The sequence below is a fragment of the Phyllostomus hastatus genome, unplaced genomic scaffold (assembly GCF_019186645.2).
Source record: "Phyllostomus hastatus isolate PE091 unplaced genomic scaffold, TTU_PhHast_1.1 phas_scaffold_397, whole genome shotgun sequence".
NCBI classification, from domain to species: Eukaryota; Metazoa; Chordata; class Mammalia; order Chiroptera; family Phyllostomidae; genus Phyllostomus; species Phyllostomus hastatus.
The window spans coordinates 1,944,836-2,089,014 of record NW_025334029.1 but is presented as its reverse complement, the minus strand read 5'-3'; the positions used below and the strand labels follow the sequence as shown (position 1 = coordinate 2,089,014).

Genomic DNA, 144,179 nt, shown 5'->3' with positions numbered 1-144,179 from the left:
AGAGGCCACGAATGGATGCCTGCCAACTGAGCTAAGGCATGGCATCCATGATGGGATGGCACCCAAGATCACTACTGCCACAGAGGTATGACCCTACCACAGGTTGTCCACAAGGCACAATGCATCATATCTGATAAGCCTCACATGTGCCCCTCTCAAAGCTCTGGTCCTCCCTTTCATCCATCTCCTCTCTGAAGGCATGCCTCAGCTTCTGACTAGCTGAGAGGATGCCTAGCTGCCAGCAGCCCTTCATCCAGAAGCCCCCAGGAGTGGACGTATGAGTGGTACCTCCACCAGGAATGTGCTAGCCCTCGATCCCAGGCCCCATCCTTTTTTTATGTTTGGCAGGGTATCTTGTGTCCTCTCTCCTACTCAAGTTCTGGCCCCTTCAGCTCTTGTTAATTGTTATTGAATAAATGAATGGGGCCTGAGATCTGCACCAGGATCATGGCTGCTTGTCACAGATCAACAAAATGGCCTCAGTGGAATTTAGACTACAGCCTTGATGGCTAATTCCTACACAGATTTGGTCCTATGGTAGGCACTACAGCATCTATGGTCACTACAGTTGTTCATTAGAGTATTCACTAGCCAAGTGTGGTTATTTAAATGTAAATTTTATTAATAAATATTACACAGATTTTAAAAATCAGTTCCTCAGTCACAGTATCCATATATTGAGTGTGTGTGCGTATATAAAATCATGATGATCATATTGGCCAGTGTGATTGTGAAGCATTTCCATCATGGCAGAAAGCTGTGAGTTGTGTTGGGCAGCACTGACTGTGAACCGTGACTATAGTGAATATGCTAGATATTCAACAGGTTGTTACACTGTAGTAGGTGCTTTTAAGTGGAACAAAATGGTATTTGACTTCAGAGACCTTAATTAATGAAAATATAGGAAACATGAGAACAAAGAGTGTGTGAGAAACAGTAAAGAGTGATGCAAAACACTTAGATCTCCCATCATTTTCCACTAATAAATTAAATGGTCCTAAGTGCCTTCCTCCTGCCTGGCCCCAGTGCTGCATGTGTAAAATGAGAGTTAGCATTGTTTCTAAGCCCTCTGCTTGCTCGAAAATCTAACCCTTGAGCAAAATCCCGTGAAATTACTTGGTTTAGGCACACCTGCAAAAGGACATTGTAGGTGATGCTGGATATTTGTTAACCTACCTCATTTGAGCTTCCAAGAGATGTGAAAACTACCCCTCTCAACTGCATTTCCATCCTTATTCTTACTGTATTTTACTCTGACTTCCCAAATGGCTTTCTACTAAGTTTGCGCTGTTTTTCTTCACGAAATTAATAGGTATTCCACAAGGGGAAAGAAGGAGGAAGGTTTCCTATGCAAATAATTCTTGAAAGCACACTCCACCTTGCCCCATGCTCATGTACAGGAGCAATTCATAATGGGTTGTTTGTTTTTTGTTGTTTTTTTTTTTTAGTTTTTTAGAGGATGAGAAAAATAAACTGCTGTTCTTTACTTTTATATTTTGCAATTTTTTGCCTCAGTTTTTTCCAAATTAATTTGACCAGAAGATCCCTGTCCCACAAAACAGCAATTAACAGCTTCTTGAAACTACTACTTGGAACTGTGAATTGTCTGAGATTTTATTCCATTTGTGAGTTACAAGGTAACCTACTACAGTTTAATAGATACTGACAGAGGATACAGGACTATTAGGACACACAAAATGGACAAAAGCTCTCCTGAGACTCTATGCAGAAACTCAACAGATCCATGAACAATTGCCAACCCAACAGAAACCTTGTTCATGTCATAGCATATGTGGAAAATGATGGTATGGCTGGGCACCACACAGCTGCTCTGAGGGAACAAGGGATTGAGCTAAAGCACGCAGGTTGGGAACTCAGCTCTTGACCACCTCATGGATTGCATTCTCTGAGGCTTTGCTTTCTCTTCTGCAGAAACAGGACATGGATGGCCTGATTGTGAAGGTTTCTTCCAGCTTTGGCTTTCTATGACTAGGACTAGACTGTAGCATTTGTGTTTTATGTAAAAGCAAAGCATGGCAGTTCTACAACACTGCAGTACTCCTGAGCAACCCACATAATACCAATAGAAACCACACTTCTAACAAGAACTCAGAGGGACAACATTCCTAAAATCATGCCTGAGCACTCTCTAGTTTATACAACAGTAATTAGGTGAAGTTTAACTTCCTACTGAATAATGCTCCCTGGGTTCATGACTGCCCTGGAAACCCTCCTCCCACTTCCAGATGAAGAGAAGGGGTCAGTAAACTCCTTAGACCACTATGCTACTTTAGGCCGTGGTTTCAATGTTTGTGGTCAATCTCCTCTCTTTTGGAGCACACATTATCTGATGATACTCTCTGCTTTATTTTCTGCATTCAAGGACCTACTAAATTCCAGAAAATTTTATCCTGTCACATTTCAGCAACTGAATTTCTGGCTTTCCTTCCATTACAATTCTTGACTGTTATCTTTGGAATGAAACTGGTTGCATGACTACTTCACCTTCTAATTTTCAAATTCCAAGACCACTGAAGTATTTGTGCTCCTCAAATTCTTTACAGAATTTGAAACTATTAACTTCCCTCTCTCCATGAGGAAAGTTATATGTCCCTACTGGACTATAAGCTCTATGAGAGTAGATATCTTGTTTGTTTCTTTTATCAATGTATTTTGAGTATCTAAACAGTGAGTGCCACATAGTATCATCTGACTAAATGTATTTTAATGGATAATTGCTATGACAAAACAGGATTCTCAGATCCTTCTTATCCTCATCCTACTGGCTAAATATAGGCATTCTCCAAGATTTAGCCCACTGCTACCTACTTTTTGTGTTCACTAGTTTTTTTTTCTCCTGACTGATATGTTTATTCCTGTTTCTTCAGAGATCACCATTATGTCAGTGATGCTTGCCTATTTAAATCTCTAGCCTCATCTCTGTCCTAAACTCCAAACTGGAGATCAATTAAGCTAACATCAATGTTCTTTCTTCTAGTAGAACCAAATGAAATAAGTCAGAAGTCCTGCATTCTGGGAGCTCCAGTCTAGTGTGAAAAGCAGGCATGTAAAATACAGTATAATGAATGCTTTTTAAAACAAAGGTATGAGCACAGAACTGTAGGAACACAGAGAACAAAAGATCCTTTGATTCCCTTTTAAACTCATTTATTGTCTCATATAGAATCATCCAAAACTTTATTTAAAATATATAACCCTGCTAAATTCTATTTCTTCCACTAGACTGTGTCTCCTTGAGCAAGAGAGTCATGTTCCATTTCTTTCTGTACTCACAGGACAGAGGCAGAATAGCTTAAATACAGCCAATTTCTTTTTCTAGTTCACAAACTTTTTTTTTAATTTTATTCTAATCATTGTTCAAATACAGTTTTCTGTCCTATATTCCCATCCCAGCTCACCCACCCATCCCTCCACACCTCCCTCCCATTTCCACCCCCACCCCCCAGTTTTTGTCCATGTGCCCTTTATATTTGTTCCTGTAAACCCTTCCCCTTTCCCCCTGAAATTCCCTCCCCTCTCCTCTCTGGTCACTGTGAACCTATTCTCTATTTCAGTGTCTGAGGTTAGATTTTGCTTGTTTGTTTGCTTTGTTGATTAGGTTCCTGTTAAAGGTGAGATCATATGGTATTTTTCTTTCACTGCCGGGCTTATTTCATTTAGCATAATGCTTTCCAGTTCCATCCATGCTGTTGAAAAGGGTAGGAGCTCCTTCTTTCTTTCTGATGCATAGAATTCCATTGTGTAAATGTACCATAGTTTTTTGATCCATTCATTTACTGATGGGCATCTTGGTTGCTTCTAGCACTTGGCTATTGTAAATTGTGCTGCTATGAACATTGGGATACATAGGTTCTTTTGGATTGGTGTTTCAGGGTTCTTAGGATATAATCCCAGCAGTGGAATTGCTGGGTCAAAAGACAGATCCTTTTTAGTTTTCTGAGAAAATTCCATACTGTTTTCCATAGTGGTTGTACCAGTCTGCAATCCCACCAACAGTGCACTAGAGTTCCCTTTTCTCCACAACCTCTCCAACACTTGTTGTTTGTTGCTTTGTTTATGATGGCCATTCTGACTGATGTGAAGTGGTAAATCATTGTGGTTTTAATTTGCATCTCTCTGATAGCTAGCGACATTGAGCATCTTTTCCTGTGTCTCTGCATCCTCTGTGTGTTCTCCTTGAAGAAGTGTCTTTTCAAGTCCTTTGCCCATTTTTTAATTGGGTTGCTTGTCTTCTTAGAGTGGAGTCATGTAAGTTCTTTATGTGTTTTGAAGAATAAACCGTTGTCTGAGGTGTCATTGGCAAATGTGTTTTCCCATATGGTTGGTTTTCTTTTAATTTTAATACTGTTTTCTTTAGCTGTGCAGAAGATTTTTATTTTGATGAGATCCCATTTGTTAATTCTTTCCTTTATGTTCCTTGCTCTGGGGGACATATCAGTAAAAATGTTGCTGAGTGAAATATCTGAGATTTTCCTGCCTATGTTCTCCTGTAAAATTTTGTGGTGTCACGACTTATATTTAAATCTTTTATCCACTTTGAATTTATTTTTGTGTATGGTGTAAGTTGGTGGTTGAGTTTTATTTTTTTGCGTGTAGCTATCCAGCTCTCCCAACACCATTTGTTGAAGAGGCTATTTTTACTCCATTGTATGTTGCTGCCCTCTTTGTCAAATATTAATTGACCATAGAGACTTGTGTTTATTTCTGGGCTCTCTGTTCTGTTCCATTGGTCTATGTGCCTGTTTTTATGTCAGTACCAGGCTGTTTTGATTACAGTGGCCTTGTGATACTGTTTGATATCTGGTATTGTGATCCCTCCTACTTTATTCTTCTTTCTTAAAATCGCAGCAGCTACTCAGGGCCTCTTATGGTTCCATATGAATTTTGAAGTATTTGTTCTATGTCTGTGCAATATGCCATTGGTACTTTAATAGGTATTGCATTGAATCAATACAGGCAATATTGACTATACATATGTGTCAGACACAGGTCTAAGTGCTTTATATATGCTCATGACTTTCACTTTCATACCATCTCTATAAGACAGGTGTTATTATTAACATCATACATTTTCTTGATTAAGAAATGTAATCTATATTGGGTGGGTGGGCTGTAATGAGAGTAAAAGGGAGAAAACTGTACTTGAATGATGATTAAAATAAAATTTAAAAAAAGAAATGTAATCTATAGTATGTTTATTTTTTGTTTTTTTCATTATTTTATTGGTTATGCTATTACAGTTGTCCCAATTTTCCCCCTTTGCCTCCTCCCACCCAGCAACCCCCACTCCCTGAGATGATCCCTACACTATTATGAATGTCCATAGGTCATGTATATAAATTCTTTGGCTACTCCATTTCCTATACTGTACTTTACATCCCCAAGGCTATTCTATGACTATCTGTTTGTAAATATTAATCCCTTCACCTTTTCACCCATTCTCTGATACTCCCTCCCATCTGGTAAACATCAAAATGCTCTCTGTATCCATCATTATGTCTCTGTTGTTCTTGTTTGCTTAGTTTGTTTTTCAGACTCAGCCATTGATAGATATTTACCTATTGCCATTTTATTATTCATATGTTGATCTTTTTTTTTTTTGCATAAGTCCCTTCAATATTTCATATAATAATGTTTTGGTGATGATGAACTCATTTAATTTTTTTCTTGTCTGGGAAGCTCTTTATCTGCCTTCGATTCTAAATGATAGCTTTGCTAGGTTGAGCAATCTTGGCTGTAGGTCCCTGCTTTTCACAATTTTGAATATTTCTTGCCAATCCCATCTAGCCTGTGAAGTTTCCTTTTAGAAATCACCTGAAAGCTTTATGGGAACTTCCCTGTAGCTAACTAACTGCTTTTTTCATACTGCTTTTAAGATTACCTATTTATCTTTAACCTTAGGCATAGGTAGTTAAGAGCTGTTCTGTAATTCTTTTGTTCAGGGACTCTACCCCAGGGCCTAAGCATACTTAGCTACTATGCTACTACTCAAACCTTTTTTCAGCTTATACATATCTCAGTCCTTTGTTTCTAAATACTTTTTGTATTGCATAGAACATTCTCTTATAGAATCACAGTACAATAATCAAAATTGGAGAATTAGCATTGTCTTATTATGTAATCTACAGACCTCATTCATAGCCAATTTTAAATAATGCCCTTCATAACAAAAGACAACAATATTTTCTGGTTCAATATTCATTCTAGAATCATATGATGCATTTAACTGTCATATCTTTTTAGTATCCTTTGATCATAAACAGTTTCTCAGTATTTCTTTGTCTTCCATGATCTCACTAATTGTGAAGAGTATAAATCATTTACTTTGTATACTGTCCATCAATTTCAGCTTGTCTGATGTTTCCATATGATTATATTTAGCTTAATATTTTTAGTAGAAACATTCCAGAAGTGTGTTGTGTCATTCTCAGTGTATCATACGAGGAAGCACATGATACCTATTTGTCCTGTAATTATTTTTTAATTTATTTTTAATTTATAATTGAATTTGATATACAATATTATATTAGTTTCAGGTATACAGCCAAATGATTAGACAGTTATATAACTTATGAATAAATCTAGTATCTATCTGATCCCATACATAGTTATTACCGTGTTAGTGACTATATCCCCTATGCTGTACTTCACATCCCCATAACCATTCTGTAACTTCCAATTTGTACTTCTTAAAGCCTTCACCTTTTCCACCATCCCCCAAACCTTCTCCCATCTTGCAAAATGAACTCTGTTTCTGTTTTGCTTGTTTGTTTTTGTTTTTAAGATTCCACATGTAAGTGAAAACCTATGGTATTTGTCTTTGTCTTACTTATTTCACTCAACACAATACCCCCTAAGTCCATCCATATTGTTGCAGATGGCAAAATTTCATTCTTTTGCATGGATGAGTCATATTTTATTGTATATGTGCACCACTTCTTTATCTATTTTTCTATTGATGGGCACTTAGATTGTTTCTGTATCTTGGCTATTGTAAATTTGCTGCAATGAACATATGGATGCATATGTATTTTTGCTTTAGTATTTTGGGTTTCTTTAGATAAATACTCAGAAGTGGAATTGCTACATCCTTTTTTTTTTTTGTCTCTTATTATATAGCCTTTGTTTTAAAGACTATTATTGTTGGATACTTTTTGTTTGTTTCCATTTTCATGCAATATCATTTTCCATCCCTTTACTTTTAGTCTGTATGTGTCTTTCCATATAAAATGAATCTCTTATAGACAGCCTATGCAAGGGTTTTATCTTGTTATCCATTCAGCCACCATATGTCCTTAGACTGAGCATTTAATTAATTTACATTTAAAGTAATTGTTGATAGACATGTATTTATTATTCATATTTTAATTGTTTTCTTCCTCTTAAAGAAAACCTTTTAACATTTCATGTAATACTTGTTTTGTAGTGATGAGCACCTTTATTTTTTTGTTGTTGTCTGGGGAGCTTTTTATCTGTTTTTTGATTCTAAGTAAAAGTTTTGCTGGCTAGAGTAATCTTGGTTGTAGATTCTTCCTTATGATAACTTGGAATGTTTTGTGCCAATCCCTTCCTACCAGCAAAGATGTTGTAGAGAAGTCTGTTGACAGCCTTATGCCATCCCCCTTGAGAGTAACTACTGTTTTTTTTTTATGTTGTTGTTGATGCTGCTCTTAAGATTCCCTCTTTGCCTTTTTAATTATGATATATTTTGGAGTGGGCCTCTTTGGGTTCATCTTGTTTGGTACTCTCTGTACTTCCTGGACTTATATGTTTATTTCCTTCTCCAGGTTAGGGAAGTGTTCCATCATTCATTTTTCAAATAGATTTCCAATTCCTTGCCACCTCTCCTTGCTTTCAGGTACCACCATGAAACAAAGGTAAGCTTGAAATTATTCCAGAGGCTCCTTCAACTATCCTCATTTTTTATCCTGTTTTTCTTTTTTATTATTATTGTATTTTTCTTCAATTACAGTTGTCTGCATTTCCATCTCACTACCCCCACCATAGCCAAACCTACCTCCCTCCCTTGCTTCCACCCTCCCTGGTTTTGACCATGTGTCCTTTATAGGTGTTCCTGAAAGCCCTTCCTCCCATTAACCCTTTCCACCTCCCCTCTGGTTACTGTCTGATTTTTCTTAATTTCAATGTCTCTCTTTATATTTAGCTTGATTTTTTATTTTGTTGAGTAAGTTCAGCAAAAGGTGAGATCATATGATACATGTCCCTCACTGCCCGGCTTATTTCATGTAGCATAATGCTCTCCAGTTCCATCCATGCTGTCTCAAGGGGTAGAAGCTCCTTCTTTCCCTCTGCTGTGTAGAATTCCATTGTGTAAATGTAATATAGTTTTTTGACTCACTAATTTACTGATGGGCACTTAGGTTGCTTCCAGCTCTTGGCAATTGTAAATAGTGCTATGAATATTGGATACATAGGTCCTTCTGGATTGGTGTTTCAGGATTCTTAGGATATAACCTCAGCAGTGGAATTGCTGGATTGAAAGGCAGTTCCATTTTGAGTTTTCTGAGGAAATCCCATACTGTTTTCAACCGGGGCTGCACCAGTCTGCATTCCCACCAGCAGTGCACCAGCATTCCCTATTCTCCATGTCCTCTCCAACACTTGTTTGTTGATTTGTTTATGAAGGCCATTCTGACCAGAGTGAAGTGGTACCTCATTGTGCTTTCAATTTGAATATCACTGATTGTGAGTGGTGCTGAGCATCTTTTCATATGTCTCTGGACTGTCTGTATGTCCTCCTTGGAGAGGTGTCTGTTCAACTCTTTTGCCCAATTTTTAATTATTTTTTGTCTTCCTAGAGTGGAATCATGTGAATTCTTTATATATTTTGGAGATTAAACCCTTGTCTGAGGTATCATTGGCAAATATGTTTTTCCATATAGTTCGTTCTCCATTCATTTTAATACTGTATTCTTTAGCTATGCAGAAGCTTTTTAATTTGATGAGGTCACATATGTTTATTCTTTCCTTTATGTTCCTTGCTTTAGGGGGCATATCAGTGAAGATGTTGATGCATGGAATGTCTGATATTTTCCTGTCAGTGTTTTCCTCTAGGACATTTACAGTGTCATGACTTATATTTAAGTTTTGTACTCACCTTGAATTTATTTTTGTGTATGGTATAAGTTGGTGATCAAGTTTCATTTTTTGCATGTAGCTGTCCAGATCTCCCAGCACCATTTGTTGAAGAGGCTATTTTTACTCCATTTTTAGCTGCTGCCCACTTTGTGAAATATTAATTGACCATAGAGACTTGGGTTTATTCTGGGCTCTCTCCTCTGTTTCATTGGTGTATGTGTCTGATCTTATGCTGGTACCAGGTTGTTTGATTACAGTGGCCTTTTAATACTCTTTGATATCAGGTATTGTGATCCCTCCCACTTTGTTCTTCTTTCTCAAAATTGCTAAGACTATTCGGGGTCATTTATGGTTCCATATAAAATTCTTTTTTTTTAAACTGTTAGACTTCTTTTTTTTTAAGATTTTGTTTATTTATTTTTAGAGAGGGAACAGAGGGAGAAAGAGAGAGAGAAACATCAATGTGCAGTTGCTGGGGGCTGTGGCCTGCAACCCAGGCATGTGTCCTGACTGGGAATCGAACCTGTGTTGCTTTGGTTCGCAGCCCGTGCTCAATCCACTGAGCTACGCCAGGCAGGGCCATATAAATTTATTAAAAGTTTGTTCTATATCTGTGAAATATATCATTAGTTCTTTAATAAGGATTGCAATTAATCAATAAATTGCCTTGGGTGGTATGGCCATTTTGATGATGTTAATTCTTCCAATCCATGATCACGATACATGCTTCCATTTATTTCTGTCTTCCTTAATTTCTTTCTTCAGTGTTGTGTAGTTTTCTGAGTATAGGTCTTTTACATCCTTGGTTAGATTTATTCCTAGGTACTTTATTTTTCTTGTTGCTCTATCAAATGGGATGTTTTCCTGATTTCTCTTTCTCATATTTCATTGTTGGTGTACAAAAATGCTTTTGATTTCTGAATATTGACTTTGTATACCATTATTTTTTCTAAATTCACTTATTTGGTCGAGTACTGTTTTGATGGAGTCTATAGGATTTTCAAGGTACACTATTATGTCATCTGCAAACAATGACAGTTTTACAACCTCCTTTCTAATTTGGATTCCTTTTATTTCTTTTTCTTATTTGGCTGCTGTGGCTGGGACTTCCAATACTATGTTGAATAGGAGTGTTGAAAGTGGGCATCCTTGTCTTGTTTCTGATCTTAGTGGGAAAGCTCTAAGTTTTTACCCATTTAGTATCATGTTAGCTGTAGGTCTTTCATACATGGCCTTTATTATGTTGAAGAATGCTCTTTTTATTCCCATGATAAGTGCTTTTATCATAAATGCGTAATGTACACTATCAAGTGATTTTTTGCATCTATTGATATGATCATGTCATTTAAAAAAAATTTTATTTCTTTATTTTTAGAGAGGGAAGGGAGGGAGATAGAGAGAGAGAGAGAAACATCAATGTGCAGTTACTGGGGGTCATGGCCTGCAATCCAGGCATGTACCCTGACTGGGAATCGAACCTGCAACACGTTGGTTCACAGTCTGCGCTCAATCCACTGAGCTATGCCAGCCAGGGCGATCATGTCATTTTTGTCTTTTGTTTTGTGTCTGTGATGTATTACATTTATCAATTTGTGAATATTGTGCCCTCCTCGCATCCCTGGGATGAATCCCACTTGATCATAGTGTATAATCTTTTTAATGTATTACTGGATGTAGTTTGCCAATATTTTGTTGAGGGTTTTAGCATCTATGTTCATCAGTGCTATTGGCCTGAAGTTTTATTTTTTTATTGTGTCTTTATCTGGTTTTGGGATTAGGATGATGCTGGCTTCATGAAGAGAGTTTGGGAGTTTTCCATCTTCTTTAATTTTTTTGGAATAAGCTTTGAAGGGTAGGGGCTAGCTCTTCCTTAAATATTTTGTAAAATTCTCTTGTAAAACCATCCTGTCCAGAGCTTTTGTATGTCTGAAGCTTTTTGATTACTGGTTCAATTTCATCTTCTGTTATTGGTCTGTTCAGGCTTTCTGCCTCTTCTTAACTGAGTTTTGGAAGATTATATGTTTCTAGGAATTTGTCCCAATCACCTAGGTTTTCAAATTTCTTGGCATATATAGTTCTCCATAGTAATTTCTTACAATCCTTTGTATTTCTGTGGTATCAGTTCTTATCTCCCCTCTTTTATTTCTGATTGTGTTTGTTTTGGTCCTTTTCTTTCTTGATAAGTCTGCTTAAAAGCTTGTCAATTTTATTTATTTTTCCATAGAACCAGCTCCTGGATTTATTGATACTTAGAATAGTGCTTTTTAGTCTCTATGTCATTTAATTCTGCTCTGATCTTGATTATTTATTTCCTTCTACTTGCTCTGGGCTGTCTTTGTTGTTGTTCCTTGAGTCCTTTTGGGCGTGGGGTTAGGTAATTTACCTGAAATGTTTCTATCTTGTTTAGGTAGGCCCGTATTGCTATGAATTTCCCTCTCAGGACGGCCTTCAGCTGTATCCCATAAGTTTTGGATTGTTGTGGGTTCATGTTCATTTGTTTCTAGAAACTTTTTGATTTCTTCCTTAATCTCATTATGACTCATTCATTTTTTAATAGCATGCTATTCATTCTCCATGAACTTTGAGTGTTTATCAGTTATTTCCTTGATGTTGGATGCTAGTTTCAGTTGCATCTTGTCAGAGAAAATGCTTGATATGATTTCCATTTTCTTGAATTTGTTGAGGCTTGTTTTGAGTCCTATCATGTGGTCTATCTTTGAAAATGTTCCATGTGCATTTGAAAAGAATGTGTATTTTGCTTCTCTGGGATGAAAGGCTCTAAATGTATCTGTTCAGTACATTTTATCTAGGGCATTGCTCAATGCCACAATATGATTGTTGATATTTTGTTTGGAAGAGCTAAGCATTTTGTCAGTTGGTTGTTAAAACCCCCGGTATATTTGTGAGTTTTTTTCTTTTTTCTTCTTTTTCTAATTTTATTTTAATTATTGTTCAAGTTCAGTCTTCTCCCTTTTATTACAAATCCAGCTCCCGCTCCCAACCATCCCCACTTCCCTCCCATTACCAGCCTTTCCCTAGTTTTTGTCTATGTGTCCTTTAAGTTTGTTCCCGTGAACCCTTCCCAATGTCCGCTGAACTTCCCTCTTCTCTCCCCTGTGGTCACTGTCAGCCTGGCCTCTATTTCAGTGTCTGAGGTTAGATTTTTCTTGTTTCTTTGTTTTGTTGTTTGAGTTCCTGTTAAAGGTGAGATCATATGGTATTTGTCTTTCAATGCGTGGCTTGTTTCACTTAGCATAATGTTTTCCAGCTCCATCCATGCTGTTGCAAAGGGTAGGAGCTCCTTCTTTCTTTCTGATGCATAGAATTCCATTGTGTAAATATACCATAGTTTTTTGATCCATTCATTTACTGATGGACATCTAGGTTGCTTCCAGCATCTAGCTATTGTAAATTGTGCTGCTATGAACATTGGGATGCATAGGTTCTTTTGGATTGGTGTTTTAGTATTCTTAGGATAGAGTCCCAGCAGTGGAATTGCAGGATCAAAAGGCAGATCCATTTTTAGTTTTCTGAGGAAGTTCCATACTGCTTTCCATAGTGGTTGCACCAGTCTGCAGTCCCACCAGCAGTGCACTAGGGACCCCTTTTCTCCACAACCTCTCCAACACTTGTTGTTTGTTGCTTTGTTTATGATGGGCATTCTGACTGGTGTGAAGTGGTATCTCATTGTGGTTTTAATTTGCACCTCTCTGATAGCTAGCGATACTGAACATCGTTTCATGTTCCTTTGGATTTTCTGTATGTCCTCCTTGGAGAAGTGTCTGTTCAAGTCCTTTGCCCACTTTTTAATTGGGTTACTTGTCTTCTTAGAGTGGAGTCGTGTAAGTTCTTTATATATTTCGCAGATTAAACCTTGTCTGAGATATCATTGGCAAATATGTTTTCCCATACAGTGGGTTCTCTTTTAATTTTGATACTGTTTTCTTTAGCTGTGCAGAAGCTTTTAATTTTGATGAGGTCCCATTTGTTAATTCTTTCCTTTATGTCCGTTGATCTAGGGGTCAAGTCAGTAAAAAAGTTTGTCAGTGAAATATCTGAGACTTTCCTACCTACGTTCTCTTATAGGACTTTAATGGTGTCCCATTTTATATTTAAGTCTTTTATCCACCTTGAATTTATTTTTGTATATGGTGTAAGTTGGCGCTCAAGTTTCATTTTTTTGCAGGAGGTTGTCCTGTTCTCCCAACACCATTTGTTGAAGAGGCTATTTTTCCTCCATTTTATGTTGCTGCATCCTTTGTCAAATATTAATTGACCATAGAGACTTGGGTTTATTGCTGGGCCCTCTGTTCTGTTCCATTGGTCCATGTGCCTGTTTTCATGCCAGTACCAGGTTGTTTTGATTACAGTGGCTTTGTAGTATAATTTAGTGTCAGGTATTGTGACTCCTCCTACTTTACTCTTCTTTCTCAAAATTGCAGCAGCTATTCGGGGTTGTTTATGATTCCATATAAAATTTTGAAGTGTTTGTTCTATGTCTGTGAAATATGCCATTGGTACTTTAATAGGAATTGCATTGAATCTGTAAATTGCTTTGGAGAGTATGGACATTTTGATGATATTAATTCTTTCAATCCATGAACATGGTATATGTTTCCATTTGTTTATGTCTTCCTTGATTTCTTTCCTGAGTGTTATGTAGTTTTGAATACAGGTCTTTAACCTCTTTGGTAAGGTTTATTCCTAGATATTTTATTTTTCTTTTTGCTATTTCAAATGGGATTTTTCCCTTGATCTCTGCTTCTGCTGTTTCATTGTTGGTGTACAGAAATGCCTTTGATTTCTGGATATTGACTTTGTATCCAGCTGTTTTGCCAAATTCATTTACTAGTCAAACAGTTTTTCGCTGGAGTGTATAGGATTTTCTATGTACACTATAATGTCGTCTGCAAACAGTGACAGTTTTGTTTCCTCCTTTCCGATTTGCATGCCTTTTATTTCTTTTTCTTGTCTAATTGCTATGGCTAAAACTTCCAGTACTATATTGAATAAAAGTGGTGAAAGTGGACAGCCTTGTCTTTTTGTTCCTGATCTTAGTGGAAAAGATTTTAATTTTTGCCCATTGAGTATGATGTTGCCTGTAGGTCTCTCATATATAGCCTTTATTATGTTGAGGAATGCTCCCTCTATTCCCACTTTACTGAGTGTTTTTATCATGAATGGGTGCGCTACCTTACCATATGCTTTTTCTGCATCTACTGATATGATCATGTGGTTTTTGTCTTTACTTTTGTTTATGTGGTGTATTACATTTACTGATTTGCGAATATTGAACCTTCCTTGCATCCCTGGAATGAATCCCACTTGGTCATGGTGTATGATCTTTTTAATGTACTGTTGGATGTGCTTTGCCAGTATTTTGTTGAGGATTTTAGCATCAATGTTCATCAGCAATATTAGCCTGGAGTTTTCTTTCTTTGTTGTGTCTTTATCTGGTTTTGGAATTAGGATGATGTTGGCCTCATAAAAAGAGTTTTGGAGACTCCCATTTTTTGGATTTTTTGGAATAGTCTGTGAAGGATAGGGGTTAGCTCTTCCTTAAATGCCTTGTACAATTCTCCTGTGAAACCATCTGGCCCAGGGCTTTTGTGTGCTGGGAGTTTTTTGATTACTGCTTCAATTCTTTTGTTGTTATTGGTCTGTTCAGGCTTTCTGCTTCTTTTTCATTGAGTTTTGGAAGATTATATTTTTCTAGAAAGTTGTCCATTTCATCTAGGTTTTCAAATTTCTTGGCACAGTGTTCTTTGTAGTAATTTCTTACAGTCCTTTGTATTTCTGTGGTATCTGTTTTAATCTCTCCTCTTTCATTTCTGATTGTGTTTATTTGGGTCTTCTCTCTTTTTTTCTTGATGAGTCTGCTTAAAGGCTTGTCGATTTTGTTTATCTTTTCAAGGAACCAGCTCTTGGATTCATTGATCCTTAGAATTGTGCTTTTAGTCTCTATGTCATTTAATTCTGCTCTGATCTTGGTTATTTCCTTCCTTCTGCGTGCTCTGGGCTGTCTTTTTTGTTGTTCCTCGAGTTCTTGTAGACGTAGGGTTAGGTTGTTTGGAATGTTTCTAACTTTTTTAGGTGGGCCTGTATTGCTATGAACTTCCCTCTCAGGACTGCCTTGGCTGTGTCCCATACGTTTTGGGTTTTTGTGAGTTCATTTTCATTTGTTTCCAGAAATGTTTTGATTTCTTCCCTAATATCATTCTTGATCCATTCATTGTTTAATAGCATGCTATTTAATCTCCATGATTTTGAGTGTTTAGGGTTTTTTTCTTTGGGTTGGTTTCTAGCTTCAGTCCCTTGTGGTCTGAGAAAATGCTTGGTATGATTTCAATTTTTTTGAAATTCTTTAGGCTTGATTTGTGTCCTATCATGTGGTCAATCTTTGAAAATGTTCTGTGTACATTTGAAAAGAATGTATATTTAGCTTCTTTTGGATGGAGGGCTCTGTATATATCAGTAAAGTCCATTTCATCAAGGGTAGTGTTCAATGCCACAATATCTTTGTTCATATTTTGTTTGAAAGATCTGTCCATTTTTGATAGTGGGGTGTTAAAATCCCCCACTATAATTGTGTTGTTCTCCATATCTTTCTTCAAGTCCTCTAAGATTTTCTTTATGTATTTGGGTGCTCCTATGTTGGGTGCATATATATTTACAATATTTATGTCTTCTTGGTGGATTCTTCCCTTCAGTATTATGAAGTGGCCTTGTGGGTCTCTCTTTATGGACCTTTTTGGAAGTCTATTTTGTCTGATATGAGTATTAATACCCCGGCTTTTTTTTCCTGTCCATTTGCTTGGAAGATTTGTTTCCAGCCCTTAACTTTCATTCTGTGCAGATCTTTTATCCTGAGGTGGATCTCTTGTATGCAGCATATATAATGAAACCTGAGAACCCCTGCGCCCTTTTCTGGATTGTGGTTGCGATGACTTGGTTTTCCACCGATCCACACTCCCACTGGGCTAGGGGTGTGGGTGCTCGTCCAGGCCACCCCTGGTCGTGCAGGCTGGAGGCACTCACTTCTCCCAGGGTTCTTGGTGGGTGTTCACAATCCCTGGATGATTTTTTTCCTCCCAGTCCAACTGGCCTCCTGTGCCTTCAAGCAACAAGGTCTCCCCTGGTGTTGCTCAACCCCCGTATTCAGGGGAGGGAGCAGCTACTCCCCTCTCCTGGGAGCCCTGATGCAGACCCAGGAGCACCGGGCCTGGGGACTGCAACCCCCCTGTTCCCCGCACTGATCTCTGGGTCCCTTTTGTCCTGAAGCAGTCTCCTTACCGTCTGGTTTTTTCAATGATCGCAATAATTTTTGATGTCCTGTTTTCAAAAATGATTCGGTAACCTAGGCCACTTGTTCTGTTTCTCCACCGATCCGGGAGGTTCCCTCCTCTTCACAGAAGCCCGGAAACACGCTGCCTACATTAAAGCCACCATCTTTTCTGCCAAAACCCCCAGTATATTTGTGTTGCAGTCACTATCTTTCTTGAAGTGCTCCAGGATTTTCTTTATGTATTTGGGTGCTCCTATATTGGGTGCATGATATATTTTCAATGCTTATGTCTTCTTGATGGGTTCTCCCCTTGAGTATTATGAGGTGACCTTCTGGGTCTCTTTTTATGGCTCTTGTTTTGAAGTTTCTTTTGTCTCATATGAGTATTGCTACCCCGGCTTTTTTTTTTTCCCTGTCCTTTTGCTTATAATATTTGTATTCAGCCCTTCGATTTCAGTCTGTGTAGGTCTTTTGTTCTGAGGTTGATTTCTTGTAGACAGCATATGTGTGGGTTATGATTTCTTATCCATTCAGCTATTCTGTTTCTTTTGATTGGAACATTTAATCCATTTACATTTAAGATTATTATTGATATGTGCTTATTCATTGACACTTTTTCGTATTGGTGTTCCTCCCTCTCTCATTCCTTTTCTTGCTTTTATTAAAGCAGACCCTTTGGCATCCCTTGTGAGCTAGGTTGGAGGAGGTATATTTTTTTAGGCTTCTTTTTTCTCAGACGCTCATTATTTGGCCTTCCATTTTAATTGAGAACCTTGCTGGATAGAGTAGTCTTGGTTACAGGCCTTTGGTTTTCATTACATGAAATATTAATTTACAATCTCTTCTGGCTTGGAGCGTTTCCATTGAGAAGTCATCTGCCTACTAACCTTATTGGAGCTCCCTTGTATGTTACTTCCTGTTTATTTCTTGCTGTCTTTAAGATTCTCTCTTTGTCTTGGAATTTTGCCATTTTAATTATGATGTGTCTTGTCATAGGCCTCTTTGGATTCCTCTTGATTGGGACTCTCTTTGTTTCCTGGATTTGTGTGACTTTTTCTCTCATCAAATTAGGGAAGTTTTTCATCATTACTTTTTCAAACAGGTTTTCCATCCTTTGCTCTTCTTCTTTGTCTGGTATCCCTATTGTACAGATATTATTACATTCCATGTTGTCTTGCATTTCCCTTAATCCCTCTTCATTCTTTCTGAGTCGCTGTTCCTTTTCTTTCTCTTTCTCATTGTTTTCTTCTGCCTTGTCCTCCAGCTCTGTGATCCAATCCTTCATCTAGCTGGCTTTTGATTCTTTATACTCTGTTCTTCATTTTAGAAATTGTATTCTTCATTTCCTCTTGGCCCTTGTTGATAGTTTCTATATCCTTTTTCATGTTGATATAGTTTGCAGTGAGTTCTTTGTACTTTCCCTGTAGTTTTCAATAATTCTCCATGAGCTCATTAATCTTCTTGATAACCATTGTTTTGAACTCAATATCTGATAGTTGAGTTGCCTGTATTTCATTCAGCATTCTTTCTGAGGCTTCCTCCTTTCCTTTCATTTGGGGGTTGTTTCTTTTTCTTCCTATTGTTTTTGAGATTTTTCTTGGTAGCCTTTGTTTCTGAAATTAACCTGATTTGACTCCCTGGGTTTATGGTGTGAACTTCTATGGTAGAAGACCTGTGAGACTGTGTAATGCAGTCTTCTTGGTCTCCTGAGCTCTGTGGTGTTGGGCTGTTATTTATATTGGCTCTCTGCATGTCTTTTGGTTTTTATTGTTGTTTGGTCTTTCTTTGGTGGGTTTTTCCCTCCAAGTGGTTAACTGAGGGTCACTCCATCCACCACATCTTGTATTCTGTTGTGCATATATAGACAGGTTGTGTTGAAGCTGGTTCTTCTGTCTCTACAAGGTTTTGAGACTTGTCTCTTGCTATTATTCAGTTGTTTGGTTTGGGTAATTTCTCCACCACTTAGTTGTATTTCTAGATCAGTCCTGGGTGGAGGTTAGTGCGGCTTCCACTCCCTCTTTCACTTTCTTCCGTTGTTATCTGTTGGTGGTTCATTTGTTGGTGGGTTTCCTCTTCCAGCAAGTACACTCTTGTTCACAGCTCCCACCTATCCTTTTTTGTGATCACTTGGATTGGGAAAACAAAAGAATTTAATACAGTGGGAGTGTATTCTTTAGTATTTAAAGTACAAATCCATAGAGAAGAAACAGGAGATGCTTTGGAATGCATAGTGTTCACTATGATAGTTCACCCAACTAGCCACTTTTTAGAAAGAGTGCAACAAAGATATTGTGAGTTGGATCTAGAAAGCAGTGAGCTTGTGGGAGGTCAGATTATGAGATAAAGTGAGAGGAAAGGATAGAAAAAAGTACAGTGTGCAAGAGAATAGAGTTAACCACAACAGTGATAAAGTTCCAGAAGCAGTGAAGTGAGCTAAGATCCGGGAGAGGTGCTATGTAGTATTTACAATTGTATGGAATAGCAATATTTACAATAGTAATGGAGCAACAATCACATGACCAAATCTATATGATCTGAATAACAAGAATAGTAAGTACAGGACCTAGAGTAGTGTACTATTGGAACACAAGTGAAATGAAAGATGGAAAATTAAAAATACACTATGAAAGAGAGAACAAGGAAAACCAGTCAAATAATGCAATTTAACAAACCAAATGAATTGGACTAAACAAAAAGAAAAGGAATACAAAAATATTAATAAAATAAAAGATGTAAGAATAATTAAAAACTAATAATAATACAAATATACAATAACTTGCAAGTTCTCTGGAGTAGCAAATTGAAATTTGTCTCACTGTCTCAGTTGTTGGGATGACTCCTCTTTGGGTCTCACTCTGGTCCTTTCACAGCTCCAGGTTTTATTGTCTCACTTGTGGGAATTAAAAAAAAGAAAAGGAAGGAAGGAAGGAAGGAAGGAAGGAAGGAAGGAAGGAAGGAAGGAAGGAAGTGAGGGAGGGAGGGAGGGAGGGAGGAAGGGAGGAAGGGAGGAAGGGAGGAAGGGAGGAAGGGAGGAAGGGAGGAAGGAAGGAAGGGGCGGGGGGCTTCCTTCTGGCTTTTAACAGGCCAAACCAGTTCTGCTTGTCTTCCTGGCTGCAGCAGCCTGATGGGGGATTGGTTTTGTTTTTCTCCCTTCTTGTGGTTTTTCGGAGATGGGTGCCAGGTCTGAGCCGCGCTCTTTGCAGTTGCCCAGCCTCCAGCCCAGTCCCTCAGTTCATTGCCAGCCCCCAGCACCCTTCTGCGCCAGGCCTATGCCTTCAGTCCACCAGTTGTGCTCTCCTTGAGGTGCACCAATTAGGGACAACTCACATACCACCTTGATCTTTGCTGTCCTAGATGCTAGGGATTCTCAAAGAATCTTCAGGGTAGGTCAGTTCACCCACTGGGTTAAGTCTTTCTGGGGATTGCTGGCTCCCTGAGCCTTGCTGCTCTCCTCTTAGCTCCTGTTGCCCAGTTGGGACAAGGTGCTGTGGTGGCTGCAGGGGCGGATGCCAAGCACACCTCCTCTGCTGCTTTGGCTGGGGTGGTAGGGTCGGGTGTCCAGTTCCTCTGGGTGGCAGGGTCAGGTGTGCACCAGGTGTGACCCTGGCATGAGCACTGGGCCTCCACTACTATGGCAGGATTGCAGCTGTAGGGCTGCAGAGTTGGGCTTGCACTGTTTCTGGGGCTGCAGGCATGAGGGCTCAGCCTTTGCTGCTACAGTGGAAGTGCAGTCGCAGGGCAGTGTTGGGTGCATGTGTGAAGGAGGTACCTGTGGTGGGGTGGGGGGCAGCCGGGTCGGTGGTGCACCACTGGGGTCACAGGCGTGGTTGGGTGCCCTCTGCCACCATGGCTTGGGGGAGGATAAGGGCACAGCAACCATCCTAGTATTAGAGATGGGACCCTGGCTGATGCTATGGGGATGTAGCTGGTGGTTGGGGGCAGGGGGAGGCACAGTGGCTGCTGCAGGAGAATTCCCTAAACAGCCAACTAGTGCCTCTTTTTTTTTATTTTCTTTTTGAAAAAATTCCTCCTGTTCAAGCCTGCTGCTTCAAACAAGCACCTGGCCTCTCACACAGCCCAACACTCCAACCAGACCTGGGACTATCTGGATGAGGGTCTGTAACGACCCAACTCTTCCCAGATAGTATCCACAGTCTCAGCAGGTGCACACCACCCCAGTGTTTGTCACTTCGTCCTTATTCCCCCCAGTGACTTCAAGCATCCAGGTCCATTCTGGTGCTGCTCAAACACCCAGTTTGGCAGAGGAGGGAGCCATTGACCTGGCTCTCTCCCAAGACTCCTGTGCCAGACCTGGCAGGTGCCAGGCCTGGGGCTGCAGCAACTCTGGTCCCCATGCTGGTCCCAGGGACCTTACTGTCCCAAAATAATCTCCTTACCGTCTGATTTTTCAATGTGCTCTACAGTTTTGGCCTCCAACCTTCATATATGCTGGGATACCATTGGCTGTTCACTCTATTTCTCAGCAGATTGGCTAAGTGTTCCACCCCTGCGTGGGGGGCAGTGGACTCTGCTCTCACCTATCTCTCCACCATCTTTGGACCCCCCCTTTTTTTTTTTGCTGTACTGATAGGGTATGTCTTGCTTACTTATTTTTCAAATCACTGATTTGATCATCTGCTTCATTTACTCTATTGATTTCATATAATGCATTCTTCATTTCTGACTGGTTTTTATGTTTTGTTTCACAGATTCTGCCTCAGGTTTATTTATTCAAACAGCACCGGAGGACACCAGCTTCATGCAAACAGCAGCCCAGGGGTCACACCAGTCCTTTTATCCTCACTCACATCAGGAAACAGAGGCCTCTACTATTGAGCCTTCATGGGGGCCTGTGCACCTTTCAGAGGCTGAGCCAGAGCCTGAGCCAGAGCCAGAGCCAGAGCTTGAGCCACAGCCATAGTGTAGGGCTTGGTTTGAGCCTTGAGCTTAGACTTCGGTTGGCAGGGTATGAGACTTTTGGCAATGTGGGTATGAGCATGTTTCCCAAGCTTGGGTGAGTGATGAAGGCAAGTCAAATGAGCTTGCAGCTGCCACCCTTTGGGATCTTGGGTTTGACCTCCTTAGGCTTTATGAGGTCCTTGATAGCCTTGACACATTTGCTCATGGCCTTGGTGTTGTTGGCCTGCATCTTCTTCAGGCCCTTTTTGTTGTGTTTCTTAGCAAAGTCCATGTACCTCAGGAACTTGGAGTCTACTCCCTTAAGAGATTTGTATCTCTGTGATCAGGGTTTCTTGATGCCATTTCGGTGCCATTTTGAGGATTGGTTGTGTATGATGTGGTTCTTGAACTTGGCCATAGCAAAGCCTGTGGCTCTTAAAGCACCTGGGACCGGAAGAGAAAGAGCCTTTTTTATATTTTCTACCTCCATTTTTATGTTTCCTATCTCTTTGTTGAAGTCCTCACTAAGTTCATCTGCTCTTCCCCTAAGGTCATTGAGCATTCTTATAACTAGTGTTTTGAATTCTGCATCTGGTAGATTGCTTGTCTCCATTTTGTTTAGTTCCTTTTCTGGGGTTTTGTTCTGTTCTTTCATTTGAGACATATTTCTCTGTCTTCTCATTTTGGCTGACTCCCTATGTTTCTTTTTTAGGTAGAGCTGCTATGTCTCCCAGCCTTGGTAGAGTGGTCTTAGGTAGTAGGTGCCCTATAGGACCCAGTGGCATAGCTTACCTGGTCATCCAAACTGGGTGCTCCAGGTGCACTCCACTACGTGGCCTGTGTACACCATCCTATTGTAATTAAGTCTTGATTGTTGTCATATCAATGGGAGAGATTTATCTCAAGGCATTTTGGCTGTGAGGATTGGCCACAACCAATGTGGGGGATCTGCTTGTAGGGGTTGACCCCACAGAGCAGGTCAGCCCTTCCACAGGATTCACTTTAACAGTGCTCTGGTGCCCACTGAATCCAACCCTTGTGTGTGTTACATGTGGAGTGTGCTATTGGATGGTACTTTAGTATGGTCTGAAGCTGTCCACAGAATGTGCTGGATCTGGGGCCTCCTGAAAGCTACAGACCCAGGTTAAGACTAGCTACTGCCTGTGTCCTGGCCAGAGCCACTTGGTATGAGCTATAAAATGATCTGCAGATGACTGCTACTTGTGCTGTACTTGAAGGGGCCCAGGAGAAGGCAAGCTTCAAACCAAGGCTGGCTGCTGCTAGTGGCAGGCCTGGGACCACTTATCAAGTGGCATGGGATACACTAAGGCCCAATGCTGCCTGTTTGATAGATTTTAGGTAAGTCTTCAGCATGAGCCAAGACAGGCCATTTGTATGGAAAAGCCACAGCAAATGTCTTGGGTAAGCCTCAAATTTAGGTGGGGCAGGGTCTCAGGGAATCATCAGGTCTGGGTGAATCCTGTTAACCAGGTTGATGGAGACTGAGATAGGGCACCCACCTGCTGGCTCTGTTGGGAGAGGGCTCAGCAAAGAACAATGGCTTCTACTAGCACTTCTGTCTGGAAAAAAATCTGCTTTTCCAGCCCTTGCCCTGATGCCAGACTATTCAGTTCTTCCTCATCTTCCTCTGGCATCTTTCAAGCTGCAGCCCCAGCACTGTAGCTCAGAGAAAGTGAGTCTGAATTTAAGTCTGAGGGTTGGACCTTTGAAAGGAACACTTGGAACTCCAGAATCCCTCTGTCTCACTTAGCCCCAGTCCCCACTGGTTTTCACAGCCAGAAGTTATGGGGACTTCTCTTCCTGGCACTGGAACCATGGTCTGGGGGTTCTGGTGTGGGGCTGAGAACCCTTGCTCCTCATGGATGACTTCCAAGGCTGACATAGCCTTTTCAAGCTTTAAACACTGCACGTGGGTGTGGGACCAGCCTGTTTGGGGTCTCAGCCTCTCTTACCAGTCTTGAGGTGGCTCGTTCTCTATATCCTTAGTTGTAGGACTTCTGTTCAGCCAGATCAGGCAGAGTTTTTTTTTTTTTTCCCCCAGATCAGACAGTTCTGTGTGATGGTTGTGGTGTAGTTTAGTTGTAGTTTTGATGGGACTGTGATAGGATGTGAGTACCATATTTACCTACTCTATCCTGAAAGGAAGCCCCAATAATTATCTTTTATGTTAATTTTTGTCTCCCAGCATCTTTTTCTTCTGCATCTCAAGCATCAAATATACTGCCTGGCTCATAGTTTATGTTTAATAAATACTAGTTGAATGAGTGAATCTCCATTCCCCTAAAAGAATAATATTACTCAAGCCAAGACTCTGTGAATTATAACCTTAGTTTCTCCCCTCCCCTTTTCCCCACTTGTAATAATCACTGAGTCTCACTCATTTTATCTCCTAAATATCATAACAATGCCACCCCTTTCCATTCTCATTGCTCTTGCATTGGCTCATTATTCCCAAAATCTGGCCTCCCTGCCTTTCATCTTGCCCCCTTTAATCTGCCTTTGAAAGGGAGTGAAAGAAACCATCACCATCGTGTAGAATGGGCACAAGAATAGGTTAAGTTGGGGTAACTTACAATCCCAGGTGTTAGTAAGATGAGGTACATGGTCTCATGTTCTATTATTATCCCACAGTGAGACCTGCCTTCCTGTTGGGGTCAGAAATTAGATTTTTCAATAGGGTTTCTGGAGTTGGTAGCTATGGCAAAGAAGACATTGTAAGATGAAAAGGGCTCTGAGTATGAGTCCGAAGTTCATTATGAAAGCTGGAGACTTCTCTGAAACCTCTAGTCCAGTGGTGTCAAACTCATTTTCACCAGAGGCCACATCAGCCTCGGATGCATTCAAAGGGCCGAATGTAATTTTAGGACTGGATAAATGTAACTACTCCTTAACAGTTAAGCAAGAGTTCAGTGCTGCTGCCAGGTAGAAACCAGGTGCCGGGCCAGATAAAACAAGGTGGAGGGCTGGATTCAGCCCATGGGCCTTATGTTTGCCACCTGTGCTCTAGTCATAGACTCTAGTCCAAGCCATGAGAAAAAGACCCCAGGGCTTAGATGGGGGTGGTTTAGAGCCATATGGTAGTTTCTATAGTTGCTCTTGGATAGCTCCACTTGCAGTGAGGTATTTAGCCAGCAGCAGCAAGAGCTGTTGACCACAGTGCACATTGCCTAGTCACAAGATAACCCAAAGCTATGCAGGTATCCAGCACAATCAGAGGTGAAAGTCAATATCTTTGGTAGTAAAACTCCTGGCTATCTTCCAAGTGAGCCTTAGAATCACCTCTTGATGGGGGGAAACACGTGTAAAATAGTGACAAATTGTTTCCCTAATGCCCCCAGGGAGATCCTGCTGGTGGCACTGGCACCAGAGACTGGGGATATATGGCTTGTGGCCACTGGATCTTTGATTAGCAAAGAGTTGAATGACTATTCTCAGGAACCCTGTGTCCAAGAGAGAGGCATGGGGGGAAGCAAAGGAGGCTGTCTTCCCACACAGAAAAACTTGTCCTGGAAGTGGATGGGAAGCACACAAATGCTTCTTTCAGTTGGATCCAAGATGATCCTCTGCTTACTGTTAGCCTCGACATCTCTAAGATGGACATGAGTAGAGAAGGTTAAGGCAAACAATGGCTGAGACCACTGCCTGGTAGAAGCAAAACCTAAGGCACTGTTTGATAGTGGGATTCTAATATGATTCCTCATAGCCATATTAAGTTGGGGGTGACATGTCTAGCTTTGCAATCATTGCCACCATTGTCACTGTGGCAAAGACACATACAGTCTATCCATATCTGGACTGAGAAAACAAAGAGGTCATTAGCTTTTTTTATCCTGTACTTACTTCCTAGAGTTGGATCTGTCCATGCCCATCCAGATTGGGTCCATGAGCTCTCCTCGGGAATTAATCAGGCCTTATTTTACAGCCTGGAATAAAAAGCTCCATAGAGACACAAGGATAACAATTCATTTACCATAAGCATTCTCTTGATATTGAGGAAGATGATCATAAAGAACCACAGCAGTGTCCCCAAATTGCAGAGGAAGTATGTGGCAAACCCAGTATCATAGCTCTTTGCCCAGTGGGAAAGGACACCAAGTGCCATTTCAAATTTGTTGTTCATTCATTTGCATTTCTGTTACCCATGCAGTAAAAACTTCCCAGAAACTCATAATGGTCAGTGCAGGTCCAAAAAAGGAATGGGGTTATGTCGTGTGGCAGCCACACAAGTGTGCCACACCAACCTGTTGTGGGGACTATAATTGTCTGACAGTCCCAGTTGCTGCTCTTCTGCATCTATTACTCTGTGCAAAAGTTGTATTTCCTATAGACTACTTCCAACCAATAACTCAGTATAGTGGGGGTACTAATGCAGATCTACTCTTTTGAGTAAAAGAACTCCCTTAACTGGTGACAGGCTGAAGAACTCCCCATCAGCCTAGCTGAAACTTACTTGGAATTGCACTGTAGTCTAAAATCCTTCCTACCCAATTCCTCTTTCTTCCTTTTCCTTCATAAATGCACAATCTGCACCATGGTCTGAAAGTCTCTCCTCAATTTCTCTGGCATGGGGCAAAGGTAGTCCATCAAAACCTTAAATCTGTGTGCGCTATCTGGGGAGATGGGCAGCAACCCCATACCTACAAATCCTATCTCCAAACTATGTAGGGGCAGGGGACCTGTGAAGTATATGTGCCAGTATAAGCCAGTTGTGTCTTCTATGGTAAGACCAAGTTCATTATAAATTACATGCTTCTGAAACTGCCAAAGGGCGTAGGCTCTGGGGGTGATGGTAGCTTCTTTGTGTGTCAAATGACAGCCCTTCATGGTGGTTTTGTTACTGAAGTTGGTGTGGACATGCATCTAATAGGTCACCATGGGTATGATGGCTAACAGGATCTTTTGACTTTCTCATTGCAGATGCCTTGCTTTTCTCAGGATGTGGTCCTTCCTTAGGAGATAAATACATATATGACTTAATTGAGCTTGTTGGTGAGTTAAATAGTTTCCATAGGATATGACTTCAGTAGTCTCATCCTGGGTAGCTTAACTGCCTGACTAAAGAGTGAGGCCATTAGAAGCAACCCATGAATCAATGTATAGGTATACTCATTCATTGAGGAGAAGAATGCTTTATTATCAAAAGCACCACTTGAAGTTCCACCCATTGTGCAGAGCAGCCAATGCCACAGGTTGTACAATTATTATAACAGATGGCTTAGTATTCCACTGAAATTGCTCACCCATCAGTGAAATGGGCTTCCTTGTATGGTACCTAGACTCAAAATTGAGACCCCCATTGAGCCAGTAGCTCAGGCAAAGCAGGCAGTGGGGCCATCTCAGTACCTATTAGGTGGGCAGCTACCTATTCTTGAAGTTAGCCTGAACTCCAATTGAATATAAGATTTTCATTTCAGTTTTTTTTCTTCTTGCACTTTGTCAATTATTAAGCTATTGACTCTCAGTTCCACACCATCCTTCTTTCTATACACTGAAGCTAGGCTGGGAATCTGCACACCACATTTCTCTTTTGTCAGTGCTGCCTCTTAGGTCCTGTTGTTAAGAGGACCGCACAAGTGTCCAACCTTTTTGGCATCTCTGGGACACACTGGAGGAAGAGTTGTCTTGGGCCACACATTAAATACACAAACACTAGTGAAAACTGTTTAGAAAAAAAGATTTTAAGTAAATTTACAATTTTGTGTTGGGCTGCATTCATAGCCATCCTGGGCCACATGTGGCCCATAGGCCGCAGGTTGGATGCCTCTGCAGGGAGACTGGAAGACCATGGGTCTTTACTTTGGCAGGAATGGTTCAGTAACAGTAGCTGAATCCAATTTCTAGATCCCCAACCCCCTACCCTTTTCTCAGAAACAGGATCATCAAGACTCCTCAGAAAAATCAGTATCAGCCAGTTGCTGGCACCCCTTCCTTAGGGGTCTGCCTGTGAGTTACCAAGGTACCAGTACTGACTGAAGATGCCCCTTTCCTAGGGGTCTGGGTTTTAATTCTGGGCCACTCTTTTGAGCTGTTAGGTTCTCATCATCCCAAAATAATCTCCTCATTCACCCAGACCACAGGATGGTGAATGCGTCCTGCCGATCCCACTCGGTTACTTCAATGTTTCTAATTTGCATTTTCAGTCCTTCAATGGCAGTTTAACCAACCTCTGCATTAAATTATCAGGCAAAATCACTAGTGTGATTTGTGTTCCTGACTGGACCATAAGTGATACACATGTCTGATAGAATTTGGTTTAGGGACAACCCATTGCAGGATGGAATTTAGACTTCAGAGTTACACTTTTTCCTTCAGTGAGACAATCTGTCCAACCAGGGCCAGTAACTGTCATGTAAAAGGCATGTATCATTCAGAAGTGGAGAGATGACCCACTCCCAATATTGGTAGAATCTTATCGCCTGAGGTATTATATGTAGGACTGGGTTCAGAATGAGTTGGAGGGTGGGCAGGTATTGTTTTACTGCTGTCTGTATTGCTTCTGTGGCTTCTTATTGTAGGGCTCCCCAATCAAATTTGGCTACCAGTCTGGTGCCTTAGTAAAGATTCTTTTGTGTAGTTAATATCTGCAAGACCAGCCGTCTTTCCTTATTAGGCTGTGGAGTATCTCTTTGGGCTGCTGCTCATATAGCCCCCAAGACAGGCACTCAAGTGGCTTGGCCCTGGTGTCTCTCCTCATTCAAGGCTCTGCCACATATGGACAGCTGTACTTAGAGAGCATGAATTACGGTGAGAGTACTTTCCTCTGGGAGTGCTGCTATCAAAATATAATCAATATAATAGAATGGCTTTCCCAACTTATTACTGATATATTAGTTATTAAATATTGCTTGGAAAGTCCAAAATGCCTGAGGCAGGACAGTCAAGGTGACCTTAATGCTCTGTCAGGTGAAAATAAACTACCTTTTTTCCCCTAGAGAAATCTAGAAAGGAAAACAAGAGTAATATAATGTGAGCCACACATAGAATTTTACATTTCCTAGTAGCCACTATTTAAAAAAAAAAAAAAACATAAAAGAGATAGGTATAACTAGTCTTAATGAAAAACATAGTTATTTAACACAAAAGCTCCAAAATATTAACATTTTGGCATCTAAATGTAAAAATTAGTTTTCATACTTTTTCAAACTCTTCAAAATAAGGTTGTTTTACTTACAGCATATCTCAATTCAGACCAGCCATCCAGCCATGTTTCAAGTGCTCAACAGTCACATGTGGCTAGTAGCTGAAGAACTGGACAGTCGAGGTCTAAGGCCACCAAGTGCAAGTAATGGCTGCAGTTTAGTCACTTGTTGATATATCAGGTGCTTTTAGTTCCATGGTGACCACTATTAAAAACACAATAATCTGTAATCAGGGGTCAAAGACGCTAGATTTACTCACTGACTAAACCTACCATTTGCTCTTGGTGGTGGAATAAGCCTTGCACTGGTCTGTGATACTTTCAAACCCACAATCCTGCAAGGCTGGGAAATATGAGGCTCTGCATTCACCAGGAAGGATGGCAATGCCTGCACCCACCCATCAGGTCAGTGTAATGTGTGAGGCTGACAAAACCCTGCATGTCTGTACCAACTATGCAGTGTGGCAAAGGGACCATGAGCAGTCTCATCAAAGGGGCCAATGACATCTACAGTAATTGCGTCAAGTCTCTTGGCTGTAAGTAAAATCATTTCCAAATCCTTCCAAGAAAGTTAACTTACTGTGGACTTCACAGGTCCAAGAACATTTCTTCAGGCTCCAGTATCTGGTAGGTCCAGCTATGCTGAATCCACCCTGCACTTACGTTCCAGGCTACATGGATTAGGACAGAAAGTCAGCAATCCACTGGAAGTGGGCAGAAAACCTGGCCCAAGGCCAAGTTTGCTTTTGAATGAACTCTGGGTCTTCTAGCAGTCAGACTGGAAAATCATACTCCTGGGTGGTGCAGAGGCCTGTGGGGATGAGTAGTGTCTGAGAGTCTTGCTTCAGCAGCATTAAGATGTGGTTAACTACTTAGCTTCCTCCTCTGGACCCTTCTCCAAAGGACACAGAAAGCTTTGGAGATTTGCTGGTCAGGCAGTAGGGAAAAATAATAGCCTACATCTCCAAAGGGAATCTTCCTCCATCCAGGACCTCCTTGCTTTGGCTCTCCATAGTTGTCTCCTTCATGCTCACTCTAAATAATCAGTCATTTTTTGGTTCTCTTTCTGCAACCTCCTTGGAGTGACTTAGGTTGCTTATCAGGCCACCAGACTCTGATTTTCTCATCTCTCTCCTTACCTAGCAATCCCTTTGCTCAAGACCCAGAGTCCATACCATGCTTGCTGCCTGAGGGAGACTCAGAAGGAAGTTTGAGTTGTGCCCTTTTCCTGCCTTTTTATTTCTAATGAGACGTAGGAAACCTTACAGGGCCTATTCTGTCACTCTTGGGTGGGGCCTACATCAGCTCAAAAGTATTATCCTATCCCTTACTCCATGGCAGGAGTAAAGTTAGGGATGTCTTCATGGAAGACAGCATCTCTGAATTAAGTTCATCTGGTCATGAGTTATCTCTGATGCCTGGGATTTTCATCCAAGGGTGATATATGCCAGAGTGCCTCAAGGCAACTGTGACCACAGTAGGGATATTTCAGTTTTCAGTGTCTCGGGCAAGTCTCTTCTTTTTGGGAATGTGAATCTGACTTCGAGAAGCACCCAATCCAAGAACAGGACAGGCACATTTACCCTCTCCCCATTGGTCAGACTAGCCAATTTATTCAGCAAGAGGGAATCTGGCAGTAAACCCCAAATGCTGGCCGCCCAGTGTCCTTTATCTCATGGGTAGCTTCATTATGTAAGCAGTTCAAACCTCAATGGACTCCTGTGACCACTGTTGTGAGTCCAATTCCTTGTTAGTACATTGAAGCTCCTCAGGCTGTATGTTCCTCACCTCCTACCCAACCCCCTGGATGGTACACTGCATGACAGATTTCAAATCTAAGAGGTTAGGTTGCAATGGCACTTGGGACCAAGGGCTGTTTTCTCCTACTTTCTTCTTCCTTAGGGCTCACATGTCTCACTGACTTGTAAGGGGGTACCAAGGAATAAAACTCTATCTGCCTTACATGGAGAACATTCCAGGGCCTTTGTGGCACATAACATGGCCATAAAGAAGGACTGCAATAACATGTTCACCAGTGATTTCAGCTCAGTTAGGTTTTCCACCACCAGCCCTAGGAGGGATGTTGTCCATTTATGCTTAGTTGATCCCTTTTGTAGCTTCCAAAAGGCCAGAGATGGAATAAGTGGAGTTTGCCTGTTGGGCACCAACTATGAACCAGTGGGTAAAGGTAAAGAATACACTACCATGTAAAAAGGGGAAGATTTTAATGAAGGAAAAAGACAAGCAAGGAGAGTCAGAAAGAACAGACCCATTCACTCATGCAGAGACATGCAAAGGCCGGGGCACTGCTGGCTGCCCCTTGGGGCTAACCTAAAAAATCTGAATCTGTATTTCCACAGCACAACCCCGACAACAGCCTTGCACCCAGCTCAAATCATGACTTAAATACCATCTGTAAGGGGAGCTGTCTGGGAATAGACTGCCAGCACCTGTGACTTTGGGGGAAGCTAAATTTGGGCCCAGTCATTCCTGTCAGCTGGTTACCCAGCAACCTGACAGAGGTCCCAGTTGTTGGGCAATCCTGTCTGTCCCTCTGCACATCAAGTGCAAATCCAAATCCACTTCAAATCCTTCGAAGGCTTCCAAAAGTAGCTCCATTGTGGCACCACAGGCCTTCCTTGACAGTATATCTAGTTCCGCTCTCTCACTCCCTGCTTCAAATTCTATGTCTGATAAAGGAAAGAATAAACAAATGGGATCTCATCAAAATAAAAAGCTTCTGCACAGCTAAAGAAAACAGCAGCAAAATGAAAAGAGAACCAACTGCATGGGAAAACATATTTGCCAATGATACCTCAGACAAGAGTGTGATCTCCATAACATATAAAGAACTCACATGACTCCACTCTAATACAAGCAACCCAATTAAAAAATGGGCAAAGGACTTGAACAGACACTTCTCCAAGGAGGCCATACAGAAAATCCAAAGGAACATGAAATGATGTTCAGTATTGCTAGCTATCAGAGAGATGCAAATTAAAACCACAATGAGATACCACTTCACACCAGTCAGAATGCCCATCATAAACAAAGCAACAAACAAGTGTTGGAGAGGTTGTGGAGAAAAGGGGTCCCTAGTGCACTGTTGGTGAGACTGCAGACTGATACAACCACTATGGAAAGTAGTATGGAACTTCCCCAGAAAACTAAAAATGGATCTGCCTTTTGACCCAGCAATTCCACTGCTGGGACTCTATCCTAAGAATACTAAAACACCAATCCAAAAGAACCTATGCATCCCAATGTTCATAGCAGCACAATTTACAATAGCTAAGTGGTGGAAGCAACCTAGGTGCCCATCAGTAAATGACGGATCAAAAAACTATGGTACATTTACACAATGAAATTCTATGCAGAAAGAAAGAAGGAGCTCCTACCCTTTTCAACAGCATGGATGGAACTGGAGAGCATCCTGGTAAGTGATATAAGCCAGGTGGTGAAAGACAAATACCATATGATCTCACCTTTAACTGGGATCTAATAAACAAAATGAACAAGCAAGCAAAGTATAGCCAAAGATATTGAAATTGAGAACAGGCTGACAGTGATCAGAGGGTAGAGGGGAGGGGATAATGGGGGAAAGGGGTGAAGGGTTTACAGGAGCAATTATAAAGGACATATGGACAATAACAAGGGGGAGTGGAAAAGGGGGAGGGAGGCGGGGAGGACGGGTAGTGGGGAGGGGCTGGGGAAAAGGCAGAAAACTGTACTTGAACAAGTTAAAAAAAGAGAAGAAAAAATGAAAATCAAGCATGTTAACAACTCATGTTATTTTAAAAATGTCATATAATTTATCAAATCCAGAAATAGTTTTCTATCTTTCATTAAAAAATTAATGCTACTTATTATCAAAAAAATTTCTACGTCTGAGTCACCCTTAACTCACAATTACACTTTTTCATGCCTAAATCAATGTCCCTAGCACTTTTTCTCCTGGCTAACTCTTCCAATCTGTTCTCCCTCATCGGTAAGATTCCACTTCACCTGAAAAGCCCTTGACTGACTCAAGAGCACCCCTGACTTCACTGCTTCTCCTGTAGGCTCCCACCTCAACCTGAGCATCGTAGCACTTACTACACCATATACTGGAACTTCCCATTGACTATTCTATCTCACTCAACACTGAGCTTTCAGAAGGCATTAAAACAGAATGCTTACATCTCTAAAAAGCTTGTGAAATGTCTGCTATGTAGTCAATATTGAATAGTTAAGGAGAAAACAAAATCAGGTGGGTGGTTCATTAATACTCTCTCTAGTTTTTTCCATATAAAATATGAATACCTTTTTAATGCATACACAACTTTATATTTCAGATACCTCAGCAACATCTTTTTAACCCATGAAGAGATTGAGTCCTAGAGAGGTGAAATGACTTATCCAGTTATCACAAAACTATTCTATGCTCTGGTCAAGACTGAAATAACACAGGAATTCTTCTTTTTTCCTCTTTTAGCATTAGCCATTCAAGTTCTCTATGACACTGAATAGTGATAATAGATCCTAATTCCCAGGATTCCATGCAACCATCTTCTGTTGATACTTAATCTTTCTTACAGTTTTCAACCAAACCCTGTAATTAACTTGCAAAGACCTTTTAAAATGCCTCTCCCACCAACAAAAAAACCTCTTAGCATAAAAAGAGACCTTTCCTGTTTCATCATGGAAAGTTCTGAGAAAGAAATGGAAAACTAAATATCCCCAAATAAAAATTTAAAATAGTCCTAAATAAACACGGAGGAAAAGATGTTCAAGATTTTAATGCTGGTACCCCTTAAGCCTTCTAAAAATCAAGTCTACCATCTGGTAATAGCTATTTCAGAATAACTGGTTATCAGAGGGATCAGAGGGTTATGAGAAAAAAGGTGCTGTTTATGGTCATGGAGAAAACTGGCTCAACAGAAATCAAATAAGTATATTGACTCTAAAAGGGTGCTAAACTCCTAGCTACCAGGAACCCTAAAATCATTATCAGATGAGAGAAATGGCTCCGAGTGAGCCCAATTGAGTCTCAAGCCCACTGCTGCCAATAGGCTGTTCAAGCGCAGCACTGAAAACTACTGTGAAACCAAGAAAACCCAAACAAGTTACTTAAGGATAGTTTCTACTTACCACTTCTAACAGACTGTGCTCAGCTCTTTTGGCTCTGGAAGAGCCCAGAACTAAGCAAAACAGGTAGCAAAGAACCAAAAACGTACCACAATGAAAAACTAGACAAGCAGAAAACACAAATCTATCTGTAAAAACAAAACAAAAAACATCAATTTAGAGGAGACTATCCTGCATTATTGGATTATTTTGGACTCTTAACACCTTGAAATGACCAGAACAGCCAATTCAGGCACATTCTATCTCAATCTTGTCATTTATTTTAATACTGAGATATTGACATCAAAGGCTTTTTTTTTTCACTTACATAGACACATTTAATATTTTCTAAATGGCAGGGTATGTTTATATGTATACAGACTAAAGTATGTATTCAATATGGTTTAGCAGCATTCTATGTAATTAATGTGTTGAAATCTTATAACTGGGAATGTGGACAATTGTATTTTCAAACATCAATATTTTTGCCTTTTAAGGACCCATAAAGGATTGTTTTCGAGGCATATATGCTTTGCATGGAGAATAACTCCCTCCTCCCACCCCCACATATCATTATTTTTTTTTTTCAATATACAGTATTTAGAAATTTAAGACCAGGAGCAAATATCTGTCAGACTAATTTTTGCTTTTTCAGAGGTGCAACTTTTTAATAAAACTTTACATCTAGATAAACAATCTTCAGATTTTTGAAACTTTAATAAGACTTTAAAAACATCATGACTTTGAACTGAAAAAAAAAACATACACATATAGCACAAATATCGTAATATGAATCAACTTCAAATCCATTTGAAAACATGTGAATCAAATTACAGTTTTAGAAGTTAATAATTCACATTTAAGCAAGTTAGCGCCTTGCTGAATTCAGCCTTTGTAAAAAAGAGACTTAGTGCATATTGTAATGGCACAATGTGCTTCTGTACCATTTTGTTGATTTTTTTCACCTTATTAAACAAGATTAAACAAGATCAATTTCTTGGAAGTTGGTTGATAATGGCTAACTTTCTATGATGTGAAATTTCCAATGGGAACAGTTACACTTTATAACAGAACACTTTCTATAGATTTATTTTCCTACCTTAAAATTTTAAAAGCAATCATTTGTAAGGATTGCATCCACATCAATTTAGCAGAGGAAGATCAAACTTTATTGAAACTGCTTGCATACAAAATATATTGCACTATAACCAAACAAATGTCAACATAAAATCCAATCTGTTGTCGCTAATATGTACAGAGAATATTGCCCAAGAGCAGTTACATTACAAGGTCATTCTACCTTGGTTAATTATCTACAGTGTTTTAAACCAAACAGCCTACAGATGATGTGTGCAAGGTACCAATTTCTGTTTTCAAATACTATACATTCCCAGAATAAATAACTAGAAATCAACATTAATGTTTGGCAATACTTTTTAAAGACTTTTTTAATATTCTTGAAATCATGTGCAGTTTGTTTTCATTTTTATATGCTTATTTGTATGCAAGGAAAAGTAACTAAAATGAAAATTCAAAGAAACAAACTCACAAAATACATCAGAGGCAGAACTTCGGTTTGTATACGGCTCTGTACAAATTCAGTGGTACCCCAACTTGGAGTTATTTTTTAAGAAAAATATAACATCTTACAGTGAAGATCCTTCACATATTATTCCTCAGTAAATTTCACCCATTAAAAAAAAAAAGACTAAAAACAAAACGAAACCCAACATGTCAAAAAACAAAAGGAAACTTTACAAAGTTGTTTGTTAACCAATGTTAGTCTGCTTTCCAATTCTGCTCATACATTAGGCTTAATATTTCAAAGTTTACAAAACATTTAACCTGTTTCCAATATTTCTTAAAGTATCTGTACTTCACAGAGTAATTGTGCACACATGGAAATGACCCTCCTATCTCCGCAAAATAAGCTTGAAATTAAAGTATGAAAAACTTCACAAAATGGGGGGTGGGGCAAAATAAAATAGGCTCTAAGTTAAAACTGGTCATCAGGCCAAAGAGCAGGCATATCCTACTAACATTCAACCAAAAAATTTGTTCTTAGCTGAAAACATTTTAGCCTCTCTCAAATGAAAAGATAATTATGTCTTCTGTCTATAAAGACAAAATTACACATCCCTCTCAATAACACTATTTGTCAACTTCAGTGCAACAAAACATAAAGAAACAAGTCCTATTCTTTACACTGCTTAACCTGATGTTTATGCAAATAACAAAATATGGAAAGCATGCATTCTTCTATAAAGTACTAATATTTGACAGGGTTTGCAACATCTTTAACATTTAGTGTTTCCATCTTCCCTGAACTCTGCATCCAAATATAATATTCCTACCTGCCAAGATATAAAAAAGGCACAGATCATACAACTTTTTTTTTGCTAATGAAATGACAAATGTCACATCACACACATCTTACAGTCCACTAAAATACTGAAAAAGTGGACCAAAACATAAACTGACACAGGACATGAAATGACACAGTATTTCATGGACTTCCATATGAGACTGAAAACAGAAGTCTAGTAAGATTAACATAAGTGCTATTTATTCAGAAAATCTGAACTGTATCAGTAGCTATCACCCTATGCAGGAAAATAATCTGAATTAACAAAGGATATCACTTCTCAGCTGTTTAAAAAGTAAACCAAACTAAAATCCTGTCCTGAAGTGCTAAGTATACTTAAAAGCAGTGTTTCAAAATTTCACTTTTTTTTTTTTGGTGCAAATCTGAAATTTGCTGCATATGGCCAATACCAAAAAAAAAAAAAAATAAAAAATAAATAAATAAATTCTAAAGCAGAATTTGTATTCATTTCATGCCCTGTGCCATCTTGCCTACTATTTGTCTTTGGCCTAACAAAGTTTTCTATATGGAATAAGAATTATGGAAACAGTATAGGAAATGTAACTTCAGAATTATGCAGGTTAGGGTACTCCATTCACAAGTGGTTGCTGACCATCCACGCTGTCTGGCTTTTCCTTCTTCTGGTTACGATCTTTACCCGTGCGCAGCCGATTACCTTCACTGGAGGTATTCTGTAATGTTTTAGTGTGGATACTCCTTTCATTATTGCAGTCAACTCTGATCTAAAACAAGTTATAGTTGTTATATACACAGACCATATCCTATTGTAATCTGTAATTGGCCTGACAAGAAATTTAAGCCTGAAGTTCAAATTCAACATGTTAAAAAAGAAAATGGGGGTGGGGGGAAGAATAGAAGAAGTGCAAGAAATTAGGTCAGGTAGGATCTTTATTTGGTTTATGATTTTAAAACGCTCTTCTTCTTTAACTGGAACACACTGGTCATCTCACTGCATCCAAAGTTAGATAAAAACTCACAATCCTACCGTGTCTTCTTCTAAGCAGAAAACAGTGAGAAACAAATAGTTAAAATGAATTACTATTACTGATTATAAAATATACATGGCTATAATACTCAAGTTCAAAAGAATGGGTTATTCTTCAAAGACTATGAAATGCAAGAGAAAAAGAGACAAATTAATGCCTTCCTATTCTGACTTTACCAGGATAATAACTCAACTAACTCATTAACTAGCCTTTAGTTTACAACTTGATATCATGGGTATGATTAAGTTTCTCTATACTGAGGGTTCCCATTGTCTTTTGTAGAAAAATATGAGCACTAGTTTCTAGCAGCTTATATTTCAGTAAGGCAAGTCAGATGATCATATAACTTGAACCCTGTCTGAAGAATAAGAATTGTATATTGTACAGGAAAATCTGAAGATACTAATATGTAGAGGGACTGGAATCCCAGGAAGAGTGTAAAGACAAATGTTATGGAAAAAATAACATTTTGACCTGGCTGGTGTGCCTCAGTGTATTGAATGCCAGCCTGCGAAGCAAAGGGTGGCCAGTTTGATTCCCAGTCAGGGCACGTGCCTGGGTTGTGGGTCAGGGCCCCAGTAGGGGTTGTTTGAGAAGCAATCATGCACTGATGTTTCTCTCCCTCTCTTTCTCCCTCCTTTCACCTCTCTCTAAAAATAAATAAATAAAATCTTTAAAAAAACAAAAAATAGCATTCTAAGATTTATACAAAATTTTAAATGCCAACACTAAACACTTAAAACACTGCTAACAGAATTCTAGATGCTGTACAAAAGGAAGATAATATTGACCAATGAACCTAATGACAAATATCGATCTGCTTCAAGTACATATGTTTCATATATCCCAAAATGGTTCACTGTAATTTCAAAGCATGTTTAAGTGATGGGTCTGGGTGTGTGTTTTAAATGTTTTGTGTCAAGGGTTCAGTGCTTTGATTTAGATCTGTTCTCATACTTACATAGAAAACACCACCTTTCTTTCATTTCAATACACCATTTTAATTATAAATACACATCCTTTTAAGCAATGTGATCACAAAGCCTAGTTCATTGAACATGTCTGTTTAAGTAGGGAATTATAAAACTGGTACATATAAATGCCTTACATCTTCATAAACCACATAAAAGTATATTATTCTATTCATGTTTTTATTTAGGTCTAAGGTCTTTTCTATGTTGGCCCTGAAGAACCCATCAACAGGTAAGAATACTTACAACTGCTATGAATTCTAAAGAACATTCTATCACAAAGGTTCTGCTCTTAAAAACTCATTTCTCACTTATTTTGTGTATTGGTTCCAAACCAATCCACAGTCAAGATGGAACCCTAACTAGTTGGGTTAAGAATTAAGAGTCAAGGAAGTAGAAGAGAAAGTGGGTTCTTGGAATCAGCAGGACTTGAATATCACTGCACCATATGGTAACTCTGTCACTTTGGGCAAAGGACTGAATCTTTCTAAACTTCAGTTTACTTACCTGTAAAAGAGAATAGTAAAATGACTTACCTTAGGGGCTTCTGTAAGATGAAATTAGATACAACACACACAAAACAGCAAAGGTGTGTGGACATGCTCAGTGGTAGTTTTAAAATTATTTAACAATGGGATCAGCACAGGTGATGAACAATTGATACGGGAGTTTCAGAATAGAGGCTAGCTATAAACAAGCAGCTGACTGATTCAGCAGGTTCTGGCTGAGTATCATGAGCCTGCCTATCATAATTATTACCCTTGAAAAAGACACCTTCTTTTCATTACTTTCCACTTAAAGAGGATACCTTATTCCTGCTACTCAGGGGAGAAGGGACCCACAGGGCTTACTCAAGTCTCTCTTTCAGTATATGCTGGGCTGTTCTTTTCTTGGGGGAATTGTAGGGACCACTAATGTGGTATATCAAAGTCACAGTGTAGCTGTCAAAGTCTTCACAAATCCTTGGACTGTATATTCCCTAGAGAAATCTTTGTATACTTGCACAAAAGACTAAGATTGCACAACTGTAATACTGAAAGGAAATTATTTCATATATATCAAATTTACATTCTTTAAATATGTTTTAAAAAAGTAAAATAAACTCATATATTTTAAACTACTGTAATTGAAACAATTCAGATGAAAAGAGGCACACAGGTTTACCTGGAGGGATCCATCTGCTGTTCTTCCTTTTGCCTCTCTTGGATTACGTGGACGATTATCTGTTCGGGAGTGATCGTCATTTCCTATACAGACATTTTAAAAAGGTTCAACAATTACTGATTCTAACATGCTTAATGGAAGCTGTTTATTCCTATATTCTCAATTAACTTAGAGCAATCATTAAATCTAAAATATAATCAGCAACCTAGTGATTCCAGTTACATAACAGTTAATATTGTAGCATTCTACCAAAAAAACAAAATATTTTTGAAGTCATTACAATTCTGCATCAACTGTCACAGGTCAATCTGAGCTAATAATCAGATGTCATGTTTGTTATGTTTAGAACCCACAAAGAAGCTGAACTTACCAGTGTTTATTCATATATTATACATAAACCATAAATAAGGCTAATAATATTCTGTTAATAACTGGATGAATAAAGGCTGTTCCTTTCCTATGGTAATTAGTACAAGAGAAATGAGGTCTTGGTAATATGTCATTTAATCACTGAGATTTTTCACATAACTTCAAGCAGTTTTCACAATTCACCTCTATTTATCAACAAATGAGAACCTCTGTACCTTTGAAGCCACCTCCACGTCCTCTTCCTCCCTGTCCTCTTCCGCCACCGCCACGTCGTCGTCCGTCTCCTCTGCGCAGAAAGTTCTCCCTCTCTTCCTCTGTTGGAGCTAATGACCAATCACTGAGTTCATCTCTGTGGTCAGATTCTGTTTCAGAAGCATTTGATGCTTCAGAATTAGTTCCTATCGAGAGTTAAAAGTTATATACCATTGTCTGACTTAAAACAAAAAGTTAGGTTAATAGAAGCTTCCAGAGATGTTTCAGGGGTGATCCAATACTCTTCCCAATTTATAAGCCCTCCAAAGAGTATTATCACCTTCTGTTTTATAAAACAAACTATCTTAAATTCAAAATAAAGGGTTTTAGAATATTTGAGGCAATTTTGGTAAACATTTTTTGTTCTATTTAAAAAAGTAAAAGGTTTTTTTTAGTCATCTAAGTTCAAACCTGAGTATGTCACATCATTAAACAGCTGTGCCCCTTTAACCATCTGTGCTCTCTGGAGGAAACGTTGTCTACAACAGTTAAATGTAATACCTTGATAAACAAAAACTCTATAGAGTTCCTTTTAGTAAGGTTTGGCTAAGGAACAGAGGGGCATATACACATTTTGGTCACTTCTGAGAGGGTGGCAAAGAAGACTATCATGGCAACTGCCTTAAGGAAGGGTCTCCTTGTGGGAACAGGGAATGGATGTAGCTGAATGGGGACATGCTTGCCTGATGTTTGGTCTACAACCTTCCCTCCAATTCCCACTGGAATAATTTATTATTAATAAAATAATTATTTTAGTAAACACATTATGCCTGAAGGGGTGGGTTAAAGACCTAAGGAATGAGAGTGGAAGAAAAGAGCCCCATAGTGAGGTGGGACTTCAACAGCAAAAAGAACAGACTTTTGAAAGAGGGGTTAGGGGTTAGGTTCAAGGTTGGCCTTAGGAGTAGGTATGTCTCTCCCCCACTCCACAATATAAACTCTACTACCTCTCTTTTCCTCTGTTGGAGCTAATGACCAATTATAGCTTCACCATTATAGCTTCAATTCCTGTGGATCTTGAAGGCTTTCCATCTTAAAGAGTTCCTTTTTGAAATGCAAATATGTATGAAATGGATTATACCTTATACCATCATCAGCAAGTTACATAGTAGATATACAGTTGAGCAAGAAAGACAGTAGGCACTGGCAGGTGGGGACAGTGTTCAGGGAAAGGTAGTAGGAGATAAGAAAGAAGCACTGACAGAAGAGCTGGGAAGGCTGGGAAGAGAAACTCTGCCGACTTCTTGATTGTGCCTAGGGCTGACTTTGGCCATGCCATACAAAATCACCTTATGAGCCATAGGATGCAGACCCCTGATTTACACAGTCCATCCAGCCACTATGACCAGCACATGCCTGACAAAAAAAATGAGCCACAGTACACAAATGTAAAAAGTTTTGGATATACAGTAATAAAATCAGGAAAGTCCTTAGGAAAGTGGTCAACACACAAGGGCTTAAGCAGATTTATCCCCAGAGGGTGGACAGAACTCACACCTGCCCTGTAAACTCTATGTGTTATTATCAGATTTTCACTCTATGTCTCTTCCAACACAATTTGACCCACTGTGAATTGGAAACCATGTAATGAGAAATCGTTATAATAGGGTTCTAATGAATAGTAGAGATTAGCAGCTATTAAGCCTAAGAACAGATAAAGTACTGAGTAAAATGCTTAGTTTGTACCTGAAGTATATCCAGGACCGCGTCTGCCGTGCCCCCTATTTCTGTAAGGTCTACTACCTCGACCCATTCCTTGACCATCATCAGTCACATAGCCTTTTTCCTTATCTGTACGATTTGGTGGTGGTCTAGAACTGGCTCCAATCTGTCGCAACTGCTCATCAATTTGTAATCTCTCCAAACGCAACTGGTCTACTTCCTATTTAAAATATACAAGATAACAGTAAAAATAATTTGACATTTTACTTAATCATATCTTTCTCCTTTTTATCAGATAAAAAGTATACTGGAAATATTTCAATTTCAGTTCTAAATTTATAGTAAACATCGTTACACAGAATTATCAGGAAATTGAATGATCTCCTTAAAAAGAAAATTACTATAAATAACAGATTACTGATATCCAGAATTAGAGATATAACAAAAATACTCAGCATTAACAGAATTTAAAGTTCTTTGATTTGTCACGACTATCCAATAGAATCTGATAAAGCACAGATATGCTAGATTTTGGACTTCTTAATGACAGGACATTGAATAAAACAACTCTACGATGTATGAATACAGAAAACAGACATTTAAGGTTTAACCAGCTAACCCTAAAAATATCACACACTGTAAATTATCTGAATTTTTTAAAATAGATTTGCCAGTTAACATCTTAATTTACAAAGCATTGAGTCTGGGTCATCTTCTGTTTTCAAAGAACATACACTACACAATAGGTCTTTGATATGATTATACAATTAAAGAACAGTTATTTTCAATGAACTGGAAATGCTCAAATTCCTCTTATAGGGGAGAAAGCTATTTAATAGCTGATGAAAAAAGTTAGGCCTTACATCATGCATTGCAAACCTCAAAGAGTACAACTCTGCTAGAACAAGAATGACAAATAGTATAAATTTAGTTCATCAAAATATGCCCCTGGGATCCACAGACAGATTCTTACACACAGTGCTTCCAATATGTTGAGTTCTTTCAAATCCATATAAAGTCTCAATTATAACCCTTGTCCTTCTTATCTACCTATAAACATCTAATTTATGGATTACAGGGAGCTAGATCCATAACTATAGTAGTAATGGGTGTCTCAGTCAAGCAGAAGCCATCAGAGAGACTGTCTACCTGAACAGTTGCTAGAGAAGCCCCTGAAAAGGGAACCTACTAAAATCTTTCTTGTGGCAGTTTCTAAAAAAGAAAGTGCAGGTAAGGATTTGGGTGTATATAATCTGAGCTCTGAACTAGAATTAGTTTTAAAAAGGACTTGAATAAAGAACAGACTGAAGCCAAGTGAGTGGCTTACTCCAAAATTACAGTTATAGCTCATGGAATGGGTATATCTTGCAAAACAGAATGATAATCCAGGTTTTCTCACTGGGGCAAAGCAGTCACCTTTTGGTGAAAGATGCCAGGCCCAATCAAGTGACGATCTGGTGATAGAAAGAATGGCAACAGGGAAGCTGCTGATAACCAGAAAAAGATATTGAAGGTACTGTGAGTAATAAATCAAAAGATCTAAGAAAGAAGATTAGTCAAAAGCATGAGAGATTGATACAAGGCAATACTAACTCTCCAGGTCTTCATAATTAATTTAAGCTAAGAATACGAAGACACATACAACAGATTACACATAAACATGTTTTAAAACAAAAACAAATAAGCACATCAACGGAGTAACCTACCCATGTAAGCCTTGCTGGATAAAACTTTCCCACTTTCAAATATTAACTGACCACTATAAGAATGAATAACATGCCTAAATATTACAATTTTCTTCCTTTTTTGCATTCAGGTAGAAATTGTTTAATTTTATTTAAGAAATCAGTAATGAATTCTTAGGATAGCATTATAAATAAAATAGAGTTGGGCTACTTTAAAAATATTATTTAGCACCAGTTATAATTTTGATACACATGGACAGAAAGAAGAAATTACAAAAGTGACGCAGATAAGACTCCATTTCATTGACTTATAGAACATTTTGGCCAAAAGAAATTTTAAAAAGCATCTAGTCTAGGAGAGTGACTTGCCTTAAGTCACACAGCTAGGTCATGGCAGAAGAGACTCTAGAATCAAATGGCTGGACTGCCAATCCAATGCTCTTTCCATTTACAACTTACAGCCCCCCGGTTGCTGCTTTCATTTTTGCAATCTAGAGGAGGCATAAATGCTACAAATACTAACTAAAATAAGAACTTACAAGAAGACACAAATCGTTTCTATCTTGTATAATAGAGTATAGAGAAAAATATGAGGGGGACACATTTAAAAAAAAGACTTCATGAAATACTGGGATTTCTTTAATAAACGACATAAAAGAGACAACAAAGGCAAGTGGAAAAGCCACAGAGGCTAGAAAAGATCAACTGAATGAATAAGCTATGTATGTGCAGGATTTACCTAAATCAAATGTAAGGCTTTAACAGAAGAATAATGAAAAATAGGGTAATTTATTGAGAACTGGGATACTGGTCCTTAAATTCATAATGATGAAAATTGACTTGTATTTACAGAAGGAATATAATAAGCTAAAAAAGTGAGTGTTTTCTCTATTACTTTTTACAGCTCATTCATTGTAATCTATAGAATGAACCTTAACTCCTAAAAGGTTTACCATGAAGTTTTCACATTTTAATGCAAAAAGAATTAGAAACTAAAGGTTTTTCTATTCTCACCTTTAAATAGTTCAGGTGATAATCCAAAAGAATAGTGGCATTAGTGATGCTGTCCTTTGTTCCCACAAAAACAAATGGTACCATACCCTGGAAAATAAATGGCAACAACAACCCTATAAAATTAATAATGGGTTAATCTGAAAAATGCAAATAATAACTAAATACGGTACACAGATGTTTGTTGAAAATATAAATCAATACATGAAAACAAAAGTAGCTAGTATATTTTACACATTTACTGTGAATAAGGACAGATCAATATAACAACCCCCTCAATGCATCAGGTTATTACATTTTAAACACTAAAATCAAACGTTGTCAAAATCAGAAATTATGTAATTCAAAATTATACAGGCTTTGACGTGAGATGTATAAACAAAATGAATAATTCATCTAGAATTTTTTATCAAAATCAAATTATTTTAAAAAATCATTCATAATTAGATACTAAGACACAAAAGTAAAAAACTAAATCAACTTTGCTAACCAAGTCAACAGAGTACAAACAAAACATGAAAGAAATTAAGATACATTAAAATGTACTGAGTAATTATTCTGTGAGGGAAAAAAATTGTCATACCCATGAGCATAAAATTTAGTATTTCAACACATTTCAACAATGTGCTCTGAAAATTATAAGAGGCTGAGTCATAAGTAAAGTTTCATTAATATAAGGATAGTTTTTTAAAAAGTACTATATTAAAATTTTATACTTCCAATCCATCAGTGCAAATGAGAAAAAAAACACTCTTGTCACAGGTTATAGAGAAGCACAGGTCAGTTGTGCAAACTAATAGCTGGCAATTATGACATTGATAGTTGAGAACATTTCAATATTTTGCTGAAGAAATACACATAGTTACTGATATTCACAAGTGACTAAAAAAAGCATATAACGGCTATGATGTGGGTATAATATTATACTTTTCTAGACAAAGTTTTTAGGAGTTGGAAGCCAAGAAGCTATCTCTTTAGCAAGCATCACTCTTTTAAATAGAGCATTCATTTGATAGATGTGGCTACTGCTGGGCTACTGCTGCTTGCCTGCATTCAGTACACAGCATCTTAAATGGATATAGAGCTGGAACAGGATTATTTTTTCCTTCCACATGAACATGATTGTTGATGCAGAACAAAACTGAACAATTAGGAAATATAGCTAGAAGAGTGACTTTATCTGATACAAAAGGCACTACTTCTCACTAGCAATGACCACCTGAGGAATCAGGTGAGACTGAAAACCCACGGGCTTCATAATGAACTTTTTTTTTTTTTTTTTGCATCAAATATATATATATGAACTATGGAAATTATCAGGTCCATGGATCATATCTTCTTCTCAAAAACATTTTTGACTGTTGAGTTTTTCCCCTAACTGTGTCTGTTACCAAACAGTTAACCACACTATTTTCCAAAGTGTCATATAAAATGTTATGCCCTTCCCTCTGGATCATACACAACCAAAATAAGATTTGAAACCCCATGTTGCAGATTTAGTTTGACTGACTGTGGAACAAATAATTTTAAAACATTTTCTTTTAACATGTCCAAACTGCTGGTGTACCCATGTACCACTCTAAATTAAGCATATTGCTAATAGATCAGAACAGTATATTAAAATGAAAAAAAGGTGAGAGTAGAATGGTGTCCTTCTATACTGACACCAAGAAAGAGAGATTCCCTGTTCTGGGATGAGAACTGACATGACCAGCAGACAGACATATCCAATTCACCTGAGGTTATATGTCTCTTAATAAAATGGCATTTTTGCTTTGAATCTCTTGTAAGTCATAACATTTTTCCCATAGTTCTCATAAGCCATATACAGGTCCCTTCACTGCACTCAAGGAACCCACAAGTGTGGCTGAGGTGCTACAACAGGGTCAGCACATTCATTGGAGCATGGAAGGGAGAAAGGCTCTTGTCAGTCAAGCGGGAGGTGACCTGGGGCAAGTACCCATGAAAAACTGTATAAGGAGTAAGGTCAAAACAAGGTGGCAGGAAGAAGAGTGCTCTAGATGGAGAAAACATATACATCTGTCTAGAAACAACGGATAGTATAATTGTTCAGAGACCTCCAAGTACTTCAGTATGGCTCAAGCCTCTCTAGAGTACAAGGGGAGGAGCTATAAGAGATGATACTGGACAGGTGACCATGAAAGAAAGGCCTTATAAGCAACAGGAAGAAATCAGAGCTTTCTCCACAGGGGCAATAAATCCACATATCCACAAACACTCCTCCACCAGCCTCCAACCTGGGTGATTGTTTGTAGTCTTTCTTAATAAGGGGGATAAACATTAAAATATAAAATTCAAACATATTTTTCAAGGAATGTTTTCCTACTTGCCAAGCCTTGAGTTCAAGTTTCTAGGATTCCCCTGCTACAATTGATGAAACCACTAACACCTAAAGCAGTATAAGGAATGCAAGTGATGTCATTAACTATAAGAAATGATCTGTACACAGAAGTCTGAATGCAGGACTTTGACTGTAGGACTTCCAAACTGATTTCTAAACAGTCAGATTAGTTCAAATATTGAAAACCAGTTTGTAAAATATGGTTTTTAGTAGTAACAAATGCATCTAACAGATGGTGCATTTTGAGCTATTACAACCTGCAAAATTTTGAGATAAGGCATGAAAAAATTAAAGTACACCCTCAAAAGAAAAATGTGACCATTAAAAGCAACCCCATATTTTATGTTTACAGCAAAAGTTTTGTCACTGTGAACAAACTGAAAAGTAGGTATCAATTTTGGTTTATAGTATCTCATAAGCTAGCAATCAGATTTGAAAAAAAACAAAAAAACAAAAAAAAAAAAAACAATATGGGTAGTCTATTAGCCTAACCAGAGAAAATTTCTAGAACACCAATTATAACACCTGAGTAAAAGAAATTACTTTTAGTGTAATTCAAAGTGACAAATATTTCTTACCCTCTGAACTTTTGTACTGTTAGGTTGAGAAAAATGAGTGCTGTTTTCCTTTATATCTATATGTTTTTTTTCTTCTGAGGGAGTAGATCCAACCCTTGAGTTACTGGAAGGTAGGGAATTTGGTGGCATAATTTCCTTCGTAAAACACAAGAAAAAAAGAACCAATTTTTAAGACTTTATTTAGCTCTATTAACAGTATCAATGATCATATTTAAGAATATAAATTATTATAAACAGTTTTGGTAAACAAAATAGAATGGAAAATTCATGCAGTAAAAAGTAAAAACCTCAAAACATTTCATTCCAACCAAAAGAACCTTTCACAAAAGAAAAGAAGGTTAGACAATATGTGAAAATTATGACAATTTGGGTGGATTTTACTTTAAACACTGTACTACTACTGTACAGAAGAGCATGCCCTCACCTCCCCCATCCCATACAATACTTAAATATACACATAAACTAAGAAAACCAAAGGATAAAAGCCATAAAACCTAAGCAGTATCCCAATTTTGTCTCAGTCAGTAACATTAAGTGACATTTGAAAAGTGCTTTACACTATTTTTTTTTACAATTACAATAACTTTAAAGACTGAGAAATAAGATTTAAAGGGGTTAAAGTGACTAATACAAAGTCACAGCATTACAGAATAGACAGAGGCCATTATCTACAACTATATCATTAACTGGCATGCCTCATAATCAGAATTTTTATATCCACATTATGTGCATATCACAGAGGCCTCTAAATTAATGTCAAATAAAACAATAAAAAACTTTTCTCAGGCAAACCAGAAATATATGCACTAGAACATACCTCTTCTTGTGGAATATTTTTCTCATTTTCGGCCTCAATTCTCACCCTCACAACTCCTGACTTGTCCACAATCTCCTGAATCAGTTTTCCATTTTTTCCTATTACTTTGCCTAAGTTAAGAAATGAATAATTCATGTTTGGTTTTAAGAATACCTATCTTAAACCAGTAAGCACACCCCACTGTAAACTATCATGTTATTTTATATAAAACTGCAAGACCAGTCTTCGAATGAAAAGAAACAGTTAAATTGGCTTTCCATTTTATCAGTCATTGTTGCTTACACTTCTCTTTTGTTTAGGTATTGTAGTTGATTAATACTCATGAATTGACTGGATAATTTTGAATTTTTAAGGAAGTTCAAAGACAAGCTCTTCTTTTGCACAAAAGGGTACACTTTAAGCTTGCTAGTACACTGGTGTGTATCATTCTTTTTTTCAAAATTCTATTTAAAAATTAAGAAAAATTATATATAGTAAATATGCATCTGCATATTTATTTGACAATTTCAATTCTATCTGTACCTGATTTAAATCTGTTTCTTTGCTCATGGTAAATATGAAAAAGCTCAAAATCTGTTTAAGATTAAGTATTATTTAACAACATCTGTTAAAGCTCTAAGATGTCAGGCACACAATTCTTTCCCTCATTTTATAAAATTCAGTCATATAATTAACTGGGAATTCATAACCATCATCATGCATTAGTGTAAAGTGACACATTACAAATGTAACAACTACTGCGTCTAGAAATCTACATGTAAATTACTTCTAATTCCAAGTGCTCTCCCAAAGTACTCAAAGCACTCTTGCATTCATTATATGCTTGCCCCACCCTCTCATCTAAGGAAGGGATGGGGAAATATCTGGAAGCCCAAAATTTATTTTAAGACAGTCTAAGATAAGACTCCAGGGAAAACCTTCTCACAACAGGATTGTGTGGTTCTTCTAATCAGCACTGCCTTAGTACTCATACTGCATGTGGTACCATCACTTACCTGGATAACTTTGACTAACCAGTGGTCAGGGATCAGAACTAACACTAAAACAGGACTCCTGACCTAGGTGCTTTTGGTAGTTATTTCTGTTCTTCTCTTCAAATGTAAAGGAATGGCAATACAATTACAACAGTCAAGTGCTAGAAGCAACCTAAGGACCCATCAGTAAATGAATGGATCAAAAAACCATGGTACATTTACACAATGGAATACTATGCAGCAGAAAGAAAGAAGGAGCTCCTACCCTTTGCAATAGCATGGATGGAATTGGAGTACATTATGGTAAGTGAAATAAGCCAGGCGGTGGAAGACAAATACCATATAATCTCACCTATAAGTGGAACCTAATCAACAAACAAGCAAGCAAGCAAAATACAACCAGAGACATTGAAATTAAGAACAAACTGACATTAACCAGATGGGAGGTGGGAGGGGATAATGGGGGGGGAGGGTTGTCAGGAACCTCTATAAAGGACACATGGACAAAACCAAAGGAGGGCAGGATTAAGGGTGGGAAGTGGGGATGGCTAGGGTGGTGGGGGGAAAATGGAGACAACTGTACTTAAACAGCAATTAAATAAAGAATACTATAATAAGGTGAAGAAGAATGTGAGCTAACAGAGAAAGAATGCTTTTGAGAGAACAGAGGGAGGAGAAATAGTAAGAGTAAGGAATAGTAGCAATGCATAGCATGGGGAAAATAGTATTTATAGTGAAAATAAGGGCAGGAAGAAGGCAAAGTAGAGTAAGACAAGGGAAGGTTACAAGGTGAGACTTGAAATAACAATAAAATAAAAAAGAATATAAATTCTACATGAAAATTTAAAAAAGAAAAAAAATGTAAAGGAATGGGGGGAGTAGAGAAGTTACACGGAGTCTTCCCAGTTTGTTTTTAATCTATAGAGCATATTTTCATAAATTAATAATGATTTGAATAAAGCTCTAAATGAGTTAGCAAAAAATTTGAGATTTTGGCACATGTTTCTATTAATATCGTAACTATCCTAAGTACTGTGTGTTAACTATTGCTGATGGAAAATTAAACCAATTCACTGTCAAAGTGTGTGAAGAACAAGCAAATACTTAGAAAAGAAAGCAAAATCACTGTACATATTAAGGGTTTATAAAAAATAAAGAGATCATAAATCACATTGTGAGCCCCCAAGAAAACTCATGCATTATAGGGAGCTGTTCTGCGTGTCGTGGGAATGTAGCTCAGCTTCCATGTGGAAAACCAGTGGGGAGCAAGGTCCTGGCACACAGGAGCCATGCCCACGGATAGGTTCTCCTGTAGGGAATCAGGCCTCATTGTACCTAGACTGCTATGAGACTTGCTTTTGCTAAAACTCCCTCACCCTGAATTGAGGCAGCAAGGGCTTACTGTAACTTCCTCAAATCTGTGCTAAACCTCCCAAGTATGGAGTGTAACCAGTTCAACCATATTTCCCCTTGATCTGTAACATCCTTCTCTTTGAAGTAATTAGCAACATTCTTTCCTTTGTTATCTGTAAAAGGTAATCACCTACAGAGAACTTGTGCATAGTAAATGATGACCATCCTCCATATACTGTACCCAGAAAAGCAATAAAAGCCTGTCTAGGAAAGGGAATGGGGCCCTCTCGCCTTCTCTCTCTCTCTCTCTTAGAGAGCGGCCATGCTGTCCCTTTTTCTCCACAGGACTTCTGTTGTCTGTGTGTATTTGTTCATAGCAACCACAACACACACGGATCCTGCTGGCCAGGATCCGCATCAATACAATACTTATTAGATATCTCCAAAAGATCTTACCTGCCAAATCATATTATATAAGAATGATTTCTGAAAACTTCTAACATTCTTAGTGTTGAAGTAGATAATCTCATTTTACTAACTAGAAGGAAAACAAAAATCAGGCTGATTACACATCAGCAGGTTTTCTGGTGAAAGGTCAGTTCTGGAACCCTCTTCTCTAAGATCACAGGTTGCTTCTATGTTTGATAGCAAATAGTGCAATTCTACATTCCATAGTTATTTCAAAACCCCAATGGACAGTTTAGTATAATTCTACTCTACTGAACTGGATGGAATTGTTTTGAACAAGGGGACGGAAAAAGAACTAACATTTAGGGTCCCCTACTATGCCCACAGCTTAAGCAATATATATCTATATACTGACACCTAGCTATCTAAATATTCCTACTTAATCACAACACCCCTGTGTGGTGGACACTATTATCACATTTGTTTTAGAGGTGAGGAAAGAAAAAGTCGGGGGGCTACATCAGTTACTAAGGTCAAATAGCTACCAACAAGTGAAATAAGATTGAAATCTAGATCCAACTACAATATCTGAGAACTTTCCCCCATTATCATGCTATATGCAAAATGAACTCTAATGAATTTGACACAGTAAGTTTCTAATTGTTAAATATTGCTTGACAAACTGTAAAAAAGAGAAAAATAAATACCATTCATAACACCCCTCTGAGGTAATCAGGTAGTGTGCACAACTGGTGTGCAAGTTACATAGTCATGTTCTTTAGTTGTTTGTAGTATATACTTGAGTGAATAATTATATATTATTTCACTAGTACTTATGCTGTTTCTTCAATACAACTAATTTTCTTTGGAGAAAAATATTCTTCCAAGTGTTTTTTAAATGGTATAGGAAGATGGTTATAATTTTATGCTGACAAAAAGCAGACTAAATAGGATGGAAACTGTGAATGAAATGTATAGGAAGTCCTTATTTTTCATTTTTAAACTTTCCAAAAGGTATGACTTACTTTTTATAATTAGTCATGATATAAAGCTTAAAAAACGGTATAGGTACTATGTCCAAATTTTATTTATATATTAAAAACATAGGTAGTGTTCTTGATAAAACTGCACCTTGGTACATTCTACTAAAGATATCTGCAGTGTTTGAGAGTATTAGTGAAGAGTTCCCAGGTAGTTGCTGGTACTCATCATGGTCATGAAACAACAGTCAACAAGTCACAATGAAGAATGACAATGATGGCTAAGGAAACCATCAAGAAAATGAAAAGACAACCTACTGAATGGGAGAAGTTATTTGCAAATGATATATCTGGTAAGGGGTTAATATCCACAATATATAAGAGACTCATCCAACCTACCATCAAAATATGAAAAATCCAATTAAAAAATGAGCAGAAGACCTCAACAGGATTCTCTAAAGAGGACATATAAATGACTAACAATCATATGAAAAGATGTTCAACATCTCTAATTGTCAGAGAAATGCAAATCAAAACCACAGTAAGATATCACCTCACATCTGTGAGAATGGCTATCATAAAAAAATCAACAAAGGAGTGTTACTGAACATGTGGAGAAAGGGGAACTCTAGTGCACTGTTGGTAGTTATGCAGACTGGTGTAGCCACTGTGGAAAACAGTATGGAATTTCCTCAAAAAATTAGAAATCAAAGTGCCTTATGACCTGGCAACACCACTTCTGGGTATTTATCAGAAAACAAAACAAAACAAAACACTAATTCAAAAAGATATATGCACCCCTATTTTCATTGCAGCATTATTTACAACAGCTATGATATGAAAGCAACCTAAGTTTCTATTGATAAATGAGTGGTTATTCATGTCACACACACACAAATAAAATATTACTCAGTTGTTAAAAAGAATGGTATCTCGTTATATTTGCAACATATGTGGACCTAGAGGGTATTATGCTAAGTGAAATAAGTTAGAGAAGGACAAATACTGCATAATTTCACTTATATATGGAACCTGAAGAAAATAAAACAAACAAAACAAAACATAAACAGACCCACAGGCACAGAGAACAAGCTAATAATGGTTGCAAAACTGGAGGGGAGTGGGGGATAGGTGGGGAAAACATTACCATGCAAGTTGTAGAAAGCCCCAGAGACATTTGGAATTACTTACAGCTTTGAAAGTTACTACATTTAAGTAACCTACATTGAGATTTTCAACACTGAGATGATTAAGAATGCTATTAGCTCCATTAAAAGCATCAAATATCAACCTATCCAAATTATAAAGGCCCTCAAATGCCATTTATTTTGAAAAATACATTTTTAATTTTAATATACATAAAATATACAATGAAGAGGCTATGCAAAATGTATCTCTCTTGGCACAAGTAGGTTTGAATTATATCTTGTATACTTTCTAAATGTAATCTTTAAGTATCATATTTACCAAATATTTGCTGTACACTATAGCAACAGACCATATTTCAAAGATTAAGCTTCAATTAAGTAAGTTAAAATGGAAGGGTCAAGTCAAGGAACATGTATAAAGGACTCATGAAAAAGGACAATGGGAGGTGGAGGACTGAATGTGGGAAGAGGGGTGGGAAGGGAAAAGTAATAGGGAAAAATGGGGACAACTGTAATTACACAACAACAAAAAAATAAAATCTGCACATCTAGGGGGACAAAAGAAATCATATAGTTGTAAAGAATTTACATAACTTTTGTATTTATAGTGTATGCCAACAGCAATTTGACTCACCTACTAAGTTCCTTGGAACTTGTATGACATCTTCAGCAAATTCAAGAAAGCTTCTAGCCTTTTTCACTGCATCCTGATCCTATTAAAAAGGGGAAAAAGATGTAAGCCAAAATATGAGCCACCTGAAACACTAGCTTTTATTTTAGGGGGAAAATATTTAGTTAAATATTTACCTCTCCATAAATATGAAATGTACAGGTATCTTCATCTAGATCAATAGCAGTGACCCCAGGTACTTTTCTAGCTTGCTGAATATTAGCACCATGAGTACCAATAGCTAGACCCATCAGATCTTCTCGTACAATAAATTGTTCATGAAATCTTGAAGCAAGCTGCCTTGAACTCTGAAGAGAAATGTAATCTGATTAATATGCTTTATCAACTACTGAGACAACTGTATTTAAGCCAGCCATGTAAATTACCTTGACCATGTATACCAGAGGCCTATAAATTAGTTTCAGTTGGAAAGTGGCAAGTTTTAGAAAATAACACCCACACACAGCATAAGCTCTTTTTAGGTTACTGAAGGTCTATGCTATTTGATATATTTTTGTTAATAGGAAAGGGCTTGTTGACAATTTTCCAAGGTACTTTTGAAAACATATTTGCAAGACTGACTTAGTTAACCAATGACATCAACATCATAGTGATTAGGAAGCAGATCAAATGTTCCCAAATAAAAACCAGTTCACTGGGTCTGAAAGACACAATGTTTTTTAAGTAAAAAATAAATTAAATAAATACCATCTCTAAAAAAATTGTATTAGCTTCATTTTTATTAAAGGATATTGGTGTATATATATATATATACACACACAGACCCCTGCATAAGTGTGTGTGTGTGTGTATGTATGTATCTGTACATATATATCAGATATAGATATAGCGATAGATATTCTGAAACAATGCCATTTATATAACTTATTACTAGATACTGTGGCCCAGACATCCCTTTCATGTAGTGACAACATTACAATGACATCCTCCAGCCTCATCTCCCAACCCGAGGAAAGGGATTCATAAAAACTGTTGGTACAGAGTGAGGGGGAGGAAGATGGTTGCGAGGCAGGTGGGAGTTGAGCCTACTTGCTCGTGTACTCAAATGGGACACCTAGCCAATCTTCCAAAGAACAGAGGGAACAGCCAACAGAATCCCAGCTGATATGAATTCTGGAAGCCAAAGTGTGCAGAAGATGCTTAAAAATGGCCAATAAGGAGATTTTGTAGGCTTATGGGAAGTTCCCTGAGCCATACACCAAAAACTGCAACTGCCACGAAGGCACTGGAGTAGAGTTGGGTCAGTGATAGCAGCCTACCACCTCTCTCCCCTCCCAAGGCAGGGAAGTCCCAGACCTGAGACAGGAGAGACCTGGATATGTAAAGTCACTCGGGGGATAAAGAAGCAGTAAGAAACACACAGCCAGACAGCAGTCGCTGGCTGGGGCAGTGGTCACTGGCTGGCACAGTACCAGAGAAATTGGGTGACAAACCTAGGCAGGCTTAGGAGTAATGGAAGATCACCAGGCAGGAAAACTGCACCATGGGAAACTGTAGCCTGGGAAAATGCCTGCCTGGGAAACTGCCTGCTGACCCTACCCAGAACAGACAGATGCTCGGTTGGCTAAGACTGGGGTCTGGGGTCAGCCTAGCCTGCATAACAGGATGCAGCTTTAACGTGAGGTCTGACAAGATGTATCAAGAAAAATGCTCAGCAGAAATGGCAACCAGCAACCAGCTCTAGCCAATCAGACTCTGACACCCCAACCAGTTACCCTTCGCAGGTTTTGGCGCTTAAAAACCCTGCCTTAAGAACAACCTAGCGAGTCTTAACCTCCCTTGGTTGGCTCAACGTTCCCCTCTTATTCCCAGCTAATAAACCGTGCTCCTTGGCTCGCTGCGTCTGTCTGGTTTCTTGGGCTACTCTGACCTAACACTGGGGAGTGGGGTGACACCTGGGGGGGGGGGAGAAGAGATGGGCCACAACTGGCTGTGACCCAGAGACACTGGGCTGGTCAGAGAGTTGGACTGTGTGGAAAGTCAGGCTTTTGTTGGGAGCAGCAGACGGCACCCAAGGGGAATTTTCTCAAGAAAAGAACTGAGCATCCAAGCAGGGACTTTAGGTGGCCCAGAGGCCAGGCCAACAAGGGCGGAGGGAGGGAGCTCGATTTGCTCCCACTCAGCGTACCTTATGGACTGATCAAAGGCTTGCAAAATGAGGGAGATTATTGGTCAGCCAGGTGCGAATGCACAGAGTGGACAGAGCACACGCAGCACAGTGCTCTGAGGGCGTGGGCAGGAGAGGAAAGGCACCTGTAATTGTTGTAGCCCAGACTGAGCCCACATCGTTGCTGAACCACAGGAAAAGAAAATAACTGAGCAGAGCCCAGTTCCCCTCTGTCTGCAGGATCTGGGAAGACATGCAAAACTGGTTTGACAAGTGTAAAATCAGCAAGAGGCTAGCTGGCTGGCTGGCTTTCTTTTTTCTTTCTTTCTTTCTTTTTTTTTTTTTTTTAGGCTAAGACAATAAGACCTAGAGCTGTGAGCAAACCAGAGAGGGATTCAGAAAGAAGTCAAAAGGAAAACAACAGCTGAGACAAATTTCATTTTGCTACCTTTTAGAACTTGCATGATTTTTCCCTTCCTTCCGTTTATGTGGGTTTTTACGTTTGTTTGTTTTTGCTGTTTGATTTGTTTTTTTGTTCTCCTTTTCACGTGGCATTTTAATTCTTCTTCTTTCACTTCACTCATATTCCAAATAACACACTGGCCTTACAGTTTTCATTATTTTTATTCAGATTATATATTTCTTATCACACTACTGTTATTCCAAATCCCATATAGCATCCTTCCCTGGCCTTAATCCATTTCACCATCTTCCTGAGCTTTATTACTGTTGTAGTTAACTTTACTCTCTTACACACTATGCTAAGTTTCTATCCCTTACTTTCACTATTTCTCATCCATCTAAACTCTCCTAAGCGCTCTGCTTTCTAACATCAGCTCACATTATTTTTCCCTTCTAATAAGAGCCTTATTTCTTTTTCACCTTTTTTAATAAATACTGGCTAGTTGGGTGAAATACCATGGTTATTGCTGTACTTCTCCAAAGGAACTCCTATTTGTTCAGTACTTGGTACTTTAAATCCTACAGAATACTCTCCCACTGTCTTTACTCCAAATCGTCTTTGCCCTGCCGATGATCAGTTGAGTAAGGAATTTTTATTTCATTGTTTTCTCTTTCCCTATTGTTTTCCTTTTCTTTTATTTCTTTATTCCCCCTCTCTCAAACTGGGCTTTACTCCTTACTCTTTTTACTTTGCTTCCCCCAGGCTCTTGTAATCATTTTTCTTTACTGTAGAGATCTCATATACACTTCCTGCATTTCTACAATATTCTTATTCCTGTTTCAACTATATTAAACTTCATTCAGCATTTGCTGCTGTGGTTTTTCTGCAATTTTGCTCCCCTTGGTCCAGTATATTTTCAATTTTACTCCAACCCTCATAGTATACTCCTTTTCCCTCTTATTTACCCCATTGTTCCCATCATCCTTTCATGTTTTATTTATGTTATAAATTTTGTTCTCTCCCTTTCTTCATCTCGGTTCCATCCCAACTCTTACCAATTCTCCCCCTTACCACAAAAAAAACAATTTTCCCTCTTTCAGTCATCTCATATTCCCTTTGTCATCTCTTATAATATCCACAATCCTCCTTCACCTTTATTAATCTTAGTTCAACTGTGGTTGAAAGAGTTGTTGCGGTAGGAGGGGTTTTTTTTTGCTGGTGTAGGTGTGGTGGTCTGGTTATACTGCTTTGTTAACCAACACCTGTACAGCAGCATACAAGAAAAAGTGGGAGTTTCGAACACCAGTAAACCTGCTGAAGGGGAGAACCCGTCAACAAAAAAGCCACCAACAGGTAAAAGCTCAAGTACAACAAGAGAGCACACACAAACAAAAGAAAGGGCAACCCTGGAGCATCCACACAAGGAGATCAAAGAGACCGCAAAACTGAGTCCCACCGAATTCCTACCACAGAAGTTTACCCTATGAAGACAGCTGGCAAAGAAGAGCATCTGGAATCACAGAAACAAACAGAAAGTGTCACCTAAAATGGGGAGACAAAGTAAGAACCCGCAATGAAAAGGAATGAAAAAATCCCCAGTAAAAGAGCTAAATGAAATGGGAGCAAGCAAACTATCAGATATAGAATTCAAAAGAATGGTTATAAGGATACTCAAAGAACTTCCTGACAACTAAAAGGAACTGAGTATGAACTACAACAGTATGAAAAAGGAAACAGAAACTAAAAAAAGAACTAGAAAGAAATGAAGAATACAGTATCTGTAATAAAAAATATACTAGAAAAAATTACAATCAGCCTGCATAAAGTAGAGGACTGAATTACTAAGCTGGAAGACAAAGTAGAAAGAAATACGACGTAGACAGCTGAACAAAAAAAGACTAAAAAAATATGAAGACAGCTTCAGGGAACTTCTGGACAACATGAAATGCAACAAATTTGAATCACAGCAATCCCAGAAGGAGAAGAAAAGGAGCAAGGGATAGAAACCTATTTGAAAAAATAGTGACAGAAAACTGTTTGCTAATCCAGACAGGGGGAAAGCCACGCCAACTACAGGAAGCACAGAGGGCCCCAATCAAGATGAACCCAAAGAGGCCCACTCCAAGACACATCATAATTTAAATAACAAATTTTAAAGACAAACAGAGAATCTTAAAGGCAACAAGGGGGAAAAAAGAAGTACGGTAACATACAAGGGAGCTCAGATAAGGCTAGCAGTTGATTTCTAAACAGAAACACAACAAGCCAGAAGGAAATAGCAAGAAATGTTCCAAGTAAAAAAAGGCAAAGCCCTAAACCAAGACTACTCCAGCCAGCAAGCCTCTCAATTAAAATGGAAGGTGAAATAAGGAGTTTCCAGGACAAAAGAAGGCTAAAAGAATACAGCTCCACCAAACCACTACTGCAACATATGCTAAAGGGGCTGCTTTAAGAAGAGGAAGAGGACTTCCGGCAAGATGGAGGCACAGGTAGACACACTGTGCCTCCTCACACAACCAAGATAGGGACAACAACAATCCAGAACCAGAATAACAACCAGAACTGACAGAAAATTGAACTGTATGGAAGTCAGACAACCAAGAAGTTAAAACAGACCCATCCATCCAGACTGGGTAGGAGGGGCAGAGTTGGGCACAGGTCACAACATGGAGAGCAGAGAGCACTGGGACTGGGTGCAAAAGGCATCTGGGGCGTACAAGACCACAGCAGGAGGACCCTGAGCATGTAAGTAGCAGCTGGCAGACCCCGGCCAAGGGAAAGCAACCGGCAGACCCAGCGAGGCAGCAATTGTGAAGCAAGGCATTGCGCACAACCCAGGATTCCACTGCTGGGAAATAGAGCCTTGGGGCACTGATTGAAAACTCTTGTGGGGGTTGAGGGTCAGGGAGAGACTCCCAGCTTCACAGGAGAGGTTGTTGGAAAGTCCCACGGGGTGCACAAGCCCACGCACAGAGGAACTGGCACCAGAGTGGCCCAGTTTGCTCGGGGGAAATGGCAGTAGGGACTGAAGTCCGACGGAGAGTGGAGAAGCCCCATTGTTCCCTCTTGGACCCTGCCCCCACATATAAAGTCACAACCCAGCGACTGGGGTGCTCCACCCTGGTGAACACCTCAGGCTCCACCCCTCGTATGTAACAGGTGTGACCACACCAAAGGAGGAAAAAAAAAAGATGGTTCAAACAGAATTAAGGCCTCAGAACCAGTACTTTTAAGTGACTGAGAAATAGACAACCTATCAGATGCACAGTTCAAAGCACTGGTGATCAGGATGCTCACAGAATTGGTTGATTTTGGTTGCAAATTACGTGAAAAAAATGAAGGTTATGCTAAGTGAAATGAAGAAAAATGCACAGGGAACCGACAGTGATGGAATGAAAGCTGGGTCTCACATAAATGGAGTGGACCAGAAGGAGGAAAAAAAAATACAATCAGAAAAGAATGAAGAAATAAGAATTCAAAAAAATGAGGAGAGACTTATGAACCTCCAAGACATCTTTAAATGTTTCAACATCTGAATTATAGGGGTACCGAAGGAGGAGAGGAAGAGCAACAAGTGGAAAACTTATTTGAACAAATAATAAAGGAGAACTTCCCCATTCTAGCAAAGGAAACAGGCTTCCAGGAAGTCCAGGAAGCCCAAAGAGTTCCCAAAAAGTTGGACCCAAGGAAACACACACCAAGGCACATCATAATTACATTAGCCAAGATAAAAATGAAGGAGAGAATCCTAGAAGCAGCAAGAGATAAGGAGACAATAACCTACAAGGGAGTTCCCATCAGACTGTCAGCTGACTTCTCAAATGAGACCTTACAGGCAAGAAGGGGCTGGAAAGAAATATTCCAAGTCATGAAAGGTAAGGACCTACATCCAAGATTGCTCTATCCAGCAAAGCTTTCATTTAGAATGGAAGGGCAGATAAAGTGCTTCTCAGATAAGGTCAAGTCAAAGGAGTTCATCATCACCAAGCCCTTATTTTATGAAATGATAAAGGGACTTATCTAAGAAAAGAAGATAAAAAAAAAAACGTGTAGTAAAATGACAGCAAACTCACAATTATTAACAACCACATCTAAAACAAAACCAAAAGAAACTAAGCAAACAACTAGAATAGAAACAGAACCACAGAAATGCAGATCACATGGAGGGTTAGCAACAGGGGAGTGGGAGGATGAGAGGGGGAAAAGGAACGCAGAATAAGTAGTATAGATGGTAGGTAGATAATATACAGGGGGAGGGCAATAATAGTATGGGAAATGTAGAAGCTAAAGAACTTATGACACATGGACATGTACTAAGGGGGGGAATGTGGGTGGGAGAGGGTGTGCAGGGTGGAGGAGAATGAAGGGGGTAATCGGACAACTGTAATAGCATAATCAATAAAATATATTTAAAAAAAGAAGAGGAAGAAACAGTGAGACAGAGAGGAACACTGGTACAAAGGTAAAAAATGACAATGAATAAGTATCTATTAATAATAACCTTAAATGCTAATGCATTAAATGCTCCAATCAAAAGACATAGGGCAGCTGAATGGATAAGAAAACATGACCCACACATATGCTGCTTACAAGAGACCCACAAAGAACAAAACACCTACACAGACTGAAAGTGAAGAGTTGGGAAAAAATATTCAAGGCAAATGCACAGAAAAAAAAAAAACAAACAAACTTGGGTAGCAATACTTATATGAGACAAAATAGACTTCAAAACAAATGCCATAAAAAGAGACACAGAAGGACACTTCATAATACTCAAGGGAAGAACCCATCAAGAAGGCATAAAAATTATAAACAGGTATGCCTGCAACACACCCAAAAATATAAAGAAAATCTTGGAAGACTTCAAGAAAGATACAGAAAGCAACACATTTACAGTAGGAGATTTTCATACCCCGCTATCAACAATGGATAGATCTTCCAAACAAAATATCAACAAGGATATTGTGACACTGAACAACGCCCTAGACCGAATGGACTTAACTGGTATACAGAACCTTTCATAACAAAGAAGCAAAATACACATTCCTTTGATGTGCACATGGAACATTTTCAAAGACAGACCACATGATAGGACACAAAACAAGCCTCAACAAATTCAAGAAAATTGAAATCATATCAAGCATTTCCTCTGACCACAAGAAACTGAAACTAAAAACCAAACTCAAGGGAAAAACTCAAAACACTCAAATTCATGGAGACTGAATAGCATGCTATTAAACAATGAATGGGTCAAGAATGAAATTAGGGAAGAAATCGAAAAGTTTCTGGAAACAAATGAAAATAAATTCACAACATTCCAAAATCTATGGGACACAGTGAAGGCAGTCCTAAGAGAGTAATTCACAGTGATACAGGCCTACATAAAAAAGATAGAAATATTTCAAAAACAAGAAAAAAACAAAAACAAACAAAAAAACAAACCTAACCCTATCTCCACTTATGGTGTTCCTCCACTGTAAGAAATGGAGGAACAAAAATAAACAAAGACCAGAGCAAGTAGAATGAAGGACATAATCACTATCACAGCACAATTATATGATACAGAACTAAAAGAACAATTCAAAAGATCAATAAATCCAGGAGCTGGTTGTCTGAAAAGATAAACAAAACCAACAAGACTTTCACCAAACTGATCAAGAAAAACACAGAGAGGACCCAAATAAACACAATCAGAAATGAAAGAGAAATTACAACTGATCAAACAGAAATAGAGGATTGTAAGAAATTACTATGAAGAAATGTATGACAAAAAATTTGACAACATGGTTGAAACAAACCATTATCTAGAAACATGTAATCTTGTAAACTGAATCAAAAAGCAGCAGAAAACCTGAACAGACTGATGTCAGCTGGTGAAATTGAAGCACTAATGAAAACACCCCCAGCACACAAAAGCTCTGGACCAGTCAGTTTCACAGGAGAATTTCACAAAATATTTAATTAAGAGCTAACCCCTATCCTTCTCAGACTATTCCAAAAACTCCAAGAAGAGGGGAGACTTCCAAACTCTTTTCATGAGGCCAGCATCATCCTAATCCAAAAACCAGATATAGACAGGAGAATGAAAGAACCCTACAGGCCAGTATCAACGATGAACAGAGATGAAAAATCCTCAACGAAATATTGGCAAACTGCATCCAGCAATACATTAAAAAGATCATGTATCATGATCAAGTGGGATTCGTCCCAGGCATGCAAGGATGGTACAATATCCCCAAATTAATAAATGGAATGCATCGTATAAACAAAAGAAAAGACAAAAATCACATGATCATATCAACAGAGGCAAAAAAAAAAACATTTGATAAGGTAAAGCACCTATTTGTGATAAAGATACTCAGCAAAGTGGGAGTAGAGGGAGCATTCTGCAACATAAGAGTCATATACGAGAAACCTACAGCCAACATCATACTCAGTGCACAAAACCTGAAAGTTTTCCCACTAAGGTCAGGAATAAGACTTTAACAAGATGTCCACTACTTATATTCCACATAGCAATGGAAGTCCTAGCCACAGAGATCAGGTGACATAAAGAAATAAAAGGCATCCAAACTGGAAAGGACAAAGTAAAACTGTCACTGATTACAGATAATATGATAGCGTACATAGAAAACCCTATAGACTCCACATAAAAACTACTTAACCTAGTAAGTGTTTTTGGCAAAACAGCAGGATACAAAGTCAAAATTTAGAAATCAAAACCATTTTTGCACACCAATAACGAAATACCAGAAATAGAAATCAGGGGAAAAAAATCCCATTTGCTATAGCAACAAGAAAAATAAAGTACCTAGGAATAAACCTAACCAAGGATATAAAAGACATGTACCCAGAAAACTAGAGAAGATAGAAGAAAGATATTGAGGAAGACACAAATAAATGGAAACATATACCATGTTCATGGAGTGGAAGAATAAGCATCATCAAAATGTCCAAAATACACAAAGCAGTTTATGGATTCAAGGCAATTCCTATTAAAATGCCAATGACATACTTCAGATATAGAACACACATTTCAAAAATTTCTTTGGAGCCATAAACAACCTCAAACAGCCGCATCAATTCTGAGAATGAAGTACTAAGTAGGAGAGATCACAATACCCGATATCAAAGTATATTAACATGCCACTGTAATGAAAACAAGTCTGGTACTAGCATAAGAACAGAAACAGATGAATGGAACAGAGGATAGAGCCCAGAAATAAACCCATGTCTCTATGGTCAATTAATATTCAACGGAGGGGGCAGAAGCATAAAATGGAGTAAAAATAGCTTCTTCAACAGATGGTGTTGGGAGAGGTGGACAGCTACATGCAAAAAAGGAAACCCGAGCACCAACTTATACCAACACAAAATAAATTCAAGGAGGACAGAAGACTTAAATATAAGTCACGACACCATAAAAGTCCTAGAGGAGAACATAGGCAGGAAACCTCAGATATTCCACGTAGCAATATTTTCACTGTTATGTCCCCTAGAGCAAGGGACATAAAGGAAAGAATAAACAAATAGGACTTCATCAAAATTAAAAGCTTCTGCACATCTAAAGAAAACATCTAATGAAAAGGGAACCAAATATATGAGAAAATATATTTGCCAATGATACCTTGGATAATGGTTTGATCTCTAAGTTTTTAGGAGTTCTGGCTAAGATGGAGGTGTAGGTAGAAACCCTTCACTTCCTTGCAGAACCAAAAGGAGGATAACCACCAATCTAAAAACAATAAACAACCACAAATGCCAGAAAATCAAACTGCGTGGAACTCCAACAACCACAGAATTAAAGAAACAGTCAACCAACTGGTAGGAGGGAGACAGGCAGACCAGCGGACATAGAGAACCTGGGGCAAGGAAGCAGACTGTGTGGATGGGGCTGGCACAGAGAACCCGCAGCAAGGCGGCAGACCGTGAAGGCAGGGCTAGCTGAACTGAGACTCAGAGCTGACTGTGGATTACGGTAGGGGTTGCCAGGGTGGGACTCATTCCCAGTTTCACAGTAGAGTTTGTTGGAAAGTGGGGCTAGAGCCCAGTAAGCAAGCCACATTGTTCCCTCTTTGACCCCGCCCTGACAGCATCACAACACATCAAAGAGGGTTGCCCTGCCCTGGAGAATACCTAAGGCCCCACCCCCTTACAACTTAGCAGGTATGCTAAGGCAAAGAAATATGGCCCAAATGAATGAACAGAGCAAAACTCCAGATAAAAACTACGCTATGAGCAGATAGCCAACCTATCTGACATGCAATTCAAAACAGTAATCAAGATGCTCACAGAAGTGATTGAGCTTGTTCAAAAATGGAAGAACAAATGAAGGACACCCAAAGTGAAATAAAGCAAAATATTCAGGGGACCAACAGTGACAGGAAGGAAACCAGGACTCAAATCAATGATTTGGAACAAAAGGAAGACATAAAATATCCAACTGGAACAGAATGAAGAAACGAGAATTCAAAAAAGTGAAGACAGATTTAGGAACCTCCAAGACAACTTTAAACATTCCAATATCTGAATTATAGGTGTGTCAGAAGGAGAACAACAGCAAGACATCAAAAACTTATTTGAGCAAATAATGACAGAAAACTTCCCCAATCTGGTCAAGGAAATAGACTTCCAGGAAGTCTAAGAAGCCCAGAGAGTCCCAAAGAAGTTGGACTCAATGAGGAACACACCAAGGCACATCATCATTAAGTTACCCAACATTGAAGATAAAGAGAGGATCTTAAAAGTAGCAAGAGGAAAGAAGATAGTTACCTACAAAGGAGTGCCCATAAGGCTATCAGCTAATTTCTCAAAAGAAACCTTGCAGGCAAGAAAGGGCTGGAAAGAAGTATTCCAAGTCATGACAGGCAAGGACCTATATCCAAGATTACTCTATCCAGCAAAGCTATCATTTAGCATGGAAGGGCAGATAAAGTGCTTCCCAGATAAGGTCAAGTTAAAGGAGTTCATGATCACCAAGCCCTTATGATATGAAATGATAAAGGAACTTATCTAAGAAATTGAAGATGATCAAAAACCATTAACAGCAAAATGACAACAAACTCACAACTATTAACAACTGAACCTAAAAAAAAAAAAAGGCAAACAAATACTAAGCAAACAACTAGAACAGGAACAGGACCAGAGAAATGGAAATCACTTGGAGGGTTTTCAGTGGGGAGGGAGAGGAGAAGAACGGGGGCAAAGGTACAGGGAATAAGAAGCATAATTAGTAGGCATAAAATAGATGGAGAGAGGTTAATAATGGTATAGGAAACAGAAAAGTCAAAGAACTTAGAAGTACAACCCATGAATATGAACTAAGGGGGGAACGCTGGAGGGTTGAGGGGTGCAGGGGGGAGGGAGGATAGAGGGGGAAAATTGGGAGAACTGTAATAGTATAATTAATAAAGTATACTTAAAAATAATATATATGCTAAAAAGTTTTTAAATGTATCGATAAATACCATATGATCTCCCCTATACATAGGACCTAATCAACAAAACAAAGAAGCAAAAATATAACCAGAGACACTGAAATAAAGAAAAAACTGACAGTAACTAGAGGAGAGGGGGGAGGGGGGTAACAGGAGATAAAAGGGGAAGAAGGGTCATGAAGGAACATATATAAAGGACTCAAGGACAAACCAAAGGGGAGTAAGATTGAGGGTGGGAGGTGGGGCTTGGTGTGGCAGGGGAGAACCTTGGGGGTAAAATAAAGACAACTGTACTTGAAAACAATGCAAAAAATGTTGGTACAGTAATTAAATTAAATTGAATAGTTAAAGAATGTGAAAGATTTACAACTTATCTTACATATGCTCCTGCCACCTAAAATGAGGTAAAAGTGTATAAGACTTTGTGATCTGGATCTGCAAGTATGATGGAATCTTTCAAATATTCACTGATGACTATAAACTAAGTTAAACACCCATAACTTGTGGATAACCATTCTCTTTAGATCATATTATCATAATTTAATATTTAGTCCTAATATGCCATTAATGAAACCCAAATACATTAGTGGCTAACGTTGAAAAATGAAAATTTCTTATATGAATGTGTGTATCTCTTTATTATATTAATAGTGAAGACAGGCATGCATACTAGTTCCTCATTCAGCACGCATGATAATTTGAATGAGTACAATTACCATAAAGAATTTTAAATGTATAATATCTGACTTTCGGCCAAGATGGAGGTGTAGGTAGATACACTTTGCCTCCTTACACAACCAAAAGAAGGATAACAACAAATTTAAAAACAAAAACCCAAACTGTGACAAAATTGAACTGTACAGAAGTCCAACAACCAAGGAGTTAAGGAAAAAATATTCATTCAGACTGGTAGGAGCGGCAGAGACGGGCAGCCAGGGCACAGAAGATGCACAGCAAGGTGGCAGGTGTAGGACTGCGCATTCCCACATTTGCATGCAGATAAACTGGGAGGAACAACTGAGGAGAAACACAGACCGCACAAACCAGAGTTCCAGCGCAGAAAAAGAAAGTCTCAAAACCTCTGGCTATAAAAACCTGTGGGGTTTGTGACAGCAGGATAAATTTCCAGTCTCATAGGAGAGTTTGTTGCAGGGACCTACAGGGTCATAGAACAAACCCACCCATCTGGGAATCAGCACCAGATAAGCCCAATTCGCTTGTGGGTAGCAGAGGAAGTGACTGAAAGCCTGCTGAGGTCCCAGCAAGCAGCTTTGTTCCCTCTCAGACCCCTCCCCCACATACACTGTAACAATACAGTGACTTGGGTTGCCACACCCTGGCCAATAACTATGGCTCCACCCATTACAACATAACAGGTGTGCTAAGTGAAAGACATTTGGCCTAAATGAAAGAACAGTTAAAACTCCAAAACTAGAACTGCGTGATGAAGAGAGAACCAACCTATCAGATGCACAGTTCAAAACACTGGTAATGAGGACACTTAGAGAAATGATTGAGTGTAAACGCAAAATAGAGGTAAAAGTGAAGGATGTGGCAAGTGACATGAAGAAAATACACGGAGAACCAACACTGAAAGGAAGGAAACTGGGACTCCAATCAATGATTTGGACCAGAAGGAAGAAAGAAACATTCTACCAGAACAGAATGAAGAAGCAAGAATTCAAAAAAAAAAAAAAAAATGAGGATAGGCTTAGGAAGCTCTGGGACAACTTGAAAAATTCCAACATCTGAATCATAGGGGTGCCAGAAGGAGAAATGGAAGAGCAAGAAATTGAAAACTTATTTGAAGAAATAATGAAGGAGAACTTCCCCAATCTGGTGAAGGAAATAGACTTCCAGGAAGTCCAGGAAGCTCAGAGAGTCCCAAAGAAGTTGGACCCAAGGAGGAACACACTAAGGCACATCATCATTACATTACATAAGATTAAAGATGAAGAGAGTCTTAAAAGCAGCAAGAGAAAAAGAGTTACCTACAAAAGAGTGCCCATTAGACTACCAGCTTATTTCTCAAGAGACCTTGCAGGCAAGAAGGGGCTGGAAAGAAGTATTCCAAGTTATGAAAGGCAAACACCTACATCCAAGATTACTTTATGCAGCAAAGCTTTCATTTAGATTGGAAGAGCAGATAAAGTGCTTCTCAGATCTGGTCAAGTTAAAGGAGTTCATCATCACCAAGCCCTTACTATATGAAATGTTAAAGGGACTTATCTAAAAAAAGAAGTTCAAAACTATGAACAGCAAAATGACAACAAACTCACAACTATCAAAAATTGAACCTAAAAAAACAAAAACAAAAACAAACTAAGCAAACAACTAGAACAGAAGCAGAATCACAGGAATGGAAATCACATGGAGGGTTATCAGTGGAAAGGGAGTGGGGTCGGGGGAGGGCGGTACGTGGATATTGGGGGAAAAGGTAAGGGAATAAGCAGCATAATTGGCAGGTATAATATAGACAGGGGGAGGTTAAGAATAGTTTAGGGTAAGGAGAATCCAAAGAAGTTATGCGTACAACCCAAGGACATGAATGAAGGGGACAGGGAATGTTGGTCTGAGGGGAATAAAGGGGAGAAAAAAAAATCAGGACAAATGTAATAGCATAACCAATAAAATATAATTTAAAAAGTATAATACCTTTTTTGTAGATTAGCTTAACAGAATGTATCAAATATTTGTAGGAGTTTTTAAGAAAATTTTTTTTAGTTTGGGTTCATTTACCTAGTTTATTATTTTCATTGATAATGCACTGATACATGATAAGCCCAAGGTATAATAATAGTTCATTTAAGAATTAGATGTCTAAGATGTCTAACAAGAGGCATATATTTCCATCATACAATGAAAAGTAAGGAGGTTGTTTTGAACTGAAAGTTATGAGATAATCACTACTAAAGAATCCACCAACTAAAGTCCTAGAGGAGAACATAGGCAGGTGAATCTCAGATATGACACGCAGCAACATTTTTATTGATATGTCCCCTAGAGCAAGGGACATCAAGGAAAGAGTAAACAAATGGGACCTCATCAAAATTAAAAGCTTCTGCACAGCTAAAGAAAACAGTATTAAAATTAAAAGAGGATCCACTGTATGGGAAAACATATTTGTCAATGATACCTCAGACAAGGGTTTAATCTCCAAAATATATAAAGAACTTACATGACTCCACTCTAAGAAGACAAGCAACCCAATTAAAAAATGGGTAAAGGACTTGAACAGACACTTCTCCAAGGAGGACACAGAGGATCCGGAGGCACAGGAAAAGATGTTCAATATTGCTAGCTATCAGAGATGCAAATTAATACCACAATGAGATACCACTTTGCATTGGTCAGAATGGCCATCATAAAGCAACAAACAACAAGTGTTGGAGAGGTTGTGGAGAAAAGCCAACCCTTAGTGCACTGTTGGTGGGATTGCACACTGGTACAACCACTATGGAAAACAGTATGGAATTTTCTCAGAAAACTAAAAATGGAGCTGCTTTTTGACCCAGCAATTCCACTGCTGGGATTATATCCTAACAACCCTGAAACACCAATCCAAAAGAACCTATGCACCCCAGTCTTCATAGCAACACAATTTACAATAGCCAAGTGCTAGAAGCAACCTAAGTGCCCATCAGTAAATGAATGGATCAAAAAACTAGGGTATATTTACACAGTGGAATTTTATGCAGCAGAAAGAAAGAAGGAGCTCCTACCCTTTGCAACAGCCCGGATGGATCTGGAAAGCATTATGCTAAGCAAAATAAGCCAGGCAGTGAAAGACAAATACCATATGATCTCACCTTTAATAGAATCCTAAATAACAAAACAAACAAACAAGCAAAATATAACCAAAGACACTGAAATAGAGAACAGGCTGACAGTGACCAGAGGGGAGAGGGGAGGGAATTTCAGGGGCATTTAAGGGGAATTTCAGGGGGAAAGGGGAAGGGTTTACAGGAACAAATATAAAGGACACATGGACAAAAACTAGGGGGGGTGGAAATGGGAGGGAGGTGGGGAGGGATGGGAGAGTGAGCTGGGATGGGAGTAAAGGATTAAAACTATACTTAAATAATGATTAAAATAATCTTTTTTAAAAAAGAAAAATAGATATAAAAGTAAAAAAATTAAAAAAGAACAAAATTCCTTTGTATTCTCAAGCGTATCCATCATAAATTCATAATCTGTTAGTAAATATCTTTGTTCTTTAAAAAAAAAGTTCAATTAAAAAATACTTTAGTAATCAAGGGGCACATTTACTAGAAATCTGCCATAAATGTTAAATATCAATGTGATTAAAAGCAATCTTATATTGAAAAAAAAAAAAAAAGAATCCACCAACTTATCAACACAAGGGCATTAAGAAAGAATGAGAGTAAAAACCCATTTAACAGACCTCTGTGGCCACAAGGAAAGCAAAGTAATGAAAGGAGATATACCAACAGAAGATTCAAATGTCTCCTCTGTTTCTAAGAGTTTAGAAAGCACACATCAAACTGGAAGGTGGCAAGTTTCACAGGATTTTACAAGAATACAGTCTTGACTATTTTCTCTCTTAAAATGTAGTTTGGAACTCCTTTTTTTAAAACTTAGTTTCTATTGTAATGGATGGAAGTACTAGATAGTTGTCAATGAAAACAAATGTATGGTGATAGAAATTATTGAAGGATTAACAAAAGCAGATAAAATGCACTGTAAGAGATGAAATAGTAAGTAAGAGAAATAGCTTCTGGCAGGAATCTGAAGACAGGACTTCTGAAGAGTGACAACTAATTAGAATGAAGAAGATCTATACCCTTTTAAACAGAGATAAACATACATAATGAAAAGAATATGATTTGATATTTAAATACTCTCTAATAGTTTATTGATAATGTAATATGGAAGAAGCATTTTCTTGTTTTATTAGCAGCTTTGATGAAATTCTAGTAAAAGCAAGTTCTAGAAGTTCCTTAATATACATAACTGTTGCTTAATTTTAAAGTCTCATGCTAAAAAACTTTAGTATGATTATGTTTGGCCTGATTTAATTTTTTAAATATAAAATATAAGGAATTGCTAACAAACACTAAATAAAGAACAATCAGCCCTTATTCAAGTTTTGTAACTGAACAGCTACCATTTCTAGAAAGCATTACAAGCAGCACTAGGGAAAGCCACATACCTCTAACTGCTTACTGGCTTCTTCATTTCTCAGTATCAGAGACAGCTTAGTACGCAGACTCCGAAAGTGCATGTCAATCAGCATGTGTGCTCGCTTTGAGGTGACTTCATTGACAGACTAAAAGATATAAAGTAACACCATTATTATCAAAGCAAATGTCCCAAATAATGAACACCAAAATAAGGCAAAAACACTCACCAAAATGACAAGCTGATAATTTTCTGGATCATAAGTTACAGAAAACGCTCCAACTGCCTTTTTAAAGTCCTTATGTGCCGATTCTTTGGCACACCTAAAAATAAATACCCATTGTAAAATTAAGATGAATGATTATCAACTATTGGCATAAATATATGCAGAGAGATCTGTACTTAGAATTGTGGACTCAAATTTGATGATTTATGCAAGATATACTATATCTATTTAAAGGTTTAGTTCCTTTGCTGTGAACCTCTGAAATACTCAACTTAATCAAGCATTTGAGGTTATACGGAAAGGAAAAAAAAAAACAGTTATGTGCTTAAGGGATTATGGATGTTCTGATATTACCAAAAGTGACATATTTAGGGAAGCCATTCTTCCTTTGCAGACTTCCTCATTTCAACTAAATATAAGTAATATTCTTAACTGTTGAAAACTGTTGGGGATAGCTACAGGGGACCCAATTTTGTTTTGTTGTTCCTTTTGTAAAGAAAAACTGCTGACCAGTTTAAGAGAAGGAAATATACATGAATCACAAGGCACAAAACTGCACATGCCTATGAAATCTGTATAGTCAAAATGCAAGATTCCTATGCATTTTGAACTGCACATTAATGTTTAAAGTGCAGCATGCCCAAATCAAACTTACTATATCCCTTGGATACAATCTTTAAAAATCTCTTAACTGAAAAGTCTTTAAGCACCCTGGCTGGCGTAGCTCAGTGGATTGAGTACGGGCTGCGCGCGGGCTGCGAACCAAAGTGTCGCAGGTTTGATTCTCAGTCAGGGTACATGCCTGGGTTGCCGGCCATGACCCCCAGCAACCGCACATTGATGTTTCTCTCTCTCTTTCTCCTTCCCTTCCCTCTCTAAAAATAAATAAATAAAATCTTAAAAAAAAAATAAATAAAAAGTCTTTAAGCCTTACTCCAGATCAAGATACAGATGATCTTTGGGAAAAAGGACTCATGGACAACATTGTGGTGATTGCAGTGGGGGAGGGAGGTATAAGGGGACTAAATGGTAATGGGGAAAAATACAATAAAAAAAAGAGGATGCCAAAGAAAGATACACACATGCACACACACGCACTCACACACCTCCATTCCCTTCAAGTAGGGATTGTGACCATCTCCTATTCAGAGGGCCTGTAGGTGGGAAGTTGATGGGGGAGAAAGATACGCCCCCATATCTCTGCCTGCCCTTGCCCACTGCCCCATTCCTGCAGCTCCTGGCCTGGGACCTTCCCTGTTCATCCCACTGAACCTTCGGGGAGGACAGGCAGGAACAAAGGAAGAGTCCTCAGCCCAGCCACAAACATGTGCCAGCACTGACCCCACCTCTCACAGCCATGCACACCACATGCAGGTCTCCCTGCTGACACATAGCCCCAAAACATGTCCCTGTAAAAAAAAAAAAAAAAAGATAAGAGATGATCTTTTCAAGCTTCATTAGCTCTAGTTATTACATATTTATCTGAAAATATTAGCTAAAAGGGAAAAAACCTGGAGTAATCTTCATTGTCTAGAATTTGATTTGTGACTTATGACAAAATCTGTATGAATCAGTTCAAAATCTTAAAAGCCTGTGAACAAAGTAAGTTTATTTTAGAAAACAAATGTACATTAGCCAGGTATCCAGACAAGTAGGTTTAAACAAGTGCAATGCTGGTTTAATTATATAACTGGACACTTTTTTGCAAACCATTTTCACTGAATTAAAAAACTGATTTTTTCTTATTTTAAAATGTTTACTCTTATAAACTAATTGCTCATCACCGGTACATTCTCAGCATTTCTTGCATATCAACTTACATTTGTCGTAAGTCTTCTGGCACATCCAATTTGATTTTATGAAAAGTATCTTTTGTGGCAGGTTTGTTGGGATTAACTGATCGTAGACGTTCAATTGTGACAATTTCGTTGTACGTAGCATCACATGCTGCATATTCAATCACGTAAAACTGAGAGAAATAAATAAAATTCATTCCTGGTCATAGCGTTTAAAGTAAGAGCAATAAGCTATACCTATTCAGCAATTTTTTTAATTCTCTAGAGTATAAAAACTGTATTTGATCAACTAACTGAAACACATGAAACATACTAAACATGTAGAGAAAACAGTTTAATAAAATGACTCAAGTTATTTATTTCTTTAAAATACAAATCCAGGCTGAACTGTTGTACCTGAGTTTAGAAAAGAGATACAGTATAGGAAAAAATGTTAAATATGCATTTTCCTACCTCACCCTTTATCATCCTCACTTTAGCTAACCACCAACAGCAAGGCTCTTTTTCATTTGCTCTGGAATAAACCTACACAAAGATTACAACAGAATATTTCATGATTAACATCATTCAGAAATTTATAGATCAGACATTGAGGAAAATTTTTAAAAATGACCTTAGGTGTCTTTCAAACCCATATGCTGTATCCTTAAACTAGATGGTACCTCTATAGCTAGACAGAGCTACATAATCGGTAACTGCCTGATTACCTGAGAGAGCCCTGTAAAGAGCTTTTCTATTTCTGTTTTAATTCAGCAATAAGCTGACTATTCATAAACCTGGGCATACTTTTCTTCAGTACTTTGAAAGTTAAAAAAAAAATCTAAAAATGTACAAACTTTTTTTTTTTTTATTTTAATAAGCAAGTAACTGGAAGTCACTGATCCGGGCCTATATCTGGCTGCATGGTCACTAAATAAATGGATAAGGCTGCAGACTACTCACAGCCCACTAAAAATACCATCCTGGCATTCATGTCTCCTAGGGACTGAATGAACAGATCCTTGGTCACTCGCTGGTCTCTTGTACCCTCTCCACTAAAATGGACAACTCCATGTTGGCAATCCTCTGGATACCACCTTCCTGCTCTTACACACTGTGCATCAGTTCTTCTAACCACTCTCTCTCGTGACCACTTCAAAGTTCATTTACGATGTGCAGCATGGAACCTTTTGTGAAAACACTAGCAAATCAAAGTTAATAAGAAAAAAGATAATATAGTATACATAGACAAGCAGTAATAATCAGAAGCAGAAAGAAGAAGCAAGGAGGACAAGGGGGGTGAGGAGGAGCGAACAGAGAGAAGTACAGAGCCTAAGGCTAACAAGGAACTCAATGCCCCAACTCTTATCTTCCTTTTACAACTGAAGTTAATAGTTACACAGGTGACTAAATACAACTTAACCCAACCTACCTTTCCCTCTTCCACCCACGACTTCTTAACTATGTTCTAGCCAGAGAAATAACCTGGTAATTGTTATGTAAAACAAAGAGGTCATCCCTGCAACAGTGTCTCATTGATCCCCACCTGTCTGTGACTAGGTTGGAGGAAAAAAGCCCCTCTATCCATTCATATTATGAGAATTTCTGATACATACAGATCAAAATACCTGGTGTCTTACCTCTTTTATAACTTAAAATTAATGGATATATCATACAGTGAATAAACACAACTTAATTTAACCTACCTTTCCCTCTTGCTACCATCATTTCCTTTCAACTCTGCTCTAGCCAGAGCAATAACCTGTTATGTCAGGCAATATTGTGAGGTCAACCTAGCAACAGTGACTCATTGGTCACCACCTGTCATGTGATACAATTGAGAAAAAGTTCCCTTTATCCAACCAAACACTATTATGAACAATCCTAATATAGACAGACCAAAAGTCCTGATTCTTGCCTTCAGGGAGCTTGTAGTCTGCTGAAGAAAATGAATATTTAAAGGTCTTCAAATATAAATAGTGTTTAGTTCCCTACTGGGATCCCTCACAAAACTGAGCCCAGTTCCTTACACCTAGTAGGCACTGAGTACATTTTTGGTAAATAAATAGTACTTTAATCTATTTCTGATTTCAAATTGTAGAGAAAAGAACAGAGACCTGAATATCCAGAGAACCTCTCTGAGCACTCTCCAAAATAGCACTCCTGCCCCTATATCACCTTCTATCCTCTTACTTATTTTTCTTCCTAGGACTTACACCTGCCATGTTAGCAATCCTCATTAGAATGTGACCTCATCAAAGGCAGGGACTCTTCTGTTTCACTGCATCGTCTGTACCTAGCACAGAAAATAAGAATTCAAATACCTAGTACATTTAACCTTACCTGTACAAATGTCTACTTAGCTGCTTCCTTAATACCACAAATATGCATAAAGTTGCAACTACTAACAAGGCATTGTGAAGAAAGAAGCAGCTTAAAACAGAGTGTGTGAAAGGGGAGGAAAGAGAGGAAACTACAGAGACCAATTATAATATAAACTGGACCCAAGTGCCTTAAGTCCACCCAACCCCAAATTTTCATTAACTAGAGAAAGCACTAATGCAATGTTTCTGTTAATTATGTTACATTTCCACAGCACTCTTTGGTCAAACACATCAATGGCACATGAGCTGCTGGTTCACAGCATACCCTGTGAAAAGATGTTTTACCTATATGTGTACAGACTAAAACTCATAGATGACTTTTTAAAAATATACCAGGAGGATTTACTACTACTTATATAAATCCTATGATGAAGCTCTATGATAAAGTCATGATTTTTTTTCCTTTGTAAACTAATTTTCCTAATCCAAAGATTCAGAGATTGAGGAAAGTGAGAAAATAAGTAATAGTGGGCAAAAGAAATGAGTGGTGATTTTTCAAGACATGCCCAGACTGCTGCTCAGGCAGCCACATTTAAGCATCATGCATTATTTCAAATCATTATTAAGACAGCTCAATCAAAGGCTCATATCCATCACAGCTAAAATTCTCAAGGTAGTTTTAAAGTTTTAAAGATAAGGGGTACAAAAGGCATAGGCAGTTTAAATGCTCCCATTCCTTCAGTGTTTAATAACTTGATGACATGAGAAACTTACCTCAACTTCATCACTTTCATTTATATCTTTATTATAACCTACAGGTGGTGGGAATCTCACGTCATGGAATGGAATCTGCCTCTCTGGCTGCCAGCTGCAAGTAAACAAAACACATAATTATTTAGCCAGCTTTTCTGTTTAATGAAAACAATGACCATGATACCATCAACTTTGGTTAGGTATGACCTTCTGGTAATCTAATTTAAAGAAGCAAGTGCTTTAAAACTGTCAGTATTTTGGGAAGTGGGGCTTAAGGGCAACATAGAGACATTTCAACAAAGTCTGCATGCAGCACAACAGCCTTGTAGTTTTCTATTTGGAATATTTATCTAAACACAACAGATCAACATTATAATTTCCCAAATGAGCCTTTTTCCCCAATAATTCCAACCTTTAAGAGTTCTAAATTTAAGGCCACAACAGCAATGTCCTTTGATGCTTAAATTAAATGTTAGTATCAGTAAGTGTTAGTAATATCATCACCAGACTTCTACTTGCAAAGGAATTTTAACCACATTCCAATTACCACAAAAACTGGTACTAAATGCCCCCTAATTCCCAAGCAAAATGGGGCAGTCAGCACATCAGCAATTCAGAACTCACTTTTCCCCATTTAAATTTTAGATCCCACGAGGTGGTCAATTCTTGCCATGGATAGCTGACTGCTGATCAGTATGACCTACCAGCATGCACTGGCCTTGGTGGGGTCTTCTAAACCACCGAAACCCAGTGGAGACAGCCTATAGGAGTTTGGTAAGTTAACTATGTCTTTAATTTAAAATGACATGAAACAATTTTGAAAAACCCCAAATTATTCTATTATATCCACAATGATATGAAACACTTAAAGACAATCTTTGCAAAAACACTGGAGGATTCAACCGCTAGAGCAGTCATTTCCATTTTTATTTTGTTTTTAACTAAAGAGCTTTCTAAGTAAAATCCTATAAAGGAAAGTGCATTTTTTAAAAAAAAGAAGAGATATAAGACAGGAGGGTAGGTAAGTCAGAATTTGTGGAAATCTGATTAGGGCCTATATTAGACTGAACTCTTTCCCTGAATTATACACACTTGAAAACCATAAAACAAACAAACAAAAAAACTGCCTTTACCTCAGAAAAGCCTTTTTAAACTTACTGAAAAAACAGTAACTTTTAACATGTTACATACTCTGGCTTCTCTTCGGAATATATAAATCTTTCACCTTTTAACATGTTACAAATTCACTGATAATCTGGTAAGATTGGTAAAGCAAATAATAATATACAATATTATTTTCTTAGTTCAAATAAGGAACAATTATTTTAAGTCTTACATGTACAAAGATAAAAATTCAAATTCTTTATTCAAAAAATGTAAAGGCCCTGGCCAGGTAGCTCAGTTGGTAGAACATGGTCCCCGTATGCCAAGATTGCAGGTTTGAATCCTGGTCAGGGCAAGAATCAACAAATAAATGCATAAGTAAGTGGAAAAACAAATCAATGTTTCTATCTCTTCCCCGCTCTAAAAAGTCAATAAAAAAATGTGAAATAGGGAAGGTAAAAACAAAGCATCTAAAACAGTTTGGTATTATTGTAATAGGATGTTTTAATTAAAAGAAAGGGTAAATATAGTCTGAAGTTTTATAAAATATTAAGGCTTTTTAAAAAGAAAATCAAAAAGAAAACAAAGGGCAAAGAGACTACTTTGGTAGGACCCTATCAAATCCTGGTGATATGCTTAAACCCAGTGTTGACTCTCAAACATATTTCATGAACTCAAGGAAAAACAGTTTATTTCAAATTCCACACATGACAGATAGTTTGAAGAGAAACTTTTATACAGCTATGGTATACGAGAGAAGCAGGAGGGAGGTCATAATAATTTCATGTTTATAGCAGAACTCTGATTGAAAATAAAAGAGAACTGATGTGATAAATCCGTGTGTAAACAAAGATATACTGTTAAATGAAGAGAAAATGACTGCTTAGTGTTAATACTCTAGAGATTAGGGACTACAGGAAAAACTAAGAGTGGCAAATAAAGATAACTCTCCTTTTAGGGGAAACAGTGTTTACCTAGTGATGGAAGCAAGCAGTAAAGAATATAATTACAAGGAAAAAAATTACTCTCCAAGTTATCAAAGATTTGTCCATAAGACATGTGACACTGTTGTCTAGAGTATAACTTTAGATACCAGAAACAACAAAGAGGCAGATTTGGAACTATAGGATCTACGTATTCTGTGAGAGGTAGTCTGTAATTTGGACAGAAATTATTAGTCTAGAGCTAACAGTAGGGTCAGATACACTAAGTCATTTTTATCTCTATCCCCCTAAATGTATTTCATGCATCACAGGACACTACTTTGTTCTGTTGATAGGTAAAATAATTTGCAAACAATCCACTTACAGTATGTGTGGGCCAAATACTATTATTGTTATATATTTTAAAATATTTTATTTATTTATTTTTTAGAGAGGAGAAGACAGAGAGGAGGGAGAGAAACATCAATGTGTGTGGTTGGTTGCCTCTCACGCACACCCTACTAGGGACCTGGCCCACAACCCAGGCATGTGCTCTGACTGGGAATTGAACAGGCGACCCTTTGGTTCACACTCCAGCACTCAATCCACCAAGCCACACCAGCCAGGGCTCCAGATACTATATTTTAACAGATTTATTGACATATTCACATACCATATAATCTATCCACTTAAGTGTATGTAAAATTTAATGGTTTTAAGTATATTAAAAGATATGTGCAACTGTTACCAGCCAATTTTAGAACATATTCATTGCCTCAAAAACACTATACTCTTTAGCTGTGGTTCCCTATTCCCCCATTTCTAAGCAATCACTAATCTATTTCTTCTCTCTATAAATTTGTAATTTGCTTTTGTTATACTATTAATTATCTTGGTACATAAAAGCCAAAATATTACAATTGTTGAGCATTCTTCAGAGTTCAGTAAAATTAAGAGTCAGTAAGATTATGACCACATCTATACTTTGGCTAAGGAGTTTATTATACTTCACAATCTTGAATGGCTACTCTGAAAACAGCCTTTATTAGCAATCAAAAATTTTAGTCAACATAAATACAGAGAACAGAATGACAGTTTGTCAGAAGGGAGGGGGTAGGAGGACTGCACAAAAAGAGTGAAGGAATTAATCAGTATAAATTGGTAGTTATAGAATAGTCATAGAGATGTGGATTGTAGCATAGGGAATACAGCGTCATAATGACTGTGTGCAGCCAAGTGGGTCCTTGGGACACTGGAGGGATCACTCTATAAAGTGCATGATTTTCTGGCCACTTTGCTATACATCTGAAACTGGTACAAAATGTGGACTATAATTAAAAAAAAAATTTAGTCAAGAGACTTGTCTCCCCCAATAAAATGTTAACATCTATATTATTGATGCTTTCATATAGCTAATGTTCCTAGGCCTGTAAGTATTTTTATTTATGCATCTGGCAGAAGAAAGCAAAAAAAAAAAAATTCAGTTACCACTACTATTGATTATAAATATAAGAAACAGATAAAAAATAACTTAATGGGTAAACATGATTATTTCCAATAAAATATACTAAGTAATGGCCTGATGGAAGGGGGGCAAAGGCTGGGTAGAGGTGGGAAAAGGGTGGGGGAAATGGGGACATCTGTAATACTGTCAACAATAAAAATAAAGTAAAAAAACATAATAGAAAACTAATACCACTGATTTTAGATTTAATGTTACAAAATTCATGTCAATTTTCTAATACCCATGAATCCATTCACTTTAATCTTTTAACAATTACAAACATTCCTATACAAACTCTCGATACTAATACAAAAGGATCTGGTTTCTTTCTTCACATTCAAGGAAACTGAGATGTAAGGATCAAAATTATACAAACAGGATCTCTGAGGTCTCTTGGAACAGTTTTTCCATTGGTTTAATGTGGAATTGTTCAGGAACTTCCTGGTTAGTAACATGAAGATCCATTCCTGGAAAACACTCAAACTAGGCTTAATTTATTTTAGTGAGGAGTAAAAAGAATAATTAGCATAAAATATAAAAGAACCTGAACCTAAAATTGTATCAAGACACTTACTTGTTTTCAAACGCAACGGTTATTGAATCTTCATGAACATCCTTTACAAATGCCTGTAAAAAGAAAAGTTAAATTAACTTCTAAACCTAAAGACCATTTGTTTTTAAATTTTACAGACACCAAACATTTTTTGTTTAAGAATAAAATGGAGCTTCAAATGAAAGTTTGTAATTTTGTGGGAATAATTCATTCATGAATCACATCCATATGTAGCCACCTACTATGTGTTAGGCCCTAGGAATACTGATTAGTTAAAACAAAACATGAAAAAAAGTACTCCAGAGTTCTGTATGCAATAGCAGAGGGGAAGGAGAGGCCGACAGAGGGAGGGACACAGTAAACTGAAAATTACAATGCTGGTAGTGAGTGCAAAGCTGAAGGTATGCTTTAGGCGTCAATTATTTTAAACTATAAAACTTGTTCCAGAGCTGTATGTCAGCCAGTATAGATATATTGTAACCTATCTTTTCCTCCTTAGTAAAATTTTAGTATACAGTGGTAAATTACTAAATATAGCTGAAAATCTATGTATACACAAGTACACTACATTTTCTTTAACAACAATATGCTGCTAATACTGCTAAAAAGTCCAATTACCACAGTTTAATTAAATTTTCAATCTCACAGGCACTTGGAGAAAAAAGTAGTAATATAAAGTACAGAGGTTTAAATCTTTTAAACCTGATAACATAATTGTCAATAATCTACAGAAAGACATAACAAAAGTAATAGCTCATTACAGACAATTCTTTAATCAGCACAAAGCCCGTAATTCTATAAAATGGCATAACACAAGAAATCACTAATTACCAAGAACTTGTCCATCGGCATGCTATCTGTAATTCTGTAAAGTTGTTTTTTAACAGGTGCAGGAGGTTTTGTTTTTGTTTTGACAATTAGAATAAAGCATAAAGAAACCCAAGTGCCTTTATATCTTAATTAATTTTATAATGGCTCAAGAGATTTAAGCTTCTGACTCAAATTTGTTCTGTACATGTTTCTCTTCTTCCACGATTTTTCCCCACCTGCAAGGATTATGGCCAAACTCCTTCTCTGGCTGTAAAAGGCACTTTATGACCTGGCCCCACTACTCATCTCTCCCAGCTTCATCTTTAACATCCTTGGAGGTTCCGATTCAGCATTGCTAAAATACTTGGGCCTCTCTTTGTAAATGTTGCTTCTTTCCAAATCTCCTACTGGTCTTTTTAGGTTTCAGTTCAGATCTCACCTCCTCTGAGAAAACCCTGAAGATAGGTGAAATTTGGTCCTCTACATTCTTACAGCATCCTATGCTTACCCCTACTATGAATTTACCACACTTTTTTATTATTGCCTATCTTCCCACTAACAGCAAACTTCTGGGGTCAAGGGGCGGGGTGGATGACAGGTCTTATTTTATTTACTGTTGGACTTCAGAGTGCTTACTAAAAACTCAATGAACAGTTATTAAGTGAATCATTGTCTAAGGGGTTCCTATGCTAGATGTGGAGGAAACTTATACGTGTTGGAGGGAAGGTGTGTGTATGTGTTGATCAGGGAAGACACCCAAGAAGGTGAGGCTCCTATAAATTTTTAAAGAAAGAATTAGCATAACAAAAGAGCAGAGGATGGGGAGGCAGGCAAGGCATAAAAGGCAGCAGGAACAAAAGCTTAGAATTGGAGGAATGGGTGTAGTAGAAATAAATCCTTTGTAGACAAGAAAGCAAAGATGTTTTAATGGGAAAAAGAATACTGTTTTCAACAAACAGGACCACTGGATATCCATATGTAAAAGAATAAAATTTGACCCTTACCTCATACCATATACAGAAATTAACTAAGAGAATGCATCAGAGACTTAAATGTAAGAGTAAGAACTACAGAACTCGGCAGCAGCAAGATGGCAGAGGAGTGAATGGAAGTCACACTAACCTCCTTCCAGAATGAATCGAGTTAAAACTAAATTGTGGAGAAATCACCCAGAACAAACAAGTGAACAATAGCTAGAGAGAAGCCTTATAACCTTGGAAAGACAGAACACCCAGCTTCAGCACAACCTGTTTGGTAAGGAGCGCAGTGGAGACTCAAAAGGGATGGCTGAAGAGCCACAGGCAGCAGAGCCACAGAGATAATTAAGCAACTGGTTGGATCCCCATGAGAAGTCTGGGGTCTAAACCCTAAGCTGGGATCCCCAGCCTAGAGCACCAGAGCCCAAAAAGTACACAGAAAACAACCAGCGGCAAAAAGCAGCCGGGTTACTCTCTGCCAGAGATGGATGACTGGAGATGCCAAGAGCTGTTTAAAGGGCCAACACACAAATTATCATTTGCAGCCACTTACTCCGGGCAGTGTCAAAGGTGGGAGGAGAGTGGGCTAGAGATGCCTGAGGAGAGACTAGGGACAGAAGCATTGGGGAGAAAGCTGAGAGAGTAGCCTTCAGGAACCCAGTGCTGAGTCATCCCCCACATGGCAGCAGCCATGTGCTCACACACACCAATCCCCTCAAAGTGGCAGCAGCCTAAGGGGAAATAATAGCCCCAACCCCAAGAGGGATTCTGCCCTGCCCTATGGGGATTAAAGGTGACTGCTGAGTGCCTAGATTTACAATTTAAGGAAATAGCCACAGACAGTAGATCCCTGGCAGTCTCAGAACAGGCTCCCTAAGGTCAGACAGGGTCAACATCTAACATCACCAAAGGTGGATCCAGAAAGAAAAAACAGTGGTAAATACCAGGGGCTACCAAGATGAAATCCACTGAGGTCTTCTACATGATTGGTGATATTTTCTTTCCTGTATAGCTTTTTAACATTCACTTCTTGTCCATCAAGTTTGAGCATATTCTGGCTTCTCCATTCCTTTTTATATTCATGATGTAAATTTTACTTTCTCTATTTGCATTGCTCTGACTCCCACCTCTTATTGGTGCTCCTACCTCTACCCTCCCAAAATCATTTTTCATTAAGTAGTTCTTCTCATATTAGCTCTCCTTTCTTATAATACTCTTAATCTCCTTACATCCTTATTAATACTGGATCATTTGCAGTTGATAGTGGGATTATGGAAGGGAGTTATTTTTGTGGGTGTGGGTTTGTTTCCTGGACTGAGCTGTTTTGTTCTGGCAGCATCAGCACAACAGCACATAATACGTGGTAGGCGGAATGACCATCAGTCAACCACCTGGAGGGAAGCACCCAACAACAACCAAAAACCAATTACATCCAGAGATCCAAATAAATGGAATAAAGGCATCCCAAGAGCACCAAGTTCAGGAGATCAATGAGACTGCACCACTGAATCTCACAGGTTTCCTACCATAGAAGTCCACGCCACAAAGTGAGGGTGCCAGAACATATCACTTTAAGAAGTAGAAGCAAACAAGAAGTCTAACAAACAATGGAAAGGTAAAGAAACATCCACCAATCAAACGGAAAGGAGAAATCCTCAGAAAAGGGCTAAATGAAATAAAGGCAAGTAAACTATCATATACTAAGTTCAAAACAATGGTTATAAGGAAGCTCAATGAGCATGGTGAGAATTACCAAAAGCTACAGGGAAGCTACAAGAAAAACTATTATCAGCATAAAAAATGACATAGAAACAAAATGACAGCATCAAAAATGAAAACTGTATCAGCATCAAAAATGACAGAAATGATCAACAAGAACCAAGAGGAAATGAAGAATATAATTTCTGAGCTGATGAACACAGCAGAAGGAATCAAAAGCAGGCTAAATGAAGCACAGGTTCGAATCAGTGAGCTGGAGGACAAGATATGAAAAACTTCTAAGAACAAGGAAAGGAAAAAAGAATAGAGAAGAGTTAAGGGAACTGCAGTATAACATGGAATGTAACACTATCCATATAATAGGGATACCAGAATGAGAAGAAGAAGAAAGAAGAAAGGAGAAGAAGAAGAAGGGAGAGAAACCTGTTTGAAAAAATAATGATGGAAAATGCCCCTAATTTGATGAGAAAGTCACAAATCCAGGAAACACAGAGGGTCACAATCAACAGGAACACAAAGAGGCCCACTCCAAGACACATCATAATTAAAATGGCAAAATTTCAAGACAAAGAGAGAATCTTAAAGGCAGCAAGGGAGAAACAGGAAGTAACACATGAGGGAGCCCTGATCAGACTAGCAGCTGACTTCTCAATGGAAATGCTGCAAGCCAGAAGGGACTGGCAAGAAATATTCCAAGTAATGAAAACCAGAGGCCTGAAACTAAGACTAGTTTATCCAGCAAGGCTCTCAATTAAAATGGAAGACCAAATAAGGAACTTCCCAGACAAGAGAAGGCTTAAAGAATAACCTCCACCATACCAGCACTGCAAGATATACTAAAGGAACTGCTTTAAGAAGAGGAAGAAAAAGAGTGAGAGAGAGAGAGGAACACAGTTCCAAAAGGCGGTAAAATGGCAATGAACAAGTACCTATCGATAATAACCTTAAATGTAAATGGTTTAATGCTCCAATCAAAAGACACAGGGTGGCTGAACAGATAAAACATGACCCACACATATGATGCCTACAAGAGACCCACCTCACAACAAATACCTACACAGACTGACTGAAAGTGAACAACTGGAAAAAAATATTCCATGCAAATGGACAGGAAACAAAAGCCAGGGTAGCAATGCTTATAGCAGATAAAACAGACATCAAAACAAAAGCTATAAAGAGAGACACAGAAGAAAACTTTGTAATACTAAAGGAAAGAGTCCATCAAGAAGACATATATATAGTAAACATATATGCAGCCAACATTGGAGCACTCAAATATATAAGGAAATTCTTGAAAGACATCAAGAAAGATATAGATAGCAACAAAATTATAGAAGAGGATTTTGACACTCCACTGTCAACAATCCATAAATCTTTCACCACAATATCAACAAGGATACTGTGGAACTAAACAATGCATTACATCTAGTGGACTTAACTGACACAAATATATAGAAACTTTCGTCCCAAAGAAGTAAAATATACATTCTTTTCAAATGCACATGGAACATTTTCAAAGATAGACCACATGCTAGGACACAAAGCAAGACTCATAAATCCAAGAAAATTGAAATCATATCAAGCATTTTCTCAGACCAAAAGGGCTTGAAACTAAAAACAAGCCTGAAGGAAAAAAAAACCAAAAAAACAAAAACAGTCAGACTCATGGAGACGGAAAAGCATGCTATTAAACAATGAATGGTTTAATAATGAGATAAAAGAAGAAACCAAAAGTTTTTGGGGAAAAAAAATGAGAATGGACACCCAAGAGTCCAAAACCTATGGGATACAGCGAAGGAAGACCTGAGAGTGAAGTTCATAGCAATACAGGTCTATCTAAAAAAAAAAAAAAAGAAACATTTCAAATAAGCAACCTAACCCTACATCTACTAGAACTGGAGGAAAAACAACAAACAAAGCCCAGAGCTAGTAGAAGGAAGGAAATAATCAATATGAGGGCAGAATTAAATGACATAGAGACTAAAAAAACAACTCAAAGGATCAACAAATCCAGGAGCTGGTTCTTTGATAAGATAAAAAAAAAACTCTACAAGCCTTTAACTCATCAAGGAAAAAAAGAGAACCGAAATAAATAAAATCAGAAATGGAAGAGGAGAGAATAGAACTGATATCACAGAAATACAAAGGATATAAGAAATTAGTACAAACAACTATTTGCCACAAAATTTGAAAACCTAGGTGAAATGGACAAACTTCTAGAAAACTTCAATCTTCCAAAATTGAATCAAGAAGATGCAGAAAGAAGGACCAGACTGATAATAGCTGGTGAAATTGAAGCAGTAATAAAAAATCCCAGTACACAAAAATTCTAGAACAAGAGAATTTCACAAAACACTTAATAAAAGGCTAATACCTATCTTTCTCAGACTATTCCAAAAAATCCAAACAGATGGAAGACTCCCAAACTCTTTTTATGAAGCCAGCATCATCCTAATCCCCAAACCAGATGAGGACACAACAAAGAAAAACCTACAGACCAATATCACTAATGAACCTAGATGCTAAAATTCTCAGCAAATAATTGGTAAACCATATCCAGTAATACATTAAAAAGCTCTTACAATATGATCAAGTGGCACTGGTCCCAGGGATGCAAGGATGGTACAATATTCACAAATCAATAAACATAATACATCACATAAACAAAAGGAAAGACAAAAACCACATGATCGTATCAATAGATGCAGAAAAACCATTTGAAAATGTACAGCACCCATTTATGATGAAAAAACTCAGCAAAGTAGGAGTAGAGGGAGCATTCCACAACATAAGGGCCATATACGAGAAACCTACAGCCAACATCATACTCAACAGGCAAAAACTAAAAGGTTTCCCACTAAGATGACAAACAAAACAAGGATGTCCACTTTCCCCACTTCTATTCAACATAGTATTGAAGTCCTAGCAACAGCAATCAGACAAGAAAAAGAAATAAAAGGCATCCAAAATGGAAAGGAGGAAGGAAAACTGTTATTGTTTGCAGGTGACACGATAGCATACATTGAAAACCCTATGTACTCCACCAAAAAATGTACTCGACCTAATAAGTGAATTTGGCAAAACAGCGGGATATATAGTCAATATTTAGAAATCAAAGGCATTTTCGTATACCAACAACAAAATATCAAATACAGAAATCAGGAAAAGCATCCCATTTGCTAGAGCAACAAGGAAAATAAATTACCTAGGAATAAAACTAACCAAGGAAGTAAAGGACCTGTCCTCAGAAAACTACACAACAGTGAAGAAAGAAATTAAGGAAGACACAAATAAATGGAAGCATATACCATGCTCATGGATTGGAAGAATTAACATAATCGAAATGTCCATACTACTCAAAGCAGTTTGTAGATTCAAGGCAATCCCTATTAGAATGCCAAGGACATATTTCACAGAAATAGAAAAAACATTTCAGAAGTTTATATGCAACCATAAACGACCCTGAATAGCTTAAACAATTTTGAGAAAGAAGGACAAAGCAGGAGGGTTCACAATACCTGAGCTCAAACTGTATTACAAGGCCACAGTAATCAAAACAGTCTGGTCCTGGCATGAGAACACACTCATAGATTAATGAACAGAATATAGAGTCCAGAACTAAAACCATGTTTTTATGGTCAATTTATGTGCTGCAAAGTAGGCAGAAGCATAAAATGGAGTAAAAATAGCCTCTTCAAGAAATAGTGTTGGGAGAGCTGGACAGCAACCATATTTTTTTGGATTATAAGATACACCTAGGTTTTAGAGGAAAATAGAAAAAGAAATTTTGAAGCAAAAAATGTGGTAAAATATTTAATAACATCAATAACATAATATTTCACCAATGTAAACGTAAAGCTACCTTCGGACTATAAGACACACCCCCACTACACCCCCAAACTTGGGGGGAGTACATCTTACCAGTCTGAAAACTACGGTATATGCAAAAAAATGAAACTTGACCACAAACTTACATCATACACCAAAATAAACTCAAGATGGATAAAAGACTTAAATATAAGCTATGGCACTATAAAGTCCTAGAGGAGAACATGGGCAGGAAAATCTCAGATATTCCATGCAGCAATATTTTCTTCAATATATCCCTAAAGCAAGGGACATAAGGGAAAGAATAAACAAATGTTACTGCATCAAAATTAAAAGCTTCAGTACAGCTAAAGAAAACATCAGTGAAATGAAAAGGGAACCAACTGTATGGGAAAACATATTTGCCAATGATGCCTCAGACAAGGGTTTGATCTCCAAAATATATAGAGAACTCCCACGATTCCACTCCAGGAAGACAAACAATCCAATTGAAAAATGGGTGAAGACCTGAACAGGTACTTCTTCAAGGAGGACATACAGAGGGCCCAGAGACATATGAAATGAAGCTCAGCATCTCTAGCCCTTAGAGAGATGCAAATTAAAATCACAATGAGATACCCCTTCACACTGATCAGAATGGCCATCATAAACAAATCAACAAACAACAAGTGCTGACGACGCTGTGGAGAAAAGGGAACCCTAGTGCAGGTGTTGGTGGGAATGCAGACTGGTGTAACCACTGTGAAAAACAGTATCGAATTCCCTCAAAAAACTGAAAATGGAGCTCCTTTTGACTCGGCAATTCCACTGATGGGACTGTACTAAGAATCCTGAAACTCCAATTCAAAAGAACCTATGTACCCCAATCTTCATAACAGCAGAATTTATTAAAGCCAAGTGCTGGAAGCAACCTAAGTGCCCATTAGTAAATGAGTGGATCAGAAAACTGTGGTACATTTACATGATGAAATACTATGCAGCAAAAAGAAAGAAGGAGCTCCTACCCTTCACGACAGCATGGATGGAACTGGAGAGTATCGTGCTAAGTGAAATAGCCACTTGGTGAAAGACAAATACCATACGATCTCACCTATAAGTGGAACCTAATCAATGAAACAAAGAAGCAAGTAAAATAAAACCACCCGCATTGAAGTAAAGAACTGACTGTAACCAGAGTCAAAGGGGAGGGAGCCAAAGGGGAGAGAAAGGGAAGGGTCATGAAGGAACATGTATAAAGGACCCATGGACAAAGCCAAAGGAGGATAGGATTGAGTGTAGGAGGTTAAGTGTGGGGGGGGGGGGAGTAGTGGAGGGAAATGGAGACAAGTGTACTTGAACAATAAAAATTTAAAAAGAAAGAACTGTGAAAATCTTAGAAGAAAACATAGTGGCAAACCCTGATTACTTTGGATTTTGGGAACATAACTAGTTTAAGACCATTCTTTAACGTCTATATCCTCACTAACTGGCACAATTTCTGGTATATAGTAGGTGCGCAATAAATGTGCAAAACAAGTGATTCAATGCAAATGTCTTGGTAAATGAATATGTCTTCAAAGGATGGAAGTGAGAACATTTTTTAAAAAACTGAAACAACCAAATATGCAAAATTAAAACTTATCAGGCAAGTATTAATTAGCTGCTCCTAACAAAAATAATGGCAAGTGAGGCAGGGCCCTGGAAAACATTTATATTAAAGATACATAAATAGAGACACCAAACTCCTGCAATTATGTTTAAAAAAAATGCAAAGCTATGCTAAAGGAAGTTTTCTTGTGAGTGCAAGGTGTACTTAAAATGGAATTTAGGTGCTCTGCAATACCCAACATGGCTAAATTATTATTTCTAACTTAAACATACATATAAAAGTTTATAGTTGCTGGTTTAAGATGGGGGGGATCCACATTTTCTTCTTCTTCTTTTTTTTTTAAATATTTTATTTATTTATTTTTAGGGAGGGAAGGGAGGGAGTGGGGGCGGGGGGAGAGAGAGAGAGAGAGAGAGAGAGAGAGAGAGAGATATCAATGTGCGGTTGCTGGGGGTTATGGCCTGCAACCCAGGAATGTACCCTGGCTGGGAATCGAACCTGGGACACTTTGGTTCCCAGCCCGCACTCAATCTACTGAGCTACGCCAGCCAGGGCCATTTTCTTCTTCTTATTTTGATCTTGCTTACATTTACCCTGCTATATTTAAATCATGAACAATTTCTACAGTGTATTTTGAGAACTCTAAGAGTGATCATGACTTTTCAGGATATACTAGATTTCATAAGGGTTCAAGGCCTCAGTGTTTTAAGGGGATCTTTCCCTTCTATTATTTCAGGAGCACAATGGCTTGATTCTGAATTAAACTGCAGGAAGTGGTCGCTCTTAGATTTATAAAGTCCCCAAAATTATGGAAAATGGGAAGAACAGACCGCTCTTCCCCACTTTTCTCTATTCACACGACGCTAATACCGAATTAACAATCTGCTTTTGATAGGTGGGATAAGAGCTAAAATCAAAACTCTTATTAGGAGGCCATCTCTTATTTACCAAGAAGGGATGTTGCTTTCATCTTCATCCTTGTCTAAAGTTTTGTTTGCATGTCTTAGAAGTACAGTTGACCCTTAAACAACATAGATTTTAGCCCTGGCTGGTGTTGCTCAGTGGATTGAGCACCAGACTGCAAAGCAAAGGGTTGCCAGTTTGATTCCCAGTCAGGGCACATGCCTGGGTTGCAGGCCAGGTCCCCAATAGGGGACGAGGTGCAACCACACATCAATGTTTCTCTCCCTCTCTCCCTTTCCCTCTCTCTAAAAATAAATAAAATCCTTAATTTAAAAAAGCATAGATTAGCCCTGGCTGGCACAGCTCAGTGGATTGAGCGCAGGCTGTGAACCAGAGCATTACAGGTGCAGGTTCAATTCCCAGTCAGGGCACATGCCTAGGTTGCAGCCACGGCCCCCAGCAACCGCACATTGATGTTTCTCTTTCTCCCTTCCTTCCCTCTCTATAAATAAATAAATAAAATCTTAAAAAAATAAGTTCTCTTACAAAATAAGGTAATAAAAATGTTAAAAATCACACTGGCTTTAAAAAATAAAAAATAATAGAAAAGCATAGATTTTAACTGCATGGGTGTACTTACATACAGGTTTTTTTCAATCAATACCTGTACTGTTTTCAATCCATACTTGAGAGTCCACAGATGTAGAAGTCCACTAGTTAGCTAGGAGAACCTTGCTACATCTGGGTGAAGAACTACTGTTGTTAAATCAGGTATCTTACAATACTATTACCCTTGTGTAAAACTGTGCTGTCCACCAAAGCAGCCACTGGTCATATGTGACTATATTTAAATTAATTAAATTAACTAAAATTAAAAATCAGTCTCCCACTCATACTCGCCCCATTTCGTGTTTACCAGCCAGCCACACATGGCTTAGTGCCTACTGCAGTGAACAGTGCAAGCAGAAACCATTCCCACCATCTCAGCAAGTTCCACTGGATGACACTGATTTAAAATATTCACAGATGCCAGGGACTGTTTTCAAAATAACCTTAAAAGTACTCTGAAAATTAGTCTCATAATTTCAGTGCTATATATTTTTTTATTTGCCAAGAAGTTACTGCACAGTTTAATCATACTCATTCACCACATTAGTCCATTTCCCAAATCAAACATTCCCTCAAAGGAGGAAGATCTGCAACTCTTGTGACTATTTAAACTAAACAAACAAAAAAGCTTTCAAAGGCTCTGAAAGCAATTCTGGACATAGTGTCAGAAATGGTTTGAGTAATCATCACAGCCTACCAGGGCCTGCCTTTGAGTAAATGAGGCTTATCTGTATTGGATGTTTGCATGGCTGCTCCAAAATCTGTCTTTTTTTGGTCAGTGCATATTAAGTAAATACAGAAGGCACGTAATACCTTCTCATTGTTGTTGTAAAAAGTGGAATAAAAAAAAAACCTCATTAGTTTCTTCTGACCAGTACTTACACCAAGAACAACTATCTCCTATGACTTCTAAGGCCTTTTACTAAACTGTCACTTCCAACAAGGGTCCCATCTTCCTATTTCCTATTATACTTTCTCCAATACCCTTTTCTTTTGTCTCTGCCCTTCTATTACCCCAACATTCATACTCGCCATTCCTGACCACTTCCAGAGCACTATCACCCCACCCATCACCAACTTGGAGAACTACATTTTGTTGTGATCCCTACCTATCTGTAGCAAGCAAAGCCGGCATTTGGGGAGAAGATAGTCATGTTGGTTTTGGGGAGGGGACTTCTGAGATGTTACCAAAGAAGGCAAATTGAAGGGGTTTGAATGAATACATAAAGGAAGCTGTACTGAATGAGAGCCAGGTCTCTTCTTGTAACAGTCAATAAACTTAATGGTTAAGAATTGTGCTATGAATGAGACCTAGGTTCAAAATCTTGGTTTTACCACAGCACAGCTATGGGGCTCTCAAGAAGTGGTCTTTGGTCCTCACATCCCTCATCCGCAGGTAACGAATGGATGCAGGGGGACTGGACTTACATTCTAAGGTTGCTATAATGAAATCACACATGTCCACTGCCTGGCACAATGCCTGGCACATAGTTGGCATTAAATAACAGAGGTAAAGCAGAGAGGGGCATATTTTATAAAAAATACAGAAACATAAAGGCTCTTGCATTTGAGCAAGTTATATCCCAATAAAATCACATTTTAAAAAAGTTTAAAAAATTAAGATAAAAAAAGAAATTACTGTTACCTCAAAGATACTAAATACTGAAATGTTATTTAGACTCTGAGAAAGGAAAAATGTAATGAATATCTTTGGGGTCTTAGAAAGGTGCTAAAGTGCAGCTAAACACAGACACAGGCTCCTTATCTGGGGGAATAAACAGGACATCAAAAGTAATTATGAGATTCCCAACTTATTGGTAACTGGCCCAAAAAGGCAATCAGAAAAACCTTACCAAAATGTGTAATGACTAGAAATCCAATTCAAACATTACATTACCAGATTAATGAAATTAAGAAGAAAATCCATCCCTTTTTGGGTGAACTCTTCCTCCTCTACTGTGTCACATCCTTTAGTTTATAGTAAACTCTCTCACAAATATGTGTCACTGATCGCAAGAGAGGCTGTCATGTACAAAAATTTCAACATAAGCCCCTGACCACCAATAAACACAACCACTACATTATCACTGAAGACAGCACACGTAGTGCAATGATTATTCTCATTAGAGAAAACTTAGAGCTCTGCAAAATAATCCTTCAAAAAAAAACCTGTAAGATATCGAGAATAGAGACATATGGGATAAAATAGGATTCAAACCCAAGATCTCATATATAAAGTGACTTACTGCTTTGTCACCCTCTGTGTGTGGGAACTAACAAAATAAGGGAATGAACAATGAAAACAGAAAAGCATATTAAATCTTATCAACAGCCCTTCCAACTACATTGAATATCTAGGAATACTTGACTTCACCTGGGCATTTACCACAAATTTTTAGGAAAATACAGTCTTTCTGGTTCACCCTGAACCAAAGACAAGACACAAGTACAGAGAGAATATTAAAAGGATTATTAATTTTCCTGTGTGTATGTATCCTAACTTTTGAATACTTCAGTTCTTATGTGCCCCCAATGTAACAAAAGTCAATTTCATAGCAGGGCCAAAGATTTCTAGCTTTACCCTTCCTTAATAGGCATTCACATGAAGAATTACAGTGTAATATATGCCATGGTGCAAGAGTTAATAAAAAGCAAGCTGAGCCCTGGCTGGTGTGGCTTAGTGGACTGAGCACTGGCCTGCGAACCACAGGGTCACTGGTTCGATTCCCAGTCAGGGTACATGCCTGTGTTGCAGACCAGGTCCCCAGTAGGGGGCGTGTGAGAGGCAACCACAAAATGACATTTCTCTCCTTCTCTTCCTCCTTTTCTCCCTCCCTTCCCCTCTAAAAATAAATAAAATCTTTAAAAAATAAAAAGGAGGCCGATACATTAGTTAACCATTTTATTACATTTCACATCATTGTCCCAACAGTAAAAAATGGCAACATAACTGCAACTGCACTTATAGAATGCTAAGGAAGTGATACAATAATAAATGCAATCAAAGATTATAACGAAGTCGAAAAGTGGGCAGGAAATCAAATATAACTCATTTCTTCAAGCTAAATTTCATCATTTCAGGAAATCAGACTACCTGATCTCAAATCATGGATCTGATCCTTACTAGCTCTGACACACCACAGTAAGTCACTTACCTAATCTGTCTGTACATCTTGTACTCATCTATAAAATGGGAATAATGACAGTACCTCAGAATGTGGGAGAAGATTAAACTAACAGAGAGAATGTGCCTAGAACAGTGCCTGGTACCTAGAAAGCTCTCAGCACCTGTTAATAGCTATGATAATCATGATTGTAATCATCTCAGGAAGCACATTCCCATAGTGGGCAGGAATGAGAAACCTAGTTATTGTATCACTGAATTTTTTTAAAGATTTTATTTATTTTTACAGTGGTAAGGGAAGGGAGGGAGAAAGAGAGGAAGGGAAACATCACTGTGTGGTTGCCTCTTGTGCACCACCTACTGGGGACCTGGCATGCAACCCAGGCATGTGTCCTGACGGGGAATCGAACCAGTGACCCATTGCTTCCCACCCCGGTGCTCAATCCACGGGGCCACCACAACCAGGGCTATATCACTGATTTTTTTTTTAATTAAATCTTCACCAAGGATATGTTTAATGTTTATTAATTTTTTTTTAGGGAGAGAGGAAGGGGGAGAGATAAACATCATTGTAAGAAAAACATGGATCAGCCTCTTGTACCATCCTGACCAGGAACTGAATCTGCTACCTAGGTATGTGCCCAGATGGGGATCAAACCCTCAACCTTTTGGAGCACGGGACAACACTTCAACCAAAGAACAATCCAGCCAGCGGTATATCCCTGAATTCTGTGTTTAATTATCTGGAAATTTTCAGAATGTTTGGGTATGAACTTGGAAAATGCATAGTTTAGAAGGGGAAAAAATAATGCTTCCACAAACATACTAAACACTAAAAAGGTTATTTAGAATCTGGGAAGAAAAAACATGTGGTTGACCTGAATAATGCACTTCCGCAAAGTACAGAATATCACCTGTATGCAAAGTTAGGTCTAATGACTTCAGAGGAAACATGAACAGTGCCTTATACAAGTTTAGTAAAACTGATTTCTAGCAGGCTATGTAGTTGATATGACATTTTGGTCTACTTATGTCTTCATTAAAAAAATTTCCTCGATTGCAGATTTTCTCCTATTTAACTGCTGGTTCCATATTACTACTTACCAAATTAAAGTCTATCCTCAGATACCAAATCTAAAAACATAAAATATATTAAAATATAACCTAACAATAAAAATGTAATATAGTTATACCACATTACATATAAGTCAGTATATTTTCAGAAAACAAAAATTTTTGTATTGTTTTTTAAAATTGAATTTTATTTTTTTTATTTTAGAGAGAAGGGACAGGAAGGAGAAAGAAGGGGAGAGAAACATTGATGTGAGAGAGAAACATTGATTGGTTGCCTTCCGTACACATACTGACCAGGGACTGAACCTGTGACCCAGGCATGTGGACTGACTGGGAATTGAACTGGCAACTTTTCAGTTTGTGGGACCACGCCCAAATGAGCCACACTGGCCAGGGCAAGGTATTGTATCTTACGTTTCTTACATACTACTTATCCTTCTTTAGTAATTTTCATACTAGTATACAAAACCTAGGAATCTTAAGATATATTAGTACATTTATATTGTAATGACATACATTCTACATCTAAAATGGAGTTATTTCATTACCATTTTCAACATATAACTGAGTCAAAAAAAAAAAACAACCCATCAACGACCACAATAAAACCCTCACTATACTATTTTAGGCAGATGCCCCTAGAATGAAGAACTTATTTCAGCATTACTCATTTAGAAGCTGCTTTGAAAACATTTTGCTAGGTATAATGCAAGTGTCTCCATGTTCTAAATAACATAAGGCTCTATAAAATGTACTTGTGACTGATTTTTTTTCTAAGTCAAATACCTAAGCATAATAGTTGCGGGCTTTGATAATTAATAATTCTAACTTCCCAGTTTTTAAGAACATACACCAGAGTGAAAAACAGAAATGAGCTGTTACAATCTTAGAGTTTAGGGTTCATGGTTCTGTTAATTCTGCAATTTGAGCTTATTTTTTAGAAAAAGAATTCAATTGTTCCTAATATATACTCTATCCAGTGTACATGGCAACACTGTATCATGGGCCCAGAAGATGGAGAATTGTCCCTTGTGATATCGTGGTTCTGTTAGACAAATCAAAGTCTGAATTCAATTACACTGAAGTTGTTTGAGTTGTTTAGTTTTTTAAAGACTTTTCTATCATTTTGCCACTATAGTTCATTTTTTCTTGGTCTTTATTTTCCATCTTGTCTGCCAATTCCCACTGGACAAGCAACTTAATTCAGTTTTGCTTTACTTTTATAACTCATAGCATTAAGTCCTATGAAAGTTCAAACCTTTTTTCATTACAGAAACTATTTTTTCACCAATACAGACCATTAGAGGGTGTTTTTTTAAATAAACCTAATAAATATAACAGCAATTTCTTTACACACACTTGTTCATATTTCTTCTCAGGAAAGTACAGGACAACATATACTTTTTATTTAACTTCAAATTAAGCAACATTGTCAAACAACAAGCAGAAGGATTGATAGCATTTCTTATATTTCAATCACTTTGCAAGCAAAATCACGGGAACAAAGCATAGGTTGCTGGAAGAGGCTGAGAAATCCTTCAAGAGCAGAATGTGCTATTTGCACTCTAAAGCAAGCAAACTCCACTACAAGACAAAGAGTGGCATCCAATCTAAACTAATTATCAAGGTTAGAATATTGTGCAACCATTAGCTCCTGCTGTTATTTATTAATACTTAGCACCACAAATCTGGTTAAAAAAAAAACAAACTACTAATCTTGGAACCAGAATGATTCTACACAAACTAGCAGAAATTAAGAATCACCAAAATAAATGCAACCAAAATTCTGACTGTAGGGTCGAGGGAAAAAAATTATATTGGTGAGACTTAAAAACAAACATAAATGCTGGGTTATTTTTTCCTCCTTTTATAGCAAAAGGTTTAATCTTTTTGCCAAAAGTGTGGAACAGTTTATATACTTTACTCACTTACGAAATATATTGATCTCCAAATATGTCCATTAAAATTGGTAAATACACATAGAGCTGAGTCAATTGTTCATTTTCCTTCAGCCAAACCAGTCTCATCTGAAACATTTAAGTTCTTCCATAATAAATTTAAGAATCTTGTTGGGCAATGGCAACAGCTAATTTCCATGCTTCCTGACATACACACCTTCTATTGCCAAGACTGTAGTATGGTAAGATATTACTTGCAGAAGTTATAGAGGAGCGCTGAACAGGAAACAGTAATTTATAGATTACCAGATCTAGAGTTAGTATGTACCAACAAATGCACGACTGATACATCAAAATATTTTTAATCTTCTTTCAAAAATGTAAGGTATTAGTTGATATGTAGTGGCATAACTTAAAAAAGAAAAACAGAGTAAAATAATCAGGCCTATTTAAAACTTCAATAATAGTCCACTGCAACACTGAACATTCAGTGCAGACAGTTAAGTACTTGGGAGCGGAAAACAATTATTCTGACTCACTTAAAAAAATCCCCCAGTAATAACATTCAGTTGACTTTCTGAAGTTCCATGGCATATATTCAGGTCTTTGGAGAGTTAAAAAAATTTTTTTAAGTAGCAAAGTTGCTAATGATTTTAGAAGCTGAAGCTTCTTTATTCCTGAATTTTCCCACATCTTATAACAAGGGAGGTACAAGAATATTCAAGATTACCAACTTCTTTAAGGCATTACTCAGATTTGTCAGTGTCTTCCTGCAACTTTTGGATCTAAAATGTCTGAAATATATGAAGAGAAGCCACTAAAAATCAGTTGCGACTGTAATGTGATACTGACTACAGCTTACTACCCTTTCTTCACACGCCTTGACCAAAACAGTGGAGCTCTCGGAAGTCTCCATGCTGGCCAGAAAAAGAAGCCAAAGGAGATCTCAAACCCTCTTTGTAAGGCAAGAGGCGGCGACAGATGCGACCCCCTCCTAAGCAACTACCCACACCTCGGCCGGGATACCCACCGGGAGAGGATATTTAGAAAAAGGCAAATAAGCCCTCGCAGTCACTTCATGCCGACATGGGCCCTTCTTGCAGGGATCTCCAACCTGCAGCTGGCCCTCTCCTATCCCCAGCTCTCTCTGGCAGGTCTCGGCCCCCGAAAGGTTACCCTCACCTCCCTGCCCGCTTCTCATTCTGGTAGGACCCAGGGCCTCTAGCAGGAAGAAGAGGGGCTCCAGTGGCTTCCTACAGGCCCCAAGTCTGGTCCTTCCCTCCCAAACAACATCCCGCCTAGCGCGCCCTGCCTCCCCTGGCGCAGCGCTGGGGAACAGGGCCGCAAGCCTGCCTCCCACCAAGGCCGACAAGAAAAGGGAGGGAAAGAGAGAAGATGGGGCCTGCCCTAGACCGAAGTACCTTGTAGAAAGCACCATTGGAGCCCCGCACTTCCACCACCAGCTCCTCCATCTTCTCGACAGCCTTACTGGCGCCAGGAGCCCGCCCAGGAGAGGTGGGCTGCGGGAGCTCAAGGCCCAGCCGCCGCCGCCGCCGCCGCCGCCGCCGCCGCCGCCGCCACCGCCACCTCCTGTTCTAAACGTCGGCTCACCGCCAGCTCTGAGACTACCCTTCACCGGAAGTGAAACCGAAACGGAGCAGAACGCCTAGCTGAGGCCAATTCCGCTGGTCGTTCCGCGTGTAAACAGTGAAACCGTGTCACGTGAGGGACGCCGCCCCACCCCCAAGGCTTTGGGCCCCCTCAACCCCGCCCCCTCTCTCCTCTTCCGTCCCGGAGCGCACGCGTGCGCTCTTCTCAGAATCTGGTGGAATGGGAAGGCTAGGCCCACCATTAGGCGCGCGCCTTGGGTGCTCTGACCCAGAGGAACGCGGGAAGGCCAGAAGGTCCCCGACCGGTCGTACAGGCGGAGGTCGGGCCGCCTGGCGTCCCCTGGCGAAGACTAGAGTGCCCATTCTTGTAGAAGGGCAAAAGGAGGCGTGGGAAGGGGCCTGCAAGAGCGATCATATTTGCATTTCACTTCTTCGAGTTCTGGCTGGCTTGGTTTGGAGGATTTTTGTTGTTTCGTAAGTGAGGCCGAGCCTAATTGAGGTGGAGGTGGAGTGCAGGGACAGGAATAAAGGTGAGGAATTGTATTGAAGACTATGAACTAGTAACGGTGGCAACCAAAATGACCCAGGCTTTTGTGATTCTTACAAGCAGACTGTGAGAGTAACGCCGCCCCTCCCCAAGATATTTTAGGCTGTCCTGTGAATACATCCTGTGTCCTCTGAGGAGCAATGGATTGTGTCTGGACCTCTGGAAATGTTAGTCCTTCCGCAGACCCAGCACTGACTCATACTCTTCCCTTCCATTGATTTAGTTTCATAGTTTTATTTGTCATACCAAAAAAGAGAGAGAATGTGTTAAACATTTGTGAATTTACATACAGTTGATCAATTTATTTTCCTAGTATTTTACTTATGCCCACCCTGTACCAAAGAGTGAGGGGAGGCAATTTTTATAGCAGTCGTGATGCTCAGGGGTCTATACACTTGTTTCCTTGCAGCTCTTTCCCTTTCCCCTCCACAGAAAAACAAACCCCAACTTTCTCCTTGCTTCTGCAGTGTAATTGTATCCACCTCAACCTAGGTTTCTCTTGGGAGGCTTGTATCCAACTGAGATGCTATTGAGCCTCTATCATATGCCAGGCACTGTGCTGAGTGCTAATGAAACCTTGGTGAAGAAAAAAAAAAAAAAGACTGTCAACATTGAACTTGGATCCCAGAGGCCTACATGGACATAAATCAAATGATCAGAAAAGTTAATGTGAAATTGCAACTGTGATAAGAGATATGAATAATAGGTACACCTATGATAGTGGGACAGGATCCAACGTGGGGCGGGGGGTGTCAAAGCTGAAATAGACTCCACCTGGGATATGACCAGTGAGAGTGACCTGGCAGCACTGAGTTGGTGGCAACAAGGTGAACAATCACAGGCAGGTGTCCCAGAATGAGAAGCATCCTTCAACCTCCAGTTTCCTTCCTACCCCATTCCTAGCCAGAGTACCACTGTTACTTTAAAAGCAGTGGATCAAGGGCTACATTCCTTGAGACCATAGTAAACAGGAATGACTCGTTGGACTAGAGGTTCTGGAGTAGTCACTAGATGTAGAGACATGGACAGGACTGAAAGAAAATCTTACAATAGGCTGAATGGGAGCACAGCATGATCTTTAACCCCAATGGTATAAAAGGGGACAAATCAATGAAAATAATACTTTCCAAGTGTAGGATGTGTTCACTTTACCCAAGGATTTCAATTATTATCTGCTTTTCACAACCACAAGCCCCATTAAACCGGGTGCTGTTCCCTGACACTTGAATGCACTTTCATGACTTCCTATTTCTTCTCACCCTTCCTGGTGCCCCAGAAATACACTTCTCCTTAGGGTTATCAGCTGGATTCCTGTTAGCTCATTCTTTTACCTCAAGTGCAGAGAGGTGGGTTAACTTCACTCTTCAATTCTCAGCATATTGTCATCATCAGTACCTGCAAGATCCTTCCCTTATTTATATTATTTTATGTTATTAATATTATCTTTCCTTGACTTTTCCATTCTCCACCCTCATTCTTTTTCTAGATGCAAACTGCAATTTGTTTGATACATATCCTTGATAATTTAAGACATGCAGTGTTTTATGTATGCCTTTTACATTTACAGAGATGATATTATACTGTAAATCTGTTTCCTACTGTTTCCACTCAACACTATATCCTTGAGCTAATAATCCACATTGCTGTGTGTATACCTGGTTTTTCACTTCTAACTGCTGCTGAATATTCCATAGTTTTTACTGATACATTTTCCGAGGGATGGGTGTCTAGGTTACTGACTCCCTGATGTCACACCATGGCAAAAACCCTTGTAAATGTCTTTATAAACATTTTTGCAAGAATTTCTTTTGTGCTCTTATAGAACTTTAGTCTTAACCCCTGCTTCCTAGCCATACTGCTTGATATAGCAGGGACTCAGTAATTGTTGAATACCTCTACTATGATACTTAATGTACTGGAATCACTTATTTATATTTCTGTTTTCCTCATTGGATTGTGTTTTTCTTCCAGGCAAGAAAGATGTCTTATTTACCTTTGTGTCACTGGCACATACAAAGTGGTTGATTTTAGGAACTGTTTGGTGAATCAACATGCTTATCCTTGGTACCTGTATGTACTGTGACTTGGTCTTCCCCACTTAACTTTGCATCTCAGTCTCTCTCTGATCTTTAGCTCTTGAAATGTCCCCTTTTAAGAGAGCTCCACTGAATTCAGACATGGGCACATCCCTGCTTGTGCACCTGCTTGTGAGCCTGCTCCTCCATTATTTTTCTTTCTCTCAGTCACTGGCAACTCCTTCTTTGAATTACTTGCTCAGGCCTAAAACTGACTCATTCATTTTGACCCTGTCTTTCTTTCACACATCTAATACATCATCAGCAAACCCTTTTAGAGTCCACAATTTATTTCTCATTAGTTGAACTGCCAAAACTATGGTTTGAGCCCCCATCATCTCTAATCTGTGTTATTATACCAACCTCTCTGGTCTACCTGCAGACACTCTTATATTCTATTCTCAACACAGAAGAGAGAGTAACCTAATTCAGGTGTTAATCAAGTCACTTTGCCACTCAAAACCCTCTAATTGTTCCTGAATGTCTTAGGGTAAAACTTTAAGTCTTTATCTATTTTGGCCTCTATGTCCTTCGCATACTGGCCTCTATTTTCTCCTCTATCTCATCTTCTACCTCTCTCCTTCATTCCATTCCAGCCATATTGGCTTCTTTGCTGTTCCTTGAAAAGACCAAGGCAGGTTCTGTCTGTTTCCTCTCACTGGAATGTAAGCTCAATGAGAACAGAAATTTTTCTTTCTTTTAGTTAGTAATTGTTCCCAGTGCCTACTACAACACAATGTTTGGAACATAGTAGGTGCTTGCACAATATTTCAATATTTATTGAAGGAATGAATATTTATCAAGGACACAGCCCTGGTCAAGTCCACTTCCATGCCTATATTTATCTATATTGAAATGATGCATCAGCAATTCTGGCCTTGCCATGGCTTTTAGCATTCATCAAACTGCTGCCTGTTGCATTGATTTATTCTGTGTTATATTCCCTGCTCCTTCTCAAGTTGAGCCCTCCGAGTCTTTTTCATGCCTCAATCCTATCCGAAATATCTTGTCCTTTCTAACTCCAGAAATCATACATACCCTCTAGGACCCAGCTAAAGCCTCACTTATTTTATGACATGTTCTATGACAATTTTGCCTCACTTCGACCTCTCCTTTTAACTAGATACTAGAAAAAAATTAGGCTCTGAACAGGTGGCTCAGTTAGCTGGAGCATTGTTCCAATATGGCAAGGCTGCCCTGGTCAGGGCACATACAAGAAGCAACCAATGAGTGCATATATGGGTGGAGCATAAGTCGAAGTTTATTTTTGTGTGTTTATCTCTCTTTCCCTTCCTCTCTTTAAAATCAATTTAAAAAGAAAAATTAAATTGTCTTTATGTTTTAGAACAATTTTAGACTTACAGAAAAATTGAAAAGATATAGTCCCCATATCAGTTCCCTGTCACCTCCTTCCCTGTTTCATCTATCATTAGTATCTGGCATTATTGTGGTACAGTTGTTACCATTGATAAGCTAATATTGATACCTTATTATTAACCAAAGTCCACAGTTTACATTAAGTTTCCCTCCATGTGTTGTATAGTGTATGGGTTCAGACAAAAGCTTTGTCATGCATCTACCTTACAGGATCATGTAGAATCCTTCCATCACCCTAAAAATCCCTTGTACTCCACCTATTTTGTTGTTAGCTCAACCCCCTAATCCATGGCAACCACTGGGTTTTTTCTGCCTCCATAGATTTGCCCTTCCCATAATATCATATAAGCTGGAATCATACAGTACCTAACAGTTTAATGTTGGCTTCTTTCACTTAATAATATGCATTTAAAGTTTCTCCATGTCTTTTCATTATTTGATAGTGCATTTATTTTTATTGAGGAATGATATTATGTTGTCTGATGTATCATGGTTTGTTTATCTATTCACCTATTGAAGGACATTTTGGTTGCTTCCAGTTTTTGTCAATTATGAATAAAGCTGCTATGAACATTCATGTGAAGTGTCTGTGAACATAAGTGTTCAACTCCTTCGGATAAATGCCAAGGAAAATGATTGCTGGGTCATATGGTAACAGTATGTTTAGTTCTGTAAGAACCTGCAAACTGTCTTTGAAAGTTACTGTACTGTTTTGCATTTCCACCAACAGTGAATGAGAGTTCATGTTGCTCCATATCCTCACAAGCATTTTGTGTTGTGAGTGTTTTGAATTTTGGCAATTCTAATAAGTGTGTAGTAGAATCTGATTGGTGCTTTAGTTTGCAACTTCCTAATGACTTATTACGTTGAACATTTTATGTGCTTATTTAGCCATGTACATGTCTTATTTTATATAGTTTCTGTTCAGATCATTTTAATTTAATTTATTGCGGTGACATTGGTTAATTGAATTATATAAGTTTCAAGTGTACAATTCTATAATAAATCATCTACGTATAGTGTGTTTACCATCCAAAGTCTAGTCTCTTTCCATCACCAGTTATCCCTCATTTGTCCTCTTCTACCTGCCCCCACCCCTCTTTCCCTCTGGTCATCACCATACTGTTGTCTGTGCCTTTAAATTTTTTTCCTAATCTATTTACCTATTTAACCCAGTTCCATAATCCCCTCCCCTCTGACAGATGTCAGCCTGTTCTCTGTTTCTATGAGTGTTTATTTTGTTCATTAGATTCCACATATAAGTGAAATCATATGGTATTTGTCTTTCATTGGCTTATTTCACTTAGCATAATACCCTCAAGGTCAATCCATGCTGTCATGAAAGGTAAGATTTCCTTCTTTGTTATAGCTGATTAATATTCCATTGTATAAACATATCACAGCTTTTTGTCCACTCATCTACTTATGGGAAGGCACTTGGGCTGCTTCCAAATCTTGGCTATTGTAAATAGCACTGCAATGAACATAGGGGTGCATATATTCTTTCAAATCAGTGCTTTTGGATTTGTTCAGATATATTCTCAAAAGTGGAATCACTGGGTCATAAGGCAGTTTCATTCTTAATATGTTGAGGATTTTATACTGTTTTCCACAGTGGCCGCACTGGTCTGCATTCCCACCAACAGTGTACATGGGTTCCCTTTTCTACGCATTTTCACCAACGCTTGTCATTTGTGGATTTATTGATGATAGCCATTCTGACAGGTGTGAGGTGATATCTTATTGTGGTTTTAATGTGTATTTCTCTTATGATTAGTGACATTGTAACAGGGTGCAGCCAGGGGGACCCCAAATAGGAATCTGTAATGGGGTCCAGAAATCAGGGTGTCTGGGAAATATTACAAATATATGGGATGTCCTCACCCTCGCAGGTTTGAACTGGGGGATGGGACTCATGGATGGATCAGGGGCATTGAGAGTTGTTTTGCATAGCAACAGTTTTGCAAATAACCTAAGACATGGTCATTTAACATACCTATAAGTTTTAACTGGCTTCATGGATATGTTAAATAGCTGTGGCCATGCTTGGAGCCAGGGGAATGGGAGTGACTTTTACCCAGGATGTAACTGGGAGGCAACTCCCCCTGATTACATCTCACTTGTGTGAGAGTTTGGAGTGATTGGCTCCACGCCATGAGGCCACAACTGCCCAGACTTCCTATGGCAGCCAAGAAAGACTGAAAAAAATACGGGAATGCTGGCAGGTGTAACTGATTGTGGGAGGAGTCAGAAATGGGGATGCAGAGGAAGATTGGTGCTGGGCTTTAAACCCAGGCGCAGCATCCATGCTGGAGGGTGAGGATTATGTAGCTTTGGTGAAAGTTTGGACCAGCAGCTTTGGGGTGCTCCCTCTTGCCACTTGGCTTAGGAATCAGAAGAGATCTTGCTGGAAAGAAAAGGAGTGAAAGGACTCTTGTTGGTGGGCCATGAGAAGGTGTCAAATGGTTTTGGACTAACTGAAGATTGCAGCGGCAACACAGCTGATGGTGTCAGGAATGGAGGGGCTACCTGAGCCACAGACTTCTACTTCTTTTCCTGAGATATGGTACCCCGGACTGGGCAGAGGGAAAGGAAGGACTGTGTGTGTTTGTGAGTATTCTAAAGGACTTTACTACTTTAATGAAGACATTAAGTCATTACTGTAAGTCTATAACTTTTTAAACAAATAATTTCTTTCCTTTTCACTAATCTCTGTCATTGAGAGACATCTTTTCCTGGTGGCAGGCAAGGCAAACATAGTATGCTGGGGGCGGGACCCCTGGAGCACAAGGTGGGGGTCCGTTCGGTAATAGTATATCATTCACCCGCCCCCGGATCTGTTCTGTAACAACATTGAGCACCTTTTCATATGTCTATCGACCATCTGTGTGTCCTCTTTAGAGAAGTGTCTATTCAGTTCCTTTGTCCATTTTTTAAATAGTGTTGTTCATTCTTGGTGTTGAGTTGTTTAAGTTCTTTATATATTTTGGATATTAAATCTTTAAAGGATGTATTATTGGTGAATATGTTCTCCCATTCAGTAGGTAGTCTTTTGTTTTGTTGATGTTTACATTTGCTGTGCAAAACTTTTTAGTTTGATGTAGTCCCATATGTTTATTTTTTCTTTTGTTCCCCTTGCCCAAGGAAATATATCAGAAAGAATATTGCTGTGAGAAATGTCAAAGATTTTACTGCCTCTGTTTTCTTCTAGGATTTTTATGGTTTCTTCTAGGTCTAATATTTAAGTTTTTAATCCATTTTGGGTTTATTTTTGTGTGGTGTAAGGAGATGGTCTCCTTTCATTTGTTGCACATATCTGTCCAATTTTCCAACACCATTTATTGAAGAGACTATCTTTACCCCATTGTATGTTCTTGCCTCTTTTGTCAAATATTAATTGACCATAAAGGCATGGGTTTATTTCTGGATGCTCTATTTTGTTCCATTTATCTCTAGATCTGTTTTAATGCCAGTATCATGCTGTTACGGTTACCATGGTCTAGTAGTATAGTTTGATGTCAGGTAACATGATACCTCCAACTTTGTTCTTCTTTCTCAGGATTGCTGAGGCTATTCAGGGTCTTTTGTGGTTCCATATACATTTTTGGAATATTCTAGTTCTGTGAAATACACCATTGGTATTTTGATAGGAATTGCATTGAATGTATACATTGCTTTGGGTAATATGGGCATTTTAAACATGTTAATTCTTTCTTTCCCTGGGCACAGTGTAGCATCCAGCAAACTCGAGAACAAATATCGGAGACTTTCAGGGTATCAAAGATGTTACTTTATTGGCCAAGTTTAACCTGCGCAGGGGCGAACTCTCAAAGTGTCCAGCGACACAGTGCCCACAAGGAGCTGCAAACGAGAGCCGCGCCGAGCGCTTACAACTACGTTCTTATATATGGGCGGGCAAGCAAGCATTATACAGAAGCAGACGTGGCAGTTAGTAATTCGCTTACAAAGACCGCGCGCAGGAATTTCAAACCAAGCATTCTTTCATAAGGCAGGAAGGCAGGATGTTTGTTCATTAACCTAGTAATCTCCTGGCTCTAGCTGGCTAGTTTTCTATTTTCTCATTAAAAACTACAAAGCACTGCTTATCTAGCCTACCCAGGGGAGAGCGTCTGCTAGACACAGGATGTTTGCTTTAACTGTACTTTGTCTCTTTTATCATTTCTTTTTGGCTACAATGTGGTTCTTGTCTATTAAGGTTAAATTTAGTTGTTAATTTCCTTGTTCCCAACACACAGCATATACTTCCACTTATTTGCATCTTATTTAATTTCTTTCTTCAGTGTCTTCTAATTTTTTGAGTACAGGTCTTTTACCTCCTTGGTTAAATTTATTCGTAGGTTTATTATTAGTAGTATTAGTATTATTGCAATTGTAAATTGGATTGTTTTCTTTGTTTCTCTTTCTGATAGTTCCTTTTCTTTACTGTCCAGATTTTTCCCACTTTTTAATTGGATTATTTTCTTATTGATGATTTTTAATAGTTCTTTGTATGTTTTGGACACCAGCCCTTTATTAGGTTGTGTTTTGTAAATATTTTCTTTTCTTTTTTAAAGATTTTATTTATTTATTTTTAGAGAGAGAAAGGAGGGAGGGAGAGAGAGAGAGAGAAACATCAATGTGCGGTTGCTGGGGGTTATGGCCTGCAACCCAGGAATGTACCCTGGCTGGGACTCGAACCTGGGACACTTTGGTTCCCAGCCCACGCTCAATCCACTGAGCTACGCCAGCCAGGGCTTGTAAATATTTTCTTTCAGTCTGTAGCTAGTCTTTTGATTCACAAGCAGAAGTTTTTACTTTTAATAAAAATCCAACTTATCCATTTTCTACTTTCTGGATCATACTTTTTGCATTACATCCAAAAAGTTATCTGTAACCTAAGTTAACCTAAACTTCCTCATTATCTCCTAGAAGTTTATAGTTTTATATTTTACATTTACATCTATGATCCATTTCAAGTTAATTTTTAAGAAAGTATAAAATTTATGTCTAGATTCTTCTTCTTTTTTTGCATATGGATATCCAATCATTCCAGCCCCATTAAAAAAAAAAAAAAACACTGTTATTTTTCCATTGAATTGTCCTTGCTCCTTTGGAAAATATCAGTTGGCTATATTTCTATGGGTCTAATTCTGGTTTGTCTATTCTGTTCATTGATCTATTTGTCTATTCCTTCATCAATACTATACTGTCTCAGTTACTGTAGCTTTAAAGTAAGTCTTAAAATTGGGTAGTGTCAGTGCTCTGACTTTGCCCTTCTTCAATATTGTGTTTGCTATTCTGAGTCTTCTGTGTTTCTATGTAAACTTTAGAATCAGTTTGTCAATATCCATGAAATAACTTGCTGGGCTACTGACTGAGACTACATTGAATCTATAGCTCAAGTTGGGAAGAAGTGACATCTTAACAATATTGAATCTTCCTATCTATGAATATGAACTATCTCTCCATTTAGATTTTCTTTGATTTCTTTCATCAAGGTTTTTTGGTGTTCTTCATATAGATACTGTACATATTTTGTAAAGTTTATATCTAAATATCTCCTTTTTGGTGATGCTAGGAAAGGTATTCTGTTTTTAATTTCAAATTCCAATTGGTCATTGCTGATATATAAATCCCCTTTTAACCAATGATTTTGCTGCACCCCCCCCAAATTTAATAAGCTGTATTTTAATCTATTTTAAACTATTTTAATGTTTGAAAACGTCTCCTTTGATCCATGTACTATTTAGAAATACACTGTTTAACCTCTAAATATTTGGGGATTTCCTAGTTATCTTTCTGTTGTTGATTTCTAGTTTAATTCCACTGTGGTCTGAAAGTGGACATTGTATGATATCTATTGCTTCAGTTTTAAGGTAGTTTTATAGACCAGAGTGTGGTCTATCTTGGTGAATGTTTTATGTGAATTTAAGAGAAATATGTATACTGCTGATGTTGGATGAAGTACTATATGGGTGTCAGTCAGATCAAGTTGATTGCTAGAACTGTTCAATTTAACTGTATTCTAACTGATTTTTCTGCCTGCTCAATTTATCAATTACTGAAAGAGGGGTATTGAACTCTCCAAATATAACAGTAGAGTTCTCTGTTTCTCCTTGTAGTTCGATAAGCTTTTGCCTCATGTATTTCCAAACTCTGTTGCTGGCTGCATATACAGTAAGCATTTTTATATCTTCTTGGAAAATTGACCTCTTTATTGTAATATAATGCCCCACTTTAATCCCTGATAATTTTTCTTTCACTGAAGTCTGCTTCATCTAAAATGAATATAGCTACTCCAGCTTTCTTTTGATTAAGGTTAGCACGGTTTATCTCTCTTTGTCTTTTAATTTTTAACCTGCCTTTATATTTAAAGTGAGTTTCTTAGAGACAAGATACAGTTTTGTCTTATTTTTAAATCCATTTTGACAGTCTTCACCTTTCTTCTTAACTGATTTTAGTTATTTATTTATTTTTAGACAGAGTGGGAGGGAGGGAGAAAGAGAAGGAGAGAAACATGAATGTGTGGTTGCCTCATGTGTGCCACCTACTGGGGACCTGGCCTGCAACCCAGGCATGTGCCCTGACTGGGAATTGAACCAGCAACACTTTGTTTCGCAGGCGAGTGCTCAGTCCGCTGAGCCACACCAGCTAGGGCTGTTTCTTAACTAAGTTGTTAATTTTTAAAAAATTATATTTTATTAATTATGCTATTACAGTTGTCCCACTTTTTCCTGCTTTGCCTCCCTCCACCCAGCACCCCACCCTCCCTTATCCAATACCCACACCTTTGTTCATGTCCATCGGTCATGCATGTAAGTTCTTTGGCTACTCCATTTCCTACACTGTACTTTACATCCCCATAGCTGTTCTGTAACTACCAATCTGTACTTCTTAATACCCCCACTTCTTCACCCATTACCCCAACCCACCCCCAATCTGGCAACCATAAAAATGTTCTCCATCCATGATTCTGTCCCTATTCTTGTTTTCTTAGCTTGCTTTTCAGATTCAGTTGTTGATAGATATGTATTTACTGCCAATTTATTGTTCAGAGTTTTAATCTTATTTTTCTTAAGTAAGTCCCTTTAACATTTCATATAATAATGGTTTGGTAATGATGAACTCCTTTCATTTTTTCTCCTCTGGGAAGCTCTTTATCTGTTCTTCTATTCTAAATGATGCTTTGAAGACTATACTTTCAGGGATCATTTCTATAGTTCATTACTAAATGATAGCTTTGCTGGGTACAGCAATCTTGGCTGTAAGTCCCCACTTTTTATGACTTTGAATATTTCTTGCCAATCCCTTCAAGGCTGCAAAGTTTCTTTTGAGAAATCAGCTGACAGTCGTATGGGAACTCTCCTGTAGGCACCTCACTGCTTTTCTCCTACTGCTTATAAGAATCTATCTTTATCTTTAACCTTTAGCATTTTAATTATCATGTGTCTTGGAGTGGGCCTCCTTGCATCCATCTTGTTTGGGAATCTCTGTGCTTCCTGGACTTGCATGTCTATTTCCTTCACCAAATTAGAGAAATTTTCTTTCATTATTTTTTCAAATAGATTTATCCAATTTCTTGCTCTTTTTCTCCTTCTGGCACCCCTATGATATGAGTTTTGGACCTCTTGAAATTGTCCCAGAGGTTGCTTACACTATCCTCATGTTTTGGATTCTTTTTTTCTTCTTGTTGCTTTCATTGGTTGTTTTTGCTTCCTTATGTTCCAAATCATTGATTTGATTCTTGGCTTTATCCACTCTACTGTTGTTTCCCTGTAAAATGTTCTTTATTTTAATTAGTGTATTCTTCATTTCTGAATGGATCTTTTTTATGCTGTCGATATCCTTACAAAGTTCTTGAGCATCCTTATAACCAGTGTTTTGAGTTCTGCATCTGATAGATTGCTTATCTCCACTTTATTTTTCTGAAGTTTTGATCTGTTCTTTCATTTATCATCTCCATTTTTTTAGTTCTTTTTCTGGAGTTTTCTTCTTTTCTTTCATTTAGGCCATGTTTCTTTGTCTCCCCATTTTGACAACCTCCTCGTGTTTGTTTCTATGTATTAGGCAGAGCTGCTTTGACTTCCTGTCTAGGTTGTGTGGCCTAATATAGTAGATGTCCTGTAGGGTCCAGTGGCACAGCCTTCACTGTCACCCAAAATGGGTACTTAAGGTGCACCATTCATGGGGGCTAAGTACACTCTCCTCCTGTAGTTAAGTCTTGATTGCTGTTGGCAGGTCAATGGGAAGAATTTAGCCAGACCACTCAGCTGCAGAGATTGGCTGTCACTATTGACCACCAACCTCTGCCTTCCATGGAGGATCAGCTGTGCAGGTGTGGGGTAGTGGTACTCTGACGTGGTCAGTAGCTGTCCACTGGGTGTGCAGGCTCTGGGGTTTCCTGGATGATGCAGGCCAAAGTCAACCCCAGCCTGTGTTCTGCCCAGGGCCACCCCGCCTAAACTATAAAGCAATCTGAGATGGCTGCTACTTGTGCTAGGCTAAGAGATTTCCAGGCAAAGCCAAATGTCAGTCTAGGCTGGCTACTGCTAGTACTGGGCCTGGGGCCACTTAACAAGAAGTATCGGGGGTGGGGAGGTGGGGGCTCACTGAGGCTGGCTATTGCTTGTTTGAGAGAATTTAGGAAGTTGTGAAGCATGAGCCAAGACTAGCCATTCATATCGAAAAGCCACTGTTAACAGCTTGGGTGGTCCCATAAGTTGGGTGGGGCAGACCCTCAGGGAGTCTCTGAGTGGGACAAACAGAGTAGCCAGGTTGATGGAGTCTCAGGTATGGCACAGGCCATCTGGTTCTGTGTTTCTGTCAGAAGCATGTTTGGAAAGGGAACAATGGCCTCTGCCCAACTTTCTGTTTGCAAGAAAGCTGTCCCTCGTCTCTTGCCTTAGTGCCAGATACTTCAGATTCTCCCTGTGTGCCTCTGGTACCTTTTAAGCTACTATCCCAGTTCTGGGGCTCAGAGGAAGTGAGCCTGAGTAAGTTTGTGTGTGGGTTCGTCAAGTGGAACTGCTTAGGACCCTGGAAGTTTCTTCTGATAGGGGACTCAAGACTTAGAAAACTTTAGCTTAAGGTAAACAGTTATAAATCTAGCAAGTAATATGTATATTAAAGCTTTTGTTCTGGAAACTACAGATAAAGCCCATCCTGGCTCCTGGGAAAACAGCTGACTTCCTGAGGCACTGCTAAAGATTACCTCCTGGAGACAACTGGAGGCATCCAGGACTTTGTGTTCCAAGGAGAAACAGATGACCACCACCCCTGGGAACAGCTAACTGCCCAGGACAGGAATGTTGCAGCTTCTTTCACCCAATCCTCTCTGAATCTCAAAGCACTCACCAAACCTTGTTTATTCCCTGGCATAGAAAGTCTGGCCTGGAAAGAGAAGGCAAGATGGTCTGTTAGAGTATGAACCCACCATCTTCTCATATCACCGGCCATCTGAATAAAGTGCCCATAAAGATTCAATCACTGTCATTGCTTATTGGGTTTGGTAGTGAAAGGCAGCCTGAACACCGATATCTTTTCTAGTTACACTTCCACTGACTAAATCCCTGCTGTTTTTTGCAGCCAGAAGTTGTGGGGACTTATCTTCCTGGCACTGGAACCCTGGGCTGGGTGGCCTGGCGTGGGGCTGGGACTCCTTGCTCCTGAGATATCCCTCCTGAATTTTTATCCACTACATGCGAGTGTGGGGCCAGCCCATTCCATGCCCCTGCCCCCTCCTACCAGTCTGGATGAATGTGGTTTGTTTAGTTCCATAATTGTCAGACTTCCATTCCATTTGATTTCTGATGGTTCTGAGGGATGGTTGTTCCATACTTTAGTTGTTATTTTGATGTAGTTGTGTGAGGTGAGCCATGTTTACCTATGCCACCATCTTGACCAGAAGTCCCCTAACTAATTCTCAACAGTCTTTATCTTTTAATTCACGTGTTTAGACCATTCACATTTAAAGTTATTATTGATATTGTCAGATTACTGTATCATGCTTATAACTTTTATGTTCATTATAGTCACTGTTTTCTTTGATTCTTTTTGAATCTTTCCTTCCTTCTCTGTTTTTAATATGATTCTGTGTTCTATCTTCTCTGAAGATAATTTTTTATTTTTAAATAAGACTATACTGCTTCGTGGGTAGCACATGTAGCTCATAACAGAATGTTGCTGATTCCTCTCTCCTGTTCCTACTGTCATTTAATTTCACTTATACATATACTATAATCACCAATACATTGTTGCTATTATATCTATTAGGTCAATTAAGATTAAGAAAGTAAGAGTTTATTTTACCTTCATTTATCACTTCTCAAAGCCCTTACTTTATCTATTAGATTTGAATTTCTTTTTCTTTTCAAAATGTTTATTTATTGATTTTTGAGAGAGAGAGATAGGAATGGAGGAAGGAGAGAGAAAAAAAGAGAGAGAGAAACAGCAATTTTTGTTCCACCTATTTATGTATTCATTGATTGATTCTAATATTTGCTACCCTGGCCAGTTATCAAACCCACAACCTTGACATATCAGGAGGATGCTCTAACCAGCTGAAGTACCCAGCCTGGGCCTAGATTTGAGTTTCTGACCTATACCATTTTACTTCTCTTTGAATAACTTTGAATATTTCTTGCAAAGTAGATCTACTTGTTACAATTTCTCTCATGAAGGGCTCTGGTAATGTATTTCTTTTGGAAAACAGGTCTTTATTATGGAAAACACAGGGTGTATTTCAAAAGGGTTGCTTTTCCCATCTCCTAGAAGGAATGTGAGGGAATTTTTCCTCAGATCTTCACTGTACGAACTTGGTGGGATTTCTGGAGGCAAAACCCAAGATAGTGTAGGCCTTCTCCCAAGACTAGTCCCCCAGAGGTTTTCAAGCCCTAGCCTAGGTCACACCAGCCACAAGCAATTCATCAAAACCACCCTTTAAGTATTCCTACAAATGATTGGCTCCAGCAGTTTCTGCTTTAGTTATTTTGATCGCTGCTGTGATTCTTTATACTCACCTGACTCTTCACATTTTGGGCTGGCAGTTTGTTCTATATGGCTAAGAAAAAAATATTGCATTTCTGTTTTCTCAATGGTTTTCCTTATTGTGAATCTGGGAGAGACATTTTCCAAGCTCTGCCTATGTCAGAGCTTGATATTAGACATTTGAGTTGGCATTTCTCTTGTACCTAGGGGTTGAATGTCAGGACTCATATTCATGGCCCAAACATCACCAATAAGTGTGCATAAGTAGAAGTATTGACTTTCAAGGTCAGTTCAGTTATCTACTTCACTATGAGATAATCATATTATTTTCCTGTTATTTATTAAGAACAAATAAGCATGCAATCTGTGGCAAACACTGGGTTGGTTACCTTCACTTTTATTTCCAACCTTATTTTCCCTTGCCTGTCTCTTCCTCAGAGGCTGGAAAACCTAAATATGCATATTTCTAGTCATGCTGAGCTAGAGTGGCAATTGTGATTTTTTTCAAATAAGATGTAAACACAAGCTTATTGGGAAGTTTCTGGGAAAGGTTTTGCTTTTTTGAGAAAAGGGGACAAATTTGGCTGATGTTGCCTCTTCCTCTCTAATGCCTGCCTTGATTGTGGACATGATACCTGAAGCTAGAGAAACCACGGGTGGTATGTCCAAGAGAATCACAGTGGCATCAGTGAAAGATTGTTAGCAGCCACCTACCACCAGAATTCTTGTGTGAGAAACATAAACCTCTATTTGATTAAGCCTTTCTGAGGCTGATTTTCTATAACCTAGAGTCATATGCCCCTCTTACTTATTGTACCTAACCTATTTGGAATCTGAGGCAGAAAACAAAGAAAACAGTCTAATAGATAAACACTAGGGAGAATAGGAATACATTTGGCTACACTGAAAGAATAATGCTGGCACCCACCTATTTAAAGAACAAAAGCAAAAATTATTAGTCTTAATGTTGAAATACCAAGGACTAGAGCTTTGCTGATTTCCATTTGTTATACACATTTGTTACATGAGATGTGGAGGGAATGTTGATTCTGTATAAGTTCAAAGTGCCAGTGACCACTAGCATGAGAAAAGGGCAATTTTTAAGAAGTTAGGGTTTGTAGCAGTGTCCTAGTGCTGCAAGGAGGGAACCAATCAAAGGATAGATTTCTAAAGTTTTCTGAATTAGGGACAAGAGGCTCTCCCTAAGCCAGTCTTCTTGAGCAAGTTATTTGATTTCTCTGTGCTTCAGTTTCCTTATCTGTAAAATGGGTATTCACCTCACTGGAGCATTGTAAGCATCAAATGAGATAATGTATTTCAAAGAATTTAACCCCCTGGCTGGTGTAGCTCAGTGGATTGAGCGTGGGCTGCAAACCAAAGTGTCTCAGGTTCGATTCCCAGTCAGGGCACATGCCTAGGTTGCAGGCATCAATCACATTGATGTTTCTCTCTCTCTCTCTCTTTCTCCCTCCCTTCCTTCTCTAAAAACAAATAAATAACATCTTTAAAAAAATAAAAATAAAAAATAAATAAAATGATATTCTTTAAAAAAAAAAAAAAAGAATTTAACCAGTGCCTGCACACTGAAAGTATTGTATCAGCTGGATCATGGGTCTAGCCTTCTCTTTCTGTTGCCATCACAAGCCACAAACTCACACAGAACTTTTCTCACTCTGGAGAGCAGTACACATGACAGGCTTGTTCTTCTCGCACCAAAGGTGCACTTCAAGAATGGCTGTCAATACCAGAAGAGAGAAGTGTTTCTAAGCTGCAGTGGACCTTGGTCTTAATCATTCATTTGGTTCAGTAAGCTGCTAAAGTTATGTGAAGTTAGCCTGAAGAGTATCAAGCAAAGTCCTTTGAAAATGTGAATTTATTTAGTGAGAATTGTGTTTAGAATTCTTTGAGGCCCTTATGTCCATTTTCAAATGTGAAATATTGTCTGTCTTCAATATTCTGGCTTTTTTTTCTCATCTTGATTTCTCAGAGATTATTTAGCGTGGTTACTGTCACTGTCTATGGCAGTACCAGGTCAGTGTATGTTACAAGTACGACTCTGTTTATTCATATTATTACATGTCACTTAAACCTGACAAATACAGACTTAAGAAAAGGGTTTTATTTTTTTATGTCACTTTATGTGTTATTCTCATGTAACAAGAAGTCTGGAGATAGGCACTCTGGAGCTGATGTAGGGGGCTGCTTCTGCTTCCTTCTTACTGTCCTTTATATCCCCATGCTTACAAATTGACCACTTTTTCTCCAGGCCTGGAGTTTACATTTTTTTTATTTTTGAAATTATATTTTATTGATTTTGCTATTACAGTTGTCCCAATTTTTCTCACTTTGTTCCCCTCCACCCAGCACCCACCACTCCCTCAAGCAATGCCCATACCATTGTTCATGTCCACAGGTCATGCATAGGTTCTTTGGCTACCCCATTTCCTATACTATACTTTACATCCCCATGGCTATTCTGTAATTACCAATTTGTGCTTCTTAATTCCCTCACCTCTTCACCCATTCCTCTACACCCCCTTCCCAGCTGGCAACCATCAGAAACAGAATCATGGATATGGAGAGTATTTTGATGGTTGCCAATTATATCTTTATACTTCTGTTCTTTTCCATTAATTTTCATCTTCAGAAAAATCCCATTATGCATATGTTGAATAACTTTGCTCTGAATTTATCGTACTTTTTCTAGTTTACATTTTATGCAGAAAAGAGAAGGAATTGTGTATGCAAGCCACATGGCAACTGCTCCTCTTTTTTATTTTTTAAGATTTTATTATTTTCAGAGAGAGGGGAAGGGAGGGAGAAAGAGAGAGAAACATCAGTGTGTGGTTGCCTCTTGCGCACCCCCTACTGGGGACCTGGCCAGTAACCCAGGCATGTGCCCTGAGTAGGAATAGAACCAGTGACCCTTTGGTTCACAGGCTGACACTTAGTCCACTGAGCCACAACAGCCAGGGCTCTTCTTTTCTTTTTTTTAATCAGGAAAGTGCTAGCTTTCTCAGAAACCTCATCTAGTAGACTTCTGCTTACATCTAATTGGCCAAAATGATGTTACTTGGCCACACATATCTGTAAGGAAGCCTGAGGATTGCTTTTTTTAGCCAGACGTATTTCCACTTTAATCAGACATGGGACTGTTTTGGAAGAACTTCAGAATGGTGTTGGGTACACAGCTAGGTATGAATGTTGCACTTTGCATCCACAGTATTGACTGTGAAACAGTAACATCTGGGGAGCCCCTGGCTCACAATTACAAGCTAGTCAACAGAGCAAAGGGTATAAATAAAGTGTAGAGATATTTGTTTCTGGCCTCTATGAAAAGGTTGCCTGTTTTCAAGTAGTAAAGGAAATGTACTGATCATTAACAAAGAGAAAACAGAGGTCTAGCTGCCTGTTGCCACAAAAGCCAAACTCGTGTGCCAGATGCTTGTGCAAAAGGAAAGAGGTTTTATTCAGGTGTTGTGCAATCTGGAAGAATGGTGGACTCCTGTCTCAAAAGTCCATCTCCTCTTTCTGCTATGGAAAACATCTAACTGTCCTCAGCAAGGCCATGACAAAAGTCAGTGTCCAGAGTTCCTGCTCCAATTTAAAGTATAGTCCTTTGGAATCTGCAGGTGACTGCGAGGCAGACATGATCCTCATCCAGTTAGCTTAAGTTGTTATCAGCTGCTGTTCAGTTCATGCTCCTTCCTGGAGCCTATATGTGGAGCCTGCATAGTATGGGCAATGTAGCTCCTAGGGCCACAAGGTCATGTACTCCTGGGGGAACATGTGAATGCACCAGCTAGTGCATCATCAGGTGAGAAAGAGAATCCCTCCTGGTGGCCATGGGCCATTGACTACTATGGCTATGTGGCCCATTGAGAGAAGAGGTGAGTGTAGGTCACAAGGCAGCGAGTCAGGAGCCCAAATCAGCCATGAGTAAGAGAAAGCCTCTTTATTTCCCTGGAATTATATTAGCTTGTGTGTGGGATGGTCCAGATACTTTCTCAAAAATGACCAAGTTCCCAAACTTCCACACTCTACAGGTTGGTTCACTACCCAACCTATCCCTTCATTCCCTAGGCTAGACTGACAGGTCTCTCTGGTCCAGCACCTCCCCCTGCACCATTTTGACTTCTAAGTCAAATGTGCCTGCCTTCCCCTGGTCCCACCCCCAATCTGGTACTGGAAGGGGGAAGAAGGGCTTTTATCTTCATCCAATTATCTTGCTAGAGGTTCATGCTGAGGCCCTATCCATTGATATTTTTAGCCTTCTGCATGCCCAATGTAAGAATCTCCCCCTGCCACTTTCTTGGCCAATTAGGGAGACTCCCTGAACTCTGGACAGGCTGTCTACCAGAAACAGGAAGTCCAACCTCAGAAATGTGTGTATAATGTACTTTTGTGTTTACTATAAAACAACATTCTGGAGCTTTCTTGCTCCTCTCTTTATTGGGAAACCTTTTAAGAATTAATGGGAAGAAATAGCTCCGATAACCTTTAGTATCTAGGCAGAGCAGGACTCAGACTATTCCTGTAAAACTGCCATAAAAATATTTCAGCCATTTAAAATACAAGGGACAGCCCTGGCTAGTGTGGCTCCATGGATTGAGTGCCAGCCTGGAAACCAAAGGGTTGCCAGTTTGATTCCCAGTCAGGGCACATGCCTGGGTTTTGGGCCAGGTGCCCAGTTGAGGGATGTACAAGAGGCAACCACACATTGATGTTTCTCTCCCTCTTTCTCCCTCCCTTGCTCTAAAAATAAACAAACGAAATCTTTAAAAAATATTAAAGGGACAATGAAAGACTGAGGAATGATGACAGACCAAAGGAGACAACTCTGCATTGGGTCCTTGAAGAGAAAAAGTAAGGTAGTGGAAAAAAATAGTGATATCTAAATGAAATCTGTGGTTTAGTGAATAGTAAAATATATAAGTTGGTTTCTTGGTTGTGACAAATGTAACAATGTAATGTGATACGTTAGCACCAGGGGAAACTGGGTGAGGGTTATATGGGAACCCTATACAATAAGTCCTCACTTAATGTTGTCAACATGTTCTTGGAAACTGAGTTTGAGCAAAATGATTTAACAATACCAATTTTATCATAAGTTAATTGATCTAAAAAAGAGTTAAGTTCCTATGGCATATTTCTGGTCACAAAACATCATCAAACTGCTAAATAAAGACCTAAAAAAACCTTCTAATATTAACCACTAAAATAAATGTGAGCAGTACATACATTTAAGAAAGATTGATATAAACAAGTCAGATGGCAACTTTCCAACCTGCTTATTGTAGTTCAGGGTCATGGGCAACTGAAACCTCTCCTGGAATCTCAGAGCACAAGGCGGGATCCACCTTGGACAGGATACCCTTCCAACACAGAGCCTCTCACACACATCTACACTCACTCAGACAAGGACAATGCAGACACACCAGTTAATTTAATGTGTAAATCTTTGGGCTGTGTGACGACACCATAGTCCCTAAAGAATCCATGCAGACATGAGAAATTGCAAATCACACAGACAGGGGCCCTGGCCAAGAATTAATTTTTTCCTCATTAACATTATCACAAAATGACACAGTAGGAAACAATGTTATTTGAGGATGTAGTGTATCATCTTTTCTGACAGTTAAAAAATATTCCAACAAAAATTTAGAGAATCAAGGAAATATTGGAGGCAAAATTTGTTACATAACAAATTAAGTGTTTATACTTAATTAACAGTGATTGTAACTAGTATGAATTGCATCCAGATATACTGGTATGAACCTAAGGTATTTTTACAGCTGGAATTTAGATATGTCCAGAAGACTGATGGGAAGAAGGCCCACCATGATTCTGTTTTTAATGATGGATGAGAGGCCTATTAGCAAAGAACTTATATTTGGAGTAGAGAGATCAAGGAAATGTGTCAAGGACTGAGGCCAACTTAGGACTGCCATAGGAGGACTGAATCTAAGTATAATGTGATATCAGCCATTCAGATTATGTCCTGGCTCTAGAACCACTGGCATCATGCTAAAATTGTAGATACAAGAGAAGCACTACAAGAGCTCATAAAGCTGGACTACTGAGAATGTCAGATATTAACTAAAGTTGGCCCAAGATTTTCTCCAAGCAATCACACTAGCTATTTTAGCAGTGAGGGGAGTGCACATCTTCAGTTTGCTCATCACAAGACCTTCAGCAATGGATCTGAGCATGATCTAACTGGAAGGCAGTGATGTTAGCAGAGATGCTTCCTGTTGGCAATGATAGCATAGTTTTTGTGATTGGAGATATCAGTATACAGGAGAAGGGGAAAATACAAAATGCCATAGGAGCCAAGAAAGTTGATTGTAGGAGAACATATGAAGCACAACTAGGGGTCACCAGAAGTATTTTTGAGAAATAGAAGAGGCCAACATTTCCCCAAAATTTTACAGGAGTGTCATCAGACAGAGGTTTAATATGCAGGTTAACAGGCATTCTAAGAAAAAAAAAAAAACCAGGTGAAGAAGAATCCAGAGTAAAGACATGAGAGCAAAAAGATCAGGGTCTGTAGGTTGAAGGAGGTCAGCAAGTTTCCCACTGATGTGGTGGGAAGAGTCACCAAGAGGAGATGGGGCTTCCAGGACACCAGAACATGAGAGGATGAAGTACTACTGCCCAGGAACACCAGGACACTGACTCTGCTCCCTGTCCTGACTTATGCCAAATTCTGGTTAAGAACCAAGAGAGCTCAATGTTTGTAAACATTGCCCCCATGGAAAGCACCCACATTATTCAAATTTTCCAAAAGATGATGTGAGTTTGAGAATAAAAGCGCAGTATTTTAGCAACAATTCAGCTACTTTATCTGGTATGGGGGGATCCTACCTGCATGGAAAGTGTCACCCCTAGATGGAACTTAGAAGCAAGTGAAAAGCCATGGCAAATAATGCTGCATCTTCTCCCATACTGTGGTAGCATTAGTGCTGTTTACCAAACCTTTGTAGTTTTTGCCCATTTTGAGAACATGGTAATATCTTATGTTCCTTGCCTTTTTTGTTGTTGTTTTATTCTATTTATTATTTCTCTTTTTTAACAGCAAAAGGGGGTTGGAACCCTGAAGGGAGGGAAAGTCTGATATTCACGCAGAGGCCTGAATAGGTGTCTCAAATCGTTGCCCAGGTCCTGATACTGAAGATTATAACATAGGAAATTAGGGATATCTTGAAAACTGCCTTGAATCCCCACTATATGAGCAGTTGCTAACTTGTGAGGCAGGGGTTTTGTAGCAACCAGGGCTTTTAGAAGCGGAAAGTGATAAGAGCAGAGATGAAAAAGCTTTAACTTTCTTGAAGCTAATGTTCCTTATGGAAATTGTGTAAAATTACAGATTTTACAAAACCAGTGTGATTTAAATAGATACCTAAATTTTTAAATGTAGGGAGGGATAATAGTAATGCCAATTAACTTTTAAAATCTTTTTTTTTTATTAACTTGACCTGAAAAAGTGGCTAAGGAGAAAATAGGCTTCAAGTTAAAGTTTTTATTTGAAGTAATTGTTTTAAAATATATACTAAACTTTTGCCCTTTAAAGGTAAGTGAATTCTTTTGTTTTTAACCAATGGTCAGAGGATAAGAATTTAGAAATGATTTTCTACATGGAATGTGAACCTCTAAAAAAACTATATGTAAATGAGAATTGAAACTTCCATTAGTTAATAGTACAAAAAAATTTCTGTCTGACATTTTGCTTAAAAAGATGAATAAGTGTATACATGCATTTGGGACAGGTAGATCAGACAATAGACTTTTAATGGGTCTGAGCAGTTGATTTCTAAAATTCACCATTGCTATGATGATCTGTTCTTTCCAAGTGTACTTAATGGAAATGGTCTTGAGACAATTTACCTAAAGGATTAAAATAAGTATAACTTCTAAAAGTTAAGCATTTTATTTTACTTTAGGCATGTTTTTCTTTAAGGGAGAAGATGATCTTGCTGGAATGGGATATAACTGAGATGAAGGGAGGGGACAATTACTGTAATAAACCCAGAGAATTATTTAATAGTTCTCTGTAAGATTACAAATCTTGGGAAAAGTGTAGTTTGTTTGCTTTTCTTTTGTTTTCTTCCTCTTAGATGTTTTAAAATATTACCTTGATGCTAAGGTATCTGGCCTGGCAAATAGAAAATTTGTATTATACCTTTAATAAATGTTGAAGACTTGCAGATTTAATAGGTGAGAGGAGTGTTAAATGGACAGTATTGGACAGGGTGGACATCTATTGCATTCACCATGCAGTAGTAAGGAGTTCTGGCAGTGGGTACACAGGAGAGGAGAGAGTATGGGAGGAAATCCAGCAAGACATCTGAGAACTTCCACCTCCCCACCCTGCCATGTCACAGTGGGTTTCTCCTCTTGCATGCAAAGCCAGAGCCAGCTGAAGTGAAAGATGTGTCAGACAGGCAAAGAAACTCAGGCAAGACCTGGTGGAAGAGAAGCTTCACTTTTCAGCTCCAAGGCTCAGAGAAGAGTCTGGCCACAGGGAAAGGGAAGATGTAGAATTAGGAAAAAAAAAAACCAAAACTTTTCAGAAAACTGAACTCTGGGGAGACAATCTTGATCGCCCCCTGTCCCCAAGACTGATGGCTACTGAAAGGAGGTGCTGACTGAATGTGCAAAATGAGAACTGTTAGTATTATCAGCCCTTCTAAAAGGTAAAAGGGTTAATTTAAAAAAGTTAAATTTCTGAAGAATACATTACTGATCCTACTCCCAACCAGGGATTTCAACCCCAGGGTAGCCTGTTATGGTTCTGGAAAAACCATATCCATACTTCAGTCTCTTATGGGTTGTATTCACTAGACTATCTTGAAGGAAGGGACTTTGTACTTTATCACTGTGTTGATCATAAGATAACCACAGAGTGCTAAATTGGATTCTTTCAGTTGTTTCATTATTGAAGTATAATTTAAATAAAGTATAATTTACTCTTTTTAGTACATGAGTTTTGACAAATGGCAACAGTTGTATATCCACAACCTCTCCCTCTCACAGCCAGACTTCAGAAATTACTCTGACCTGTTTTCTGACCCTAGGGTTTTACCCTTTCCAAAATGTCATAGTAAAGGACTCATACAATATGTAGCCTTTTGAGTCTGAATTTTGGCATTTAGTAAAATGCATTTGAAATTCACCAATGTTTTTATATGTATGTATGTTTGGGGAGATTATAAGTAAACCTGGTATAAACTTTTTTGTATGGAGATATTTGTGTGAATGCAAGTTTTCTCAAGTAAATAACCAGGAGTAGGATTGCTTGATCATATGGTAAAGGTGTGCTTAACTTTATAAAAAATTGCTAACCTATTTTTGAAAGTGGTTGTACTATTTTGCATTTCCATCTGCATTTTTGCCAGAAGTAAACATTGGTATTTTTAAAAATAGCCAATCTAATAGGTGTGTAGTAATATCACATTATAGCTTCAATCTGTACTTCTCTGATGAGTAGTCACATGAGTTCATGTACTTATTATCTACTTGTATATAATTCTTGGTAAACTGCCCAAAAATCTTCTCCCAACTTTTAAAATAGGTTGTTTGTTTCTTTTAATATTCTGAATATATGTCCTTTCCTAAGTATGTGTTTTGCAAATATTTTCTCCCACTCTGTAGCTTGTCTTTTCATTATTTTAATGTCTCTTGAAGAGCAGTAGTTTTTAATTTTGATGAAGTCAAATTTATTTATTTATTTTTCCCTATAGGCTTTATTTATTTATTTATTTATTTATTTATCTTTCTTTTTCTTTTTTTTATTGTTGTTCAAGTACAGGTTTCTGCCTTTCCCCCTCACCTCTCTCCTCCACCCCAGCCATCCCCACCTTCCTCCCCTGATTCCACACCCCCTTGGTTTTGTCCATGTGTCCTTTATAGTTGTTCCTGAAAATCTTTCATCCTCCCCCCCCCACCCCATTATCCCTTCCCATCTCCCTTCTGTTACTGTCCATTTGTTCTTAATTTCAGTGTCTCTGGTTATATTTTGGTTAATGGTTTTTGTTGATTAGGTTCCACTTAAAGGTGAGATCATATGGTATTTGTCTTTCACTGGTCTGGCTTATTTCAATTAGCATAATACTCTCCAGTCCCATCCATGCTGTCACAAAGGGTAGGCACTCCTTCTTTCTTTCTGCTGTGTAGTATTTCATTGTGTAAATGTACCATAGTTTTTTGATCAACTCATTTACTGATGGATACTTAAGTTGCTTCCAGCACTTGGCTATTGCAAATTATGCTACTATGAACATTGGGGTATATAGGTTCTTTTGAATTGGTGTTTCAGGGTTCTTAGGATATAATCCTAGCAGTGCAATTACCAGGTTAAAAGGCAGATCCATTTTTAGTTTTCTGAGGAAATTCCATACTGTTTTCCATAGTGGCCACACCAGTCTACAATCCCACCAACCGTGTGCTATGGTTCCCTTTCCTTCACATCCTCTCTAACACTTGTTTGTTGATTTGTTTATGATGGCCATTCTGACTGGTGTGAAGTGGTATCTCATTGTGGCTTTAATTTGCATCTCTCTGATGGCTAGTGATGCTGAACATCTTTTCATATGCCTCTGGACCCTCTGTGTGTCCTCTTTGGAGAAGTGTCTGTTCAAGTCCTTTGCCCATTTTTTTTAATTGGTTCATTTTTTCTTAGAGTGGAGCCATGTGAGTTCTTTAAATATGGTGCAGATCAAACCCTTGTCTGAGATATCATTGGCAAATATGTTTTCCCATACAGTTGGTTTTCTATTCATTTTAATTTTGTTGTTTTTTTTTCAGCCATGCAGAAGCTTTTCATTTTGATGAAATTCCATTTCTTTATTCTTCCCCTTATGTCCCTTGTTCCAAGGGACATATCAGTGAAAATATTGCTGTGTGGGATATCTGAGATTTTCCTGCCTATATTTATTCTTTATAAATTGTGCTTTGTGTGTCCTACTTAAAAAAATGCTTGCAGCAGGGTGGGAAAACTTTTATCCTATATATTCATTTAGAGGTTTTATAGTTTTAGTTTTTAGATTTAGGTCTATCAACCACTTTAATTTAATTTTTATATAACCTGGGAGGTATGGGTTGAGCCTTAATTTATTTTCAAATGGATATCAAATGTTTCTAGAGCCAAATGTAGGGGTCTGGAAGATGCGACATGGGAGCAAATAAGGGCCTTTCAAAGGTTAAGGAAAATAAGTTAGAGTGAAGGTATTCTAAATATTTAATCTTACTGGATTGGGAGAAATGGGAAAGGAAATCAGCATTTTTATGGAAGGAACATTTGATATCTTACTTTAAATAAACATTAGAGAAATATGTATTTTAGAATGAAGGAAAAATAGCAAACAACAATTCAAAATAGGGGGGAAAGGCAGACAACTGTACTTGAACAACAATAAAATAAAAAAAAATGAAAAAATACAAAATAGTAAAAATAAACCAAGATTGAAAACACAAAATCAAGCATATCAGACGTTTTATTATATTTTTTTGATGATTGGTATGGTATTTATTCTCTTTTTCTCATTTATTTATTTCTTTATTTATTTTAAATTTTATTTTAATCATTGTTCAAGTACAGTTTTCTACCTTTTACTCCCAATCCAGCCTCCTCAACCCTCCCCACTTCCCTCCCATTACCACCCTACCCCTAGTTTTTGTCCATGTGTCCTTTAAATTTGTTCCTGTGAACCCTTCCCATTGTCCCCTGCAATTCCTTCTTCTCTCCCCTGTGGTCACTGTCAGCCTGTTCTCTATGTCAGTATCTTTGGTTATATTTTGCTTGTTTCTTTGTTTTCTTGTTTAGGTTCCTGTTAAAGGTGAGATCATATGGTATTTGTCTTTCACTGCCTGGCTTGTTTCGCTTAGCATAATGTTTTCCAGCTCCATCCAAGCTGTTGCAAAGGGTAGGAGCTCTTTCTTTCTTTCTCCTGCATAGAATTCCATTGTGTAAATGTACCATAGTATTTTGATCCATTCACTTACTGATGGGCTTCTAGGTTGCTTCCAGCACCTAGCTATTGTAAATTGTGCTGCTATGAACATCGGGGTGCAAAGGTTCTTTTGTATTGGTGTTATAGTGTTCTTAGGATAGAGTCCCAGCAGTGGAATTGCAGGGTCAAAAGGCAGATCCATTTTTGGTTTTCTGAGGAAGTTCCATACTGCTTTCCAAGGTGGTTGTACCAGTCTGCAGTCCCACCAACAGTGCACTAGGGTCCCCTTTTCTCCACAACCTCTCCAACATTTGTTGTTTGTTGCTTTGTTTATGATGGGCATTCTGACTGGTGTGAAGTGGTATCTCATTGTGGTTTCAATTTGCATCTCTCTGATAGCTAGAAATATTGAACATTGTTCCATGTGTCTCTAGATCCTCTGTATGTCTTCATTGGAGAAGTGTCTGTTTAAGTCCTTTGCCCATTTTTTTTAATTGGGTTTCTTGTCTTCTTAGAGTGGAGTTGTGTAAGTTCTTTATATATTTTGGAGATCAAACCCTTGTCTGAGGTATCGTTGGCAAATATGTTTTCCATACAGTTGGTTCTCTTTTCATTTTGATACTGTTTTCTTTAGCTGTGCAGAAGCTTTTAATTTTGATGAGATCCCATTTGTTTATTCTTTCCTTTATGTCCTTGCTCTAGGGGACAAGTCAGTAGAAAAGTTTCTGCGTGAAATATCTGAGATTTTCCTACCTACGTTCTCCTCTAAGACTTTAATGGTGTCATGTTTTATATTTAAGTCTTTTATCCACCTTGAATTTATTTTTGTATATGGTGTAAGTTGGTGCTCGAGTTTCATTTTTTTTTTTTTGCATGTAGCTGTCCAGTTCTCCCAACACCATTTGTTGAAGAGGCTATTTTTACTCCATTTTAGGTTGCTGCCTCCTTTGTCAAATATTAATTGACCATAGAGACTTGAGTTTATTTCTGGGCTCTCTGTTCCATTCCATTGGTCCATGTTCCTGTTTTTATGCCAGTACCAGGCTGTTTTGATTATAGTGGCCTTGTAGTATAGTTTAGTGTCAGGTATTGTGATCCCTCCTACTTTACTCTTCTTCCTCAAAATTGCAGCAGCTATTCGGGGTTGTTTATGATTCCATACAAATTTTTGAAGTGTTTGTTCTATGTCTGTGAAATATGCCATTGGTACTTTAATAAGAATTGCATTGAATGTGTAAATTGCTTTGGGTAGTATGGACATTTTGCTGATATTAAATTATTCCACTCCATGAACACGGTAGATGTTTCCATTTGTTTGTGTCTTCCTTGATTTCTTTCCTGAGTGTTATGTAGTTTTCTAAATACCAGTCTTTTACCTCTTTGGTTAGTTTGTTCATATATATATATATATATATATATATGTATATATTTTTTTTTTTTTTGCTAATTCAAATGGGACTTTTTTCCTTGATTTCTGCTTCTGCTGTTTCATTGTTGGTGTACAGAAATGCCTTTGAGTTCTGGATATATACTTTGTATCCCGCTGTTTGCCAAATTCATTTATTAGGTCAAGCAGTTTCTTTGTGAAGTCTACAGGATTTTCTATGTACACTATCATGTCGTCTGCAAACAGTGACAGTTTTGTTTCCTCCTTTCCAATTTGGTTGCCTTTTATTACTTTTTCTTGTCTGATCGCTGTGGCTAAAACTTCCAGTACTATATTGAATAGAAGTGGAGAAAGTGGACAGCCTTGTCTTGTTCCTGATCTTAGTGGAAAAGATTTTAATTTTTGCCCATTGAGTATGATGTTGGCTGTAGGTCTCTCATATATGGCCTTTATTATGTTGAGGAATGCTCCCTCTATTCCCACTTTGCTGAGTGTTTTTATCATAAATGGGTGCTGTACATTATCAAATACTTTTTCTGTATCTATTGGTAAGATCATGTGGTTTTTGTCTTTGCTTTTGTTTATGTGATCTATTACATTTACTGACTTGTGAATATTGTACCATCCTTGCATCCCTGGAATGAATCACACTTGGTCATGGTGTATCATCTTTGTAATGTATTATTGGATATGGTTTGCCAGTATTTTGTTGAGGATTTTAGCGTCAATGTTCATCAGTGATATTGGCCTGAAGTTTTCTTTCTTTGTTGTGTCTGTATCTGGTTTTGGAATTAGGAGGATGTTGGCCTCATAAAAAGAGTTTCAGAGTTTTCCATCTTTTTGGATTTTTTCGGGATAGTCTGTGAAGGATAGGGGTTAGCTCTTCCTTAAAAGCTTTGTACAATTCTCCTGTGAAACCATCTGGCCCAGGACTTTTGTGTTTTGGGAGTTTTTATATAACTGCTTCAATTTCTTTTGTTGTTATTGGTCTGTTCAGGCTTTCTACTTCTTTTTCATTGAGTTTTGGAAGATTATATTTTTCTAGAAAGTTGTCCATTTCACCTAGGTTTTCAAATTTCTTGGCATACAGTTCTTTGTAGTAATTTCTTACAATCCTTTGTATTTCTGTGGTATCAGTTGTAATCTCTCCTCTTTCATTTCTGATTGTGCTTGTTTGGGTTTTCTCTCTTTTTTCTTGATGAGTCTGCTTAAAGGCTTGTGGATTTTGTTTATCTTTTCAAATAACCACCTCTTGGATTGATTAATCCTTAGAATTGTGCTTTTAGTCTCTATGTCATTTAATTCTGCTCTGATCTTGGTTATTTCCTTCCTTCTGCTTGCTCTGGGCTGTCTTTGTTGTTGTTCCTTGAGTTCATATAGATGTAGGGTTAGGTTGTTTGTTTGGAATGTTTCTAACTGTTTTAGGTGGGCTTTTACCGCTATGAACTTCCCTCTGAGGACTGCCTTGGCTGTGTCCCATAAGTTTTGGGTTGTTGTGAGTTCATTTTCATTTGTCTCCAGAAACGTTTTGATTTCTTCCCTAATATCATTCTTGAACCATTCATTGTTTAATAGCATGCTATTTAATCTCCATGATTTTGAGTGTTTTGGTTTTTTTTCCTTCAGGTTGGCTTCTAGCTTCAGTCCCTTGTGGTCCGAGAAAATGCTTGGTATGATTTCAATTATCTTGCAATTCTTGAGGCCTGTTTTGTGTCCTATCATGTGGTCAATCTTTGAAAATGTTCCGTGTACCTTTGAAAAGAATGTGTATTTCACTTCTTTGGGATGGAGGTCTCTGTATATATCAGTACAGTCCATTTCATCAAGGGTATTGTTCAATGCCACAATATCTTTGTTGATATTTTGTTTGGAAGATCTGTCCGTTTTTGACTGTGGGTGTTAAAATCCCCCACTATAATTGTGGTGCTGTCAATATCTTTCTTGAAGTCCTCTAAGATTTTCTTCATGTATTTGGGTGCTCCTATGTTGGGTGCATATATATTTACAATATTTATGTCTTCTTGGTGGATTCTTCCTTTGAGTATTATGAAGTGACCTTCTGGGTCTCTCTTTATGGACCTTTTTTGGAAGTCTATTTTGTCAGATATGAATATTGCTACCCCGGCTTTGTTTTTTCCTGTCCATTTGCTTGGAAAATTTGTTTCTAGCCCTTCACTTTAAACCTGTGCAGGTCTTTTATCCTGAGGTGGGTCTCTTGTGCGCCACATATATGTGGGTCATTTTTTCCTATCCATTCAGCTATTCTATGTCTTTTGATTGGAGCATTTAATCCATTTACGTTTAAGGTTATTATTGATAGGTTGTTATTCATTATGTTTTATGTATGAGTGTTCTCTCTCTCTTTTCCTTCCTTTCCTTAAAGCAGTCCCTTTAGAATCTCTTGTAGAGCTGGTTTGGTGGAGGTGTATTCTTTTAGAGTTCTTTTGTCTGGGAAGCTTCTTATTTGGGCTTGTATCTTGATAGAAGGCATACCAAGAAGACAGGAAGACATAAATCTTGAGAGCCTTGCTGGATAAAGTAGCCTTTGTTGCACACCTCTGGTTCTCATTACTTGGAGTATTTCTTGCCATTCTCTTCTGGCTTGAAGTGTTTCCATTGAGAAGTTAGCTGTTAGCCTTATTGGGGCTTGCTTGTATGTTACTTCCTGTTTTTCCCTTGCTGCCTTTAAGGTCCTCTCTTTGTCTTGAAATTTTGCCTTTTTAATGATGATGTGTCTTGAGGTGGGCCGCTTTGGGTTCCTCTTCATTGGGACTCTGTGTGTTTGCTGGATTTGTGTGACCTTTTCTCTCATCAAATTAGGGAAGTTTTCCTTCATTACTTTTCAACCAAGTTTTTAATCCCTTGCTCCTCTTCTTCTCCTCCTGGCATCCCTATTATATGGATATTATTATGTTTCATATTGTATTTAATTTCTCTTAATCCCTCTTCATTGTTTCTTAGCCTCTTTTCCTTTTCTTGCTTTTTCCGGGTGTTGTTTTCCACTTCGTCCTCCAGCTTGCTAATCCGATCTTCTGCTTCATCGATGCTGCTTTTCATTCCTTCTACAGTGTTCCTCAGTTCAGAAATGGCATTCTTCATTTCCTCTTGGCCCTTGTTGAGAGTTTCTATTTCCTTTTTCATGTTTATATAGTTTGCAGTGTGATTGTTGTAGTTTCCCTCTAATTTCTGATAGCTCATTGTGAGTTCATTGAACTTCCTGATAATCATTGTTTTGAATTCACTGTCTGATAGTTGAGTTGTCTCTATTTCAGTTAGCATTTTTCCTGAGGCTTCCTCCTTTCCCTTCAGTTGGGATTGTTTCTTTGTTTTCTCATTTTTCGTGGGTTTCTTCTTGGTAGCCTCTGTTTCTTAAATTGATCTGCTTTGGTTCCTTGTAAGTATGGTGTGAACTTCTGTGGTAGAATACTTGTGAGATTCAGTGGTGCAATCTCCTTCGTGTATCCTAGTGTTCACAGCTTCCCCCTACTCTTTTTTTGTGATCAGTTGGAGGAGTAAGGCGAAATGGTTTAAGACAGCAAGACAGTACACTATGATATTTACATTAGCAGCCAGTGGAGAAGAGATGGGTTATCCTTTGGCTCCTTATAGTGTTAACCGTCATCCTCCACCCCACTATCCACTGTTTAGAAAGGATGGAAAGAAGGTAAGATTCTTATTGGGGATGCAAGGATCGTTAGTTGGATCTAGCAAGCTGGGAGGCTGTGGGAGGTCAAATTCTGAGGTAGGGTTGGAATAAAGATTAGTAAATAGGAGTAGTTTGTAAAAGAATAGAGACAACCCCCACAATAATATAGTTCAGGAAATTTTAAAGTGGGCTGAGATCAGGTAGGGCTGTTGAGTAGTATTTACAATTGTATGAAGTAGGTCTTATTAACAGTAATAGTAAAGAAACAGTCTTGTGGCAGAATGGATGAGATCTAGATAACAGGAATAAGGAGTATAGAATGTTAGACGTGTATTAATGGAACACAGATGAAGGATAGTAAATTATCAACAATTTGTGACTGAGATACCAGGGGGAACCTATCAAATGTCAGTATAACCAGCCAAGCAAAGAAGATTACACAGAAGGAAAAAGAATACCAAAATACTATTAAAATAACAAGTGTCGGAACAGTGAGAAAAAGAGAATACAAATTTACAGTAACTTGCAAGATCAAAACAAAGCAAAACAAAAAAACACACACACAAAGAAGAAAAAAAGAAGATGGATTGCAGGAGAGATAAATTTGGAGTAGAAGGAGTAGTATGGGGATGGAAGATGGCGGCTTTACTCTAGGCAGCGTTTTTCTCAGCTTCTGTGAAGAGGAGGGAAACTCACGGATTGGTGGAGGAACAGAGCAAGTGGACTAGGTTACCAAATCACTTTTGAAAGCAGGACATCAAAAATTATTGCAATCCCGGATAAACCAGATGGTAAGGATACTGCTTCAGGACAAAAGGGGCCCAGGGATCAGCGTGGGGTCTAGGGGTGTGCAGCCCCCAGGCCCGGTGCTCCCGGGTCTGCCTTAGGGCTCCCGGGAGAGGGGAGTTGCTGCTCCCTCCCCCAAATACGGGGGTGAGCAACTCCAGGGGAGAACGTGTTGCTAGAAGGAACAGATCGGCCAGTTGGACTAGGAAAAAATCGCCCAGGGACTATGAACACCCGCCCAGAGACCTGGGAGGAGTGAGGGCCTCTAGCCGACAGGGCCAGGGGCAGCTTGGAGGAGCGCCCGCACCCCTAGCCCGGTGGAAGTGCAGATCGGTGGAGAGCACAGAGTCGGGCCGTGCTTGGTTCGCGCCCCATAGGGAGGCCTGAATCTCGCTCCATGATCCCGGGAGGAACGTGGTGCTTGGTGCGTTCCTACAGTAGTGGCTCAGAAATTTCAAGCCAGCCCGACCGGGGGAGCCGGGAAAGGCACCAACACCTGTTTGGAGTGTGGGTCAGAGTGCGGGTTCGGTGGGGAACAAGGAGTTGGAAAGGGCTCGGCTCGAGCACCATCAAGACTGACTCGCGCACGCAGTGAACCCGGAAGGGTCGCGGCGAGGCACTTAGTGCAATCCTAGACCCCGAATCTCAAAAGTTTGGGGGAGGGGCACACCCTTTTACGATTCCCAGGGAGGGCGCAGTGAATCCCAAAACATTGCGGGTGCCTCCTGAAATCATAGAGCTGGAACCCTGCAGGACCCCGAGTCCGGAAGAATGTGGAAGTGAGATCCAGAGAGCCAGTGTGTTCGGGAGCACCCAGGGTACCTGACAGACTTGCTGAGATCTGGCTGGGAGAGAGAGAAGCATTTCAAAGGTCTCTCACCCAGCTGAAGCCAGCAAGATCAGAAAAACTGGTCTGGCCAGTTAGAAAACAACAAGAGGTGCTTTTTTTGTTTTGGTTTTTGTTTGTTTTGTTTGTTTTGGTTTTGTTTGGTTTGGTTTTGTGTTGCTTTTGTAGCTGTTGTTGGTTGATTGATTTTATCTTCTGTTTTATGTGACATTTTATTTTTCAATTCTTATTATTTTTATCTCACAATCCCTTATGTTTCTCTTCCATTCATCCTAATATTATTCTTTCCACTCCAAATTTATCTCTCCTGCACTACATCTTCTGCTTTTCTTTCCTTTTTTTTTAATCTTACAAGTTACTGTAAAATTGTATTATCTTTTTCTCACTTTTCCAACATTTTTTATTTTAATAATATTTTGGTATTCTTTTTATTTCTGTACAATCTTCTTTGCTTGGCTGGTTATACTGTCATTTGATAGGTTCCCCCTGTTATCTCAGTCACAGTGTATTGATAATTTACTATCCTTCATCTGTGTTCCATTAGTACACCTCTCAAGGTTCTATACTCCTTTTTCTTGTTACCTAGATCTCATAGATTCTGCCACAAGACTGTTGCTTTACTATTACTATAAATAAGACCTACTTCATACAATTGTAAATACTACTCAACAGCCCTACCTGATCTCAGCCCACTTTAAAATTTCCTGAACTATATTATTGTGGGGGTTGTCTCTATTCTTTTACAAACTACTCCTATTTACTAATCTTTATTCCAACCCTACCTCAGAATTTGACCTCCCACAGCCTCCCAGCTTGCTAGATCCAACGAACAATCCTTGCATCCCCAATAAGAATCTTACCTTCTTTCCATCCTTTCTAAACAGTGGATAGTGGGGTGGAGGATGACGGTTAACACTATAAGGAGCCAAAGGATAACCCATCTCTTCTCTACTGGCTGCTAATGTAAATATCATAGTGTACTGTCTTGCTGTCTTAAACCATTTCACCTTACTCCTCCAACTGATCAGAAAATAGAGTAGGGGGAAGCTGTGAAACCCAGGATACACGAAGGAGATTGCACCACTGAATCTGACAAATATTCTACCACAGAAGTTCACACCATAATTACAGGGAATCAGAACAGATCAAATTAACAAACAATAAGAAAAAAGAAGAAACCCACAAGCAGTGAGAAAACAAAGAAACAACCCCCAATTGAAGGAAAACGAGGAAGCCTCAGGAAAAATGCTAACTGAAATACAGGCAACTCAACTATCAGACAGTGAGTTCAAAACAATGATTATCAGGAAGTTCAATGAAGTCACAATGAGCTTTCAGAAATTAGAGGGAAACTACATGAATGTCAATGCAAACTATATAAACATGAGAAAGGAAATAGAAACTCTCAACAAAGGTGAAGAGGACATGAAGAATACCATTTCTGAACTGAAGAACACAGTAGAAGGAATGAAAAGCAGGATTGATGAAGCAGAAGATTGGATTAGCGAGCTGGAGGACAAAGTAGAAAACAACACCCAGAAAGAGAAAGAAAAGGAAAAGAGGCTAAGAAAGAATGAAGAGGGATTAAGAGAAATGCAAGACAATATGAAAGGTAATAAATCCGTATAATAGGGAAATCAGAAGGAGAAGAAGAAGAGCAAGAGATCGAAAACCTAGTTGAACAAGTAATGAAGGAAAACTTCCCTAATTTGATGAGAGAAAAAGTCACACAAATCCGGGAAACACAGAGAGTCCCAATCAAAAGGAACCCAAAGAGACCCACCTCAAGACACATCATAATTAAAATGGCAAAATTTAAAGACAAAGAGAGAATCTTAAAGGTAGCAAGGGAGAAAAAGGAAGTTACATAGAAGGGAGCCCTAATAAGGCTAACAGCTGACTTCTCAATGGAAACACTTCAAGCCAGAAGAGAATGGCAAGAAATACTCCAGGTAATGAGAACCAGAGGTCTGCAACCAAGGCTACTATATCCAGCAAGGCTCTCGATCAAGACAGAAGCCCAAATAAGAAGCTTCCCGACAAAAGAAGTCTAAAAGAATACACCTTGACCAAACCAGCTCTGCAAGAGATTCTAAAAGGAGTGCTTTAAGGAAGGGAAGGAAAAGAGAGAGAGAGAGAGAGGAACACAGGTACATAAAAGGCAATGAATAAGTACCTATCAATAATAACCTTAAATGTAAATGGATTAAATGCTCCAATCAAAAGACATAGAATAGCTGAATGGATAAGAAAAAATGACCCACATATCTGCTGCCTACAAGAGACACACCTCAGGATAATAGACCTACACAGGCTGAAAGTGAAGGGCTGGAAACAAATCTTCCATGCGAATGGACAGGAAAAAAAAGCCGGGGTAGCAATACTCATATCAGACAAAAAGACTTCCAAAAATGGTCCATAAAGAGAGACCCAGGAGGTCACTTCACAATACTCAAAGGAAGAATCCATCAAGAAGACATAAATATTGTAAATATATATGCACCCAACATAGGAGCACCCAAATACATAAAGAAAATCTTAGAGGACTTCAAGAAAGATATTGACAGCAACACAATTATAGTGGGGGATTTGAATACCCCACTATCAAAAATGGACAGATCTTCCAAACAAAATATCAACAAAGATATTGTGGCATTGAACACTACCCTTGATGAAATGGACTGTACTGATATATACAGAGCCCTCCATCCAAAAGAAGCTAAATATACATTCTTTTCAAATGTACACAGAATATTTTCAAAGATTGACCACATGATAGGACACAAAACAAGCCTCAAGGATTTCAAGAAAATAGAAATCAAGCCAAGCATTTTCTCAGATCGCAAGGGACTGAAGCTAGAAACCAACCCCAAGGAAAAAAACCCAAAACACTCAAAATCATGGAGATTAAACAGCATGCTATTAAACAAGGAATGGGTCAAGAATGATATTAGGGAGGAAATCAAAAGGTTTCCGGAAATAACTGATAATGAACTCACAACAACCCAAAAGTTATGGGACACAGCCAAGGCAGTCCTGAGAGGGAAGTTCATAGCAATACAGGCCCACCTAAAGAGGTTAGAAATGTTCTAAACAAACAACCTAACCCTACGTCTACAAGAACTCGAGGAACAACAACAAAGGTAGCCCGGAGCAAGCAGAAGGAAGGAAATAACCAAGATCAGAGCAGAATTAAATGACATAGAGACTAAAAGCACAATTCTAAGGATTAATCAATCCAACAGCTGGTTGTGTGAAAAGATAAACAAAATCCACAAGCCTTTAAGCAGACTCATCAAGAAAAAAAAGAGAGAAAACCCAAACAAACACAATCAGGAATGAAAGAGGAGAGATTACAACTGATACCACAGAAATACAAAGGATTGTAAGAAATTACTACAAAGAACTGTATGCCAAGAAGTTTGAAAACCTAGATGAAATGGACAATTTTCTAGAAAAATATAATCTTCCAAAACTCAATGAAAAAGAAGCAGAAGGCCTGAACAGACCAATAACAACAAAAGAAATTGAAGCAGTAATATAAAAACTCCCAACACACAACAGCGCGGGACCAGATGGTTTCACAGGAGAATTCTACAAAGCATTTAAGGAAAAGCTAACCCCTATCCTTCACAGACTATTCCAAAAAATCCAATAAGATGGGAGTCTCTCAAACTCTTTTTATGAGGCCAACATCATCCTAATTCCAAAACCAGATACAGACACAACAAAGAAAGAAAACTTCAGGCCAATATCACTGATGAACATTGACGCTAAAATCCTCAAGAAAATACTGGCAAACCGCATCCAACAATACATTAAAAGGATCATACACCATGACCCAGTGGGATTCATTCCAGGGATGCAATGATGGTTCAATATTCACAAGTCAGTAAATGTAATAGATCACATAAACAAAAGCAAAGACAAAAACCACATGATCATATCAATTGATGAAGAAAAAGCATTTGATAAGGTACAGCACCCATTCATGATAAAAACACTCAGCAAAGTGGGAATAGAGGGAGCATTCCTTAACATAATAAAGGCCATATATGAGAGGCCTACAGCCAACATCATACTCAATGGGAAAAATTAAAATCTTTTACACTAAGATCAGGAACAAGACAAGCCTGTCCACTTTCACCCCTTCTATTCAATATAGTACTGGAAGTTTTAACCACAGAAATCAGACAAGAAAAAAAAAATAAAAGGCATCCAAATCAGAAAGGAGGAAACAAAACTGTCACTTTTTGCAGATGACATGATAGTATACATAGAAAATCCTATAGACTCTACCAAAAAGCTGCTTGACCTAATAAATGAATTTGGCAAAACAGCGGGATACAAAGTATATATCCAGAAATCAAAGGCATTTCGGTACACCGAGAATGAAACAGCAGAAATATTGACCAGGGAAAAAAAATCCCATTTGAAATAGCAAAAAGAAAAATAAAATATCTAGGAATAAAGCTAACCAAAGAGGCAAAAGACCTGTATTCAGAAAACTACACAACACTGAAGAAAGTAATCAAGGAAGACACAAACAAATGGAAACATATACCATATTCATGAATTGGAAGAATTAATATCATCAAAATGTCCATACTACCCAAAGCAATTTACACATTCAATGCAATTCTTATTAAAGTACCAATGGCATATTTCACAGACATAGAACAAACACTTCAAAAATTTATATGGAGTTATAAACGACCCCAAATAGCTGCTGCAATTTTGAGAAAGAAGAGTAAAGTTGGAGGGATCACAATACCTGACACTAAACTATACTACAAGGCCACTATAATCAAAACAGCCTGGAACTGGCATAAAAACAGGCACATAGACCAATGGAACAGAACAGAGAGCCCAGAAATAAGCCCAAGTCTCTACAGTCAATTAATATTTGACAAAGGAGGCAGCAACCTAAAATGGAGTAAAAATAGCCTCTTCAACAAATGGTGTTGGGAGAACTGGACAGCTACATGAAAAAAAAAAAGAAACTTGAGCACCAACTTACACCATATACAAAAATAAATTCAAGGTGGATAAAAGACTTAAATATAAAACGTGACACCATTAAAGTCCTAGAGGAGAACATAGGTAGGAAAATCTCAGATATTTCACGAAGAAACTTTTTTACTGACTTGTCCCCTAGAGCAAGGACATAAAGGAAAGAATAAACAAATGGGACCTCATCAAAATTAAAAGCTTCTGCACAGCTAAAGAAAACAGTATCAAAATTAAAAGAGAACCAACTGTATGGGAAAACATATTTGCCAACGATACCTCAGACAAGGGTTTGGTCTCCAAAATATATAAGAACTTACACGACTCCACTCTAAGAAGACAAGGAGTCCAATTAAAAAGTGGGCAAAGGACTTAAACAGACACTTCTCCAAGGAGGACATACAGAAAATCCAAAGACACATGAAACAATGTTCAATATTTCTAGCTATCAGAGAGGTGCAAATTAAAACCACAATGAGATACCACTTCACACCAGTCAGAATGGCCATCATAAACAAAGCAACAAACAACAAGTGTTGGCGAGGATGTGGAGAAAAGGGTTCCCTAATGCACTGGTGGTGGGACTGCAGACTGGTGCAACCACTATGGAAAGCAGTATGGAACTTCCTTAGAAAATTAGAAATGGATCTGCCTTTTGACCCTGCAATTCCACTGCTGGGACTCTATCCTAAGAACACTAAAACACCAATCCAAAAGAACCTATGCATCCCAATGTTCATAGCAGCACAATTTACAATAGCTACATGCTGGAAGCAACCAAGATGCCCATCAGTAAATGAATGGATCGAAAAACTATGGTACATTTACACAATGGAACTCTATGCAGCAGAAAGAAAGAAGGAGCTCCTACCCTTTGCAACAGCTTGGATGGAGCTGGAAAACATTATGCTAAGCAAAATAAGCCAGGCAGTTAAAGACAAATACCATATGATCTCACCTTTAACAGGTACCTAAACAAGAAAACAAAGAAATAAGCAAAATATAACCAAAGACACTGAAATAGAGGCCAGGCTGACAGTGCCCACAGAAGAGAGTAGAGGGAATTTAAGGGGACAGTGGGAAGGGTTCACAGGAACAAACTTAAAGGACACATGGTCATAATGGGAGTGAAGTGGGGAGCGGTCAGAGGGGGGACTGGATTGGGATTAAAAGGGAGAAAACTATATTTGAATAATGATTAAAATAAATTAAAGAAAGAAGGAATAATACTAGGATGAATGGAAAAGAAACATAAGGGTTGAGTGATATAAAAATAATAAGAATTAAAAAATAAAAATTCTCTTAAACACTAGATAAAATCAATCAAGCAACAACAGCCACAAAAACAAAACAAAAGAAAACAGAAGAAAACAAAACAAAACACCTCTTGTTGGTTTCTAACTGGCCGGACCAGTTTTTCTGATCTTGCTGGCTTCAGCTGGCTGAGGGACATTTGAAATGCTTATCATTCTTCCCAACCAAACAAATATGAGTAAGTCTCTCAGGTAATATCCCCAGGGAAAATCTGACTTTCCCCTACAGGACCCTGGGCGCTCCTGAGCACACTTGCTCTCTGGAGCTCACTGCCGCGTTCTCCCGTGCTCCAGGGTTTCTGCAGGGTTCCAGCTGTATGATCTCAGGAAGCATCCGTGACATTTTGGGATTCACTGTGCTATCTCTGGGGATTGTAAAAGGGCACACCCATTCACCACATTTTGAGTTTTGGGCTCTAGGAATGCACTAAGTGCCGCATCCCTTCTGGGTTCACAGCGTGAAAATTAGGATTCCTGATGGGGCACGGGCTTCCACAGTTCAACACCGCAGGCTCCAGAAATCTGAGAACGCCGGCATCCTTTCCTGGACCGGGGCTGTGATGTCTGGGTTTTCCACCGATCCACACCCCCACTGGGATAGGGGTGCGGACGCTATTCCAGGCCGCCCCTGGTCGTGCTGGCTGGAGGCATTCACTTCTTCCAGGGCTCTGGGTGGGTGTTCACAGTCCCTGGGTGATTTTTTTTCCCCCAGTCCACCTGGCCTCTCTGTGAATTCCAGCAACAAGGTCTCCCCTGGTGTTGCTCAACCCCCGTATTCGGGGGAGGGAGCAGTTACTCCCCTCTCCCGGGAGCCCTGAGGCAGACCCAGGAGCACCGGGCCTGGGGACTGCAACTCCCCTGGTCCCTGCGCTGATCTCTTGGTCCCTTTTGTCCTGAAGCAGTCTCCTTACTATCTGGTTTTTCAATGATCGCAATAATTTTTGATGTCCTGTTTTCAAAAATGATTCGGTATCCTAGGCCACTTGCTCTGTTTCTCCACCAATCCGTGAGTTTCCCTCCTCTCCACAGAAGCCGAGAATCGTGCTGCCTAGAGTAAAGCCACCATCTTTTTCTAAATCTATATATTATATTTGAGTGGACAGATTTCTTCCACTAAAATATAGAGACTGTTAAGTCAATTAAAATACACTTAAATAAAGTGATAGAAAAAGATTGGAATTAAGGGGATGGGCAAAAAATATTAGGCAAAAACAAATAAAAAAGAATACAGGTGACATTAAAATTGAGTGCACCAAAGAGGACAAAGAAGAACTTACATCGTTATAAGAGGTAAGGCTATAATAAACATAAGTAGAAGCCTATATACAGTAAATAACAGAGCAGTTAAAATATAAAGTAGGAGTGGTCACTGATCTATAAATAGGTATCATTGGTGCTTCCAGAAAAGCTCTTTAAAGAAGGCTGACTCTTTTGTCCTTTCCCTTTCCTCCTCCTTCTGCCTGGAATGTTGAATATGATGACTGAACTTACAACAGCTGTCTCTTGGGCATGAAGCAACTTTGAGGATGGAAGATGGAACTCAACATTGCAAAGCAGAAGAATGAAAAGAACCCAACACATTGATGCATTAATAATATCATAGGGCTACCAGTCCTGGGCTATGTATAACAAAATTTGCTTTTTGGGTGTGAGAAAAAAAGTAAACCTCTATTATATTTAAGTACAGCTCTATTAGCTCTCTTTCTAGGAGGTAACCACAATTCCTGTCTGATTTATAGAGTACTTGAATAAAAAGAAATAAACTAGCCCCTGGCTGGCGTACCTCAGTGGATTGAGTGCGGGCTGCAAACCAAAGTGTCGCAGGTTTGATTCCCAGCCAGGGTACATGCCTGGGTTGCAGGCCATAACCCCCAGCAACTGCACATTGATGTTTTTTCTCTCTCTCTATCTCCCTCCCTTCCCTCTCTAAAAATAAATAAATAAAATCTTAAAAAAAAAAGAAATAAACGAGTTAATAGCTATGTATGGATTGGTAAGCATACTATTTTGTAGAGGTAAGATGAGAAGTAATGGGACATCTAATACTATCAATCATGAGATGATCCAAAAAAAGTTGAAACATATTTTTAAAAGTAGCTCCATTACAGATTATATTCACTGATCCAATTAAAATAAAATATGAAATAAATAATATAAAGATGATTTTTATTTCTTTAGATATTAAAAACACAGTTCTAAATAGTCTCTGGATTAAAAAGGAGAAAATTGAAAACTATTTAGAAAGCAATGAAAGTAATGCATACTAAAATATATATTCTTGGAGGAAAACCCATGACCATCAATATCCTCAATTTTAAAAAAGAATGATGAAAAATAAAGAAGCTAATTACTTACCTAAAACTATTAGAAAAAGAAAAACAAAAGAAAGAAGGAACTAGGAAAACACAATTAAGAAAAATGAAAGCTAAATTTCATTAATTAGGAAACAAAAATGGTAGTAGATAGGATAAAAATCCAAAAGCAGCTTCTTGGATTTTTATAGCTATCTATAGTTATCTAACTTATAGCTATCTAAAATAGTTATAAGTTAGATAATCATTTTGCTAGACTGATCAAGGAAAAATAGTAAAAAACAAAAATTAGTAAAATTCATAAGCAAAAAGGAGACATAAATTCATATGCAATGTATAGTGATAGAATTATGCCAATATTATATATATGTATTTGGCAGCAAATCTGAAAACAGAGTGTTGATTTCTTTTTAGTATAGGGTGGATAAAACTGAGCAAAGTAGAAAAGGAAAACAGGAAAAGATCAATTTCATAGGAGAGATTTGAAAAGTGATTTAAAATGTATCATAATAAAATCTACCAGAGAATTTTGGATAAATACCATAAACATTATCTCAGATAATAAGCTCAAAGCTCAAAGAAAATAAAAGAAACTCCCAGGGAATAAACCAAAAGGAGCTGAAAACCAGAGGGGAAAACTGGATCTGGGGCTGAAGTTATTAATCTTGCTTTCCAATCTCAGTAATAAAGGATTTAGAATACAATAACTGTGGCAGGACAGGAGATAAGCCCATGGGACTGCAGAAAGTGGGCAGCCAAACTGAGACTCCCCCACATAAAGTTGAGACATTCTAGATGAAAATTGAACTAGAAAAATTTCATCTTCCAGGAAATGGGGAGAAGAAGAAAACTTGTCTGTTTTATCTAGGGCTCTGGATGATACATCCACCTGTGTACTCCTTTCCTCTTCCATCTTCAAAATGTCCCCCAGAAGTAGCTATTATCCTGAATTTTGTTTTTGTATTTACATAAATCTCTGCTTATTTTGAGCTTTATAAAAATGAAAGACTGAAGTAGTCTTATGACTTGCTTTATTCACTCAATATAGTATTTATAAAATTCATTCATGTTGTTGCATGTGGTTTCAGTGAATTCATTTTCTTTGCTGTATAATGTGTCATTGTCTGAATTTATCACCATTTGTCTGTATTCACCTGTTGTTTGACATTTGATTTTTTCCATTATTATTTTTTGCTATCATGAGCTGTGTAGGTATGAGCATGGTGCACATATGTGAGAATATATATAATATATGTATGCTTAAAATATGTATTTCATATTCAAAAAGCAATCAAGTTTACATTTGACTGCTTTTTTAATATGAAATTCAAAGTGTATAAAATTAATTCGACCAGATGTTTTCTTATTCTCATAAGATATATGTATCTTCTAGGGATGGTTGTTACTTCACAGAGTGTTTGAACATTAGACTTTCCAACATAGTACCAAATTGTTTTCCAAGATGTTTATACCTGTTTCTACTTTCACCAGTAGTTCCCAGGGACTTACATCCTGACAAACATTTGGTATTATCATATTTCTTAATTTTTGACAACAGTGTATATGAAATAATATCTAATTGTGGTATAATATATGTTTCTCTGTCAATTAGAGAGGTTGAACACCTTTTTACATGGTTATGTGCCACTAATTTTTCTTCTGTGTAATGTTTGTTCATGTCTTTGGTCCAATTTTCTGTTTGGTTGGTTGTCTTTTCTTATTGATTTGTAAGAATTTCTTATGAATTATATTAATATTGTGTCAGGCATATTTGTTGCAAATGTATTTTTCCAATTTATCACTTATCTTCTCACTTTCTTTTTGATTAACAGGAGTTAATGATTTTTTGAGTCACTTTTTCCTTTGTCATCATTTTAAGCATCCGAAAAACTATTTCCTTACATTGAGTTTATAAAGATATCCTCCTATACTGTGGTTTAAATTTTTTTACTTTTGTTTTTTCATATCAAAGTTTTAATCTACCAGCAACTGGTTTTTGAGTATGGAATATGGTAGGATATCCAATTTTCCCAGCAATATATGTTGAATAATCTATTCCTGTCTCTGTATATATCTATATACTCCTGATATATATCATTTCTATATATCTATGGGTATATTTTTCTATAATCTATTATGTTTCATTTTTTAGTTCTTAATACCTACATCAATATCACATTAATGTTGCTTTATAATAACTTTGACATCTGATATAGCAAAGGCAAAACTTGGATATTCTACAGCATATAAATTTTAGGATGCCCCATTGAGTTCTTTAAAAATATGTTGATATTTTAGTTGGAATTACACTGAATTATGGATCATTTGACCATGAACAAGGTATTTCTTTCTATTTTTAAAGCTTTAATACCTAATACTTTAAGGATCTCAAGACACTGACAGTTGATCATTAAACCAAGAATTTGGTGCCTCTAGGCTCTGTGTGATTGCACAAGTTGTACATTGAGGAAACCATCTCTGTCTGTATTCCACCTTCTATATTGTATTTACACTTTTTTTTCCAAGAGATACTATTAAAAGTTTCTAGAACTAAAAATAGAGCTTTGAGTACAGTATTTGAAGTTACCAAGGTAACCAAAGGAGAGAAATTAAAATAACAAAGATCAACAATCAGGAAAATGAGAGAGGGACAGAGAGATTTTGTGAATTAAATGCTTCTTTCATATCAGGCCTCTTAGGGTATCAACAGATACAAATCAAGACATAGATATGTGCCCTGGCTGGTGTGGCTTAGAAGATTGAGTGCCAACCTGTGAACCAAAGGGTCTCTGGTTTGATTCCCAGTCTAGGGTACATGCCTGAGTTGTGGGCCAGGTCCCCAGTAGGGGGCACACCAGAGGCAACCACACATTGATGTATCTTTCCCACTCTTTCTCCTTCCCTTCCCCTCTCTCTAAAAATAAACAAGTAAATAAATATTAAAAAATAGATATCTAAGCATATCATCTATACTTCCAGAGAGCCAAAAAGAGAAAAAGTGAAAATAGATTGCTTTTGATAAGTGGTGTTAGGATTAAGAAAGGGTGGGGTGAGAGAATGTCTGTAGCCTTTTGTCCTAGGATTTTTTTTGTACTCTTTGGTTTGTTACTATTTATATTCATTACTTTGATAAAGTAAAAATAGAGACAGGGAAAGCTGCTTTTTGTTTTGTGTTGTGATAAGCTAATGTGCATGAATTACCATAATTCATTCTTAGCTGATTGTGGACAAAGCAAATTTGATTGCTTTTTGAATATGAAATGAAGTTTATAAAGATTAATTAGACCCATATATTTTCTTATTATCATAAATTGGATATGAGGGAGGGGTTTCAGGGTTGGGTGAAAAAGGAGAAAGGATTAAGAAAAAAAAACACCCCTCATAGACACCGACAACAGTACGGTGATTACCAGAGGGAAGGAGGGGTGGTGGGAAGTAGAAGAGGGCATAGGAGGGATAAATGATGATAGAAGGACCCTTGACCTTGGGTGGTGAACACACAGTAAAATATACAGATGATGTATTATAAAACTACAGATCTAAAACCTATATAATTTTATTAACCAATGTCAGCACAGTAAATTCAACAAAAAAGAAAAATAAATAAAATTAAAAATACCAATGAAATTTCCTTATATTTTATATTCTTAAAAATGGTTTAATCTGAGTAGATGTTACCAAATAGGAGGATATTTTATTAGATGGATATCATTTCCAAATTTTATATTAAGTGTGGCTCTCTGCCACAAAGGATCTACTAAGATTTTTTTTTTCAGACTTATCATATATTTCCCAGAGGCATTTTCAAACGAGTTCTAGGTTGTAGGCCCTAGAGAGAGATGGTTAACATTGTGGGACCATAGTGCTGGAAGTTCAGATCCTGGTTCTTCTACTTACTAGCTGTCAGGCCTCTAGTAAGGTGTTTAATAAATCTATGCTTCTGTTTCATCCATTCTGAAATGCTAATAATTACAGTACTTATCACATAGAATTTTGTGACAATTAAATGATAAAATATGTAAAATACTTAAGCAGTGGCTTAGACAAAAAAATAACTGTCTGGTTCCTATAGATAATAGGGAAAATGTGCTAAAATACACTTCTTTCTATCTAATAAATGGTTACAAAAGCCAGTAATTTCATGTATTTTAACTTTTTTGAAAGTCAGTTCCAGAGAATCAATGT

At 38.3% G+C, this 144,179-nt stretch overlaps 1 protein-coding gene and 2 pseudogenes across 9 annotated transcripts; 1 reads left to right on the top strand and 2 right to left on the bottom strand.

The window, feature by feature from the left end:
• Window positions 1–21,234: 21,234 nt before the first annotated feature.
• Window positions 21,235–21,722, bottom strand: LOC123807033 (annotated as a pseudogene).
• Window positions 21,723–34,220: 12,498 nt separating this feature from the next.
• FMR1 (FMRP translational regulator 1) lies at window positions 34,221–97,781 on the bottom strand. 9 transcript variants are annotated; one of them, XM_045820486.1, is made up of 16 exons: window positions 97,569–97,779; window positions 79,639–79,691; window positions 75,555–75,648; window positions 72,931–73,002; window positions 72,502–72,650; window positions 70,685–70,778; window positions 70,487–70,603; window positions 53,483–53,653; window positions 53,310–53,388; window positions 47,813–47,922; window positions 46,996–47,130; window positions 44,059–44,145; window positions 41,384–41,579; window positions 39,661–39,807; window positions 39,077–39,159; window positions 34,221–36,677 (listed from the first exon to the last, which is right to left on the bottom strand). In XM_045820486.1, exons 1-16 carry the CDS (start codon window positions 97,617–97,619, stop codon window positions 36,516–36,518), a joined length of 1,800 nt encoding a protein of 599 aa, XP_045676442.1. In that variant the 5' UTR covers window positions 97,620–97,779; the 3' UTR covers window positions 34,221–36,515. The 9 variants fall into 9 exon arrangements, with proteins under 9 accessions (XP_045676442.1, XP_045676447.1, XP_045676446.1 ...); XM_045820491.1 differs by having other exon boundaries at window positions 34,221–36,626; XM_045820490.1 differs by having other exon boundaries at window positions 39,661–39,768.
• Window positions 97,782–108,945: 11,164 nt separating this feature from the next.
• On the top strand, window positions 108,946–109,026 carry LOC123807074 (annotated as a pseudogene).
• Window positions 109,027–144,179: the final 35,153 nt, after the last annotated feature.

Coding starts and splice junctions, on each gene's coding strand:
- FMR1 (XM_045820485.1), bottom strand. CDS start 97,619: ATGGAGGAGCTGGTGGTGGAAGTGCGGGGCTCCAATGGTGCTTTCTAC. Junction 44,146..46,995: donor ACAGTACAAAAGTTCAGAGG/GTAAGAAATATT, acceptor TTTATTTTCCAG/GGTATGGTACCATTTGTTTT. Junction 36,678..39,076: donor CAGCAGATGGATCCCTCCAG/GTAAACCTGTGT, acceptor AACTTGTTTTAG/ATCAGAGTTGACTGCAATAA.